The sequence below is a fragment of the Solanum lycopersicum genome, chromosome 8 (assembly GCF_036512215.1).
Source record: "Solanum lycopersicum chromosome 8, SLM_r2.1".
In the NCBI taxonomy this organism is placed as follows: Eukaryota; Viridiplantae; Streptophyta; class Magnoliopsida; order Solanales; family Solanaceae; genus Solanum; species Solanum lycopersicum.
In genome coordinates, this window is record NC_090807.1 from 2,103,080 (window position 1) to 2,237,304 (window position 134,225).

Sequence of the window (134,225 nt, forward strand, 5' to 3'; positions counted from 1 at the left end):
GTTGTGTGGGTCAACGACAGATGTCAAAACTAGAGTGAAATATTTTTTTTTATTGACATAATATATAATTATACATAAATATTTCAATTTTAAGCGTGTATATCTCATGACATACGACACGATATGACTTATAAATATGTAAAATGTTTAGATCATCATTTTGTAAATCGAAATATCGTCCAATTGACATAGTAAAGACGTGTTAAGATCTCTAAACGTACTTACACACTCAAAGTTAATTAATTAAATAATAATTAAATATCAATTACTATCAAGTTAAATTATTTATCTGTCATACGATGGAGTAAAATTTAGCTAGAAAGTAATTGTAACTTTTATTACATCAAATCAAAAAATTACTAATTTCATGTTATGAACATAGAAAAACTTGCCATTTGTAGTTGGTGAACATATGATTTATAAAATAAAAAATAAAAAAATCATAATAACACATTAGAAATGAATTGAATTTACAAACTCGATTATATACATCACCACTTGTTGCATGAAATAATATTTGATTATTATTTTTTGAATTTTTATCAATTCTCACCTACCAACTTATTTGGTAGACAAAAAGGGCTAACAAAGTCTAACAAATCTTTTGTACCACGAGGTCAAAAATTGGCCACAAATCAATAATAATCAAGATGACTTTTTTTTTTTTTTTGCAATAGTGCTCAAACACTTATTATTTGAATTTATAAAAGTGGGGAAAAAGGAAACCAAGAGGAAAAGGTGAAAGGGTGGAAAATAAAAAGATTTTAAAGGTGAAAATAAAATAAAATAAATGAAATAATAAATAAATAAAATTGTGGTTGGTGCCCAAACCCACAAACTTGTATACCTATATATAATCTCAAGATATTATACATAATTCTATCACAATTATTTTTCCATTCTAAGCTAACAAATAAACTAAAAATATAAGCTTCAAGAATGGGAAGCTTATCATTTGAGAAGGTATAATTCTTGCAACTTCATATATTACTTTGCAAATTCTTGTTAATTTCTTTTTTTGTAATAATTATTGTTTGTCTATTTATGGAATTTAATTTGTTGTCATTAATATACTTTTAGCATCTAAAAGAAACTTAATATATCAAATATATTCTCTTTGGATTTTCTTCATAACTTGAGTGTTAATCTTTTATTTTTATTTTTTGCTTCATTTCTATGCATGGTTTCTTGTTCCTTTTCTTGGAAAATCAATGGGAAAGTTTGGTATACATGTCCTAAAATTAATTGTGTTGTGTGGACAAATGAACCAAAAGAAAATTAATAACACTCAAAAGACTTTTTCTTTGTTTTTATCATTTTTAGTCTTTTGCATGGTTCTTTAGTCAACAAAATGTGATGGGACGGTAAGTAATTCCTTTACGTTTCAGGCTTAAATTCTTGCTCGTGGAAATATAATAGACTTTTATATCGTAGGGAGCATAGAATTTACGATTAAAATTTTATGAGTTCTTAAGATTCTTAGCATCGAGCCTATTATATTCTTAACGTTATACTTAATTAGTACAAATAAATTTACACTGCATGTCGAAAGTACTAGGTTCATATGAATGCAGTATCAACAAGCCACATACATATATAATAAGACTTTCTGGTGCTAATTCGAATTAGTCAAGCCCTAAAATAAATACTAACCGAATACATAAAATTATGTTCATGTTTCTAAAGTATGGTTCTTTTTTTTTCAAGGACTTTGAGCCATCAGCTGTGACTCCAAGAGGATTAGCACCACCTGGATTAATTGTAAATGGTGATTTTAGTGAAATGATGAGACTTAAGGTGTCATCAACACCAACAACACCAAGAAAAAACTTGAATCTTTCGGTGACGGAGCCAGGAAAAAATGATGGACCAACTTTGGATTGTACATTGATGAATTATATTGATACGCTTACGCAACGTATCAACTATCATATAGGTAATTATTCTTTTTTACATATCGTCAGCTTATAAGTTTTATGCATTGATAGTATGATAATTATGTACTTTTATCTATCTATTAAAAAAAGTAGTACGGTGCATAAAAATTTCATGTTCATAAAGGATCTATGCGAGGGTTGCAGTCGATAGTAAAGTCGAGATTTTTACTAAGGGTGTATTCAATATTTAAAATATTACATAATTTTTTTTTTATTAATGATGTAGACAGTCTACCTTAATATAAATATTAATGATTGTTTACACGACTCGAGTACATAGTATATCTATTACAAAAGGATGGTCTGATGCGTAAGTATTCGTGTTTATATAGGGTATACCCAAGACTCGCAATCCAATAGTGGCAAAATCAAGAATTTTGTTAAAAACATATTCAATATTTTTGATACATACATAAAAGTAAATAACATAAATAATTTAATATAAATATTAATGATTGATTATACCGCTCGAGTCCATAATCTAATGCTGACATGCAAGAAGGTTATAAAGTCTTAGGTCAATTACATCGTTCCACGATGTCAGGTTGACAATTTCTTAATATGAAAATTATTAATTTGAAAACTTGAAAAATATAATTTTAAAGACATGTGCTCTATAGCTAATTGACAAAATTACTTACTATCTCAGAAATATAATTAATTCTGTCAAAAATAACGATTTACATGGTAAAAACTTACTCGCATCAACTATTTAATTAATAAATCAATAATAATAATAACAATAACAACAATATATTTAGAGTAAACGTAAATTGTTTATGATAAATCCTAATCTCAAGAAGAAAAACAGTCAGAAGTAATATAAAAAAATAAATAATCGAAATGAAAATAGTTACGATAAAATACAATAGACAACCTATTAAATCACATAAACAATAGTCATAACAAGGTATAACGATAATTAATTATATATTTATTTTTATGATGATGAGTTGTTGAATTTTTTTTGATTTTTTTTTCCAGGTTATCCAGTTAACATATGCTATGAGCACTATGCTAATTTAGCTCCACTTTTACAATTTCATTTAAATAATTGTGGTGATCCATTTCTTCAAAATACTGTGGATTTTCATTCAAAAGATTTTGAAGTGGCTGTTTTAAATTGGTTTGCTGATTTATGGGAAATTGAAAGAGATCAATATTGGGGCTACGTAACAAATGGTGGTACTGAAGGAAATTTACATGGCATTTTGGTTGGGTAAGTATTAATTTTTTACTAATATCTGACATTTCAATTCGCGAGAATTTAATTTTACATTAATTTTCATAGTTAAATTAGATCAGATTAATTTTATTATACAGATTATTTATTTATATTTTGGTTGGTGAACAAATTTCTTGAGTTTGAGTGAGTGGTGACCAATTTAGTACACAAGAAAATTATAAAAAAAAGATTATCCTAATTTTTAAAGTTTGAGTGCGTGAGCCCAAAATACTTTTTTCAACAACTATGCAAAATTGAACACCAAGTCTAATAAATATTATATTTAAATGAATTTTTTTTATTTTGGGATCATAAAGTCAATATTTTTAATATAATGGAAAAAATGTCAAGAATGAGATAATATAGTTAAAGAAAACAACTAAAATAAAATGTAATAGTATTTATTTATTTTTTTGACTTGTCTAATTTTTTTTATTTTTTTTTCAGGAGAGAATTATTTCCAACTGGAATTTTATATGCATCAAAAGACTCTCATTACTCAGTGGCTAAAGCAGCAATGATGTATAGAATGGATTTTGAAAATATTAACGCATCAATAAATGGAGAAATCGATTATTCTGATTTGAAAGTTAAATTACTTCAAAATAAGGGAAAACCAGCGATAATTAATGTTACAATTGGTAAATATTTTAATTAAGATATTTTTTTAAAATTAATTATAATAAGCTTTATACATTTTATAATAATTTTCATTTTATTAATTATAGGTACTACTTTTAAAGGAGCTGTTGATGATCTTGATGTTATTCTTCAAATACTTGAAGAATGTGGTTATACACAAGATCAATTTTATATTCATTGTGATGCAGCACTAAATGGACTTATTATTCCTTTTATTAAAAATGTAAGTTTTTATTTTTTTTATCTAATTAGTTTAATATTAAAAAAAAAAACTCTAACATTTAATATTTTATAATAGATGATTACTTTCAAGAAGCCAATTGGAAGTGTGACAATTTCTGGTCATAAGTTTTTGGGATGTCCAATGCCTTGTGGGGTACAAATAACAAGGAAAAGTTACATTAATAACCTTTCGAGAAGAGTCGAATATATTGCTTCTGTGGATGCTACAATTTCTGGAAGTCGAAATGGTTTGACTCCGATCTTCTTATGGTACAGTTTAAGTGCTAAAGGTCAAATTGGTTTTCAGAAAGACGTTAAGAGATGTTTTGACAATGCTAAGTACTTGAAAGACCGTCTTCAGCAAGCAGGAATCAGTGTCATGCTGAATGAGCTTAGCATCATAGTTGTCCTCGAGAGGCCTCGTGACCATGAATTCGTTCGTCGTTGGCAATTATCTTGTGTGAGAGATATGGCACATGTTATTGTTATGCCAGGCATAACTAGAGAAACTCTTGATGGTTTTATCAATGATTTGCTTCAACAAAGGAAAAAATGGTATCAAGATGGAAGAATTAGTCCTCCTTGTGTTGCTAGTGATATTGGTGCTCAAAATTGTACTTGTTCTTACCACAAAATTGATTTTATTATCCCATAGAGGGCTATGAGAATCAATTTTTTTTTTATATATATATTTGCTACTAAGTGTGTCTTTTTATAGACATGGCATTTTGTAATGTGTAACTTATATTATGTCTTCATTTTTTATTTTTCAACTTTCAAAGAAAATTGTATTCTACATGTAGTATTAGTATTCTACCACATTATATAATGTACTTATGTTGTGGGAGATGCATGGTTTGATAAAAATTTAAGATATAGTGAGTCTTTTAGATATATAAATAAAGCTATAAAATGTGTGTAAAATTTAAGATACAGTGAAGTGTTAATTATTCCATAAGCTTTTATGCCTTACTTTCAATTACATCAATTTGCAAAACTACTCAACTAGAAGTAGTATCAGATGTGTCGATATTAGTGGTGATTCAGTATAAATTTTTATGTCTTTCAAAACTACTTAGTGAACTTCACCATTCGGATAGAAGTAGTATCTGATCATATGTCGATATCAATGGTGACTCACCATAAGCTTTTTTGTAAAACTACCTCTTGAACTTCATCGTCAAGCTAGAAGTAATATCAGATATGTCGATATCAATGATAATTCACCGTAAGTTTTTTTGCTTTACTTTCAACACCATTTTGCGAAAACTATTTCTTGAACTTTACCATCCAACTAGAAGTATTCTTAGATGTGTCAATATCAACACGACTCATTATTTTGATCAATTATTTCTTTAAATATGAGAAGATTACGTAAATACTTATTTTTTTAAAAAAATAATTGATCTGATTAAAAAAAATTGGATATAGAATTCAAAGAGATCAGATTAAAAAGGATATTCTATTGAGATCTTTCCATATAAGTATTTTATTTAAGGAATAATTTTTTTTTTCCCAAATGGATGTTAATTTATTTTATTAAAATACGGAATATTATATATTAATTAATTATAGATAGAAGGGGTCAATCCATTGACTCTCAAAATTGGCATAATTTGAGGATCTCCACTAGAGTTTAAAAATTCAAATATTTTTCTTTTTTTCTGATAGACACATATTTAGTTGAAAAATCGAATAATTGAACCCTCCAAATATTTTGAAATGTTCATCATTTCGTTTTATATTAATGTTAATTACTTAGTTGATTTATATTATATTTATTTTTAAAAGTAAAAAACTTATAGTATATTTCTTTGAATATTTAAAGATAACAAACAAATAATTAATTGAAGTTTGATGTTCTATGAAATGTTTGGTGAACAAACAAAATTTATATAATTTTTTAAATATTTTGGTACTTTTTATTTCTTTACGTTCGAAGATTAATATATGATTTAGTAAGCAATGACCTCTTCATAGATGTGGTTAGTTATTTTAGACTAACGATGATGGGTTGCATATTATTTCAAGGTGATTGTAATTTTTTGTCTCTCGAGTAAAATAAAGAAATTTCTATTCAATTTTTTTGTTGTTGTTGTAGATATTTTCTTATAATTTGTATATATATATATATATATATATATATATATATATAAAATTGAACAAGCAGATACACGAAAAAAATTTATATATATATATTGAACAAGTAGATACACGGGAAAAAAATTAACGTCAACAGCAGGGTTCGAACCTGCGCGGGCGAAGCCCAACAGATTTCAAGTCTGTCTCCTTAACCACTCGGACATATTGACATTATTGTTTACAATTGACAACATATATAATATATATATTAATATAAAAATATGTATTAAATAACTTGTTATATTCAAAATGAAGTAGAAATATTTGGTAGAAAATAGTGGAAAACTTCTGCTTGAGATACATATTGTATCCACGTGGATTCATATTTACATGTATCTGAGATACGCTGGCTCTAGGATACACAAACTCTCTTGCTTTCTTCTTTCCCTCTCTCGCTCGCATTTCTCTCTCCATGCATCTCTCCTTATGTATATATATAATTCAGAGTGTATTTAATAACAAAAATATATGTATCTAGATATATCTGACTTGAAATATGGTATTAAATTATTAATTAGTGAGACTACATGTAGGTAATTAGATCATTAAGGATAAAATGAGTGTTTTAAAGATAATTTATTAGGTATAAACGTATAAATGATTGAGTTAGTTTTGAGATTGAGTAAAAAAAAGTGAATCACATAATTTGCGGAAGAAAAAGGATTTCCTTCAAAATATTTCAACGGGGATTTATTTTCTACCATGCATTTTTCCAGTACGTTGATTTGGAGAAAATATTAAGGTGGGAAACCATGCATGTTTTATAACTCAAATTTTCTGTTGATTCGTGATGAAAACTTATATATCCTTTTTGTTTCTAGTAGTGTATACCTTCATCGTCTAACAACGAATAAATATACACCATTTGTTAGACAACATTCGCTATTTTAACAAAGAATATACTAATCTCTCTGAATCACAAAGTTAACAGGTATATTTGGCTCTAATAAATCTAAACAAAAACATATTAAAAAAAAGAAATAGAACAAAAGGAAAAAATAATGAAAAATAAGAAGAAAGTCCAAGCCAAAAAATTACATTTTTTATTGTATATATATATATATAATTGAATAAGTAGACACACGAAAAAAAGGAACGTCAACAGCAGGGTTCGAACCTGCGCGGGCGAAGCCCAACAGATTTCAAGTCTGTCTCCTTAACCACTCGGACATATTGACATTATTGTTTAAAATTGACAACATTATAAACAAAAATAATTTTAGGGTATTGTTCGGTATGAAAGAAAAATATTTATATCTAATCGAGATAAATATATAGTAAGAGAGATGGGGGTGGCGGTGGGAATGAGGGCTAGATAGGGTGGATGGGAAAATGACGTTGATGTGTTAAAAAGATACAATCAATATGGAATATCACTCGTAGAACTTGAAGTCGTTTTCCTCATTTTTGAAGGAAATTGTTGCACGTGAATTTTACTTCAAGACTTATTTATCAAATATATTCCATCTGATTCAATTTATGTAATCATTTTTTTTTTTGAAAAACAAGAAAACATTTTTAAGCTTTTTATCTTTACCCTAACAATTTTTCATAGCAAAAAAAATTATTATGATCCAAAGTTTTATGTACAAAAGTTTATGAGAATCTAATAGCTATTGCGATTAGAATTCATAAGTTTTAAATCACGACTTCGCCTCCGAGTCTCAAATATCCTCTTTTCTATAAGTATTCTTAAGCTGCATATAAAGAAGTATATACACAACAATGGTGTGTACAACAACTACAAGCTTGGAGGACGGCGAAGCGCATTGATAGCAAAATGTACAATCCAATACAACCATTCCTAAATCGATAAAGAGGGTGAAGCATGAAGGTGGTGCTCGAGCTAGCTTGGCCACATCTCGATTGTTCCATTGTGTAGCTTCTAGCAACCACCAACACAAGTACTAGATAACTCTGTCCCTCAAGACAAGTTTTTGACAGATAAGAAGAAATCACCTAGTGTATCACATCGTAGACACTTGAAGACACAATATCAAACTACACAACTGCACATGGCTAATACATGATAAGTTATGCCCAGAAAAAGATTAGACAACTTCATATATTGCATGCTCCAAGTTAGTGTGTTTCACCGAGGCAACAAGGAGGGAAACGAAAAGGGAATCAAGAATAAGATATCGATAAAGTTATGGAGATCGCTCTCCTAAAAGAAAGATATATCGGAATTTTAGACCTTCAATGTGACTTGACCATGCCAAGAGAGTTCCTTCTTTCCGACTCTATTATTGTCATCGATCAAGTAATTCTTTGGCACACACTCCATTCTCAACACGTCCACGCCTGCTGACAGTTCTTCGTATCCAACTTCATGATGTTCCTGTAACATGAATAATCAATTAAACTTAGATAACTCTTACAGCAGTGAACATTCTAATCTTTGACATATCTTAACTGTAGTATGTTACCGAGTTGAACTTTGAGGTAAAGGCAGGACGAGCTGATTCTACTACTGCATCATAGCCACTGTTGGATCTTTCTACTTTAGGGACTTCATTCTCAGCATCGAAGATTTTTTTAAAACGTGAAATGTTTTTTTCATTATCGTCATCAGAAGATTGGCTTTTCAACAAGTACCTACGCCTTTGCTTTAAGAATCTGAAATTAAACAAGTATGATATTAGGACATTACTCCTCTTCTGTATGTATTGTGTGCTACTCTCAATTTTAGCTGAGGGTCTATGGATCGAGGCAAGGGTGAGGTTTGTGTAGACTCTATCCTCCCAAACCTCACTTATGGACTATATTGCTTATACTCTTCAAAAATAACGACGGATGCATATCGGATACTCCAAAAATAGTGTACTTTTGGAGAATTCGATATGGATGTGACAACACTTTTGGAGAGTTCGAGCAACATAGTTTTTGCAATAACACTAGTTATGTTGTTGTACTCTTCTTCTATTCCTTTTTTCCCCTTTATATCAGTTAAGAGAAAAGAAAAGTATCCATAATAGCCAATACCGATTAGTTTAGATCAAGGTATGGTCATTGTATATATGCATATAAGTGTGAGATACAGAGAATCTCCGAGTCCTGAAAACCCCATACGTATCTAAAAGAAGAAATATCGAGTATTGGAATGAAACGGGCTAAAACAGAACGAAATGGTCATAGAGGATTCGTATAGTAGAATCGAACTAGTTTAGGATTGAGAAAACTATGATCATACAGGATTTCAGCCAAAATGCTTTCTTTCTTCAGCTTTGCAGCCTGCAACTTCCTCTTCTTGGAGACGAAATCCTATACACAATCGCCACACCATCATCACACAACTAACATCCAGAATAATCAAGTCGAATACACAACTTCATCTACGGAACAGTCAATAATCACAGGGTAAAAAAGCAATTCAGAATCCTAATCTAATACATGTATTAGTCATGATATTATTTAATCGTTTGTTTGGTGGGATTTTTAGCCTACATATAACTAATGCATAGCCAAACCATAGTGTTTAGCAATCCAAAGGCTATTAATACATGGATAAGCATAGTTAAAGACAAAACTATCTTTTTAATACACCTAACCAAACAGCGCATAGACAAATCAGTGGCGGAGCTAGCTTATACATGGAAAATTACTTTTTATACTATCTATATATGGTCAAAGTTACTTTTTATGTATATATAGCAGATGTCGAACCCCCTTTCAGCTAGTTAGTGTGTTGAGTTCTTCAAATTTTGATCCCCTAAGTAATAGTCTTCGCTCCGTCACAAGACATAACTAATCACAACATTACTAATCCTAGCATTACTACTACAAATAGGCGGAGCCACCTTAGGCAAAGAGTGATTCCGTGCACAACCTTCAACGGAAAATTATATAGTGTACAAAGGTTAAATGTTAGCGTACATTTAATTTTGCACACCCTTAACACCCTTCGTCAAATTCCTAGCTCCACCACAGCTAACACAGTCTATTGAGTACTATTCTTATAGAACAACTACCTAAAAGTAACAAATAAAAACAGGACAGTAAAATACCAAACTCAAATTAGACAAGTTCACAATGAGGATTACTGAAAAAAAGGAACAACAAGATAATCAAAAATCAAACTAATTAGTATTCACAAAAACATAAAAAAATCAAGAAAAGTTTAAACCTTTTGCAGTTCTAATAACTCATTTAACAGCTTTTTCACCTTGGATTCTTCTTCATCAACAAAACTAATTCCATTGAAACCCTCAACAGACCTTTTCATCTCTGGTTCACTTGGCACATACCCACCAAGGAAAAAAGCCCTAAAATTTCAAGAAAACTCAACCCCACATAAGAAAAATCAAATCTTTGAAGAATAATTGGTCCATTTTATCAAGAGGGATAATGTAGATGGGGTATTTAGGATAAAACCCCATATATGGAAGGGAAAAAAAGAGGGGTTTTATTGTGAAAAGAAGTTGAATTTTGTGTGTGTGGTTTGAGGACATTAGAGAAAATCTTTGTTTCCTCCATCTCCATATATCTTTCCATTTGTTTTTCCCCTTGTAAGGTATAAAATACTACTATATAGTTCGATTCTTCAGTTCGATTTTATTAGAATCAATATACATACTCTTCAACTTTATATTTAGAGTTAATACCTTTATTATAAAAGTGACTCATATATATCTGTATTGTTATACAGATAACTCATATATATATAAACTACATATTTTGAAAGTTATACGTAGATATGTTGTTTTTTCCTTTTGTATAAGAGTAGACATGAAAATATTTTACAACAAAAAAAAAGGTAAAAAAGATAAGTTATACCGTTAAATTATCGTAAATGGTGTGTAAAATACTATTCGTTATACTTTTGGGACATTAGTGTCCTTGTCATCCAAAAAGTAGATCATATATACCCTTTATAGTAACTGACATACACGTGCCGTAATCTTATCTATCGATTCGACATGTATTATATATCGGATTGACGAATTATATTGCGCCACGTGGACTTTAGTCTTTCGTTAGAGTGAAGGACAGATATACTCTAGTTTTTTTTTTACGACGGAAATATCAATATCTCAAAGTCTGACGAAGAATATCTACATTCTATTTACAATAATTCGAGTGTATTTATCCTTTTTCCATAAAAGAAAAAATCTCTTTGAACACAATTTAGCATGGCACATATATATATATATATATATATATATATATATATATATATATATATATATATATATATATATATATATATACATATATTTCGTTAGAGTGAAGGACATATATACTCTAGTTTTTTTTACGACGGAAATATCAATATCTCCAAGTCTGATGAAGAATATCTACATTCTATTTACGATAATTCGAGTATATTTATCTTTTTTCCATAAAAGAAAAAATCTCTTTGAACACAATTTAGCATGGCACCAATATATATACATATATATATAAATATATACATATATATATAAATATATACATATATATATAAATATATACATATATATATAAATATATACATATATATATAAATATATACATATATATATAAATATATATATATATATATAATATATATATATATATATATATATATATATAAGGTGAGGGGGGGAGGGGGGATATAATAATCTAGGCTCTAGCAACAATCAGAATCTAACAAAAGATGTGTTAGCTAAGGGCTATTTACAATATACTAATGATCAATTTTTGTAGCTAATTTATTTTGTATTTTATATGATTTAATTCTAAAAATTGACTAATAAAGTCAGGATGACTCAAAAATCATATAAAGACCTTGTTAATTTATTAGAATGATGACTTGTTAATTTCTGGCAACTATATGTTAATATATACTCTTCGTATATCATGATATTATTTCTTTTTAGTTAATTAAAAAAAATGAACCTTCCTTTCCAAATATTAAAACATTTAATATAAATTTTCGATTTATCCCTTATGAGAAGTTTTATACCCATACAAACATTATGAGAATCACAAGTTTTAAAAATTTTATAACCGTTACAAACCTTATGTCATGTTTAAAACCATACGTTATGAAAATTTTTCTTTTATTCTTGAATTTCATGTTCAATCAAGTGAAGTGCTAAATTACGCCTTGATTGAAATTTATCATCCCGCAGAATTCTGGATAAAGTCCTTAGATTACAGAGCTATAATCTGAAACAGTTCTATTTAATTCTGTTTATCGATATCAAACCGTCATAATTCAATTTGACAATAATACTGAAAAGTTCGAACCAATCCAACCTATATGTAAAGAAATATGGAGGAAAATGGTACACGCAAATTCAAAGTAAAAAGACTGTTTCGATAGAGCCCCCGACTTAGACCATGTCACCACCATCTTGATCATTTGTAGCAAATGCATCAAGTCCATCACCACAAAGCCTAAAACGTTTAACATCTTGCATAATATAAGCCCCCATTCCAAGATAAAAATCAATTGCATTTTCATTCCATCCAACAGTAAGCCAATCAACTTTAGTAAACCCTAATTTAATTGCTTGAGATGCCACAGCAGAAAACAACATTTTCCCAAATCCACACTTTCTATAACACTCTCTAACAAACATGTTCTCGATAAAAAAACCAGGTTTTTCGAAGTAACCCGAATAGCAAGGGTAGAATAGAACATAGCCAGCTACGAGGACGTTATTATCAGAAGATAAGGGTTTATTATCCACTTCTGATAGTATACTGGATATGTTGTTGCTTGTTCTGAATAGTTCTAAGTCTGAGTCTAGTATAGGTGAATCAAGATTAACGATTTTCAAAATCGGGTCGAAAATGGGATTTTTAAGGGTATTTTGGGGGAAAGAGTCGGATGAGACTTCAAGAATGAACGCGGTAACTGAGTAGAAAGGAGGACAAGGGTTATCGGATTTAAAAAGATTGGTAGTAATCGAAGCTTTCGTGGCATTAAAAACTTTAGTGTAATTGTGATATTTTGCCATTTGATACATGAGTTTGTGGAGATGTGATACGTCCGATTCCGTAGCTAGGCGGACTCTACTAAATATTTGAGTGCTGAAACTGATTTTTTCAGCCATATTTAGAAATATCGTAAACTATGATAATAATTGTGACTATAGAAAAAATAGTGAGATAATACGTTACTATTTTTTCGTGATACTTCTTTATTCTAATAAGGAAACTAAAGATCTTTATAAGATATGATCTAGAGAAGGGTCACTTTCTTAATTATTAAAAAAAAATATCTTTTAACACATGTCACATCAAAAATAACTTTTCTTTAATTATTGACTCGTCTTTAGCTTTAGCCAGCTTTCATTTAACTTGTTTCTTCGTCGTTTTTTTCAATCGACCTAATAAAAGCTTCAAATAATTTAGTCAACTAAATGTTACGATCAAGATTTTCATAAAGGGTGTTCAAAATGTGGGAAAATATTATTAACTCAGTTAAGGTATTTGAAATTCATTTAAGACTCTGAAATTATTGGGCCACAACAACCTATTAATCAACGTTGTCCAAAATATTTATTTTATTTGTATATATATTATTATTTTTTCAACGAAGAATATCGAATTAAACACCCCGACATGCATGTACCTACGCTCGTTCATGTATCAAGAAAGAACATTTATTATATGTATCCAAGAAGTAAATTTTAATTTTATGTCGGCTGGCACTACTTTCTTATTAATTTTTACTAAATATTTTATTTTATAATTTATATATATATATATATATATATATATATAAAATAAATATTTTAATATAAAATACAAAGGTCCACATAAAAATTATTGGGACATTTTTGGAAATGCCACCTTATTGAAAAAATTTTTTTGGCTGAATATAGCGACGAGGACGCCTTATATTTACTAGTAAATTCTATTTAGACAATCGAAAATTTTTATGAATTATTTTAATTGAACAGTTTCATATTAGATGAAATGTTATTATAGATTAGACGTTTTCGATTTAAAATTTGGAGACACTTTTATCGTATGTAGATAAGTGAATCTTAATAAATAGTAAAACCTCGAGCTTGTTCCAATATGATGAACGTTTGAGAAAACAACATTTTCTCAAATGCACACTTTCTATAATACAAGATAAGAATTTATCCGCTTTGTGAGACTATACTAAATATGATGTTGTTTGGATAAAAAAATATCGCATGTAATAATTGAAATAATTCGAATTATTTAGTGGATAGGAAAAATAGAACTATTATACAACTACTAGTACTAGTATAATAATTGCAATTGCAAGAGTATAGATAGAATAGCTAACCATGAAAGTGATGTTACACTACTCTTTTTTTTTTTTTAGACAAATGCATGTGTTACACTATTTTGTTATTCGAAATAATTTATACGAGCTAGGTTTAGAAAATATATACATAATAGTGCCGTTTAACTTTACTTCATTTTGTATTTAGGCCCTTTAACTTTGTTTCTGTAGACACTCAAACTTGTATAAAGTTGAATAAATAGACACATGCATCCTATGTGACATAAAACATGTAGGAAATCACGTAGGATGCGAATTTCCACTGCCACGTAGGATGTGTATGTATATTTGTACAATTTTATACAAGTTTAAGTGTCTGATTGTATACCTTCAAAGTTAAATGTGAATATGTTTATGTATTATGCCTATTTTATAGGAGTTATTGGATTCAATTAATCTCTAACACTAAAAATAGTTTTATAAGTAAAAGAATCACTAATTTCATAACAATAACTTAATTTTAAATACTTTTAAAAATGTAATGGATTCAATAACAAGCATCAGTACATTTAGATTCTATAAATATTACATAAATATATATTTCCCAATTATATATTAGGGGGGGAAAATAATCATTTCCTCTTAATTTTGACTTGTTCCAAAATGGATTTTTGGTGAAGTTGATTACTTTGTTGCATCTCCATGTAATCCTTGTACTTCATTGGGGTATAATTGGTTTCACTTTGTATCAATGGAGAAGCTGGACTTACAATTGCTTCTAGTGATGGTCCATGAGCAACAGCTACTGATATTCTTGGACTTGTGTTGTTCACCACTACTTTGTGTATATTGCTTTTGTACTTTCCATTACTAAATATCTACCGAACAGGTCAGACAGTCAATCAACTAATGTACTGATATTCTCCATTAATAAATTAAATTTGGAATTTAAAATATCGAAAATAAAAAAAACGTCAACGTGTTGCTATCATACAATAGGTGAACATGACTTGATAGTGTAACAAATTCTTTTTACGATCCATGTATAGTCTAACCTAACACTCTTGTATCAAATTTAAGAATACCATTTTATGAGAATACATATTTGTAAAAAATATCTATTATCAACTTAAATTATAAATCTCACACACGTATTACGTATTACTTTCAGATAGTCAGTCGATTGAATTCATACCTCGAGATGGTCGCCGGTATTGACCAAGAGTGAGTTGGGAAGGGCATTGACATGAATCCATTTGCCTTGATGTTGAACTTGTAATCCTCCAACTTGGTTTTGAATAATTAGAGTTAATAGGCCATGATCTGAATGAGGTGGCATACCAAGTGCAAGTTCTGGCTGAGGACAACTAGGGTAATAATTCGCGATAAAAATTTGAAATCCTGACTTCACCTCTAGAGTTTTTTCCAGATAACATTCTTCAAGTCCTAAACCTTGTGATATTCCTCCAAGTAATACTTTTGTTACTTGTCTAACTTTCTCACAATACTCCCACATAATATCACTACATAAGAAAAAAAAATGATGATTATACGTAAGTATAGTCGACAAACTGAGCTACTAAGATTCCTGGTGTACCTGTATCGATCGGGTTTGCTAGGAGAGTGGAACTTTGGATGCACAAAGACCTTAAGATAGTCCCTCCAAAAGAAAGTTTTCTCTTTAGAGGTATTGAAGCTTGTTCCATATCTTATAGGGTCCAAAACATGTTTCCCTTCAAATTCTTTCTTCTCTTCTTCTCTTAAATTGAAAAATCCTTGAGTACCATCAATCACTTTATTCATCAAACTTTCTTGTATCCCATGGTTTACCACCTTCACCATGAAACATATTTAGGTATACGATTTCTTTTTTTTCCTTTTTAATCTGTTTAAAAAGCCCGTCTAGAAAAAAATTCATTTTTTTTCATATTTAGCATGTAACAATTTAATTACTTCGTATAACTTGTTTTAGAGCAATAAGTTTCAAAAATCATTAAACTCAACGTTATTATATCAGAAAGTCAATTTTTTTATTAAACAAAATGATTATATAAAAAATATGATTTTCTAAGATACTAACTGACGATTTTGAAATCAACGACAAAAGTAGTACTAACAATTATGTGTAATATATTGTTAGTTTCATATTTACTAACCAAAATTAATTGTACTTCTAGAATCTTTGCTCTATAATATGGTTTGATCAATTAATAAAATGAAAATCTTTGTAATACTTTGAACTATATATATATTCATGAACATACAACACAATAAAAAAAAATATAATAATATAAAAAAAACATATTATAGTGTACCATGAAAAATCCCCATTCTCGACAAGCTTTATTGAGATTGTTGATAGCTTGAGACCTTTGATGAGGATCAATGGAGTTGAGTAGCGAAAAATCGACGGTGGGGATTGAGTTTGAATGATCATGTGGCTCAGATTCAAGGGGATAAATATTAGTGTTAACATAATTAGAAGGGATAAATTTGAGATTTGGTGATTCAGAAAGTGTTTTAACACTAATGGATGGTTGATTAATTATTGGAGTTGTCATAATATAAGAACTTTAATTTTAATGGTGGTATATTGTGTATGCAATATGATGATGACTTTTATAAGAGGACAACAACTTTAGTTGCCAATGGAGATATTTTGATTTAAAATATTTAAAAAAATTTATTTAGTGAATTTGTTATTTTGTTTGATAGTAAATTTGTCCATAAATGAAAGAAGGTATCCACAACGCGAATTATTAGTTTCGTCTGATATACCCCTCGACTTTGTCATTTAGAGCTGATATACACTTTGTTATGAAAGTGGCTCATATATGCCTTTACTTGTAAACAAATGGCTCACATATACCCTTTTCCTCTAACGGAAATGAAAAAATAATAATTTTAATCTAAATTTTAATTATTTTTTTTAAAAAAAAATATAATCACATATGAGTAAATTTAATCCTCGTCAAACATATTTTTTTTGATTTTTTTTTTGTTTCAATGACTAATTTATATTATTTTTATAATCAAATTTATTTATGTTTCACTAATATTCTTGTAAAACTTATTGTAGATGACCAAATTTTTTCTTCGAATACGAAATTAAATTAAAATACACACAAAAAATAGTTTAATTTTTTATTCTTTAAACTAAGTAATGAAAGAAAACAAAATAAGAATAAGAAATTCAAATAATTATAATAAAAGAAGTCAAAAAATAATTTATGTATGAAAAAAATTAAAATATACCTTGAACTTTGATAGAAGAATCATATATACCCCTAAATAATTTTTTTAAAAAAATTAGAAGTAATAAATATAAATTTAAAACTAATTTTTCAACTTCCGTTAAATGAAGGGTATATGTGAGCCATTTTGTAACGGCAGGGGTATATGTGAGCCGTTTGTATAACGGTAAGGGTATATATGAGCCACTTTTATAACGAGGGGTATATCAACTTCAAATGACAAAGTTGAGGGGTATATCAGACCCTTTTCCCTTGAATATATAGCAAACGAAAGTCTAGAGGAAATAACGAGAAGGAAAGTTGCGTTTGAATTCTTTTTTTTTTGTTTTAGATAAACGAAAAATACAGCAATAACAAAATATGTTTGAGATAAAAAAATTTTAAAATAAATTATTTATTTGTTCATAAAAATATCCTCCACAAATATAACAGAAAAAATATACGTGAAAAAATATAGTTATATTCATGCTAATGCAAACATTTAAACATGTTCTCAATAATAATAATAATAATAATAATAAACAGGTTTCTCAAAGTACTCCAAATAGCTATGAAAACCTTACTATTTTCATTTGCTTTGACCAGTTCTTGAGTCGAGGATTTATTAATAATAACTTATGTATTTTTATAAGGTAAGAGTTTATTTGCTTGTGAATATACTCTATATATTATTATTTGTTCGAAATAGTGTTGGCTCTAAATTTAAATAATTAAATAAAAATAAAAAATATTTTCTTAAAATAATAAAGTCGAACTTGCGTATTTGTCGATTTTCTTTAATTTCTAACGGAAGGTACATTGAACATTGTTGAAAAAACAAACCTAGCCAACTTTTAGTATACCAAATAAAATAATAATAATAATGGTTTCACCAAATATGAATTTGTTAACTAAAACGTAAAATATATTTTCTTATTTGTTAATGCCGTTTCAAACAAAATATTTAGATATTCACAAACTATATGAAAAAATTAAAAGTTATTATTTTTAACATATCAATATAATGAAAAAACATATCATTAAATGTTAATCAAAGTTTTTATCGATTGACTCTTAAAAAAGAAAACGTAACAACTCAAAGTGAACGAACGAGTATTAGATAAAGAAATAAAATATACTTCTACTGTTTCTATTTATGTGATACTTTTCATTTTTTAAAAATCGAATAATTTCAGTTTGATCGGTAATTTGCTAATAAAATCTTCAATTTTTTTATAATGAAGTTTAAATATCTGTATATTAGTTAAAAGATATTATAAATTATAATAATTGACAATTCAAAATCAAATAAAAATTTATGATAAATTTATTTAAAATGTCGAAATTTTAAAAAATGTTAGGTAAATTGAGAGGGAGGAAAGGATATCTAACCTACTCAAAAGAGGGATAGTCCTCAAAAGCTTAATCTTTAATGGCGATTTCTCCAAGTGCTACCTTAACATCTCAATTCCTCAATTATCAAAGACCAAATGACCATAAATGCCCTTCTTCTTCTTCACTGCCATTCAGTAAGTTCATGATTCTATCTTTGTTTAATGTATTTTTAGTTATTAATTTCAAAATTTTTTGAATTGGGCAAATTTTTATTGCTTCTGAAATTTGTTGGGTTTATTGCTTTTATGATTCTGCATCTTGGGTATTTTGGTTCTTTAATGGATCTTTTTGGAAAAATTATCAAACACCATAGTTTTGTGTTTTACTTATATTCACATTTAATCTATAAAGACTCAATTTTTAGCTACTTTACTCAAGAGGTGGAGCCAAATTTGGGAATCAATATCTATTATATGTACATATAAACTTATTTTAACCATGTATAAATAATGTAATTTTTTGCCGAAGGGGGTTGGATGAACCTCGTTAATGCAACGCCCTTGCTTTACACCATTTGATAGTGTTTTTGATAACTGAGAAATCTATCCTTTGAGGAACAGTGGTGTACGATTCAGAACTCGATGGATAATGGGTAATCGAAACATTATAGGGGTCATTTGTTATGGGGGATGAGATTTCTAGTATAGGATAAATAATCTGGGGACTAACTAATATCCCTAACTAAATGCATGATAAAATAATCCTGTAGTTTATCCCGAGATTAGTATCCGTCGTCTCTCATGTGCACTTACCACTAGACAAAAGCCGCCCTAGGGGCTACTCCACCATTTGATTTTACCATGTTTAATGGAAGTGTTTTATTTTTTTGTAATGGTACTCTATGTTGGAATCTTCAAAAACGTCGACATTTTTTGGAGAGTCCGAACAACTTAGAGTACATTTTTCTGGTTGCTTTATTGGTAATTTGGTTTGCTCTTCTGTTAGGAAATGTTTATATATTGGTTGTATAAATATCAAAATTATATTAGATGGAGGGTATAAGGATGTTTAAGACCATACCATGCCATTCCAGAGGTTAGCTTTGTATGTTTTTCAAATGTGTTGAACTCTAAATGGAAGAAGTCTAGTTTGTACTTTGGAGGGTCCGGTATATATAGTGCTTCTGTAGGATTCGAAAGTTGGAGGTTCCAAAGAAAGAAAAAGAAAAGGTTCCGAGATAACCCTGTTTACGTTAAATTGGTATACTAAAGCTTGCTTATCATGGTTATATTCTGGCTTCTGCTGAAGAATGTTCAATAAAATGTGTCTGTGTTTATTATAGTAAGAATCATTTGTCTTTTTCTTTTTCTTAGTGCCGCATATGGTCATTAAGGAGTTAATGGCATTGTGCAAACTCTAACTTTGATAGTGCACATCTAGACACCACAACTTGGTCTCAATTGACCACTGAACACTCCAACTTGTCCCTACAGTGTCTCATGGACACTCGATGAAGACATGACACATTTAGTAGAGGTGTCTAGATGATCATTTTGTGAGTTGGAGTGCTATAATTGACACAGAGGAGACGAGTTGAGGTGTCTAGATGATCATTTTGTGAGTTGGGAGAGCTAACTAACACAATGGAGACGAGTTGAAGTGTCTAGATGTGCTTACTCAAAGTTGGAGTGTTGATGCCAAGTTAAAGTGTCTATCTATGTATTATTCCATGATTAGATCATTTTGGTTGGCAATCAATATAGTGTGCACTCTGATCCCCTCTCAAGTTCTGAATTTATTTGGAAGTATCTCAGCAAGTAAAATGCTTGACTTTTGACGATTAAAAAAATTGTCTTTACTGTTGCTATGGTTTAACCAGCTACGTGGGAGAGTGTTTCATGAGATTAGTCAGAAAATATTTGTCTTTTTCTGTAATCTTTTGTGTTTCATTTTAACTTACCTTTCTTCTTAGCTAATCCCTTTAGTTTCTGATATGTCTTATGATGTATATTGCTATTTAAAAGTTTCTTACTAATTCTAGGAATGATTCTAATGTGACATACCTTCATCGTGTTTTAGGTAAATCAAACTCAAGTACCCTACTTATTGGTCCTTCAAGTGTATCATTACGAAATGGCCAGAAATCTAGGAGATCTCTCCACGTTCATGGCTTGTTTGGTGGAAAAAAGGATAATAACAGTGATGATAATTCCTCAAAGGTGCAGATTATTCTCTTCTTTAATTGATACAAAAACATAATATGTGCAAAATTCTCGCAGGAGTTTACTTGATTGTTATGTAAATTTGAATTAAACCATGTTCTGGACAACCCTGCATGAAATATCCATACGATCCTTAGTAAGATTTTCCTGTAGTATCATCTTTTACCCTTTGGGGTTTGTTGTCTTGGATGTGAGGTCTCTTATCATGGTTATAAATTTTTCATAGCTTTATCATATATTATTACACGAGACAGTGCTGTACCGCCATTTCTTTTGGCAATAATGAGTTCTTGGTTGGTTATATTTTGGTAAAACCCTTTTTGCTTACATTAAATAATTTGCCTAATCACTATAAATGAAATTCATATATGTGTATTTCATGTATCTTTAGTTGCAATTGTCACATTTAAATGTTTCCTCATCTGAGTACATTTGAATATTACTGTTTAAAGTGTGTTTAATTCCAATACGTAATAGTACCATCAAGGGTAGAGAAGAATCATAATTTTAAATAATCACATTAGACAATCAGTAACATGAAAAGAAGAGCTCGTTGCACCGGCTTTGTCTAGTGTGGGTTACCTCTAGTTTGCAAGTTATTGCATAGGAAAGGAGTTTTTACATTGTGCACACCCAAAGGATAGCGGCTGCAGGTTTCCTTGTCATTAAAAAAAAAAGACGAAAAGAACAATTTATGAAGTGTATAGACCATGTAAGCAGACCAGCGTAAAAGCACAAACTATGAATTGCCAATTCTAAAAGTAGACACTCGTAAAGGAGGAAGTGGATGTGTGGGAAGTGAGGATACCGATTAAAATAGGCTGAAGAAGGCCAAAGAGTGTGTGTTGAGGATAGTACGATTGACTGAGGATTGAGGCTGATGTAATGAAGGATAGACGGTTTGCTTTCAAGGTAATCTCCTTTAAGTATTTGTTTAAGATTAGACTTACATAAGTGGACCAATGGATTTGTTGCTAATGTGTCTAATCATCCAGGAATTAGTAACCACTCCACAAAGTTCCGTTAGAAGAAAATGAAGTAGCAAAGTTGTCAGTGAGTGTTTAGATTCAGCACATTTCAACTTGCTTTGACGTATCTCCAAAATTTGATACTTTTCAATGAAGGGGAAAAAACATGTACCAATATCACAAAATAATTTAAATGGGAGGAGAATATGTCCTAAAATACGACATTAACAAAATAATGCTAGTAGCAAGCGCATCCAATTTTTTTTTTGATGAAGTAATAGATTTCATTAAAGGAATCAATCAGATGCAAATAGTAGACAAAAGAGTATGAGCAAACGCGAGTTTGTTAGCTCCATTACAATGAGCCCCATACTAAAGATAAGGAGCTAACGAAATCCTAAAAGTTGTCTCGGGAGTTTACAGGGGATAAATTACTCCAGCTATACAAAAAAAATAAGACATTTAGCAAGCTCATCGATCTTTTGAAGTATTCTTTTGGTGCAAGTCTGTAAATTTCACTATCAAGATCCTAAGAGCACAGTTCCATATCAATCTTGAGAAATTCCTAAACGGGATAATCGTAGAAGATGAACATTGAAGACTTGTTGAGGATTTACTCTTGATTTGAAGGGGACAAAATATGATAATAAAGCCAATAAAAGAGAGATAGAGAGATGACTTATATAAATCTTATGGTTCTTCAGTTATGCATACATCTAGCAACGAGGAAGAATAATTCCATTATATTAGAAAATATACCGGAGAGTACAGAAAAAATAAATAGAGATGACACTCCAATTTACCCTAGAGAATGTCTCACGAATTTACCTAAACAAAAATTGCTCATGGTACATAATGAGAGATGATACTTCAATTTACTCAAGAGAATATCATATAAATTTACTTAAACAAAAAATCTTTTTGAGTGTTTCAGAAAACTCTTATAGTCTGGTATTTACCCTCAGAATTTCTGATGAAAGACTGAGAAGTGTACTTGTTGCAGGACTTGATGAAAATGAGGGAAAAGATCCCCGTCCACCATTATCAGGGAGAGTCCTTTATTCATAGTTTTGACGCATAAATTATACGCCTTTTTTCTTCTACGTGGATTACCATGCATATAAAAGATGTTATTTGGTGCAGCAATCATATACTGTCTCTGTATTGATCGTTATATCAAATACCTAGCAACTACTTATTGACCGTTCATAGATTATTATTTCTTAGGTTTTGTATCTAGCTTCCTACTTATTTTGCTTTAGAAAAAAACATAGTCTGGTTTGTTGGTGGTCTTGCGTGATATCAAAATCATCATGTTTCTTTGTCATGATTAATCTAACTTCAACCAGGCTGGAGTACTTGGAAACATGCAAAATCTGTATGAAACTGTAAAGAAGGCACAAATGGTTGTTCAAGTCGAGGCAGTTCGTGTGCAGAAAGAACTTGCAGCGTAGGTGTTCCTGATAAATTTTTCCATACTCGTTACAGTCACTCTTCCATTACCCTTTACTCTAAATTATTGTGTTACTTTTTGTTCTAATTTACAGTGCAGAGTTTGATGGCTACTGTGAAGGTGAACTTATAAAGGTATTGATTGCTTTCCCAAAGATAAGCTTTTTGTTTCTCTCCTTATCCCTCCACGTTTCTCTCATGACTCATATTGACACCGATAAACTTGCAAAGATAAAAAACTTGTGCTTGAAATTGTTCTCTCATAATGACTGCTTAAATTTTTTATCTGGACTGTTCTGTAGGCAACACTTTCTGGTAACCAACAGCCGGTGCGCATTGAAATAACTGACGCTGCAATGGACATGGGATCTGATGTAAGTTTATATGTTTGTGGCTATCCAAACTTATCAGACTCGAAAATAAATTCAGATAGTCTAGTTGAGTTTTAGTGTCAGTATATCCTTTAATTAGAGTCTTGTGATTGACACAAACCTTTTGGGAGAGCACATGTTAATCCATGATTACAGGTTGTTGTTACAACTCTTTGAATAAAAAAGGAAGCGCGAAGCACTATGCTGTCCTACGGTCACATAGGGTCCGGAGAAGTGCCACACTCCAATGGCCCATCAATGTTCTAACTCTTTGAATATCGAATCATCGTATTCTCTTATCTCACTTGTAACCTTAAAAGACATAATCTTGTGTTTGTATGTTTGGTGGATGCAGAAACTGTCACTTCTGGTAACAGAGGCGTACAAGGACGCGCACCAGAAAAGTGTACTGGTAATAAGTATAGTAATTGTTTTTCATGATTTTCTTCGATACGATGCAAAATAATGATGTTTTTGAATGTATGTTAGGCAATGAAGGAGAGAATGAGCAATCTTGCTCAGAGCTTAGGGATGCCAGCAGGATTAGAAGGAATGAAGTAATCAGAAAAATAAGTTACAGTTTTTGTTTATAGTTTTATTTTTACATTTTGTGCAAAAACACTGTGAAGCAAAAATGAGCTTTCAGTTAATATATATATTTTTTGCTCTCAATAATGATCATTTATGTCATTTCTCAAAAATTATATAATAATTTTTATTTTTATTTTTATTATTATTTGATTCTTGAAATTCGAATTTTATCTAGACGATATCGACATTTTCAAGAGTTGAATATGCCCAAGCTAAAAAGAGAACTTTTCGCATAAAATTAATTTCGACTCGAAAAATAAATATATTTCCCAATCATTCAAAAACTCATCAAAATTCAACATTCTCAATCAACTAATCCGAATTAATCTAAGTATCAAACAATCATGTGTGGGTGCATGAAAAAATAAAATAAAATTTTGATAATTTTCAGTATTGTAAAGTTTCCATGAACAAAAAAAAAAAAACTTTTTATTTAAACATTAAGGCAAAGTAAACAACAAATTAAATAAAAGAATATAATGACCATTCCCAATAATTAAAAAAAAATAAAAAAATCAGTTCAAACCCAAAACCCTACTAAAACCCCAAAAGCCACAACCAAACTAGCCTTCAAACTAAAACCATTGCTAGTAGGTGCTATAGCTGGACCATCAAATTCAACCGGAGACGGTACTGGTGCATCTGCGTATCTCCTCTTAGACAACGTAACGACAACCAATTTTTGTCCTTGTTCACAACTCCCTTTTACACCACTTATAAAATAATATGCCCCAAAATGTTCCAACACTATCTTTGTGTTCCCATCATTATGCATTGCAATTGGACTTGATGTGTTACATGTCACATAATCCTTCTTACTCACTTCCAACACTGAATCTTTTGCCCCATCATACTTCCACACTAACCAAAAAAAAAAAAAAAAAACGAGTTAGATTTTCACTCAGAGGTTCAAAATATGAAAAAAGGGTTCAGGACTATTGACGTGATTTGTCCTTTCTAGTAGTACTATACTATAGCAAATGCAAAAAGTTGTATCACTTTGTTTTAATTTATGTGTCATAAAAAAAAACGAGTTAAAATTTCACTCACAGGTTCAAAATACGAAAAAGGGGTTCAAGGACTATAACGTGATTTATCCTTTCTAATAGTAGTATACTAGCAAATGCAAAAAGTTGTATCACTTTATTTCAATTTATGTGTCATAAATAAACGAGTTAAAATTTTAACATACAGATTCAAAATACGAAAAAAGGAGTTCAAGGACTATAACATGATTTATCCTTTCTAGTAGTAGTATACTAGCAAATGCAAAAAGTTGTATCACTTTGTTTCATAAAAAAAAAACGAGTGAAAAATTTTCATTCACAGGTTCAAAATACGAAAAAGGGGTTCAGGACACTGGGTTCAACCCCTGATTTGTCCCTTCTAGTAGTACTAGCAAATGCAAAAATTTGTATTTCAATTGATGTGTCATAAAAAAAAACGAGTTAAAATTTTTACTCAGAGATTCAAAATACGAAAAATGGGTACAGGACCCTACGGTCCACCCGTGATTTGTATCCCTATGTTTTAATTTATGTGTCATAAATGCAAAATTTATAAAACTGAGACTTTTTTTTAACGTACCAAGAGAATCTCCAACGAGGAATCGTGTTTTCTCAGCCCAACGATTGAGGGAATCCGATTCAGAAGACGGGATTTTCCAAGAATTAGTTTTTCCACCAACCAAATGATCTCTTGCTTCTGTGAAGCTTAATAGACTGAAAAACAGAATTGCCATTACAAACACATTTCTTGAAAAAACAGCCATTGAGTATGAAATGAAGTTAATTAAGCTCGAAAACAATTTTTTTTCGATCGATTACGAAGGTTTCGAAAAGGGAAAATTGAGAGCAAGAGATGAATAATTTGTTTGATAAATTTTGAAATATGTTTTGGTCATATATATATATATATAGTGAAGAGAAAACTAGCCGTTGAGAGTTAAATTGTAGCTAAAATGGAACAAGAAAACTAGCCGTTAAAATAATAAGGTTAAAGGATAGTAACGGTCAAATATTTATTGGGCTTTTTTCATATTTTTTTTAGTTGGGCTTTAATCCATTAGCCCAACTTTTAATGGAAGATCAGATAAAAGCCCAAAGTCCAGTAGAAAAAAACCAAAAAAATAATATTTTAATTCACATGACACAGTTTGATTTGAACGTTAAATTTAAAAAAGTATTTTTTCTTGCAACATGAGTGAAATAATCCTCTTAATTCTCACGTAGTTTAGAGGTATCTTAACACTTTCAATAGTTCTTTCGGCTTTTTATTAACACTAATAATATTGAATATTTGTTCTTTAGTTTTACATTGGTTTCATAAAATTAAAATACGTACTTTAATTTTTAATTTTTCTTAACTATTTATTAATGTAACTAGTACTTATTAGAATTATTTTAGCATGATTGTATACTTTTTAAATTATGATTATTTTCATTATGACTTTACAATATTTATTTTATACGATGATTTCATTATTATTTTTTATTAGAATATTTTTGTGTCATCAATACTCATCCCATATTTTATGTTTCTTTTTTTAAAAGAAACACCTTCGATGCTTGTATTTTGGTTGGACTAAAGAAATATTTGAAGCACAAGTTAATTATATGTTTGTATGCAAACTTTACCGAAAAAATCTAAAAATTCAAAGTTTATTAATTAGTTTTGTCTGATTTATAAATTTAAAAATTCGACATAGTAATCAGGTTTGGTATTTGAAAAACTGAAGTTGAAAAACCCTAAAAAAAATATGAATTTTATTAATTTGATTTGGTTTGTATATAAATTTAAAAATGTTACATGAATGATTTGATTTGATATTTGAAAGACATAAACCAACTCAGCCACGTACATCCCTAGCAGACATACACCCCTTTGACGTAAAGCTCAAACATCAAGGGTTTGAACTTTTTATTATTTTTCTCCGAACGAAAATTCTGAATCCATCACCGCGTGATATACGCCATCTCTTATCCTCTTTTGGAAACTCAAAAGAAGAAACAAAAATCAAATGCCACATGTCAAAGTACATGCAAAAGCAAACTTCTCATAATATGACACAAAAGAGCAACGTGTCACTCATCTCCTCATATACCCTACACAAACTTCTATTATATATATATATAATATGAGGAAAAAAAAATGTAACAAAGTCTCACAAAAAAAAAAAGTTTATCTCTAAAAAAAAAAGAGAAATAAAGTAAAAAATAATAATTTATTTCTCAATAATTTGAAGAAAAATGGCTAATGGTGATGTAAATAAGCCATGGAGAAATTTACCATATAGTCCTCGTACGATGGCGATAGGTGGTGCTGTTGTTGTTGGTAGTATTTGGTATTACATGACTTATATGAACAAGAAATCGGAACCCCTTGCGAGGGTACCCTCGAGTACTGTTCGTCCCGAGGATACTCCTCGCAAGCAGATCTAATCAGAGGCGAATTCAGAAATTTAAATAATGTACTTATCTCGAGTACTGTTCATTCCGAGGATACTCTTCGCAAACAGATCTAATTAGAGGCGGATTCAGAATTTTAAATAATGTACTTACGTACTTTTTGAGGATAACTCTTATGCAAATTGATGTAGCTTGAATTTCGAATTCTTTAGTGAAGTTTTTACATTTACATATGCATGTTTCTTTGTGTTGGAAATATTGAGTTTTATTTTTAACTTATTTATTGCAAGTTATATTAGTTAGAGGCGTATCCAGAATTTGATGAATTTTTTTTTTAATGAATATTTAGTGAGCTTTGAAATGTTAAAAGAGTTTCAACTTCAACTTATTAATTGTATAAGCTATATACGCCTTGAGCTTTTGTATTTTTTTTTTTTTACTACAATTGAATTTTAGGAGCTTTTTGAATTTTGAAATTAGGCTTCATTTTGAGATAGAGATAAATATGTTTTATTCATTAATTAGGTTTTTATTGATATTGGTTAAGTGTTATTAAAATTAACATTTCTAAAGGTTTTTTTTTAGGACATATAGATATTTAGATTTTTGACATAATTTTAATTTAAAATATTAAATTGATTTAATTTTAGGTAATTCTTTGAGTAGAGTAGTATGTTATTATCTTAATATACATTTCCTTGTGGCGCTATAATTTTTCAAAACTACGAAAAAAAGAAAAAAGTAATTGAAAAAAAAGAAGTAATTGAACTGTTTGTATAATCAATTTATAATATAGAAATTTTACTAATTTATACTAAAGAAGGTAATCAATGCACGTTAGAGGTATGCATCTATTTAAAACATTATATTTAAAAACACATTATATTTAAAAACATTCTTCAAATCATATTTCAAATTAAAGCTCTATCCTTCAAGTATTATTTTTAATTAATTTTTTTTTTACTATTTTTCAAACTTAAACTATTCTTGTAAGTGTTATTCATCCTTTCCAAGTATTTAAAAGTTGTAGAGTACATACATGATCTGTTACTTGTCTCATTTAGTAATGGAGTTATAGCTTAATTATCTTTATTTTTTTCATAGTTAAATTATATTTTAGATCAATAAATTTTTAGCTTAATCTAAAATATTAATTATGTGTTATATTTGAATTTCTTTTTATATTATTAGAAGCGAAATCTCCAAGCATATTCTACATTATTTAGAAGCGAAATCTCCAGTATTCAATTGAGAAAAAAAATATATTTTAAACTAGTAGTATTTTTAATATCAAATTACATGAAGAATAAATGAAAAGATTGTCAAATCAAATTTTTTTACAAAATGCTAAATTTAATTATCAAAAAAATTCATGATAATGTTTTTGACATATCTAAAAATAATAATTAGAAGGAGGAATGACTTTATTTTTGAGAATATGTTAGTTTTCTAATAATTTAAAGTTGAAGGATAAAAGTTGTTCACTTTTACGTACTTGAAGAATGATACATTTTTTTTATGGGTGCGCACGGAGTAAAATTTTATGACAAGGAAAATTAGTAGCTGCGGAGTAAAATTTCCGCTCCTATGTAATAGCTCGTAAATCACATAGGAGAGATAATCTGCACTAGGTAAGCTTTGTGCGACAAACTTGATCCAAAAGGTACACCCCTTGCTTTCGCTAGTAAGAGGTTTTGAACTTGAAACCTTCAACATGGAAGCTTCAAATTCAAATCACTGAGCTACCCCGAAGGGTTGCTAAGAATGATACTTTAGGAATATTTAAATTTAAGGTATAATTTAAAGATAATTTTAGCTAAAAAAATTTATTTAAGTTTATGCATATATTTTAAAACATTATATTCAACAAAATTCATATTTGGGATATATAGATAAATTTCATTCGTTTCTTACTTTGAAAAATATAGATAAATTTCATCGGTTCCTTATAGTTCCTTTTAAACACTAAAATTCGAATTTTACAAATTAATAAAAAAATTCTTAATGAAAAGCCACTATAATTTTTTCAAATTAAATTTTCACAAACGTAGATTCAAAATAAATTCCAATACTAATCCTAAACATAGAACGAATAATTAAAAAAAAATAAAATCATACAACAGAAAAAAAAATATTTTTCTTTTACAAATTTTATATATCACGTAAATTAAAAATAAATAATACAATCCAATTTATGTACTAGCTTTCATTACATCTCGTTGTTTACAATAATAAAGCCAAAACCATACACTAGATAAATAAGACTATTTTTTCTATAACTAAAAATCATACATTTAAATTTCATTATTATTTTTTTTTAATTAAAAATTTTAAATTCAAATCTCAAAAATACTTATACGTAACTATGAGTAATCATTACCAGAACACTACAAAAAGAGACACATGTCAAGTGTCTTATCACAACGTGTCATCTTTTCAAGTTTTCTATTTTCTAATAAAAACCATGCAAAATGAAAAAAAAAAACCCTAATTTTCTTTTTACATCTTAATTTCTAATATTTCAAAGCAAAAAAAAATAAAAATAAAAATTAATAATGGCAGGAAATAATGAAGAATGGAGAAAAATGGCAGATACACACAAAATGAGTCCAGAAGAAGTGAAAAAAGCTGGTGTTGAATCCTCTAGGAGACCACCAGGCCACAATCCAGGTACTTTGGGTTTTACGTTTGATCGCTGGTTAGAATTATACAGATACTAAAATATTACGTTTGGTTGCTGGTTAGAATTATATCGATATTAAATTTATTTTTAGAAGTGGCTTGGTTGTTAGTAGTTATGCTAAAATTGCTTGGACAAGATTAAGTAATTTCATTTCAACTTGCATTTGATTTATTTATGTGAGATTGCAAAATGATGATTTGATATTGTATTGAATTTTATGCTAAGCAATTATTTCTTTCATTCGGAATTTTTTTTAACATTTTGCGTTTATTGAAAGTCAAATTTGATTAATTTTAAAAGGTAAAGTGGATCACATTAATTCGATAATTTAAACAAAAAAATTGATATTCTAAAACTATATAAAAAGTACCATAAATTATAAAAAAAATTTACATATTAATATGATTGAAAAAAAATACTTCTTAGGATGTTAGTCAAAATTTTATAGTTCGATTTTAAAAATAGAAGCTACGATAAAAAATATCGAATCGAAAGGAGGGAGTAGAAGTTTACTAAAATTGGTATTAGCTATATACATTAATTTTGAGTAATAAGTACTCGCTCCGTATTTTTTAGAAATAGCACACATATCAAGATAGCAATAATTAATAATTTAGCATAGTGAAGTTATAATTTTATTCTTATTAATTTTAGTTTTAAAAAAATGAATTTAAACTTAAGAAAATTTTCAAATAGTTTAAATAGGGGCATAATTGAAAAAAAAAAGTTTGTCCTTTTTTCATTATTCGGGAAAAAAAAAGAAATATGGACTAATAAATAGGGACGAGTCATTGTTATTCAATTTAATGTTTTTCCCATGTTGCATTTAGGTTAGTCGCATTTATAAAGATTTGTGTGTTATTAAAATGCTCAATTGTGTAATTGAGAGAACTTAGCAATAATAAAATTATTACCTTAATTATTTTATTTAGTATAAATAGGATAATTTAAAGCAAAAAAATAATAAAAATGTCGTATAAAAATGGGGCCTACTACAAATAAGATAGTTAGTTTAAAGCAAAAATAATAATACAACATAAAAGGGAACAAAATTTTTAAGACACTACAAACACTGAATTGAGAAAGTTAAAACTTTCGATATATTAAATTTAAATCTTGGATTCGTCTTCGTACAGGTACGATACTACATCAAAGACTATATTAAATTTAAATCTTGAATTCGTCTCTGTGCAGGTACGATACTACATCAACGAGGGCGTTTGCCTTATAGCATTACAACAATGACTATCGTCGGTTTAGGTATCGCGGGTGCGATTTGGTACGGTACTATGTACGCGATGAAGAAACCGGAAGCTTCCGCCGTCGACGTTGCCAAGGTGGCCACCGGAGTTGGCGGCCCTAAAGATACTCATCCTCGCAAGTAGACTCATAAAAGAGAAATATTTACTATAATAGTATTATTTACTTAAATTTTCTCAACTTATAACCCTTTTTAATAACTTTCATTCAAAACATTTCGTTTTGAATTTTACTATAATTTATGTTTGGAAATGTTTGTAATTTATTTTACTGTCACTTTAGATTTACGCGATTAAATTTAGATTTACGCGATTAAATTTGAAGTGAATTTCAATTCGTAGAAATTGGTTCTTGAATTTCAACGATTTCACATATATTCGAATGTTAAACTCGGAAAATTATTAAATTTTACGAAACTTAAATCGTTGTCAAGTTAATAATAAATTAGACTCGTAAAAATGATGAATTTATTTTTGTTGAACACATAATAAATCTAACATAAGTTTCATTTCCTATTTAACACTTCACGTTAAAGAATTTCTTTGGTCAAATAAAATTAGTATCGGAAAAGATTTATTAATAACTCATAAGGTAAAAAAATTGGTTCCGATACAACCTCTCTCGAACAAGTTTTTTCAACTTCTAAAGTAAGTTATTGATTTCTAAATCAATATTCGTCATCTAAATCACTAAAACGAGAAAGAGATTAGTCATTGCAATGAAAACTAAGCTAACACCTAAAATAGAACTAGCACTAGCATTATCCCCCGTTGAAGTTGGTGCTGGTGCATCAGCCTCTGGTGCACCGGCCGATGATGCATCGGCTTCCGGTTCACCGGTCGATGGTGCATCGGCCTCTGGTGCACCGGCTGATGGTGCACCAGATGATGGTATATCAGATGATGGTGCACCAGCCGATGGTACATCAGATGATGGTGCACTAGCAGATGGTGCATCAGCTGATCCACTCGCAGGAGTCTCTGCAGTTGGTGCATCGGATTTGGGTGGTAAATGATGTGGAGCCGGTGCAGGGGAAGCCTCTGTAGGGGTCTCTGCAGCCTCTGATTCTGGTGCAGGCCCTGCGTCATTACAAGGGGCAGGGGCAGCCTCTGATTCTGGTGCAGGCCCTGTGTCAGTACCAGTACCAGGGGCTGCAGATGATCCATGGGGCGAAGAAGCAGGGGAGTATGTTGGTGCACTACTAATTGGGGCAGGGGTAGGTGGAGGAGATGTTGGTGTTGATGACTCAATTCCCGATGGAATAATGACATTGCTAACTTGCAATATCGAAATATTATAAGGTTGTGACGCAATAGATTTAATTAATTTCGATTCGAGTCTTTCTCCTTCTGCAGCCGAGCCTAGCGAAATACTTCCAACACCCAAATCAGTCATGTTCAAAAACCCTTTGTCGTTGTTCGCATAACCAGTCGTTTGAAATAAAGTAGGCGTCTTCATAGTCTTGTTAGGCAACATTTGCATCTTTGGAACGTCATAGTAGTCGAGTAAGACGTGCACGCGCATGACGTTAGCTATCGCGTCTTGTGACATCCCCTTGAGGGGCGATAATTTGTTGTTCTCAACGACTAGGACAGTGAGGGTCCGTCGTGAATTAATCTCCGCAGCCACTCCGCTTTGAGTTAGGTAATTGTTGAAACTGCTAAAAGATGAGTAATGGTTAAGTAGAGAAGTAATGTTAAAAGACTTAGCTCGAGATAACAAGAGGAAGAAGAAGAAAAAAGTTGCGAGTGAAGTGTTGAAATTAACCATTTTTTGGATTAATATTAGAAATATTGTCTGATTTTGATTTTTGATAGTGGTTTGAAGAAAATGAAAAGGTGGAATATTTATAATGAAATATGAGGACTTAGTGTAAATAATTTGCGCCGATTTTAGAGGTAATTAATTTAATTTAGTGGATAGGAGGATATGGTGGAAGAGAGAATAATCTTTCTTATTGGGACAGCTGTTGTACTTACACAACACTAATCTTGTCTTAATGATCTAATTACATAAGATCTTGTAAGCATAATTTTCTCCTAATGTGAATTTACTTTTGACCATACCTAGAAAAATTGCGTTGATATAGAAGAAAAAGTCTCCTTTTTCGATTAATATTGAGTTGTATGCACTGTCAGTAAAAACAAAATGAGTTAGCTAATTAGTTTTTTTTTTATTAATAAAATTATTAAAGAGTAACATCTGTTGTAAATAGTCATTCGTAATTAGAATATTATAATAGGTTAAATTACATATATTTTGTCGTAATAAAAGTTTTTACATTATCAGTATATATGATTGAAATTGTAGGAGTAAAAGTAGTTATTCAGTTGAAACAAGTTCGTCTTTGTTAAAAGTTAATATCGATTGTAAGTACACATTGGTAATTAACCTAATCAAAATTAACATATAACAATAGGTTAAACTACATCTGTTTTTTTATTACTAGTATATATAACTTAAACTGTACGCTAAAAATAGTTATTCAATTAAATTAAATGTCTTCTGTTTTGAAAATCACTTAACTCATTAAACAACGAATGTTTCATAATACATTTGTTTCAACAAAGAAAACACACATATATTCGTAGAGTATTCATAAAACAACTCTCATCGTCGAATCTAGTGTATAATGTAAAAACTTTTATTTTTTATAATATAGTATATCTTAAGAAATCTATTAAATAAATCATGGATTAGAATTCAATACTTCCTTGTCCATTTCTATTCGTCCCCGATATGAAAAATAGATGTTCATTTTTATTCGTCCCCGATATGAAAAAGAGATACTTGCATTAATTTTTTCTTTTGTATTTCAAGACTAAAGAAAATTGAAGAAAGTATTTAAAAACTGCAACTTCACCAACTGGTAAAGGAACATTTCATCTGAACTCTATTGAACAAAAAAGGAAGCTTTTTGTTCTGAACTAAATACTGGAAAATTTTACTAAGACATTGTAATATTCTTATGTTCAAATTACTTTGGATATTCAATTGTAATCTTCTACAGCATTCATGTTGACAGACAAACCAGTGAACTGGAGGATCAATCGATCTTCACAGACGAGTAGATGAGTCTTGTGAACCAGAAGCATGCGTAGAAACCGATGGTACCAGTGAGGACGAAGAATGCATATGAAGCAATCAACATGTAACCAAAATATAAGATCCCAGAAACAGGCTTAGTGATGTCAAGCTTAGTGAAGAAGTAGAAGGTAGCGTAAAGGAACAGGTAAAGTGCGGACGAGCCTGATGTCAAGTAGGATCTCCACCACCATAAGTAGTCCTCACTGCATAACTGGAAATAGCATAGTACGATGGTTATTTCGGCACAGGTGACTATCAGGATGACAAAAACGATGAAGAGGAAACCGAAGAGGTAGTAAAACTGGTTCAGCCAGATGGAGGTGAGGATGAAGAAGAGCTCAATGAAGACGGCTCCAAATGGAAGTATGCCTCCAATAAGAACTGAGAAGATGGGGTTCATGTACCAAGCTTGCTCTGGGATCTGCCTGGGTATTTTATTCGTTTTTACTGGATCCTCAATGGTTGGCTTTCTAAAACCAACGTAACTGCCAACAAACACAAGAGGGACTGATATTCCGAACCATAAGAACACCAAAGCAAACATTGTTCCAAATGGCACAGCCCCAGATGATTTTTGACCCCAGATGAGTGCATTTAACACGAAGAAGATGACAAAGACCGTAGCTGGGAACAAAAATGCTGTCCTGAGAGCGATTTTCTTCCATTCTGTACCTTTGAACATCTTATAGAGACGGGAAGCTGAGTAGCCCGCAAAGAGTCCCATGAAAACCCAGAGCAAGAGCATTGCAGTCATTAGCCCACCCCGATTTGAAGGGGAGAGGAATCCCAGGACGGCGAACATCATGGTCACAAGCATCATACAGAAAAACTGTACACCAGTTCCAACATACACACAAAGCAGATCAGAGTTACTTGGAGGCCTGAAAACATCTGAATGGACTAGTTTCCATCCTGTTTCTTCCTGTGCCTCTTCCTGGGTTTCCAGTTCGTTATACTTGGAAATGTCCCGATAAAGTGTTCTCAACATTATCATTGCCACCATGCCTGACAGGAACAGCACAATCATTAAAGAATTTACTATCGAGAACCAGTGTATCTGATCATCTGCCATCAAAAGATAGGCATCCCATCTTGACGCCCACTTCACATCACTCTTCTGCAATACAAACCAGAGAATCCCCTATAAATCTCAAAAGGTAAAACTGAAAAACGACAACATATAAAATTACAAAAAAGATTAGTATAACTTCTCCCTCCATCCTAAAACAAGTGTCAACTTAGCAAAAATAGTCTCAAAATACGTGTCACCTTAGAAATTCAAGACAAAAAATAGTATTTTTTCTAACTATATCCTTATACTCCAACTTTTTAGCTGTGTTAAATTTTCTAGAGACATTATTAAATAGGGATGGTTTAGTAAACTACACGTTGTATTTATTGATTTCCTAATGAACACGATTTTTCCTAAGGTGAAACTTGTTTTGGGATGAGGGAGTATCACATTAAGTAGCCATATCTAACAAAATTCTGATAAGTTACCTGGAATTCAACATCATATGTAAATATGATTTCTTGGTTAGCCTCAACCTCTTGAGGAGAATTTGAGTTAGATACTGTCCGTTTTGCATGTGGATCACATGTTGTTAAACGAGTATTGTCAGCCCATTTACCATCATATTCATGCTTAACACTGGAAATATTATCAGCCATATCAGTTCTTTGGCACCAAAAGATTAAACAATAATAGCAAGTGAAATCTTACACATTACAGTATGCCTCAGACTATAAGTGCAGACAGAAATATGAGTAGCCATGAAAACAAACCTAAATGGCATGACCTCAAATCCCACAATTCTGGCCGAGTCTGTCTGCAAATCTTTATGGTACTTAACAGTAAATGTCAAGTGGTTATGGATGAAATGCTTCTCATCCTTGCTCTGCAGGCAATCACACGAGGCAAATGAGTAGACCATAATGAAATTTAGCTCTACTACATATAAAATCAGTTCTACATCGTGTCATGGGAAGTAAAATAAAATTCCTTACTCCAGCATATTGTCCCTTTACACCAATATAAACTCCCTGCTGATAGGCAGGAGGGGCTTCTTGCTCTAACCTCCGAACTGGAACAACTAAAGGCAGATTATCTAGTATCCTGACACACGAATCCAGAAAATTGTTAGGAAGAGTAATTAAGAAGAATATGATCCTTTTAAAAGGTCGGAAAATGACACTGTTTCCTCAAGAGAATAATTGACCTACATGTTCACACGATATTCGTCTTCAATTTTTTCTTTAAATTCCTTAGCTTTCTTGTCATCAAGAACAAGCCTGCAAACAACATGACACATCTCTGGCTCCGTCATTTTAAACTGCAGTATAAACATAGATCTAAAAGAAGTCAGTTATCATAAGATGAAGTAAATAAATCAAGTGATAAAGTAGATGAAACCGACCGCAAAAGGGGAGTTCTCAATTCGATCACCACGTAGCACTTCTCCAAGATTTTCTCTGCTATCAATGATATTTTCTGGACGACAGAAAGGAACAGAATAGAATGAATAAGGAAGCTGAGTCTTTGTAGAGGTCAGCTTGTTCACTTTCACAGACAGAAGATCTCCCTGCAACAAACATCGTCACCTTCCAGAGTCAGAAAAGCCTATGTATTCCCTTCTTTTAGGGTTAAGAATAAACTCCCAATGATTTTTCAAAAAACTCACCCCGCCCAAGAACATGTAAAAGAACTTTCGCACAACAAAATCTATATATAACTCATCCAGCTTGCACTAATCACCAATGAAACAAATAGGTGCCTAATTTTTTGGGCATAATCTGACCTAGATATATGTGAAGTGACCCAACAAGTCTATATAGTCAGCTTATACACATACAATTCCTCTGAGGGAATTAAATAGGCACTTTCACCATACAAAACTTTCCACAATAAACATGCATCCTAGAAAACATGTTACATTACTTTAAAAATCAATTGACAACACACTTCTACAACAGTCATGGTTCAGAATAAAATAGAGAATGACACTTATTTTTGAAGGCTATCAATTTCATTTTTGACAAATGAAGGATGGAAAAGAGGGAAGCATCCAGTCAGAATCATGAGGAGTTTCCCAGAAAAACCTGATTATTCTCATTGCGTAAATTTACTAGCTGCCTTCATGTCAGAATGCCCAAAACCAACTTATAGAGCAGGGTTGACTTGTATTCCAAGGGACAATATTAGATTGCACATGCCATCAGAATGGAAGTCGTAAAGGCCGTGGCAAAGTAAAAGAAAAATAACTTTGTACTATAATGCCAGAGGAGAACTTTTAAATTGACTCTCAGCAGAACAACCTCTTTGTTCTTGTCATTTAATAAAGTAATAAATTATATTTTAAAGAAAGGTAATAAATCAGAATACTAACATACATACAAAATATACATATAGAACCCAAGACCACAGACCAAGAGTGGTCTGATATTCAATGAAACAGGAGGGGACCACGGGAGACCAGGTTCAAATTTCATAGAGGCATACAAGCTAAGTTGCTCGGATTCGTGTGTGGGATACCGATATGGGTGCAGATTTAGAGGTAGGATCCTTCGTGATCTAAACTTGAAGATTATGGGGGTACGAATAAGGGTGCAGCGATTCGGCTTAAAGTAATTCAAATATCTAAAAATAGAGTTATATGGGGAGAAAATACTGATCAAGAGGAGAATCCTGGAGGAGATAAAAGGAAAAGGACTCACATAGACATTTCCAACTATTCCATTTTCTACAATTTCACCTTAGCTTTCGTCTTTATTACCAAATCCATTGCATCTTTTCCGAATTTCTCTGTCGTCTATACCCATAATCGGTTGACCAAACCGATACAGATCCCACACCCAAACTCATGTCTTTGAACACGTGTATGGCACCCACACCCAAACTCATGTCGTGTCAACACAGTACAGCACCGAAAGTGAGAACCAAGGAACATAGCATAAAATGTTGGTAATTTCTTCACATATACTTTGATATTTATGGACAAAGTTACCCGATACTTGTGTTAGGTGAAGCAGCTGGTATCTGGTGGATTTATTGAGATTCCAACAAGCTAGCCTTATCGATAAGTATACTGTATACACATATTATGCCGAATACATATCTACGGTATGTTTCCAGGCAAAAATGCAAGTGTACGTACTAACACAAACTTCATTTCTTCTTTACAAAATTAACATTTTTTACCTATTCTGCATCATTGCATTCATTCTCTCTTCATTAAGCAGAACTGGTGTAACTATGCGCCTCAATGCCATTTTTATCCATTCTCGGCTTTCTCGCAATAGTTTTTCCTTATTCATTCAATTGGTGAATCCAGATGGTTTTAAATTCAACATCTCACCAATCAAGGTAAATATAAACCATCAAACCCAATTAGATTCTACAACAGTAGCCACACATACACACAAATCAAAGCACCAAAGTTTAACACAAAACCATACCTAGATCAACAGAGATCTGTAAACCTAACACAAATCAAACAGTAAATAACCTAACAAAGCATTTAATACACACACACTCTCACTCCCTTAGACAGGATATTCAAACACAGTAACTAAAATAAAAAAGTTTGACACTTTGCTTCCAGATATTCAAACAAAAATAATCTTTCAAGTTTTTTCCATCAACAATTTAAAATGTGCAGTTTTCATCACTTTGACAACCGTTTTGATACTAGAAGAAGTAATCACATATAGTAATTTATATGCTGCTTCGGAATATCCACATTTTTATTAATTTTTTTTAAAAAAGTGATTAATCTAGCAGCTCTAGCTCCAAACCTAAGTCAAATTACCTCTTGATATCTGAAAATAACAACAAAAAAGCAATTCTCCTGCATTTTGTGCACACACGTGCATAAGCATTTTGATACGAGAAGAATTGCATTGTATATAGTAATTAATACGCAGATTTGGAATATCTGCATTTTTATTAATGCGTAGTCCAGTGCACAAAGCATTGTTAGCAGGAACTGCGGAAGGCTGCCCCCGAGGAGGAGTGTAATGTAGACAATCAACACTAATGCAGGCATTAATGACTGCTTCTAGGTCACATGCAGACAACTTTACTAGTCCTCCAAGACTTCCCTATTATCTACATTCGCATTTATAAAAAAAAAAAGTGATAATCCAACCGATCTAGCTTCAAACTTCAGCCAACTTGCTTCATGATATCCGAAACTATCAACAAAAATAACAATGCACCTCCATTTTGTGCACACACATACATAAAACATTCTTCATCTTATACAGTAATTTATCCGCAGCTTCGAAATATCTACATTTTTCATTTTCCAACAAGAGATCAATCTAACCGATCTAGCTTCAAAATCTAGCAAAATCGCTTCATGAAATCCCGAAACAACAATGCAATGCACCTCCATTTTATGCACACACATTCCGATACGAGAAGAATTGCATCACTGTACTAGTAATTTTATACACAGACTTCAAAATATCTACATTTTCATTTTTCAAAACAAACGATTCATCTATCCGATCTAACTTCAAAATTTATCCAAAAATTTAACAATTATACATAAACTGATAAACATGATGAAATTTTTACTAACCTTTTGGAAATCTTCAGGCGCAACACCGGGTAGGTAGAAACAGTAGACATTGTTGAATGTAAGAAGAAGATAAATAGCGCAGATCAATGAAGGAATTCGCAGAGATCGCCAATCTCCTCCCATGGTGAAAAAATGGCGTTTAGATTTGGGAATTGGTTTTTTTTCTTCAGATCCAAAAAAAAAAAAAATACAGCGAGACTGGCGTTGTTCGCTATATAAATGCGTTTTTCAGGGTCCCACTTGGTGAAAAAAATGTTAGTACTCTCTCCTCTATGTATATATATATTTTATTTATTTTAATTTAATAAGTAGTTTTTAGAATCGCGATAAAGTTGACTTGCGAAAGATAGTATAATTTCGGATATGATAAATATTATTGATTTTGAGATTTTTGATTGTTTATTATAGAGAAGAGCGATAAATGACGAGTGATTTGAATTTCTTTATAATATAATACAGTTAGTTTGAGATTTTTTTATGAAAAATTTACGTAAATATATTATGATAAAAAAAATGTTTATCATTTATAGCGATGATATTTTTATCTCACTTGATCACTTTTAATTTATTTATAATACAAGTTTAATACATATTACAAAGAACAATTTATTGTTCATATATAATACAAATTTTAATGATAAATAATACATTTATCACACATTTTAATACAATTTGACAATTTTTTACCAAACATACATGATATTTCAAAAAACAATTATAATTTACATATATTGCATACATAATTTACTTTTAATACATATTACAGATTTAACAAAGCACTGCTATAAATGATAATAAACAAAAAGTATCGCTAAAATCAGTAATTATTTCTTAAAATATATTAATTTATGTAATTTTTTCTTTTTATTTTATTGTCTTAGTCAGTGGAGGTCTCAGGATTTTCGTCAGGAGGTTCGAAAAATAAAAATATAAATGTGTAAATAAGTCTTTCGAAATAGGCCCTTTGAAATTTTTTGGGTTTAAAATTACACTTTTGGCATGTTCGAACCTGAGGCGTGCAACTTAATATTCAAGGGTCTTACCATTGATCTATCTATTTTTATTTGTTATTGAGGGGTTCAAAATATATGATCTACAGAATACAGAAAATTTACCTTTTATATATTGCGTATTTTTGTGCCCGAGGGTGTTTGGATGAACACCCTAAATCCAACGTGGGTCAACCCCTGGTCCTAAGGATCGATTATTATGCGTTTATAACGATATTTAGTATCTAAATAATTTATTATAGACAAATATAAATACATTATTTATTTTTTATTTTTTAAAAATATATTGTTTGTATTAATATGATTGGTCTTAAGAGTTTTTCTAAATAAATTGAGGTCTTATCAAAATATTCTTAATCATATTTTTGTATAGAAAAGGAAAATAATTTAAAGATGAAAATTTATATATATATATATATATATATATATATATATATATATATATATATATATATATATATATATATATATATATAACTTTTTAAATTATATTTTTTATGAAAGATAATTGTTATAAAAGAGTAATTTTAAAAATAACATACTATTATATAGATAAATGACGAGTGATTCAAATTCTTTATAATAATACAGTTAGTTGAAATTTATTTATTGTCCTAGTGATCGATTGTTATACGTTCATAATGATATTTAGTATTTAAATAAATTATTATAGGCAAATATAGACACAAATAATCTAATTATTTTTTTAAAAAAATATATATATTGTTTATATTAGTATGATTGGTTTCAAGATTTTTCCTAAATAAATGAGGTCTTCTTTTCTTAATGTTATTCTTAAATCATATTTTTTTATAGAAAAGAAAAATTATTTAAAGATGAATATATATATATATATATATATATATATATATATATGGTGTATTAAAATATTTGATCAAAAATCTCTAGATCTATAATTTTTTAGGTTATATTTTTTATGGAAGATGATTGTTATAAGATAGTAATTTTAAAAATAACATACTACTCGTATATAGACAATTATTATACTTGTGCAGGTAAAATATTGTTATAAAAAAGATATAAACATATTTAATATTCAATAAAGAGATATGACATCTTTAAGACATAATAAAGGTACAATAATCAAACACCCCTTCCTAATTAATGTCAGTTGCGTAAATGAAAATCACGATAAATATTTCAAGACGAAGTAAATCGGAATTCAAAAAGTCCAAGGTGAGAAGTCAAATAAATTTCTTTTTTTGATTTTCCACCCGATGTCTGATACCCATATTGGAGCCCTACTAAATTTGAATTAGCGCCATAAACTTACACTCTCTTACAAATGGATAAGTGAAACAACAAAATATTACACTAGAAACTTAGACTAAACAAGCATAAAATGGCTTGGCTAAGGTAGTTTTCAATATCTAACCTCTTTTTAAGCTTCATCTTTTTCTACAAATTGTCATACCATCACCAATAGGCACCTTAACAAAGCCAGAGAAATGATATCAGAACTTCATTATAAATGAAGAAACAAACAAGATGAACTCATGCTTACCATACTGATGTCGACGCGGTTATCCTTCATCAAGTTTTCATTAAAGTTTCTAATGCTAAGAGTCTTGGAATCATTTACCTGATAAGAAGATATCAGTTAAATCTGAATCATATTATGGAGTTGACAAACTCGGAAACTGTTTTTTTTTTTTTTACCAGTGGATCGGAAACTCTTCCATGCCATAGGACATTATCGACTACAATAAGACCTCCGACTCTTACCTGTGAAAGGGAATGGCTTTTACAACTTCAAATTGCCAGGTTTAGTAAACAATACAGTAATTTTAGACGTGCAACGCACCAGTTGTAGCAGCAACTCAAAGTACTCTTGATACATTTTCTTTTCTGCGTCAACAAATGCAAAATCATATCTGCAAATGGAGGTATATAGTGAATGACTTCCCTCTTTTTGTCGATGTCACTGAAAGGACAACGAATTGTTTCCTCTAAATATAAATATTCGAGACATCTGAATTTGTTCCTCACCATGACAGATAGATTGATAGCTACTGCTGTTTCTTCTAGCCATCAACCTTCAATCTCGAAGTAGTGCAAGCGAGGGAAGTTTATAGAAAGAAAGTAACTTAACTAGAAAAAAGGGTTTAGTATTGTCACATTGCATATTAGAAAGTATCTTAATCCAACCATACTCCATCATAGCCTTTTCAGAATGAGGCATCTGACTCGAAAATCACATCTTTTATACCTTGTAATGGTGCTAAGTTTATCTAGAAGCAGTTGCTAAAAAGGGAAGAAACATAAATTCTATATGAGTTGTCACTCATAGTGGCGGAGCTGGGATTTTCACTAAGGGAATTCAAAATATAACGATGTAAACGTACAACGAAGCCATGGAAATTCAACATCTATTAATGCATAAAACATAATTGACCTTAAAATATATATAGTTTACTTTTTGGCGAAGGGTGTTCAGATGAACCGCTTTCCCTCCCCCCAGCTCCACCCATGCACTCATGTATAGAGTTGACAGCAAATTTATGAAAGCAAAAGTCGGTAACTAAACACCCTCAGCCAGATAATTTACCTGCAACTTTCACCATTTTGAATCAAAGACTTCAAAGTATCTGCTGCTAGACCATGTCGTACATCCACCTAATGCACAATCAAACTATCAGTGATATGAACATCAGAGACATTTAAGCACATATTTATCCTACTTCACCCTAAATAAGCATGAATAATGATAAGTTGATACAAAATAAGAAATACAGTTCATGTTTCAAATTTTATGTTATGCAGCCAATAAAACCCCCTAGAAAGTATAAAGTACTCTGAAGTAGAAGAATTTTAGCAGATATAGAATTAATAAAGAAAATATTTGCATGCTTAGACTCCATAAAAGAGAACAGTACTGACATGAGATTGAACCGAATTTTAATGCACCAATGCAGACAATTCAGATAAGTAGACTTTGTCTTCAAGGAAAATAGCATGAGAGATGAGGATATATCACATAGAATTAGAAAAGAATGGTTGAGAGATGCTATAGCAGTGTATGCAACGAAGATACCTAGTCAAATGAAAATCAAGCTATACATAATAATTTTGCGACTAGCATGTTATGCGAGAGCGAATTTGAAGCCTCTAAGGTCCATCATATCCACAAGATATGTATTATGAAAATGTAGATATCAAAGTGGATGTGAAAGTACATACGAAGTTGGACAAGATCAGAAGTAATAACAACACAGAAAGGTGGACGTATCACATAGAGAAGAATAAATTGTGCATTGATGCCTGAGATGGTTTAACCATGTCTTAGGTAAACCTCCAAAAGCATCAGTCTATTGGTGCACCAATATGATGATTGAAGGTAATAAAAGAGACGACATAGACCTAAAATCACATTTGGAATTCATCTAAAAAACTCTCGAGTTTCTATGGATCAACAGGAATTACCTGAGTACAGAACAGAACGTAAACAAAGGATTTTACGTGATATCAACTAGTTGGATTAAAACTTGGTTGATGTTACTCTTATATCAGGTCCAGGTAGGATAAGTGTGAAATGTAAAAGCTCTACTTTTAGAAAGCCCTTGATTTTCCTAAGAAGAGATTCTTTTAACATTATTGGAATATGCCATAATACCAAACCAAATACAGAGAATCCATATAACAAATCCCGCTTAGTTTGGAAAAGTGGAATGGTTGATAGATGGATGGATGAATAATAAGGTCAACAATTACTTCTATTTTTAGTAGATTGCATCTTATGATTCATATGAAATTCTAAAATCATTATCTCTCAAGTATAACAAATAGATTACATCTTATGAATCACACAGGGAGACACCAGAATCACCTTATGTGACACACCAGCTCGGTCATAATATCTTTTTGCAACCTCAATTGCTTTGCCATCTCTGTCACAAGCAACTAAATGACCCCCTTCTGGAAGGACCAAGGCAACAGCCAAGGATGAATATCCCTGTGGGACAAGAATGACTCATATTAATGACCGATAATACAGCCAATAGAAGAGGAAAACAACACTCAATGTACTAAAAGGCAATATGAATAAATATCATCGCTGACAGAAACCTGAAATAGGTTGCATACAAGTTCATTATACTGGTTAAACACACGCAGTTAAAGACTTCCCCTAATGCATGTGTGCTTCTTTGCTTTCTTACCTTTTAGCTTTCTATCTCATCAAATTTCAAATGAAAGCAAAAACAGGAAACACATTCCTATATTTGTCATTTGGCATGCAAGATAATAATCTGGAAAAAGAAATTTCCCATATTATTCCGTATTTGATGGCACAACGAATAGGCTCTCCTCCAGGTTTGAGGGATTACTGTATCCTCGACAAGGGATAAGGGACAGATTACAATACCAGGAAAGTATACCAGCTAGACAAGAAGTTCAAATAGCAAACACTCACAAGCAGCGGAAGAGTTCTGTCTCCTTTTTCCTATTTTGTTCTTTGTCCTTCATCCACAAATGACCCAATTCCCCTCATACTCCATTCTACATGAGCCTTTTGTCATGAGTCCCTCTATGAAGCCCACGGTCAAGCACCTCCTCTATGATGAGATACTCCTAGCATGCCTTCTATACTTTCTCTCCTTTTCTTCCATGGTGGAGAACTCACCCAGCAGCCAATGTACTATACTATTTTCTTCCGTAACATTTTCGGGCTAGTTTTTCTCTTTAAGCACTTCACCTCTATAAGGCCATCTTATCTCTACACTCTTCAACACAAATTGAAATAGTCCTACGATGAATACTAGGAAATATTTGTCCCTTCACGTACATCCGGAAAATTTAGAATGATATAGAGAAGGTACAAGTGAAGATCAAGTTCCCTTCCTCTCACCCTCTTTCTCTAGATTTTTGTTACTTTTGATACCAAGAAGACCAACATAAAGGATTTATTGACTAAAAAGAACCTACATAAAGGATAAGAGAGGTGCAACCTCCAATCAGTCCATATTAAAGTACGACAGAAGAAGGTGCACATCATCAAACGCATCCAGTGCCACAAATCTAATTTATTCAAGACATTGTTGTCGACTAGTCTAGGTAGCAAACACATTTCCAAAATTTTGGCATTTTCAATTTGCCATTTGTGTAGCTTTTGCAGCATAAGTTGTGAACAGCGTGTCCACATATATTTAAAGGGGAAGTACCAAACTTTTCTTTTGAATAGGAAAGTACCAAACTTTTAATATGAGTTAAGAAAAACATTTAGGCAAAAATATAAATCATGTCCATGACTATGAGTTCATAATGTAGACTTACAGTATATGTTCCCACTTCAATACACCTTTTTGCCCCAAGAATTTGGACGAGCATAGCAAGTAGTTGTGCTTGATCCGGTGACACCTAATACTAAGAACAGCAGTTAGTCAATATTGAAGTGTAGAGAATCTGTCAATCTCCTCATGAGAAAAATCATCACTGCTAATCACTGCCCTATCTTATATAGCAAAGTTGTAAGCCAATAATATAGAAGGGAAAATAAAGAATCGGTTCACCTTCAGAGACTTTTGCAGAGGGAGCACATTATTCCCTCAAGGAGCATAAAAGAGGAGAATGTGAACTTTCAAGACTTGCAATTGAAAGAGAAAAGTTTCCTCCCCATGGCCCCATGCTTTACTATAGAAGTGCATGGTCAAAAAACTCATCACACTTGACAAATTCTCTTCCAGAAAACTATAACCATATCTCATCCACTCCACTATATGATGAGTGACTTGGATTGTCTTTCATTTAAAGTTACAAAGTTTCTTCAACTCAATCTAGAGAGTCGGTTTTGCACATATCCACTTGAGTGAATTACAAAGGATAAACTTCTACAACCACAGAATTCTTTTTATTTAATCAGACTCAGTCAGTTGTTATGTGCCGTGGAACCACACGTCCAATAAGTTCAGAGGGACAAAGGGTCATAATAACATCCGTAGATAACCTTCTTTTGCAAATGATCCTTTAGATTTTTCAAGTATGAAAGAGACACTTCGTAATTAAATACAGAAACTTTACAGGTTCTTAAAGTCTTAGACTAGAAAGAGATCATGTGCATGTATCAAAACCATGAACAGTGGGGACAGCAGAACAGAACTTACTCAGGAGGGAGGTAAAGGAATATAACAGTCAGCAAAGCCTAGGCTAATGGATTACCTGCATCTGACTACCTCGCATTGTTGCTGTCTCCTCCCTAAGTTCACGCAAAATCTGAAATCCAACCAAAGAGAAAAAATGAATACCTGATGGAGCCTCCTTCCTTTATTTTTCTTTTAATCTTTGTTTTCCCCACGTTTGGTTCTCTTCTCAAATTACTATGGGATTGCAACCAGAGCCTTTACCTTTGGTTCTCTAACATTGGTCAATATGTAGTCATACAGTGTCGAATCAACACTTATAATCTGTTTACTACCATATCTAACATCACTTGCAACAGTAACTGCACTATCATGATGTTTTGATGCCTGAAGCTGACAAAAGGAGAGAGCAGTTGTGGAAGACACATGCCTCGTCAAGGATAACACATCAGAGTGGTATATGGAGGGAATGAAATGGCCATTAAATTTAGGTCTAAATAATGCAAATGAATTGGTGTAGCTAAGCACCATCCGATTGGACATAGGAGAAGCAATCAACAGCCAATAGTCTGTGAGAAAGTTTAACTACCTGCAAGAGAACAAATATAAAAGGAAGTGCTTAGGAAACTATGTTGATGCGTCAGTTAGCTTCTACAACAGAAGGCCTCTACTTCTAATCATCAAACAAGTGCAACTCATGCAACTGTATATGGAATCAGAATTTACATGGCTTCTGGTTGAAGAGAGTGTTCCTTAAACAAACTTTGTAGATTTATATGGAAAGTTCTCAGAATCAAAATCTTAGGTAGGTTTGTCTTAAGGAATCTCTTGCTCAGAGTGTAAGTTGTGAGATCTTACCAAAGCAGATAAACAATGACATTTCACTAACTTGAAATAAGTCAATAACTATTAGAAATGAGTTAATCCAATCTACATGGGTAAAAGAAAGTCCAAATATGATAAATGTAGTGTGGAAGTAAGAGTATTTGTAAAACATGTTTCTAACAACTACTAGATGTCCCAAAAAGCAGAGACAGATATATGGGTCTCTATGGAGGCAAAATGATATGCAATACTGTTTAAGAGCGAACGAGAAGTGGATTCTATTGTTTCATCTTCCACTTTTTCCTAAAATTGAGTTTGTTGACAAGGTACTGCAGATCATTTTTGGAGCAAAAATGCAGACGGAAGTTAACTCATTCCATAATGGTATGACTGGTTGACATAGCTGAACCTCCTGCAGTATATTCTGGAAGACTTCGAGGGTGTTTGGATTGGATTTTCCAAAATAGCTTATAAGCTATAAAAGCTAAAAGCTATAAGTTGGCCATACCCAACTTTTATCTATAGTTTATTTTTGTACTTCTGGCGTAAAAATAAGTGCTTAAAAGCATTTTTTTTATCTTCCCCAAAACTACAAAAAATAGTAGAAGAGCTTAAAAGCCAAAAGCACTTAAAATAAGCCAATCCAAACACCCTCTTCATTCAGTAAAGAGACAACCTTTTGCAAGGAAAGCTGCATTGGAGGCACCTCTGACTAGTGACACCGAAGAAAGAGGCAAGGGATCCATGTTTAGTCCTGCATCTTTTGTTCAAAAGGTAACCATATTTACTTCTAAATATTGGGATTTATTTTTTCCTCTTAGAAGCATGGATAAGGTAGGCTCCAGCCAGTTCAGATATACTCTTGACTTGGAACAGTTCGGCCTTCGGAAAAATACATGAGAATTTGGAGAATATCTGTCTGAAAGAACTACTAATACATGAGCACGCAACTGAAGGCAGAATGAAGATTCAAGAGGAAAAATCTCAGATTTTGAATCTCAATCTGGAAATTCAGAGGTTGGCCAAAGCAGAGGAGGCCTCCGGAGACAAAAGTCCAGATGTTTGTGGTTGAAAGAGGATGATTGGAATATGTCCCTCTTCTCTATTCAGCCCCGACTTAAATACAAAAATTCAGTCAACAGTAATGTTCTAGCTTGTGAAGTGCGCTCTACTCAAGCATCCTGCATTGCATTCTTACCTCTAAACCAAATCCATGAGGGCCAATCATTTATCTGCCTTGTGAAAAATTTCTTGCAATTACCTCGTATAGGTTCCTATTTGTCTTTCTCGTCACCCATACACACCTACCAAGTTTCTATAGCTTTCCACCACTAACTGCTCGAACCGCGTATTTACATTACTCAGACCATTGATTTTTCACCATAATATCTTATCACCCATCTATTCTACTTCCCTTTGTATAGCTTCCAGAAACCTGACACCTACTCCACGGTTTAAAACATACCTTCTAACCAATATAAAATATGTCATAGGGTACCTAGGTCCTTTATTTATAGTTCTTGCTTAATTGGTCGAGGATCAGGCAAAGCTATATCACAAGCCAACTTTCTGTACAATCTTAAACTTCATTCACTTAAACAAACCTATAAATTACCATCAAAGTGCTCATCAGAAGCGGAGCTAGAGTATAGCTTACAAGTTCGTCCGGACCCAATAGCTTTGGTCCAAATCCTGTATTTGTCTTTAGAGATTTACTGAACATGCAAAATTTATCAATTTTAGAACCCAATAACTTAAAATGGACTAGATTCCCATACCCATATTCATGCCCATTCCCTATCTTATAGCCACTGTTTGTTGAAAAGGTTAGAAACATCACTACTACCAACATAACCAGACCTTACCCCTACCTTGGAAGGCAAAGAAGTTATTTTCGATAGACCGAAATCAACAAAAATGAAGACAGTCATATCAAAATACTATAGACAACAACAAAATAAAAACACCAAACAATAGCCATAACAAAAATGACAATCAAAGTAGGAAAAAGCTTCAATCTTTAAATGAAATGTTCAAATAAAAAGAACCCCTTTTCTCTTCCTGAACTCAATTTCCTCTATCAGTTCAAAGATTCAAGTAAATGAAAACAGGATTTGTATGATGTAATACTAACTAACTAACAAGCAAGGCAAAAACTTTATTCAACAAAAATCAAATTTGAAGAAAAAAAATATACTTTTAACCCACATTGGAACATTACCCAGAAAAGCAAAATGAAAGAGAAACAGAGATATTGACAAACCTCAAAGAAATCTATGGCAAAAATTAGCCTAAAAATGGAGTCTTTATTTCTACACTTCACTTCACACTCTAATATCTATCCTTACAAACTTTTTAAAACGGATGAGTTTTTCCTTTAATTTAATCTTAATCGTATCGAAATGATTTATATTATTTTTTAATAAAATTATAAAATTTTTATATAAGTTTATAGTTATTTTGAAAATTGCGAAGATCTTTTTAATTTATATAAAAATTAAAAAAAATTTGAAATATATTCGAACTTTGATCGAACTTATTGTAACCATACTAAAATTTGAAAAGAATATTTTATCATGCATAATTTAAAAGTGTATTTTAAACGTATATATATTTCCACGTGGACATAAAAAATATTACATAATTATAAATACTAATGTATTCACCTAGACACATATATACTTTTAACATACACTATTAAATAGTGTAGGGACGAAATGAAAAAAATTCTCCATAAATTTAAGTATCATAATAATAATATCGATCAAAATTAAAATATTTTTCAGTCTCTTTTTCATTTATATATTAACAATATGTTTCATCTAATATATTAATATATTTTATAATATTTTCAAATATAAACCTATATACTAGATCGAAGACAAATCGATATAATTGAGATGGTTATATAGGATATTGCTAAATGACTAGAAAATTTGATTATAAATATAAAAAATTTAAAATATTTTTTTAATTTCAAAATAAACTAAGTTTTTAAAAAAATGTTCAAAAAGTAAAATGTCATTCTGGCCAAATTTTTTTTTTTCTGGTTTTATATATCTAATTTTAGTTACTATTAACTCTTTTTGCCTAGATTTATATGACGATTTTTTTTTTCAAGAGAGTTACGTAAAATTTATGTATAAATTTATTTGAATCTTGAAATTTGAAAAATGTCAATAAACTCGACTGGAGAATATATTAAACTTTTTTTATTGTAAAAAGAGAAAAATAATTTATTTTTTTTCTCCTTAAAAGTTGTCATCGTCTCTAAAGAAACAAAAAAAAGCCCTAAAAAACCTTAAACCTCCAAAGAAGCTCTCAACAATGGCGATAACCACAAAACTTGTTCAATTCCGGCCGAAACTGAAACACTCAAAGGTAAAGTTCTTCTCTTCTTCTTCTTCTACATCAAATTCGAATCCTGAACATACCGAAACACCTAAATCTGAGCCGAATCAAGCACCTACACCTAAACCATTCTCTTTTTCATCTATTGCCAGTAATCCCCAAAACCCATCTTCACAATCTGAAGCTCTTGACGAAGTAAGAAAAAGCCTTGCAGGATACCGTATCCGTACTGGTTCAGCACCATCACCCACGTCATTTAAAGAACTGTATCAAAGAAATGTCAAGTCTGAAGTTCCTTACAATGCGAATCAGAGACCAACCCCAGCCCCAGCTGGAAAACTTGCGTTTAATGCAATTAGTTCTAGTCTGCGTAACTTAAGGGAGAATAACAACTACAATAACAACCAGAATGAGAGTAGAGGGAAGTTGTATGAAACTTTATCACTTTCGCGATATATGGATAGTCTTAAGATGAGACCTGATATGGGTAAAGATGTGAAAGGGTCAGGAATGGTGATTGGTGGGAGTGGGAATTTGCCTGCATCTATTTTTGGGAAGGAGATGATGAGGGATAAAGAAGGTGATTACGAAGGGATGAAGATGGAGTTTACTAGGAATTATAGGCATGGTGAATTAGGGGAGAAGTTGAAAATGTTGAGGCCTGTAAAGAAGGAGGAGAAAGGTTGGTTTTCGTTACATGAGTTGAACGAAAGATTGATGAAGGTGAGGGAAGCTGATGAGATCGAGAGCAAGACGATGGTAGCTGGTGGCGTGTATAAGGATTTGAAAGAGTCTCTTTATATAATCAGTCAGAATGGTGATTTGAAGTCCAAGTTTAAGAAGACAATGAGTGAGTTTTTTTTTTCTTTGAAGTGCAATTTTCGTGTTTGTTTGTAGAACCATGTATGCTAAATGTTATGGTGTGAGTGATCTAGTTAGTATTATATTATTATGTAGTGTTTTTAACTGTAAACAAGCAGCCATAGGAACTTTAAGCATAAAGTTTGTATCTTGGTGAATAACACCACACAACACACACATGTGTATAATGCTACAAGAAATGCAAGTGTAGTTGCACCACGGGTGTGGTATAGGGGTCAATAAATGAAACGAGAATCATGGGAGACATTGTTCAAATCCTATAGCAAAAAAATTGTTAGGTGATTTCTTCCATATTTCTAAGCATTTTTTTTGGGGGGGGGGGGATGAGCTATTTGGTATTTGTGCTGGTAGGATTTAGTCGGTACCCCGTGGAAAAATTGAGGTGCACAAAAGCTGGCTGTACAACCACTATCATAATTATAAATATAATCGACAATATGTAAGTGTAGTGGTAATAAGTATTTGGAACTATTTGAGGTCATCTACTGATTGATTCATTGATTCTGATACATATTTTGTGATTGTATATATTTTTTTCTGATGTATCCTCAAAAAAAATATTTTTTTTCTGATGATTCTTCTCTAGGAACCAAGTCGCATAAGAGCACCTCACGAGAACTACCATGGGTAGAAAAGTTTCTCGCAAAACTTTACTCATAAGATGTTACATTTTTGTGGAAAATGTGCAAAGCCTTCACACGAAATTTTTTTTGGGTGAAGTAATCAAACTATATTAGTAAGGAATCAAGGAGATGCAAAGTTACTAGTAAAATAAAGAGCTGCATCAAGCCATTTGTAGCATTCTTGTTAGTGACTATTTGGTATAGCATAAGGAAGGACTCCTTTAGTACAGTGTCACCAAGCCATTTTTCTATTCAAAATCTTATTTTGAGTCCACTACCAGCTTTGGAAAGCACTTTACCGAAAAAGTCATCTTGGAGGCTGTTGATGTGGTTCCAAACCCCTACACCATGTGTACCCCGGCTCCATTGGCCTCCAGTTATCAAGGATGCCATGTTTGGCTTTAATTATACCCCTCTACTACCCTGCCTCATTTTGTCCAAACCTCCAAAGCCACTTCAAAAGCAAACATTTATTATGTAGTTGTAGGTTCCTGAGTCCCAAACCTCCTTGAGCCTTGGGCCGAGTGACGTTTTGCGATTTCACCAAGGGAATTTTTTAGTTTGGATGTTTCCTTCCGAAAGGAATCTTCTCCTTAGCATATCTATTTGTTTTAGAATTGAGCTTGGCATTGGAAATAGAGATGTACAATAAGTAGGAATGCTATCCAGAACACTCTTGATAAGAGTTACTCGTCCTCCCATAGATAGATACTGAAGTTTCCATGTAATTAGTCTCTTTTCCATCTTTTCAGTTACTACATTCTAAATCTCAGGGTATTTGAATTTTGCACCAAATGATAGACCCAAGCAAGTGGTAGGAAAGGAGCCTATGTTACAACTAAGTATGTCAGCAAATTTCTCTAGGTTTTGGACCTCGTTGCCGGGGTATATTATGCTCTTGATCATTTTAATGTAAAGACCAGAAATAGATTCAAAGACCATGAGAGTAGTATTGAGCTTATAAACTTGCTGACATCTGCTCCACAAAAAATCAGAGTATCATCAGCATAGAGCAAATGAGATACAATAACTGAGGTTGAAGAATCCCTGCCCACTTGAAACCCTTGTATCATTGTGGCTCATTTGCCTTTGCCAGCATTTGAGAGAGGCCCTCCATAGCCAAAAATAAAGAGGAAAGGAGAGTGTGGGTCTCCCTTCCTTGGCCCCTTTTGGGAGGAGAAAAATCCCATTAGACTTTTGATTAATAGGATTGAGAACTTCACCGTTGAGATGCAGAAAAAAACCAATCTAATGCACTTGTCACCAAATCCCATTTGTTTTAGAATATTGACCAGATAAGCCAATTTAGTTGATCAGAGGCCTTCTCTATGTTCAATTTGCATAAGATCCCAGATTCACCACTTATGATTTTGCAGTCTAAAACTTCATTGGCGATCATGGATGCATCAGTAATTTGTCGTCCCTTCATAAATGCACTTCGTTGGTCTGAGATTAGCGAGGATACCACCCTTTTAAGCCTCTCAGCTAGAGTCTTCACCAAAAGTTTGTTAACACTGCCTATAAGGCTTATAGGCCTGAAGTCCTTTAGTTCCAGGGCACCTTTCTTCTTTGGGCTGAGAGCAATGAAAGTGGCATTGCAAGACCTCACTACTTGGCAATTCTGATGGAAGAAAGTGAGGACTTCCATTATGTCAGATTTTATAAAGCTCCATGATTTCTGGAAAAAGGCTATAGTAAAACCGTCCAGGCTTGGTGTTTTGTCAGGAGCACAAGATTTGAGGGCATCTAATGCTTCTTGTTCATTGAAAGGTGCTTCTAGCTCCTCTTTTTGTTCAGCACAGATAGTGGAGCGTCCTTCAAAAAACAGCCAAGGGTCTCCAAGCTTCTTCTTCTTTGTACAACTTCTGATAGAATTCTTGGATTCCTTCCTTTATCAGCTCTTTGTTCTCAATTAAATCATCCCCAATCCTCAATCTATTAATGCAGTTCCTCTTTCTACAAGAGTTCATTATTCTCCGGAAAAAAGTTGTATTCTTATCACCTTCTTTTAGTCATAAACATCGAGACTTTTCTCTCCATGAGATCTCTTCAACAAGAGGAGCTAGAGTTAAAAGTTGTATTCTTATCACATAATAAGAATACTCCTTTGGTTCCAATTGCCTCGAGTTCTACCCAAGAAATGCACCTATTTCCCCAAACCTGTATAATTAAAGAGCTGGTCCACTCCTCAATTTTGGTTTCTTGTAAACAAATGATGTATGTTTCCCATTTATTATTAATGAAATATTTCAAGGTGCATCTCTTATTTTTATTGTTCAGCCCCTATAAATTCCAAATGAGTGTTTTGACACTCATCTAGAATGAGCCTTGTGAGACCTGCCCCTATCTTTCTTACCACTGCCCTCTTGAAGTCCCCTTGCTTATTCTTAACTGGAAACTGTCCAGTCCAACTCTCACCCCTTATCACTCTGTGTACTATGTTATTAGCAGCATCATGATCCCGAGCATCTGTTAGGGGTTCAATGAGATCACTTCCAAGAGCTTCTGCAGCTGAATAATATATAATTTTTCAGCAGTTCGATTCCTGTGCAACAACGGCTCAAATGACACTCCTATATTGATGACTTTAATAAACATCATTGAAGTCAAACTTGGGCCAAATAAAATGTTGTTATCTATCTGCACAATGTTACTCAGAAAATGTAACATTATTGTTGAAAATGTGCAAAGCCTTAACACTGATATCAATGGGTTTTTGTGTTTATAATATTTTTGCAATCTTTGTACGCTGGATTAGTGTACCAATGGTCACTTTGCTTGTTACACACTTGGTTTCTTATTCATTAGCTTAAAGTGCAGTGTTCATCGAGGGTTAATATCAATACTTCTGTTCTTTGATACGGCACCTAGATTTATATTTGGTGCTTCTGGTAAGCAGAAAATGCTTTTTGTAGAGTATAGTGAAAATATCTTTTATGATATATCATATGTTGATTACAATTACTTTTTACAGTTCAGAGACTTGATGTCTTGGGGCAGCTGGGTGGTACTCCAAGCTTTATGTTGCATCCACCAAAAGAACACTTGGTTGAAAAGGCAAGTAACATTTTGTTCTCAAATTCTTTCTGTCAATGATTCTGCTCCTTCTAATTCTGCCCTAGGACGTAATTGAAGTGACAAAGGTTGAGGGACTTGTGAATTAGCTTGGTATTTAAGTGGAGAATAGAGCGACAGGCCCATTATCCCGGAGTTTTGAAGACTCTGGTTGGTGTAGGGTTTGCCTCAAATGGATTTTTCAGTCGCAAGAAAAATAGCATTTTACTTCTAATTCTATTGTTCATGGCAAATATCTCCTTCAGATAAACCCTTTTTGATTTCCAGCCTTCACTGAATAGTTTAAGTGTTAGGTTTTGAATACAGAGTCACCTATGGAGCATTCATTTCAGAAATCATAATGATCTCTTGCCTTCAACAATTCTCTAAGCAGCAAGTGTAATCTTTCCTTTCTAGTAGAAGGTGGATGCATTTGGCTTAAAATTATAAAAGCAACACTTGAACAGCATTACAGCAAAAGGTGAAGGCAATCATACTAATTATATTTTGCTTTACCATGTCAGTAAAAAATAATGGCTTGATCGGAAGATGTATAGTCCAGAGTAAATTGCTTTTTGTCATATTGTGCATCAGTTTGGCCTGTTCTTTTTAAATTTCGCAATCAAGAAAAAGAAATTATAGAAGGAAAAGGGGAGGCACAGTTGATGGTGGTCTTGATTTGCAGCCATATTTTACAGAAACTCATCCTTGTTTCTTATTCTCTTATTATTTCTTTCTGTTTGTTACTTTGTTTAGTACAACAAGTAGCATCAGCGATCTGATATCTATTGTCAATGCGGCTGTCTTACGTTTAAGTGAATGTAATAACTTATTGATAATTTTGAACAGTTCTTTCACCCAGATAACATGTCATCTGGGGAAAAAATGAAACTGGAGCTACAAAAAGTTAGAGATGAATTTAAAATGTCAGAGTCTGATTGTGGATCTGCTCGTGTTCAAGGTTAGTGATCTAGATTTATGATGTCTTGTTTTTTAAGGTTGCTACTTTTTTGTTTTTACTACCTTTAGTTTCTAGTTTGTAACATCATGGCTTGCAGACCTCAAGAGTTCAGACTTGACCATGTATGCATCTTTCTTTTGGGTAAATAAAATATTTCATACCAAATGAGCATTACAGATCAGTAACACAAGCAAACTGGACAACTCCCATTCTCTGCTATTACTACCAGATCCTTTCTACAGTATCACCAATTTAGCCACGCATATTGCACGTGGGTGCTAGAAATTCAGAGTTTGTAATACATTGCTTAGTCTTGGTTTTGTTCTTCCTCTTATATGCACCTCTTGAACAACCTGTTTTGCCAGCATTGCAGGGGTTCTTGTTAGCTTCTGGAAAATTTGTTGGTTCCTTTCCTGCCAAATAAGATAGACACTTGCAGCGAATGCCATCCTATATATCTCAGCTTGTACTTGCTTGACTTTGCAGTGCGAATTTGCCCAAATTGCTTCCTCTTCCCATCCTTTAGCCTACCTATTGATACTTTGCCAATAGAGTATCTTCTGCAGTACCTCCTGAGTCAGTCATGCTCTCTTAGCTATCAACCATACAAAACATTTGATCTTGGTTGGTGCTTGGCTTGTCCATACATATTTCCATCTAGCCAATATGAGGCCTTGTTGAGTTCCCATTTCTTTCTTATAGAGCTTGTCAACTGTGAATCTTCCATCCTCAGAGTGTACCCACGAGACTGTGTCTGACCTTGCAGCAAAACCATTAAACTCATCAATTACATGTAACAATTGTGCCACCCTATCTATTTCCCAGTCATTGAAATGTCTCGTGAAATATATATCCCAATCAAACAGCCCCTAATGGTGAACTCCAGGGACCGAGTGGGATTAAGCGAGATATTGCAACCTATTCCTTTTTTTTGGGCAACATGTGTATAGAGACCCCAAAGTTCTTTGTAGATCTCCTGTCGTCCAGCTTCTAATACCTTAATTTTGCTGTGATAGATGTTATTTCTCTTGAACTTGTTAAAGAAACATATGTAAGAAAGTTGCTCGAATTTGATTTTGTTTAAAGTTAATACTCAAATGGAAGTTCAAGCCACATATGTGCTGCTCCAATGATATTTATAGTTTGTCTTACATTGTATATTAATGTTAGCCTCCTTTTTTTTGTTTTCAGTGGCTCAGCTTACAACAAAAATAAAGCACCTATCTTCAGTTCTTCACAAAAAGGTGATTTTTCTGCTGGATTTACCCAATTGAGCATCTTTTTCTAGGAACATGCATATCACAAAAACTCCATTTTATAGCACATTGTTGGTCATTGTCATATGGTAAAGCCTCATTGTTCTTGAAATGCCAACTCAGAGGAAAAAAAGAATAGATGACATATTGTCTGGCGCTAACGAATTGCAAACACTTGTCATATAAGATGGTCCATTAATCATTTATCTATTATCTTGCCACAGAACTTCATTACTTTAGATTGTGAGCTGGTTATTTATAGGGATCTTTACATAAGTAGCTAGACGTCCACTGTTTACTTTTTCAAGCTGGTATACATAGATGATACGTGGTTATGCATGAATTGTTATGTTATACATCTGCTGGCTAATATTTTTCTATGCATTGTCGTCAATTATCATTTTTTTAAGGATAAGCACTCTCGTAAGGGTCTACAACAAATGGTTCAAAATAGGAAGAAGTTATTGAAGTATCTGCGAAGGACAGATTGGGACTCTTACTGCCTCGTTCTTTCTAAGCTTGGCCTCCGAGACAACCCAGATTACAAGTTCTAGACCAGCACATACGACATAGTACTTGAATGCAGTTTTTCTTTGGCAGATTGCCGGAAGCTTTTTCCATACTAAAACTTCTCCTCTCGGTTGGGGGGAGAGGTGATGAGGAGGATGAACTTTTGTTGTTTGGTTCACTACCTCCCAAGGGAAGCTCATAACTGGTCTTTGAAAGGAGAGACAAATGTAAGATTACCATGTTTTTGATTTTTTTTTTTTTATAACAACGGTGTCTAGAATAACTTGCACGCACCAGGACGTGTATGTAACTCTGTGTACCGGGGCCTCATGACATTTTTAACTTTGTGATAGTTTGAAGAGTGAAATTAACAAGTAACTCACTTAGTAATTGGTCTTCAAGATCTTTTCCTTGTTTGAATCTTGCTCCGACTCTTCAAAAATGTCAATGGGTGTGTCGGATTCTTCAAAAATAGTATATTTTGAGAGAATCCGCCATGAGTGTGGAATTGAAAGTGAAGAGTCCGCACAACTTAGGTGGCTACTGGCAAGGTGTTTGATTGATTATTGTTTGCTTCAATAATTTCCAGGATGAATTGTTCTAATAAGCTTAGCCTTTACTCTTCTTCATGATATTTTCTTGTGTTATTTTCTCTTACTTTTTGAGAGCAATTTTGCAAACCTACATATATACAAAGGAAATTATTATATTATAATATTGTTCGAACTCGATAATAGGCGTATGTAAATTAACTTAGCATTGAGGTGTGTTTTAATACAAAAACGGTGATAGCTTAAATAGGTAGAAGATAATGATAAGAACAATTTTGAGACTAAACTTCAAATGAAGGGATGGGTTACTTATAAGCCCTTGAGGCTTGATCGGAGCCGGGATGGGGTCGGTCTATTGGCAAAAACAATTAGTTTAAGGGTAACATACAACAATCCGATGAGCTAATTACTTAAACATTATGTTGTAATATTATGAATCTTAGCAAATTTTAGTACGTCTAGATACATGTATTTCAAAATTTATGAACTAAAAATTAGGTTAATTTGTTGTACATACACTAACCAAGCAGATTCGCATGTATCTAGAATACATAGACGAATCTCATAGCCTCGTCTCCCTCTCATCTCGCTTGTCACTCTATTATCTCGCTCACTTATCAGGAATAATGCATCACACCAGATACATGTATCTCGCATATCTAGTATTCTAGATATATGCTAATTACACTAGAGTTTTTGCTAGTGTTATTGAAATAACATCATTGTTTGCCATATTTGATTTGAAAATTTTCTGATTTTCTTGATGTTATAAAATTTTAAGTTGGAAAAAAAAAAAGAAGTGTAACCCAAATATACTCAGATTTTCTTAAATATCAAACCAAGTCAATTTTCTTATTTAGTTGATTTAACTTGTAGTTTATTTTGATTTTCGATTCAATTTTGTTCACTCATAATCAGAATATCCTAAGGCATTGAATTAACTAATAATCAGACATATCCATGTTTTATTTATAAACAAATATCCATGATTACATGTTATTATAAAAAATTTTATCACACATAATTTTACAAAGATTCACTATTATAACAAATCACCAATATAGTAGAAAATGACTTTTTTTTGATAATTTTTTTCACATGCTATGAATAATTTCTTCACATCAAGAATCTTTTGTACAAAAATAAACTTATTAATACCATTTATATCATTATACTATAAAATATAAATTTGTGGGTCATATTTTATATTGCGATCCATGACAGAAATTATTAGCCATCTCTATCTAAATCGCTGGCAAGAGACTTTAAAACGAAGAAAAATATCATAAATAGCTAAGATGTGAAAAATGTGTTATATTTTTCTTTCTCTTTGATTGTTGTGGTCACCAAATTAAAAGTAGGAACAAATTTAATATACGGTTCAATTTTGTCATTTAGTGTTGATTTATATTTTATCGTGAAAGTGGCTCATCGTATTTACTCTATTGTTACTCAAACTACTGATATATATCTTTTTTTCATATAACAAAAATGAAAAAGTTATTTTAAGTTTTTTTTTTTTTTTTGGTTGAAGATCTATGATCCACACAATTTTTGTTAAAATTAAAAAATATTTTTTTTGAAAGATATATACGAGCCACTTTTATAATGGTAGAAATATATGTGAGTTGCTTTTATAATAATGACATATCAATTTTATAAGGCCCCAACTTGTGAATCACTCACATTTATTAGTAAGTGAAATGAAAAAAAAATATCAATATTTCTTCTTCTTTTTTAAATCAAAGAATAAATGTCAAATATTTCATTTCATTTTACACTAATTTATTAGGAAGATCTTTAGAATTGGGCATTAGTAACAATGATTTATGTTTTAAACATTTTATTAAAAGTTGATTAATTATGATAATAAAATTAGTCAAATTGTAATTGACAAAAGAAAAGGTCAAAAAAGAAGACAAAATAAAAACGAAATTGATATATAGATTGATTTACGTTATTTATTACATAATAAATATCCATCAAAATTAATACTTCTCAAATATTTCCTAATTTGATTCTCTTTTTACTTATTATTTCGACAAATCAAGAACTAACAGTTTTTTTTTTCCGCATACTCTTAATTTCTTAATATTAAGTTAATGTTTTTGAAAAATATAATGAGTAAATATCTTCAAAATCACTATCAATTAATAGAAGTAAAAGAGTAAAACACACCATATCGATAATTATTTTCTTAGATATACGATGTACCAAATTAAAATTAAAAAAATAAATAAAATGAACAGAGTAACAATAATTTTTGAACTTTCTAAATTTTTAAATTTTAAACTGAATAGAAATGAATATAACTAAGAAAATATAATTAAGAACTTAGACTTTCTCATACATCACATAAATAAGATTTTATTTTTTTCAAAAAAATATTATTATTTTTTTTTAAAAAAAAGGAGAAGATGAATATCAATTTTAAAAGTGTCAGAGCTTTAATTTTGGTTGTTGGGTTGGGTGAATGGTTAAAAAAAATGTGTTGAGTGTGTATTAAGTGAAAAATATATTGGGTAATGTACCATTTTCTTATCAATTTTTATACCTAATAAATAATTTTTTTTTACAATTAAAATATCACCAACAGATTTTAGACAAACTAAAGAAAAAAAAAACAAAATTATTCTTTAATTTTGTGGCTTTAAACATGTCATCACAGGAAAAACTGAAATTAAAATATTATCAAAAAAATAAAAAATCATTTTTTTTTCACTCGGAGATTGATATCCATTTTAAAGTTAGATTTGAGGAATAGTTATATCAGTAATCAATCTAAGCACTCCTAATATATCAAAATTTACTATATTAGTAATGCATGCATTATTTTTCTAATAATACACAAAGTTGATACATATATTTTTAGAAATTTTTTATATATATCCACTTAAAAAGAATTAATTATTCTCTATAGCTATAGTTTGATAATTACAATTTGTAGCTACATGCTATATGGAGGAGAGAGGCTAGCAAGACTGGGAGAGAGAGGCGAGAGAGAGGGGCAAAAGAGTGGGAGAAAAGTGAATTGGATATGTATATTGGTAAGATAATTGTATATTATACATATGTATTTGTATACATGGCAAGAGAGATTGAGAGAGGGATGAAAGAGGCGAGCGAGACTTGGATAGGATGAGAGAGGCGAGCGAGATCGAGAGAGGGCAGAGAGTGGGAGAGAGGTGAATTATATATGTATATAGGTTAAAAATTTGTATATTATGCATACATATATGTATATACCGGCGACTTATATACATATACAAACGCGACTAATTATACAAACTCGAAGCCAGCCCACGTAATAATGTTAATGTTAGTGGCGAGTGATAATTATAGCAAACTATAGCAGAAATACTGTCATCAGAATGTCACATTCCCTTACCCTCAACTGATGGCCAGTAGCCTGATCTGAGGTCTATCTTTAATTCTAACTTTTCAACTGACATATTTTATATCCTAAAATTAAAAAATATTTTAATACATCTTTAATTTAAAACCACAAAATTTAAATTTCTTAATTTGTCAAATCAAGCTTAAAAATCGTTTACATCGGAATGAGGAAATATTTATTCTTCTTTTAAAAATAAAAAGGTGGTGACTATTTCAAACATATGAGGTCAGCCACAAAAATAAAGAATGGTCCTGTGAGAGCGAAAGAAAATGAACCAAAAAAACTCCTTAACGATCGTGTATATGACACTCTAACTTAAGATAAAAAATTTCATATCAATAATATATATCGGAAAAAATATTGATATATAAATAAAAAAATTTTTACCAGGAAGCTAATAATATCACTAGTAGGCTGAACTATCGTAAAAATCCAAAGGACTATATATAGTAATGATAATAATAATCTAATTTAATCAATTTATAAAAATCCAAAGGACTATATATAGTAATGATAATAATAATAATAATATAGATATGGGTTCAATCAACAACTTAATATAGTACCACCTTATAATATAAAAATCTAACACGTTTTTAATGATACACTTCAACTAATCCCACTTAATTTTAATCAAATTTTAAATGACTCTTTAATCAACTACGAGTTACTTATTACAAGTTTTAATTAATTAATTAATTTTTTTTGAAATAACATTAATTTATTAGGTACAATGTACTAACTACGTAGTCATTTAATATTTTTTTTGAAATACCATGAATTAATTAGGTTGTTAGGTACAATGTACTAACTATTTAAGAAAGGCTCATTTCCTTTGATTAATGATTGATTATGACTACGGGTAATTACGGATCGGTTTGGATTGATTATTAGTCAAAATTAAAATTATCAAATCAAACCAAATTAAATATAATATACATTTATCGATTTGGTGGTTATCAATTTTGGTTTGCTGTGTGTCACGATTCAAATTGAGTCGTGAGTGACACCCACACTTAACTACCTAGATGGACGAATCAAATGAATTCAATCACAACTTATATTTATCATTTAAATTACAAAATAATAACCATAATGCGGAAACTTAAATCTTATTAGTGTAAGAAACACAAATCCATTATAATCTACTATATGTCATTTCCAATACCTGAAAGTCATCGCATCAAGGATATCTAATCCCCAAGTACTAAATGTAAGAGTATTAAAGACACCGAAATAAATGAAATAAAGTAATTTGTGTTTAAAAACTAAGGTCATCAAGTCATGAACGAGAGAATCCAATACAAGCTTGAATGAATAGCTCACCCTTGAACCTGATTTGTTGAGACTGGCTAGAGCTGAGGGCGAATCAAAGTCGTTGGTACACTCGTTGCACTCCATAAAAGGAAAACAAAAGTTGGGTTCAATACGAGGCAACATGTACTGAGTAGGTATCACTGACCAACCCAAAATAGAAACTAATATACAATGAATAATAGTATAAAATCTACTACGACACTTAGCAAGTGACGAACAACAAACAACATGAACCAACGACGATAACACTAAAGTAAATATGCAATCAATCACAATATCAAGCACACGTATGGGGACTCATGCCTCCATACCATGCTCATTTGGGAAATGAGTTCTTTGAGATTGAGTACATTAAGTTAATTCAATATCTTTTTTCCTTTAATGTTATCGTTTCAGAATGTGACACTCCGATCCAATAATATCGTGTTGGAACATGACAATCCGATTCAATAATACCATGTCAGAATATAACACTTCGATCCAATTATACCGTGTCGAAACGTGACACTTCGATCCAATTATATAGTGTCGGAACGTGACACTACTATTCAATAATACCATTAATTTATTATTTATTATCATTGCTTTTCAGTTTATCAACAATATTTCATCGAACCTTCTTTATTCAAGACATCACTTCGATAGAGTGGGTTTAAGATTATAAATGTCACAGTCTCAAAATTTTAGACCAAGCGTAAACCACATAAACAAGCCACATAACCACACAATCAAGTAAATAGAGAACTTCACAATATCACTCAATGCATATCAATCGTTATTAAGAGTCAATCTATTAAATAGAATAAACCATAACCTACCTTCACTGGAGAACCGAAGTCAAGCAAGCTACTTCTCCAATACTTATCCTTTCTCAATGTCTGCGAACCTTTTCAATCTATCAAGTATGTATGCAATAATTTGTAAGTTAACGAGTCTAAAAACATTCATATTATTCTGTGTCTAGTCTAGATCTAAAACTCACCCGATTCTATAATTAATTTCCTAAAGTTCAAGTGTACGGATAAATCTTAATTCTTTCAATTAGTTTAACTTTAATAGAATTTAAATAATATAATATACTTAATATTTATTTACCTTCCTTAATATATTCAAAACTTATTTTACAATATGATAATTAAAAGAATAAAATTTAGAATAAAAATTAATTGGTTTTGAAATAATAGCCTGCCTCGAGAACAAATTACAGAATGTTACTATATGACCACAATTTAATCAAATCTATTCTTCTCAAATTCCTCAAATTATTTATCAATAAAACTCATTAAATCCTTTAACCGTCCTTAATCATTGTACTTTTAATTTTAAAGTATCATCGTAAATATATAGCTTAAATTATAAAAGTGATGAAAGTGACACATTATTAATTAATTTTAAAGTTATTTTCTTTAGCAATTATAGTTTTAAACGTGTTAATGCATGCACTAACATCCTTTGAATTATTAATGCTATGAATTTCCATTGATTATTATAAGCATTAGTTATACACATGTTAAATATTGCCCTCATTACTTAATAAGGTACTAATAATACACAAAGCTAAATGTATGTAACTTTTTTTAATACACTTTATCGAATGATCCCTTAAGTGCGCATAAGAATAATATTGAATAAAATGTATTAATAATGTTTGCATTAATAATATTGAATCAGTTATATATGCTGCATTATTTCTTGTACATTGTTAGATATGACGTATTAGAAATAACAAGTCTTACATAACTTTTATAAAAAAAAAAAAAACATTTTTTTACAAAAATTCTTTAGCTTTGAAAAAATGGAAAATATTTTGAGAAAGATTTGAAGGATAGTTATATCAATAATCAATATCTAAGCATTCCTAATACATCGAAATTCCTGGTATTAGTAATGCATGCATATTTTTTCTAATGATATTCCACAAAGTTAACGTAAAAATTATCTTTTTAATACACTCTATCAAACGATTTTTGTTGGATTAGTCAGGCCCACACCAACAATAAATTCACTATCCACGTGTCAAAATTTTAACGGATTCTCATACAACTATTATTGGTTATGTCAAACTCAAAATAAAATTACTCTAACTTGTTTACGTGCCTATATATACCATGCTTGTTATATGCTCAACGCACCAACAAAATTTTAAAACACTTTGATCATATTAGTCTTTATTAATTATAATGTGCAAAATGGCAACTACTAAGTCTTTTTTAATTTTAATTTTTATGATATTAGCAACTACTAGTTCAACATCTGCTACGTTGGAAGATGTGGTGACTATTCTTAGTATCGATGGAGGTGGAATTAAAGGAATCATTCCGGGTGTCATCCTTGAATTTCTCGAAGGAAAACTTCAGGTATCGTAAAAATATTTTTTTTAATGTATGTACGTAAACTATAGTCATTCCGGATACTGTTTTTGATTTTCTTGAAGGACAACTTCAGATATCATAAAAATATCTTTTTGTGTTTATCTTCTTTTTTTTTACGGTTGAATTATATTTTTTTCGATGTTTATTAGTGATAATGATTAGTAATAGTACTTCTATTATCTATACGATCATGATAAAGCTAATTATTTATATTCAAATAAATCATCGTTTTCTTATGTTGCAACGTATTTACTCGTAATAATAAGTTGTTTGAGAGTTATTCTGTTTCGATTTATACGACTTACTTTTCTTTTCGAGTCAGGAATTGGACAAAAATAGAGATGCAAGACTTGCAGATTACTTTGATGTAATTGGAGGAACAAGTACTGGAGGTTTAATAACTGCTATGATTACTACTCCAAATGAAAACAATAGACCCTTTGCTGCTGCCAATGAAATTGTACCTTTTTACTTCCAACATGGCCCTCATATTTTTAATTCTAGGTACATATACATATTTATATTCCTCCGTTTTAATTTATTTATCTAATTTTAATTTGATACAGAGTTTAAGAACGTAAAAAAAGATTTTTGAGTCTATTTTGATATTCAATTGAAGATATGAAAGTTGAAAGTTGTGGTCTTAAACATGTCTAGTTGAAAGTTGAAATCAAAGAGTCGCTATAAAGGAAAAATAATAGTTATATACTTACTCTCTTTGTTCCAATTTACGTGACACTTTTCGTTTTTCGAGAATCAGTTTGAGTTTGACCTAGAATTTGCGCATGAAATATGCAATTTTGAAATAAAATTTATATACTTGTAAATTCGGTAAAAGTTACCACAACTCACAATAATTGATAATTCAAAATATTTTAGAAAAAAAAACTAAAGTTTACTATCAAAGATAGACTTATTTAAATCTCGAAATTCGATAAATGCCAAATAAAATGGAGTACATTGTTGTTAGATGGACTAATAAAAAATTAGGTCAAACAACTCGAAAGAAAGAAAGGAGATTACGTTTTGAGTAATGAATTATATTTACACAACTTAAGGTATTATATTCTCTAAAATTTTCTATCATTATCAAAAATTATAAAAATCTCTTCTCAGATACATCTCTATCCCTTCTCAGATACATCTACTCTCTCACTAAAATAATATATTATTTGCAATGTATCGAACAACCTAAGAATATACCCAACAGCAATGAAATATTCAGTATTTTTATACGTAATCGAGTATACCTAAATAAAATATATTAAACCCCAGATATATGAGATTTCTGTTCTTTATACTTTATATTTAATTTGGTTACATTATATTATGCAGTACTGGTACATTTTTAGGCCCAAGTTTTGATGGAAAATATCTTTTGCAAATTCTTGAAGATAATTTTGGAGAAACTCGTTTGCATCAAGCTTTGACAGAAGTTGTCATCTCAAGCTTTGACATCAAAAGAAATAAGCCAGTAATATTCACCAAGTCAAATGTAAGTCAAAATTATTATAGTGATTTTGTATCAAGAAATATGTTTTTGAAATTAAAATAAGTGAATTTTTTATTTATTTTCTCCTACGTTTGGTAAATAGATACAAAAATATATATTATATTAAAAGTATGTATATATGGGGTGTGTTTGGTACGAAGAAAAATGTTTACGTAGAAAATATTTTCCTGGAATATTTTGAACTTATTTTCTCATGTTTGGTTGGTGAGTAGAAAATGTTTTTTGAAAGTTATTTTTAGTGTTTGATTTATGAAAGAAAAATAATTTTTGAGAAATATCTTTTATTTTTAATAGAGTAAAAAATAAAATTTAAAATTGAAATATTTTTTAAAAGCAAAATTAATTTTTTATTTCTGTGATGGGGTTGGATAGGGGTAAAAAAAATAAAAATTTGAAGTTGAAAATATTTTTAAAAAATAAAATTAATTTTTTGGGGGGATGAGGAGTGTGGGTGGGGTCGAGGGTGGGGGTGAAAAAAATGAAATTTTGAAGTTGAAAATATTTTTTAAAAACAAACTCAATTTTTTTTATTTGGGGTGGGGGGTGAAAAAAAAATTTGATTTTTTTTTCGGGAGGGGGGGGAGGGGGGGAGGTAGGGGTGGATGAGGTAAAAAAAAATTGAAATTGCAAGTATTCTTTAAAAAACAACTTAATTTTTTTTGGATGGGGTGGGGGGCTGATCGGGGGATGGGGTGGAAAATAAAATTTTTAAATAAAAATCATTTTTAAAAAATTGATGTTTTTCCCCAACAAAAAGTGTAATTTGAAGTTTGATGAGAGTTTCGAAAAATATTTTCCTTGATTTTTTTGAAGAGAAGTCATTTTCCATAATTTTGAGGGGGAAAACATTTTCCAAAATTTTTATCCCAACCAAACATGAAAAAATTCGAAAACATTTTCCAAAAAATATTTCACTTCATACCAAACACATCCATAATCTAACAAAACATTTTGATGATGAGATCAGACGCGTCTAGGAGTAGTTTTAATCGTGACAGAATATCGACTAGTTAGGTATATCAAAATATTAAGAAGCAAAATCGCATAGTATCAATATGTAATATACATATCGGGCAAAGGAGCTAGTGTCAAACAATAACTAATGTGGCTTCGCCACTGGGATGAGAAAGAGACAATAAACTTTGAGAGTCACTTATAAAACTTATTTTTATTTATTTTTTTACTTTCACTAACTTATTTTCGCAAAGAAAATACATATCAACTAATTTTATTTTATTTTAAAATGCAGTTAACAAACTATCCAGAATTGAATGCTACCATGTATGACATATGTTATTCAACAGCAGCAGCTCCAACAGTATTTCCTCCACATTATTTTGTTACTAATACTAGTAATGGAGATACATATGAGTTCAATCTTGTTGATGGTGGTGTTGCTTCTGTTGGCGATCCGGTACTAAACACTACTTTTTCGATTCAAAATTTTTGATATGTTTTTTTATTACGACATTATTTCCAAAATATGTAATGAATTGTACGTGTGGATGCATGCATGCAGGCGTTATTATCAGTTAGCGTTGCAACGAAACTTGCAGAAGAGGATCCAGCATTTGCTTCAATTAGGTCATTGAATTTGAAAAAAATGTTGTTGCTCTCATTAGGCACTGGCACTAATTCAGAGTTTGATAAAACATATACAGCAAATGAGACAGCTAAATGGGGTTATTTCCAATGGAAATCAGTTATCCCGCCAATGTTAGATGCATCAAGTTCTTACATGACTGATTATTACCTTTCTACTGTTTTTCAAGCTCTTGATTCACAAGACAATTACCTCAGGGTTCAAGTAAGTCCCAACTCAATTTCTATTATCGGGAACTTACGTAAATTTCACCAGTTTACAATATTATCTATTTTATCAGATTTTGATGTATCAAGGATAAATGGTCAAAATTAGGTGTAATTGTTGCAGATACATTCTATTCAAGTGAGTTCACATGAATCTCTAGATTTAGTGATGGATTCAGGATTTACATTAAGTAGTGCCTAAGATTTGATCTTGGGTCCTTAAGGTGAGTTTTGAACCTCTCGATCACTGAATAGGAGGCTCAAAATCAATATATAGACATAAAAGTTCTTAAAATTGCCTTAAATATACAACCAACGTAATTTTTTGTCGTGAACCCCCTCGTCAACCTCTAGGGCCGCCCCTGTCTATAATACATTAGCAAATCTTGTTCACTCTCTCCAATCTCGCTTGCCACTCACTACGAGAAAACTGTGAATTACATGGAGATTTTCTGGGAATTAGTATGAAAATTTGCAGGAGAATAAGTTTCCCGCGAATTTTCATACTAATACCCAGGAAAATCCCCATGTAATCCACAGTTTTCTTGTAGTGACTCTCTCATGTATTTGATATTTCAGACACATCTGAATCACACCAGATGCATACAAATATAATATGTGCTTAGAGCGATTTGCATGTATCTTGGATACATACGTATCTCAGTGCCCTTTCTCCCTATTTTTGTGTCTCTTGTAGCAAAAATATATGCATCTAAGTGTAAAAATTTTAGGGAAAATTATGCGGTTAAGCAAACTTATACTACTTAATTACTCATCATAGTTATAGTTTGCTATAATTACCACTCTCGACTAACATTATACATTAATTACGTGGGCTGACTTCGAGTTTGTATAATTAGTCACATTTGTATACAAATATTTCGCCAGAATATATAAATACATATGTATAATATACAATAATCTAATTGATATACATATACAATTCACCTCTCTCCCACTTTCTACCCTCTCTCTCTCTCAATCTCGCTTGCCATATGTAAAAATGCATATGTATAATATACAATTATCTAATTGATATACATATACAATTTACCTCTCTCCCACTCTCTGACCTCTCTCGCTCGCCTCTCTCCCAATCTCGCTCGCATGTCTCCTTCCTCTCCCTATCTCGCTTGCCATATATACAAATACATATGTATAATGTACAATTATCTAACCAATATACATATACAATTCACCTCTCTCCCACTTTTTGCCCCCTCTCTCTCTCTCCTCTCTCCTCTTTATCCCAGTCTCGCTCGCCTCTCTCCTCCCTATAACATGTAGCTGTGAATTGTAATTATCAAACTATAGCTATAGACTGTATTTAGGCTATTTTTGAATGGCTATATGAGAAAGTTTTCCTATTTTTTAATATATGATAGGAAACTCTTAATAAGTGGTAAGATACGTAATATTTTAAAAGTATATATGATAATAAGGTGCGTCCAATTAAGTAGTTTTTTCGTTATTATTAATATAATATACATGTCATATATTCTTTGCTAATGATATGAGTATATTTAAATTCCAGGAAAATGCATTAACAGGCACAACTACTGACATGGTTGATGCTTCTGTGGCTAATATGGACTTATTAAAACAAGTTGGTAAAAATTTATTGAAGAAACCAGTTTCCAAAGACAATCCTGAAACCTATGAGCAAGCTCTAACAAGGTAAAACACATTATAGACTGGTTCGGTCGGTGCTTGAAATAATTTTTTTCTTTTTTTATATTTAGGGTTGTTTATGGTTATGGTTAAAAAAATCATATCGAATTGGAATTTGAATCAAATCGATTTAAAAGTCTGGCATGTAATGTGGTTTGGTTTTAAATTTTGAAAACTGATATTATTTGATTCGGATCGATAAATTAGATATACAAATTTTATAATTATTTATATATTATTTTCAAAGTCCAACTCCATCAAAATTCACTACTTCAATATTTACCTACCATACGTTGTATAAGATAATCATACTTTCTCTTAATTGAATCACTTGGTTCGTGTAATAATAATTCTAGTATTGCTATTGAACCAATAGTAGCTTTCTTGTGGATTGTTCATCAATTAGGTGTTTATTTTTATCGAAATACATATCTCCTCAAAATAATTATTATTATTCAATCGGAAAAAAAACATAAAATTGAATCTAATCGAACCAAACCGATAATAACCAATTTTTTTTTTTTTTGCAGTTTGATTTTGATTTTAACAAATAACTAATCCGAACCAAACCAAAAACATCCCTATTCATATTACTATATCTCGTCAGCTAGTATTACTCATATTAAATTTCTTATAAATCTATTTTTATTGCTAATTAAAATAATTTTATTTCATTGTAGGTTTGCACAATCACTCATTGATCGAAAGAACCTCCGAGCAAACAAAGCGTCTTTTTAATTAAAGGTCTCGAATTGCAGTAGTACCCTTACTATGCTAAATAAATAATAAGTGCTTGCAAAGTTTATGAGGGATAAATTTCATTAGAAATGTCTCTCTATGTAATGTGTGTTTGGACTATGTAACCTTTTGGTTGTGTATAATGTTTAAATAAATAATGGTGATTTTGTATTATGACATTCCAATCTTCTTTTCTAAGCAAAAAGGAAAAAAATATATTATTGTTTCGGTCGCTTTAATTCGCCAATTATATTAAAATAAATATCTTATTTTATTTTAAAAAATTAAAAAAATATGATTTATCATTGTTGACACTCAATTTTGATCCTTCACAATAGAAATTAATCATAATTAATTAAGAAATTTACAGTTAAGTAATATCTCTCTAATATTTCCCCTCTCTTTAAAAAATAATTCTCAAGTCTTAAGCTGTTTATTTTCGCAACTTAATTAAGCATTCTTTTCTTAAAGTAATTAGTTAAATATTTAATTGTCGAATAACCGCAAGTTACCGAAGTTTTAAGTGCTTTTAACTCTTTCTAAAACATTAATATGAACCTCGAATTCTTTTTAATATATTTCATTAGATTTTCTGTTTTTAATCTTTTAAAAAATAGTTTTCTTAATTTTACTTTAAAAATTAAATGGCGACTCTTAACTCGTTTTCTTTTTCAAAAACAATCATTTTAAGGTTTTTTAAAACTAATTATTATATTCATTTTTCAAATCATTGAATTTATTAGATTCAAAAAGTGTATAGTGATCTATTGATCGTCAAATAAATATGTCAAGTCAGTACTTCACAAATAAAAATAGTCAGAGGGTGTATCAATTTAGAAGTGCCAAATTAATACTATACAAATAACTATGATATTTAAATATAATAGTTGGTGGTGATGTGGTAATTGTCATTAAAAAAAATCATGTTAGGAAGAAGGGGAAGAGTCAGATAATAAACACTCAGTTCGAATAAGTTTTACTCTATTTTGATTTACATTTTAGATGATATTGTATTCAATACTTTTTAAATAACTTATTTTTTATCTGTTAAACTTAAAAGTCATAGTAAAAAATTCTAACTAATGACTTTTGACAAATTTATCTTTTTGAGTTTAAAACAAATGTTTTAAAATATTTTTATATTTTATTCAAACCCTACAAAAAATACTTTAAAATTATTTTAACATTTAAAATAAATCAATTCAAATAAATTCTTGGTCAAACACTCTCTAAAATAGAAAGAAAAAAAAACAAGAGTTAAAAATAGAGAAAAATAATTCATAGATAGAAAGTAATAAGGTATAACTTTAAAATTGACCATATGTGAACACATTTGTAATAATATATATGGTAACACAAAACAAAAAATTAAGTTAAAAAATATCTAAGATTTAATATTGCATAGGCGTTTCAAAAGGATCCGACTTTTCTCCATTAAGTTATTATAATATAATTATTCGCAATATATTATCTTGTCCATAAATATAAAAAAAAAATTTCCTAAATTTCTTTTATACGTACGTAAGACTTTTTTAATTTTTCTTTTAAATAATCTTTTTATCTAATTAACTGAATAGAAGTATAGAAACTATAATTAACTATCGTGTGTACTGGTATCACCGTATTTGTAATTTTATTATGAAATTGAAATTAGTTTGTTAAAATGATTTGATTATCGCTAGGTAATTTATTAATCACGGACAAATATGCTTCTAACAAAAGATTACAATAAAACTATTATATAAACCCGAAAAAAAAGATCCTACGATTAAAAAAAAGGAAGATAACTTTTTTTTTCTATATCTATGGACAAGATAATATGTTGCTTCGATTGTGAGATTATAATAATTTTAATACTTGATATATAATGTATTTGTTATATATTATAAAATAAATACTTTTCATGCGTGATTATATAAATCCTCCCTTGTTAGTCGATGCATTTGTAATCCAAAAAAGATAGTCTAACAATGACAACTAGAGCTTCATTTTCATTATACTTTTCTTTGGTAGTAACATCTCATGTGTTGGGAGGAATGGTGACAATTCTCCCGTTTGGCCATGCTATATGGAATCATAAGATGAAATTGGAGTTTTATTTGGATATGCGATATGAAATTTTCGTGTTGTATATTTTTTTATAAACATAAAAATCTCACAAGTTCTAAAACTATTAAAATAGCCCTAATTGTTTATTCAATATTATCGAATAATTTCAATATTATCAAATAAACAAAAAAAATCATAAAATTGTATAATAAATTATTACAAAGTTATTTGTTGTCCACTTAAGTTTCATCAATATATTTGAGTAAAAATGAAATATCTTTCATGGGCTCTTCAAGATTTTATTACTCAACAATCGTGAAGTGTGAGTTAAAGTGACTATACGTTGGTGAGAATAATAAATTTTATATCGCTGAGAATAATAAATTTCAAAAAGTAATGATGTGATTATAAATTTTATTTACATGTGAAATAAATGGTTATTAGATGTAAATATGGAGTTGTTTTAACAAAATATAAACTCGTGGATCAATTGTTGTATTAAAATAACTCAAAACATGATATACTATTGCCATATGATTTTTTTATCGTGATTTATGGAGAATATAATATCACATCTCATATAATCAGCGTAAAATCGCATGTCCAAACGATGATTCCATCTCACGATACCATATCGTGATATGGTATCACATGGTCAAACGCCTACTAAGTGTTGATGGAGGAGGCATAAGAGGAATTATTCCGGCTACTATTCTTGCTTTTCTTGAAGATCAACTTCAGGTATCGATGTATCGTATATATTTTTTTTTAAAAAAAAAACGTATGTGTGGGTGTGACATTACTATATATATATTTTAACATTTGAATTGTATTATTGTTATCATGTTGGGATCGAAATAACAAGATGACAAATAAACTAATAATTGAAAATCTTTTATCACGATAATTCTGTTATAAGGATCTCGTATGTCCACAACCCGAATTATATCTAAAATTATTGTTTGAGTAAATCATTTTGTTTAAGGAACAACAATTGTTTTTCATGTTTGATTTATCGTTGAACTTTATTACATATCGAAAAAGACTTCATAGTGATGATCCTCAAAAATATTATTTTTGAGTTAGGAATTGGATGGTAAAGATGTTAGGACCGAAAATAAGCAGGTGTAACGTGGAAGCTAGCAAAGCAAACCTCGAAAGATCACGAGTAAGAAGACAACGAGAAATATACCAAAAGACACAAAGATTTAACGTGGTTCGGTCAATCGACCTACGTCCACAAAGGAGATGAGCAATCCACTATAAATATGAGAGTACAAAATACAGAGGGAAACAACCTCAACCAATTCACTCGGAATACATGGGAGGTTCACACAAGTGATAACATATCAAGCTTGTGACCCATAAGTTCTCCCTCTAACCAAAACTCTCAAAGCCTTTAAGACTACATTGTGAATGCTAATTAAGATAGAAGGAACATGTCTCTATTTATAGAGTCCTAAACTTTTTCCTACTAGAAAAAGGATTAGTCAATCCAAAATCTTTTCCTAAAAGGAAAACCTATTTATGGTAGAAATTTAGGACAAATACAACCTAACAAAAGATGCAAAGAGTTCTTATGGACATTTGTCTTCAGAATGGGATCTTGGTCTTGCTTTGTTTTTACTTCTGACACTAATGATGATTCAGTCCTATTCATCATCACTACTACTCCTTCTATGAAATTCATTAGTCGAACTCTTAAGCGTAAGTGTATATTTGTGCACATATTTTGCTAACTCTCTCTTGTCTTCCTCAAAATGGGTGGTACTACCAGTGGACAACCTGCTCAAGGCATCCTTAGCAACATTATCCTGGAGATAAAGAATATTCATGTCCTAATCTTTGAGTAACTCCAACCATCTTCTTTGTCTGAGACTGAACTCTTTCTAACTAAACACATATCGTTGAACACATCTACATGAACACCATAGAGATAATGACACCATATTTTTAGAACAAATACTGCGACAACCAATTCTAGATCATCGGTTAGGTAATTCCTCCATAAACTTTCTGTTGTCTGGAAGCATAAGCTATAACCTTTCCACTCTACATCAACACACAACTCAAACCAACTCTAGACGCATCAAAATACACAACAAAACCTTGAGTACCTTCTGATAAAGTCAAAACTGAGATAGTAGTCAACTTCTTTTTCTATTCCTGAAAGCTTTTCTCACAAGATTTAGACCATTGGAGCTTTACTGTTTTCTGAGTCAACTTGGTTAAAGGGGACGAAATGGATGATAAAAATTCTCGAAGAATTTCCTATAATATTCACCCAATCCCTAGGTCAATTCTGCACTACCTCTAGCTTTGGAGTGTCAACTTTAATCCCATTACTGGAAACAATATGACCTAAGAATGCCACAGACTCAAAGCCAAAACTCATATTTAGAAAACTTAGCATATAAATCCTTATCCTCTAGAGTTTGGAGAACTATTTTGAGATGACTAGCATGATCTTCCTCATAGATTAAAATGTCATCGATCAACACGATAACAAATATATCTAAATAAGGCTTGAATATTCTATTCATAAATGCCATGAATGTTGCAGTCGCATTGGTCAAACCAAAGGATATAACTAGAAACTCATAATGACCATAATGGATCCTGAATGTTGTCTCTGGAATGTTATATTCCCTTACCCTCAACTGATGTTAGCCTGATCTGAGGTCTTTCTTAGAGAAACATGTGGCACCCTGAAGCTGATCGAAAAGATCATCAATTCTCGGAAGAGGATACTAATTATTCTTGATGGTAACCTTGTTCAACTGGCGATAATCTATACACATTCTAAGGGGAATCATCCTTCTTCCTCACAAATAAGATCGGAGCTCCCCATAGTGAGACACTTGGTCAAATGAAACATTTATCTAGGAGATCTTTCAACTGTTTTTTTTTGCTCGTTCAACTCCACTAGTGTCATTCTATATGGCGGAATAGATATAGGACAAGTATCAGGAAGAATATCTATATCAAAATCTATTTCTCTCTCAGGAGGAACTTTATGTAGATAATCTGGAAAGACTTCTGGAAACTCATTCACAACTGTAACTGACTCAATAGGAGGTGTCTCAACAATAGAATCATTAACTCAAACTAAGTGATAGACACACCCTTTGAAAACTAACTTTCTCGCCTTAAGATATAAAATGAAACGACCCTTAGACACTGCTAAACTGCTACTCTACTTTATAACTAGCTCATTAGGAATTTGAAACCTAACAACTCGAGTTCTACAATCAATGGAGGCATAACCAAAAGTCAACCCATACATAGAATGACATCAAAATCTACCATGTCTAATTCAACTAAATCAGGCATGGTTTTCTTGTGATTAAGGGAAATGACACAATTATGATCTACACGCTCAGCTAGAATAGACTCTCCAATCGGTGTAGAAACACAAAAGGGTTCACAAAGTTTCTCAGAAGGGACATCAAAATTCATTGCAACATAAGGATTCACAAAAGATAAACTTAATCCTGAGTCTAGCAAAGCATAAACATCAAGAGTAAAGACTTTGATCATACCCATTTGGAGAATTCTCTTGCTCTTGACGACTAGTGATCGCATAAAGGCGGTTTGCTCTTCCTTTAGTACCGAAAGTAGCTCCTCTAAGTGCAGCCTTGTTTAGTGGAGCAACTTATGAAGATTAGACCCTATTACCCTGATTCTCATTACAGTTTCGGTTATACTCTCTCATGAAGTGACCCTCTTGTCCACACTTGAAACAACCATCGCGACACTTACCTGGATGATGAGTCCTACCACACTTTGCAAGTTAGAGCATGCAAGTATTAGTAATGAGAGAACTTTGTGTATTTTTTTAGATATGGATCAATTATTTATTTTATTAGTTTTATTTATGAAAAACTAAACTCCTAACCAATTATCAAACATGTTATTATTTATACATATTACAATACATATATAACTCACTTTTAATCAACCCTAGTGTTGAGGGTGGTATCTTTTCCTTCTACCAATTGCACGAGGACACTTCTATGTTTATTATGGTTGCACTGTTAAGTTTATCTTAATTTCTATCAGTTTTTCAAAATATATATACAGATATATATATAATTTTTTAAAAAGTTACCAAACGCACGTGCACTCATAATATAGTGTGGATCCGCCCCAGTCTCTGTCCATAATTTCATTGTCATATGATCCATTTATCTGAGTCATTGCCACTCTTATTGTTATCATTACAACTTTCTTTGTTTTATTTGTCATTCTAGTTCATTAAAAAAAAATCTCTAACTTTTCACCTGATATGTTTAATATTTTAATATATTTTAATTTAAAATCATAAAATTTAAATTACTTCGTTAACTTAATTTGTCAAATCAGGGTCAAAGCTCATTATTTTATATAGGAACGAAAATTTTATTTATTATACTTTTAAAAATAAAAAGGTGGTGTGCTAAACAATTTCAGATCTCATCACACACACATAAAATAGATCATGTGTCAATTTTATCTATATGATCCGATAAGATGGGTAACTTTGAGTGACAAGCGCATGTGATATGCATTTAAATATGTGTAAGAGAATCTTAATTCTTATCTAATCCATTTTATAAAATTCAAAGGACTTCAGTTCCCTAGATTCATAATAATAATAATAATAAAAATAATAATAATAATATATATATGGGTTCAATCGACAAGGTAAATAGTACCATCTTATAATTTAAAAATCTAACACGTTTTTTAAAAAAATAATTCAATCAAATTTTGAGCGACTCTTTAATCAACTAAGAGTCACTTATTACAAATTTTAATTAAGTAATTAAATATTTTTTTCTGAAATACCATTAATTAATTAGGTATAATGTACTAACTACATAGTAATTAAATATTTTTTTCTGAAATAACATTAATTAAGATATTGTCTTTGAAATACCATTAATTAATTAGGTTATTAGGTACTTCTTTCGTCCACTTTTATTTGTTATATTGTATTTTTCAAAAGTCAATTTGACTAATTTTTAAAGATAAATTAGATTAGATTAATTTGATATTTAAAGAAAAATAATTGCATATTCAAATACTATACGAAAAGTACTGCATATTGCAATTTTTTACATATCAATATTATGTGAAAATATTTCATAAAATATTAGACAAAATTTTTATAATTTAACTTTAAATAATGAAAAATATGACAATTAATAGTGGACAGAGGTACTACAATGTACTAACTATTTTAAGAAAGGATCATTTCCTTTGATTAGTGATTGGCTACGACTAGAGGTGTTCACGGATTGATTTGGATCAGTTATTGGTCAAAGTCAAAACCAAACCAACCTAATCTATTTTAAAATTATCAAAACCAAGACAAACCAAATATAATATACATTTATCGGTCTGGTTATTATCGATTTTGATTTGGTTTGGTTTTGTTTTGGTTATTCGGTTATTAACCATGCACAAAAATAAAAGGAAAAAATTCATTGAAAATGTGAAAAAATGACAACAATACATTCAAAACGAAAATATACACATGTTAAAATTGTACCAAACAAGGCACTAATAATACACAAAACTAAATGCATAAATTATTATTTTTCCTAACTCATTCTACCAAACGACTCCTTAAGTGCGCATAAGAATAATGTTGAATAAAAATATAATAGTAATGTTTGTATTAATAATGGTGAATTAGTTATGTTGCATTAGTTTTTTGTACATTGTTAGATATCATGATGTATTAAAAATAACAATTCAATTGGGCCCATTATCCACGTGTCGAAATTTAAACGGATTCTCATACAACTTTTATTGGTTATGTCAAACTCAAAATAAAATTTCTCAACTTGTTTAGGTGACTATATATACCATGCTTGTTATATGCTCAAAAGCACCAACAAAATTTAAAAAACACTTTTGAAGATATTAATTATAATTTGCAAAATGGCAACTACTAAATCTTTTTTAATTTTAATTTTTATGATATTAGCAACTACTAGTTCAACATTTGCTACAGAAGAAATGGTGACTGTTCTTAGTATTGATGGAGGTGCAATAAGGGGAATCATTCCAGGTGTCATTCTTAGATATCTCGAAGCAGAACTTCAGGTATCGTAAAAATATTTTGTAATGTATATACGTAAATGTGATACTATAATATATAGTTATTTCGGGCACCATTCTTGATTTTCTTTGAGGACACTTCAAGTATCATAAAAATATTTTGTAATGTACGTACGGAAGTGTGATACTATAATATATAGTCATTTCGGATACCATTCTTGATTTTCTTGAAGGACAACTTCAGGTATCGTAAAAATATTTCTTCGTGTATGTATGTAAGTGTGACATTACTATCGTTTTTTTTTTCTTTTTCTACTATTTTTTTATGCTTATTAGTGATAATGATAAGTAATAGTACTTCTATTATCGATAGGGTCATGATAAAGTTAATTATTAATATTCAAATAAATCATGGGTTTTTTATATTACAACTTATTTACTAGTTTTGTAGTAGTTTTTTTTTTTGTTAATATATAAATATCTCTGATTAATAAGTGAGTTATTTTTTAGTTATTCTGTTTCGATTTATACGACTTATTTTTCTTTTTTTTTTCGAGTCAGAGAATTGACAATAATACAGATGCAAGAGTGGCTGATTACTTTGATCTAATTGGAGGAACAAGTACTGGAGGATTAGTGACTGCTATGTTAACTACTCCAAATGAAAACAATAGACCCTTTGCTGCTGCCAATGAAATAGTACCTTTTTACTTCGAACATGGCCCAAAGATTTTTGAACCTAGGTAAATAAACATATTTATACTCCTTTCGTTTTAATTTACTCGTCTAATTTTAATTTGATATAAAGTTTAAAAGCGTGAAAAAAGATTTTTAAGTCTTTTGGTTTTAAACTGAAGATATGTCAAACGTATCAATATTTAATATTGTGGTCTTAAACATGTCTAGTTGAAAGTTGAATCAAGAGTCGCTGGTAAAAACAGTTACTTGATCTCTTTGTTCCAATTTATGTGACACTTTTCGTTTTTCGAGAGCCAAACAATATAAGTTTGATCTGGATTTACGAATGAAATCTGCATATTTTTTTTAATGAAATTTATAAATTACGTACAAAGTACTACAAGTCACAGTAATTGATAATTCAAAATGTTTAAAAAATTTATGATCAAAGATAAACTTATTTGAATCTCGAAATCTGAAAAATGCCAGATAAAATGAGACAGATAGAGTACATTGTTGTTAGATAGACTAATGAAAAATAGGTCAAACAACTCGAAAGAAAGAAGGAGAATATGTTTTGAGCGATGAATTAAATTTAGGGGAAAAAATACATATATACATAACTTAAGATATTATATTCTCTAAAATATACTATCCTTAAATTTTTTTATAAAAATCTCTTCTCAGATACATTCATCCCATTACGTAATGCATCAGTATCGAACAACTAAGTTATCTATCCGAAAACAATAAAATATCTAATATTTTTATAACGTAATACAAATATATGAGATTTCTGTTCTTTATACTTATATTTAATTTGGTAACATTATATTATGCAGTGGTAATCCACTTTTTGGCCCACAATATAATGGAACATATCTTATGCAAGTTATTCAAGAAAAAGTTGGAGAAACTTTTTTGAATCAAACTTTGACAGAAGTTGTCATCTCAAGCTTTGACATCCAAACAAATAAGCCAGTAATATTCACTAAGTCAAGTGTAAGTCAAAATAATTTGTTATTTTTTGTAAAGAAAATAATACATATCAACTAATTTTATTTTATTTTTCAAAAATGCAGTTAGCGAAATCTCCAGAATTGAACGCTAAGATGTATGACATATGTTATTCCACAGCAGCAGCTCCAACATATTTTGCTCCACTTGGATTTAATACTAGTCATAATGGAGATCAATATAGGTTCAATCTTGTTGATGGTGGTGTTGCTACTGTTGGTGATCCGGTACTAATACTACTTTTTTTCGATTCAAAATTTTCCATATGTTTCAATCGGACATTATTTCCAAAATATGTAATTAAGAACTATTATAGCGTTGATTCAAAAAATTTTATATGTTTCAATCAGACATTATTTCCAAAATATGTAATCAATATCTGTTACGCGTTGTTGCACGTGTGGATGCATGCATGCAGGCGTTATTATCAGTTAGCGTTGCTACGAAACTTGCAGAAGAGGATCCAGCATTTTCTTCAATTAGGTCATTGAATTTCAAAAGAATGTTGTTGCTCTCATTAGGCACTGGCACTACATCAGATTTTGATAAAACATATACAGCAGAACAGGCAGCTACATGGGGTATTTTACAATGGGGATCAGCTATACAAGCAATGACTGGTGCAGCAAGTTCGTACATGACTGATTATTATCTTTCTACTGTTTTTCAAGCTCTTGATTCACAAGACAATTACCTCAGGGTCCAAGTAAGTCCCAACTTAATTATTATTATCGGAAAATCTTACATAAATCTCACTAGTTTGCAATATTACCTATTTTATCAGATTTTGATGTATCTAGGATACATGGTCAAAATTAGATGTAATTAGTTTTAGATAAGTGGATTCACATAGATATCTAGAATCAGTGACAGATTCAGAATTTGCAGTTCGGAAAAAAAAAGTGCCTAAGAGTTGATATTGGATCCTTACAGGTGAGTTTTGAACCCCTCACACCACTGAGTCAACCTCTAATCTTGCATTTACGAGGTTCAAAACAAATATATAGACATAAAAATTCTTAAATATACAACGAACGTAATTTTTGTTATCCGCCCCTGTCTAGAAAATCTTGTTCGCAATCTCCCATTTCACTTCCACTCTCCCATGTATTTGGTATTCCAGATACACGTGAATCACACCAGATGCATACAGTATCTAGTGCGATTTACAAATCTCACTCGCCTTTTTCTTTATTTTTGTGTATCTGATAGTAAAATTACATGTATCTAAGTATATTTTTCGTAATATATGATAAGAAACTCTTAATGAGGGAAAAATGCATAAGTACCTCCTCAACCTATGCCCGAAATCTCAGAGATACACTTATACTATACTAAGGTCCTATTATCCCCCTGAACTTATTTCATAAATAATTTTCTACCCCTTTTCGATCTACGTTACACTAGCTTGTAAAAATATTATCAACAAGCGTTGGGCCCACAAGATAGTACCATGTAGGCCGAAAAGAGGTAGAAAATTATTAATAAAATAAGTTCAGGGAGGTAATAAAACCTCAGTATAGATAGTTTAATTGTGTCTCTAAGATTTTGGACATAGGTTTGGGAGGGGGGAGGGGTTCTTGTGCATTTTCTCCTTAATAAGTGATAAGATATACGTAATATTTTATTAAAAGTATATTTAATAGTGAAGTACGTCTAATTATATAATTTTTTCATTATTATTAATATAATATACATGTGATATTTTCTTTGCTAACGACATGAGTATATTTAATTCCAGGACAATGCATTAACAGGCACAACTACTGCATGGGATGATGCTTCTATGGCTAATATGCTATTATTAGAACAAGTTGGTGAAAACTTACTGAAGAAACAAGTTTCCAATGATGAAACCTATGAGCAAGCTCTGACTAGGTAAAATTGTGACACGTTCAATTTTGTCGGTGTTTGAAATAATTTTTTTTTTATATCTCGTTAGTCAATATTATAAATCTATTTTTATTGCTAATTAAAATAATTTTATTTCATTGTAGGTTTGCAGAAAAGCTCTCTGCTCAGAAGAAACTTCGAGAAAACAAAGCGTCTTATTAGTTCAAAGGTCTTATTATTACTATGCTTAAATAAATAATAAGTGCTTGCAAAGTTTACGTGGGATAAATTTCAATAGAAATGTCTCTCTATGTAATGGATTATGTAACCTTTTGGTTGTGTTAGATGTTCGAATAAATTATCGCGATTTTGTGTTATGGTATTTGAATCTTTTTTTCGAAGCAAAAAGAAAAAAAATATATATATATATATACAATTTGAAGTGCGGAGTTAATATTATACAAATAATTATGATATGATATAAGAGATACTTTGCAACTTTAGATATCCTAGATGAATGAGAGAGAAAAAATAGGAATTAACGATATAATGTAATTGAAGTTAAATACACTAAATAATATTTTTGTTTTGATCATTTGCACAAAATGTTAATAATGTATATAAATTTAGGGGTGTTTATGGTTCGATTTGGATCGTTTATTAGTTAAAATCAAAACCAACCAATTTAAATAAGCTTTTAAATTTTTAAAACTAAACCAAATAAAAAAAATAACTATCAGTTTGGTTATCGTCGATTTGATCAGGTTTTTTCGGTTCGAAAGTAATAAGTTTGTTGAGGACATACATATCTAAATAGACACAGGCACTTAGTACATGAATAATTTACAAATAAGCTATTACACAAACAAAGAAATAATATATAAAATTGGGCAGAGGGAGTAAGTTAGAAATTTTATTTATAGCTTTTGACTTATTTTTTATTTGACTTAAAAGTCATGATAAAAGTTCTAATTTTTTATTTTTGACAATTTTTGTCTTTGAGTTTAAAACAATTGTTCAAAAATACTTTTATATTTTATTTAAACACTACAAAAATACTTTAAAGTTTGCATTAATTTGATGCGCAAGATACATTAGTTATTAAGTAAGATATATTACATTTTATACATGATACACTAATTTGATGTATAATTTATACATGATACACTAATCTGATGCGCGAGATACACTAATCTGATGGAAGAGATACATATGATATACATTTTATATATGATACACTAATCTGATGCGCGATATACACTATTATGATACGCGGAATGAGGAATTTTGGAGATTTGTAAAACTTACAGGGGATAATGATAATAAGTAGACTAAAAGGTGGGTTTTGTAATTTTTTTCTAGTTTTTTTCATCGTCTAAAGTTGACTAATATAAAGAATCAAATCACATTTATACGCCATTATATAAAGGAAATAAGAATATTGCGATTTTAAAAATAGTATATTTGTCAAATATATTAGATATAGATTTTGTGAAAGACACTATTTGTTCTCTATATAAATCGTTATGCATATATAATAGGTACATTTGAATTCATCATTTTCTTAGCTTTTCTATTTATTATACGAATCATTAAAATTGTCCCGACTTTTCTCTATCAATTTTGATCAAAGTATTCAAAATTCGTCGACCAAGTCAGGTATGGATCCCACACCCATGTCGTATTGACCTGAGTGCGACAAGAAAAGTGAAGAATCCGAACATCTAAAGATAAAAATGCTGACAAAGATATGCCAACAGAATTGTAAATTACCTTTCATTCATCCACTTAAAAAAAAGGATATTTCTATAAATAAATAAAAAACATATACAACACAAACGTAAACAAATCAAACAGTCTTTCAACATAAACCTAAAAATCGTTAAAAAGGTTGTCTTAGTATAAGTTTTGTCAAATATAATTCATTTTCGTTCTCATTAAAATTTGAATATCCCCATATCGGAAATTCAAGTTTTATTTTACATATATTCAAAATAATTACCTCTTTATCTATCACTAAATTACTCGTAGCTAAGTCTGAAATAACTATATATGAGGGTGCCCAAGGGGGTACGTTTAATTAAATTTCTCAAGTTTAGAAAAATTATTCTGTATATATAAGGGTCAATAAAATTTTGTATGTATATCTAAAGTGTATATAAGGAATATAATGTGTAGAACTAATATATATATATATATATATATATATATATATATATATATATATATATGGTATACATACTGAGTATATTTCATATATGTTTTAAATAATAAATTTTTTTCTTTGTATATAATAAAATACCAGGAAATGCCCTAATAGGTTCAACTACTTCAATGGATAATGCTTCACAGGCTAATATGAAATTATTGGTACAAGTTGGTGAAATTTTGTTGAAGAAACAAAATTCCAAAGAGGATCCTGAAACTAATGAGGAAGCTCTAAAAAGGTAATATATATATATATATATGCTCGGTGTAATCTTCAGAGTAGATTATAATTTTTATTTTAAAAAATAGTCAAAATATGTGTGAAATCAAAACGCATAAAATGAAATGAAGAGAGGAGTAGACGTAGACTTTTGCTTGTATAAGCTACGCATTAGGGTTTTTTTACTTTCTCAATAAATCTATTTTTAAATGCGAATTAAAAGTTTATTTTTATTTTTATTTTTAGGTTTGCAAAATTGCTCTCTGAAAGAAAGAAACTCCAAGCAAATAAAATGTTTCATTAAATATTTGTGATTATAAAGTTTGTGATTGCATGTGTCTTTAGTAGAACTATTTAAATATTTCAACCTCAAAAATAGAGAAAGAGATTAGGGATAAATTTTAATACAAATATACCTCCAATGTAATATGGTTGATTTTTGTTGTGTTCATTTGAAATTTTATTTTAAGCGAAAGATATTTTTGAAATACTGTCTCGAAAATATTTGTGTATAATTTAGACATACATTATAAAAGTTGGAGGGATGTGTGAGGGGTCGAGATGGGGGTAGAGTGTATTGAAAGGTCCACCTCGGTTCGGAGGGAGGGGTGGAATTAAAAATCAATTATTTGAAGGATAAATCGTGCAATTTTATGAACAAGCTGCTTAACAAGGCCCATGTACGAGTCCGGCGGGTTCTTATGGACACCAACTCAAAATTAAACATAAACCTCTCTTTGATTCTTTTGATATATTATTTATTCATAACAGTTCACTTTTATAACAGATCAAATTTAGAATCTAAATTTTGAAACTCTTCGATGGTGAATTTCAACGATAATTTTATTTTTCTTTTAAAGTTCATGATGGTTGAAATCAGTGTTATTAGGGAGGAAGCAATATTAATAAGATGAAAATGGAAGAAGAAATACTTGCAGAGCCACATATATTTAAGGAGAGTCGATAATATCACTCATTGAAATATGATAATTACGTTAAGTAAAAATGTATTTAATAATTAAACGATCCCACTCATGTAATCATCAAAATATATTTTACATGTAACATCACTCGTCAAAATAGTATATTTAATGTGCTTTATATAAAGATATTTCACTATAGTAATAATGAATATTTCGATTAATGATATTATATAAAGTGATTTAATTATTTATATATATATTAGTATATAGAAATCATGTCAAACTTCAGGAACATATATAAAACCTGGAGATATATTTTTTATTTTTGGTGTAACATTACAACTTTGGATTATTTGTATATAATCATTCTATATTGTTCCTTCCGTCTATTTTTATTTGTCGTGGTTTCCTTTTTTAAAAGTTAAATTGTAAGAAAAATTCACTAATATTTTACGATGTATTTTTTTAATCATATTGATATACAAAAAAACAATAATTTATAGCACTTTTCATATGGTTTCTTAATATCTAAATTTTTTATTTAAAATGTTAAATTAATGTAATCTAATTTGAATTTGAAAATTAATCAAATTGAATTTCGAAAAACATAATATGATAATTAAAAATGAACGGATGAAGTATCTGCATAGAAAAGTAACAACCCTCAACTAGTTCGATTGAACTTAATACAACTTTCAATAAAAAGAATAAGCATATTCAAATATCTAAAACTCATAAATTGAATTCTGACTTCATCGCTATTTATTTATCGTAGACTCGCCCCGTTCTAAAAAGAAAAATAGAAAGGAAACCACTACTTAGATTCATCATTATACAAAAGTTTTAGGGTTACCTTTTTCTACATCATCATTAATTTAAGATAGTTGTTTACCCACGCCTAATTTGAACAATTATTGCACCCTTGAACTAATTAGAAACTCATTTTTTTAAAATAATCATTTGGTTATAAATAGAACGAGAGATAAAGTGTGTTGGTCTGAATTTAAATGGATTAAAATAGATTGAGTTGATAAAAAAGATAAGGTTATCGATCAGTTCAAAAGTTGTTTTTTTTTATTGAAATGGATTAAAATATTATACATCTCATTCGAAAAAATGTATTATAAATAGAAATAAAATACAAGACTCAAACACAATATGTATAAGTAGAGCACATTGTCATATAGATGTTTATAATAAACTTTAATTGCTTTAAATTGTATTCTAACATTTTAATATATTTTTAATATTTTTTTATATCTGATCAAATATCGTCATATAAAATGAATCGTCACGGAGAAAAAAAGGTTGTTGAGTGAATTGAATGCTTGATGATCCTTATCGTACGGCATGACATCAATTATTCAATTGGAGTTAATTAGAGTAGCTCAATTATATTCCTAGGTTGGCTAATAATTTGTGGTATTCAATTACTCCATTGTACTCCATATTTTATTGGTTTATTTATTTTTTGTATTAAATTAATGTATTAGCATATCAAATTTAATATATTTTGCGTATTAGATTAATGTATATCACTCATTAGATTAGTATATTATGTATAAACTGTATATTAAATTAGTATATTATGTATAAAATATAATGTATAATAATACTTAACGATTAATGTATATCACACATCAGATTAATGTATTAACGCTTATATTATTGTATCAATTTGAGAGATTTCTGTAATTATAAACTTATAAGAGACAAATAGTAATTTTACCTTAAAAGTATATGATTTCTGTCTCTTTGACCTGAAAACAAGCCTTTAATATTGTAATTTTGGTATTATGGTATTTGGTTGTGGTATATAGTATACATTTTAAATATTTTTAGTTTTCAGTATTTGGTATTTAGAATAATATACCGAAACATAGAATATTTTACAGAATTATATAGTTACATAAATATACATGTAATCTAGTATTAGTATAAAGTAAATATTTAGAAGTTAAAACTGACTATTTTATTTTGATTGAAATGTATTTTATATATATATATATATAACGTGTTAGTATGATATATAATATACTTGACTTTTTCTTTACTTATCGAAGTTATAATACTCTATCATATAAGTATATATTTATCGAACTTGAACAAATTATGATTACAAATTTACCATAATATCATAGAATGAGGAAACCAAACTTTAGTACAGCGAACCATACCGAATTAAATTGATATGATAATGGTATAACGTTTTAAAAATTGAATATCAAAATTACGGCATCGAAATTTAAAAAGGAAAAATTACATAAATTAATACATTTTAAAAAATAATTATTGATTTTAGCGATACTTTTTGTTTATTACCATTTATAGCAATACTTTGTTAAATCTCTAATATGAATTAAAAGTGAATTATGCATGCAATATATATGAATTATAATTGTTTTTTGAAATATATCATGTTTGTTTGGTAAAAAATTGTCACATTGTATTATAAATGTATTAAAATGTGTGATAAATGTATTATTCATCATTAAAATTTGTATTATATGTGAATAATAAATTATTCTTTGTAATATGTATTAAACTTGTATTATAAATGAATTAAAAGTGATCAAGTGAGATAAAAATATTATTACTATAAATGGTAAATATTTTTTTATTATAGTATATTTATGTAAGTTTCCCATTTTAAAATACCGTACCGTACCATAGCCCGCTCCTATTTAGGCGTTGTTTTGTTCATAAACCAGCAACAGATACTAGGAAACTTATTCATCAAGATTATGACAGATGGGAAGAATCATCTACTATTTTTTCTCTCCGTTGAAAATTAAATCTAAAATTTTATGATTCTCAACCAATTCATTAATCGTTGACTACACCTTATATATGATATTTTATTATTTTATCTCAAAATAATTAATTTTGAAATAATAATTCCATTATTTGATAGAGATTAATGATATGTACACTTTGAAAGTGTGACAATGTTATCAAGGCTATAAAATATATATACAACCACAATTTTTTGGTCGAAAATTTACAATTTTGCTTTGCATATATTTAATAATCACATGCATTATTATACATTATTATCTTACTTCGTATGATCTCTAAGTACAAAAAACTGGCTAATAAAGTACTCAATTATTTCGATATTAATTATTTAATTTAGTATTATAGAATTAGTAACTAACAAAGTATAAATAGTATTGTAATACCAAATTATCCATACAATTTTTAAAATTTTTTTTTTTGGCTATGATATTCACTTTTCATATGTATTTTGAAATGCTTCAAGTAAATCGAGTGGTAATTAAAAATAATTTCTCTAACTTTTCAAAACGAGGATAAAATTATATTGACAGTTCGAAACAACTTAAACGTAGGACGATCAACAAAAAAGCTCAGAAGGTAATGTGAATGTGTCGTAAGTGTATAGTAGCCCTTGAACATGCTCTTTGTATAAGCAAGCAAAAAGCTAGGAGGATCATAATGAAATATCATATGTATGTAGTGTTTGAATTCAATCTGAAGTTCTTTCTAATAAGCGAGTTGAAACAAGTGATCACAAACTCTGCTTAACCTCTTCACATGCAATTAGCTTGAAACATATTCATCGTGGGGTCGAGCAAAACACGATTCTATGAAGCAATCTAGCATCACTTTGGATAGGAGTAAGACGAACGACTTAAATTAAAAGTTAATTCTCTGAATTGATATATCGTATGATATAATGAATTCTAAATTAACTCCCTTCGTATATTTACTTCTTCATATCTAAAAATCTATAGATATGTTGTTATTGTTAGTTGTTTTTTTTGACAAATTTTCATTTTTAGGTTTTTTTTTTATCCTTGAAATTTGGACCATAATTCGTGCACACAAAAGGATATTTTTAATGAACTTAAGTTTTTTCCTTTTTTAATTAAATATATATATATATATATATATATATATATATATATATATATATATATATATATATATATAATTTCAGTCTATCAAATAATGAACAAATATATGACTCAAGTTGATTTATAAGAAATTTTGTCAAATATTTTCAAAAGACACATATTCTTTATTAGATATTTAAAATATAATTTATAAAAATAATATATAAAATCAAAATTTAAAAATCTCAAATCAAGTTTTTGGAGAATAAATCAAGAGCTAATAAATTATCAATAAGTAGATTTTTATTTATATTTATCAATATCCATTTAATCATAAAATTTAATTTAAAAATATTTCTATTAGCCAGTTTTTTGAATTTTTACTTTCAAAAATTTAATTTATTTTATAAATAAAAATACATCTAAATATTTAAAAAATTTAAAATTTCAAACTTTTAAAATATGACCAAACAATAGGTGCAATTATGGTATTTAAAGCTGTAAAAATCACTTACCTCATGCATGACTATTTATTTCACTGTTTACACAAAAAAAAGTTAATAAACTTTGTGAATATGAAATATGCACGTGCTATTTTTATTATTATTATTTCCTTTTTTGTTTTTTTTTTTCATAAAATAATTTGAAAAATTCTTATATTTATTTTAAATTATTAAACTAATTTTTATACTTCACAAAGTTTTGTTTAAATCTCTAAATATAATCAAAATAAATATTTCAAATACCTCTAATTGAGTGTGTCTCAAACACACTAATATTAGAATCCACATCAGATAAAAAAATATTTTTTTTCTTGATTTAAATATAAACAGTGAAATTTTTCACTTCGTCAATGAAAATTACTGATGTGACGAGTGAATATTTTTTAATACATGAAATGAAAATTAAGAGATTTTGCTAGATTTTTTGTGAGGTAGTATTTATTCTTAATATACGTTTGTAAAAGGGATAATGCCCAAGTACCCCCTTAACCTATGCTCGAAATCTCAGAGACACACTTATACTATACTAAGGGCCTATTACCCTCTGAACTTGTTTTATTAATAATTTTTTACCCCTTTTCGGCCTATGTGGCACTATCTTGTGGGTCCAACGATGGTTAATTTTTTTTCCAAACCAGTGCCACGTAGGCTAAAAAGGAATAGAAAATTACTTATAAATTAAGTTCAAGGGAGTAATAGACCTTAATATAGTATAAGTGTGTCTCTGAGATTTCGGGCATAGGTTGAAGGCGTACTGGTGCATTATCCCTTTGTAAAAAGTTAATTTAATTTGTGATTTAATTGTGTTTGAGGATTTGGATTTGAAAATTTTTGACCTAGCATGTGGAAAATGATTTTCCTTAATTTAGGGAGTCTATATATTTTTAAAAAAAATATACATTTGTTGTTTTTATATGCTAGTTTGAGTCTATTGAAATGAATTGATATCTATGATTAAATAATGATCATTAGGATCTATTGATGATGTTATTGAATATTTATGTTTTTTGTATTTATTTTGGTCTTTTTGTATTTATATTTGTGTTTATAAAAAGATATATGCTCTAATTTTTGGACCAAGCGGTATTAATATCCCAAAAGTACGATAAAAAGTATTTACATATCATTTATGATAGTTCGGAAGTAAATCTGTTACTTTTTTCTTATTTTTAAAACCAATTTATCACGACCCAAAAATTGAGGTCATTACAAGACACAACCCGAAAACTTTAAAACGGTGCGTAAGCTGAATTAAGACTCAAAACACATACGAGACTCTCAAAGGAAAATCAAACTACAAACGAACAAAAACAACAAAGAATTTTTCAAAACTCGATAGTATAAGTATAAAGTGCATCTAATACATTTCTAGAATTTGAATTAGATCTCAAATCGACTTTGAATAAAAAATGAATACTAATGACGATCCACAAAGCACGAACCAATCAATCGCTACAAAGATCGCTATAGCTAAAATTTGCACTGTATTCAAATTAACTAAATTCGAATCACATTAAAAAGTTTCACATAGAGGCTTAAAGACTAACTAACAAATGCAATTTTATTTTTCAAAAAAATAAGACTCGAGACTTTTGATTAAAAATAAAAAAAGTTATACAAAATCTCCTCCTTTGTTGCTGCATCATTCTCTCCAACCAGGCTGTGGTTGTGTCTTACACAGTCTACAAACCAATACACTTTTTTCTTCCCTCTCTTCTGACATTTTCTCTCTCATATTATCTCTTTCTCTCGTGCTATTTTCCCAAGATTTTGAACGACAATTTCATCAGTGTATTCAGTATACAGAGAGACACCTCATTATGTATATCTATACACAGAGAGAAAAAAGCTGCAGAAATCTTTGAAATTAGTGTCTTAGTTCTTTGTATAGTTAAAAAAAGAAGAAGAAATTTTTAGGTGAAATAGTTAATTCAAAGGCGGCTACAAATTTAAGACTGAACCAACCAATTTTTCTTCTTTTTTTCTGCATGTGGGGTTTGTTCAAAGTTGAGTATTTTGTGGTTTAGTGTTAATGGGAGTTTATAAAGGGATTATGGGTATTGAAATTTTGGTGTTTTGGCTCGAGGGTCGAGGTGGGGGTGGGAGCAAAAGCAAAATCAAGATTATGCTCTGTTAGTCTGGTGTTTTTTTCTTCTTTTGTTTCTTTCTGTTTGTATTGGAGTTTAGGATGCTTCTTCACTGGTAATATTCTTCTTTGAGTGATAATAATGGAATCTTTACTTGTTTTATCTCTTGTGTCTGTGAATTTCAGTTAACCCCAGAAGTTGTGAGTTTGGTTTCTTGGGTTAGTTTGTTGTTTGTTGTGTTGTATGACTGTTTACTTGTGCTAAAGTTTGAGTCTTTAAGCAGAATTTTTGGTTTTCTTGGGTTAGTTAGTTGTGTAATTGTGTGTATGTCTGTTGTATTGTTCTAAAGTTTGAGTCTTGAAGCAGAGGTTTGGGTTTTCTTGGTTTAGTTAGTTAGTTGTGTTGTATTTGTACTAAAGTTTGAGTCTTTAAGCAGAGATTTTGGTGTGTTTTTTTGGGTTAGTTTTAGTTGTGTGATTGTGTCTATGACTGTTGTATTGTTCTAAAAGTTGGAGTTTTTAAGCAGAGGTTTTGATTTTTTTTCTTGAGTGAAAAAAAGAAGAAGATGAAGTTCATGAAGTTGGGATCAAAACCAGATACATTTCAAGATCAAGGAAAAGGTGTAAGGTACTATGTTGTATGGTTTACTGTTACTTTCTTGTTTTGTTTGCAAATGTTCCTTTAATTTTTGTGTTTTTCTTGTTGTGTATCCTTCTTCTTCTTCATACAATTTGCAGGATCTTTTTTGCCTCTCTATAGTTTAACTTTTACTTTGTGTATTCCCACGAGTAGAGTCGGGTGAGGATCAAGTTTAGTACGAGATTAAAGAACATTTTGATATATTATAAGTATTATTAGTTTAATCTGTGAGATTTAAAAGTATTGTTACTTTTCTTGAATTTCGTTTTAAGTCAAAATCAGAAAACAAATTATAAAGTAGGAGTAATATTTACTCTAGGGTCATCTAATAAATTTATTTAGTTATTCATTAATAGTGTGATTAGTAACCTTAATTAAGAAATGTTAGCAGCATGAACATGGAGTATGTATTATGCATGACAGGAAGGTAACCCTTTTTCCGTACTATTTTTTAAATTTATAATTTTCCTATTTTAATTTTTGTAAAGGAAAAAAAAATCTGTTTTTTTCTTTAATCTTTCTTCACTTATTTGGATATGAGCACCTTAGCTTATGCAGTGTGTCTTCCACTTCTTGTGCACATGTACAGAACAATCTTGGAGATTGCTTTACAAAAAATGGAGACAGCTATTAAAAAAAAGGAGTTTCTTTTTCTAAGAAGCAGTACATTGTCTGGCTGTCCATTCATATTAGTAGTCGTAGTATGGCTCCTATAATTTCTTGTCCTTCGAGTTTGTGACTATATGTTGATTCCTTGGAACCTCGATTATCGTATTATTATGTTATTATTCGTCTTTCCTAGTACTTCCGTTACTTCTTTACTTGGACTGTTTTTCTTGAGTCGCGAGGTCTATTGGAAACAGCCTCGATAACTCTGAAGTAGGGGTAGATTTTGCATACACTCTACTTGCCGGACCCCGTTTTGTGGGACTACATTGGGTATATTATTGTTTGTTTTTTTAATAAATAAGTTAGAAGTTGTGAGTACAAAGATTCTAATTTTATAATCCAACTACACTTTTTGATCTTGAAAAAAGCAGGCAATTTTTGTTTATTTTTTGTTTTGGTGTCCCCCTTTATGTGCCTATTTTAAAGTTTCTTGTTACCTTTAAAGAATTTTGATGGTGGCTTGCATGAGGACATTCAAAAAGTGGTGTCAATCTACTTTCTGCGTTTGATTGGTAGGTGGTCCAATATTTACTACTCATAGAAAAATGGCCTTAGTGGGGTCATTGATCTCCAATTATTTGATCATCTAAATTATGTTTACATCTTGTAACATCAATTACTATACCTACTATTTGACATAAACGACTGAACTATCTTTTGATTAAAACAATTGTACATTTGCCAGCTATTTTTAGTTTAATCAGTCGGGTGAACGGCTATTTAGGTTAATATTTTCTAACATATATCATGAATTAGCTAGCTAGGTAGGTGAAAGTTCTCAGTTTTTAACTGTTTATGTTGATGGAAATTCTTGTCCCTTGACTAGGCGAAACACTGGAATCAAAATGGAAATGGATTTATCTTGTGCTAACTGACAGCATAAATGAGTTTTACACTGTCAATGCACTTTAATCCTGTTATAACAAGTCATTTGATTGATCCTTTATGCTACTAAATTACTATAGATAGTTTCCTGTTGCTATAAGTCAACCTTAATCTGGTGGCGTAACAAAATTATACACTGTTAGTGCACAGAAGTCAAATTGAATGGAACATGGTCACAACTTGAACTTGGATTTCCATAGATACATTTCGCAAGTAAATGTTTCACAGTAGAAGCACTATTAGTTTCCATACAAGCATTTAGCTGGCTCTGTTTCTATAGTGTGCTTCTTGTCAGCCTCTAAGGTTTCATCTATTTGTTTCCAACTCTTTGTCTAACACTAACTCAAGTTTGTCACCAACTCACCGTTGATGGAACTTTAGTTTAAGCGAATTGTATTTTACATTTTAACTTATGCTGCGGTTGAAGTGTAATAAATTTTATATACATTGTTCTGGTATTTGCAAATGATGATGAGAGTATTACTATCTACTTATATTGAAGGAACTTCAGTTGTACATTACTTAGAAGTTAAAGGAAAAGCTGTCTTACCACATGGATCTCTCATTCTTTCTCTTCAAAAAAAGATTTTATTTTACTTCCTGTATACTTAACTACTGGCAGGAAAATTTTGTTTTGTTGTATATGTTTTGCCGTATAGATATAAGTAGCGAAATTTTAACCAAAAAAGAGGACACTATTAGTCTATTAGTAGCTAAATAAAGTATCACTGAGAGATTACATGCACTTTATTTTCTGTTCTTCCTTGTGTAGGGAAAATATTATGTTATTCATTTGAGTTACTTGCTATACTCTAATCACATTATTAAGTAGAAAATGATTTTTGATCTATTGATGCAGATACGTGTCATCTGAGCTGGCTACAGATGTTACCATCATTGTTGGTGAAGTAATATTTTATCTTCACAAGGTAACTTGACCATTTATGCAAAGGATAAAATACTATAGTTTTCCGATACATTTCACTAAGCAAATAGTACTTTATTCTTGTCGTTCTTCAGTGACATTCATTTGAGTTTAGAAAAGTAAACGAACAGTACTTGATTGCTTCTGTTCCTCAATGAATTTGAACTAGGTATAATGATCAAAGATTGTATGTGGAAACTAAATTACTGTATAGAAGAAAGAGAAATCTAGTTTGATGAATTTTCCATGTTATCCAAATTCATCTTTTCTTTGTGAACTGGCCTTTAGACTTAGTTAATTCTGAAATTTCCCAAATCTCTCCTTGTACATCCGATAGACTTGTTTGTGAGGTTGTTCTTGACATAGCAAGTTATCTCCAAATATTTATAAACAAAAATGTAATTGGGTAACAGTTTGGCTCCAGTTGCCAACTGTTACTTTTACTCTCATGTGGAGAACTATATGTACTTCTTTCCCATCTGAGGCTTATCAGTATCTGATTTACAGTTTATACTGATTTGGTTTTCCAGTTTCCTCTGTTGTCCATGAGCAACAAGCTGCAAAAGCTTGTTTCAAAAGCAAATGAAGAGAATTCTGATGTAATTCAGTTAGTTGATTTTCCTGGTGGACCTAGAGCTTTTGAGATTTGCGCCAAATTTTGCTATGGAATGACAGTGACCCTCAATCCATACAATGTTGTTGCTGCACGTTGTGCAGCTGAGTACCTTGAGATGGCGGAAGAAGTTGACCGAGGAAACCTTATCTTTAAAATCGAGGTATTCCTTAATTCCAGTGTTTTCCGCAGCTGGAAAGATTCAATTATTGTTCTACAAACCACCAAGTCTCTTCGACCATGGTCTGAAGATCTGAAGGTGGTAGGTAGATGTATAGATTCTATTGCATCCAAAACGTCAATGGATCCTTCAAGTATTACATGGTCCTACACGTACAACAGAAAAGTGGCAGTCTCAGATAAGATCACAGAAGTTGGGATGAAATTCCCTGGAAAACTTGAATCCGTGCCTAAGGACTGGTGGGTAGAAGATATATGTGAACTTGAGATAGATCTTTACAAACGAGTTATGGTTGCCGTTAAATCCAAAGGAAGAATGGATGGTAGTGTTATTGGCGAGGCACTAAGAACTTATGCCATGAGATGGCTGCCTAATTCTATTGAGGCTTTGGTATCTGAAGCTCATAGCAGAAGGAACAAGTCGTTGTTAGAAACTATAATCTGCTTATTGCCTTATGACAAAGGTGTTACTTGTTCGTGTTGTTTCTTGCTTAAGTTACTGAAAGTCGCTATTCTTGTCGGGGCAGATGATTCATCAAGGGATGAACTTGTAAAAAGTATCAGCTTAAAGCTGGATGAGGCTTCCGTCAACGATCTTTTGATTCCAGCAAGGTCTCCCCAAGCTACTGTCTATGATGTTGAACTAGTGAAGTGCCTTGTGAATCGATTCATGGCTCGTGAAAGAAGTAGTAGGGATAAGAACATTCCCCCGAAAAGCACCAATGATTTTATCTTGGGGCATGCATCATGGTTGAAAGTCGGTAAATTAATTGATGGCTATCTTGCAGAAATTGCTCGTGATCCAAATGTCAGTCTCTCTATTTTCATTGAACTGTTGCAATCAATTCCAGACTCAGCAAGACCAATCCATGATGCATTATATGAGGCAATCGATATCTATCTGCAGGTTCCTTATTCACTTTTTCCTTTTATATCATAAGTTTTGCAAGTCCTCAATTTAAATGTGGTCGCCCAAGTCTTCAGTAGATATATACCAATCAATTGAATCTAAACAGCACTTTGTGTTACCATTGCTTCAATCCCATATATAGAACCTGCATAGATGCCTTAGTGAGGAGGTGTGAGGTTGGCTATGGTGAATTTTAGGAAAGGTAGAGGTAGACCGAAGAATTATTGGAGAGAGGTGATTAAAGACAACACATGACACACCTACAGTTTACTGAGAACATGACCCAAAATAGGAGGATATGGAGGTTGAGGATTAGGGTAGAAGGTTAGTAGGTAGTCGAGTACCGTTTAGTTTCTCTTACTGAGAACATGACCCTACGTGTTGTATTATTTGCTTCGCTCATCATATTATTTGTGGCTTCTACTTTTCTTTTTTCCATTACATTCTATATGCTTCACTTATGTTGATGGTCTATCAAAAACAACCTCTCTACCTTCACAAGGTGGGGTAGACTGCGTACACCCCACCTTCTCAAGCAAATTGAGATCAACTATATATGATTCCTCATGGTTTGTTTTCGCTCCATTTTAAAAGCTTATGGTCTTAAAATATACTAAAACTGTTGGTCTTCACTGCAGGAACACTCAAGCTTGACAAAAGCTGAGAAAAAACATTTATGTGGTCTCATGGATGTCAGGAAATTAACAATGGATGCATCTATGCATGCTGCACAAAACGAACGTCTGCCTCTCCGGACAGTCGTTCAAGTCCTGTTCTTTGAGCAAATTAGAGCAGCTGCTGGAGTACAGACCTTAAATCACAGAAATACTGATGCTGTAGATTCCTCTAGGATGACTGAAAAGGAATATTGGCAAAAAACATTACCAGAGAAGCAGAATGTATCGAAGTCATCGAGTGAAATAAAGATAAAAGGTGAAGATCCACAGAAGAACATGAAACTGGTAAAGAAAGGTAGCAAGAACAGAAGTAGTGGACCACAGTTGATGCCATCAAGATCAAGGAGAATATTTGACAAGCTGTTTATTGGTAAGGTGTCTGGTAACGGCGAAAACCGGAGCTCTGAGACATCTGGTAGTTCTCAGAGTCCAACTTTAAGGATTATTCAAGGAGAAATGAAGTCATCTTGTGCATCTTCAAGAAATAGGAGGAATTCCATATCATAAGAAATTCATGTAGATTCATGTAGTCTTTTAGATTCATCCATGTGTGTAAGAATCAAATTTGTGTAAAAAGTGGTTGACTTTGTTGAAATAGTTAAGGTGTTTAATCATCATAGCACTCCCTCCATGTTTTGATTTGACACAAAGCGTAAGAAGTTAATATGAAAGATTTTTGAATCTTGTGATTTGAAATTAAAGGTACGCGAAATGGGTAATATTATGTACTTTTAACCTTGTGGTTAAAACAATTTTTTTTTTTTTGAAATGCACTTAAAAGGGAAGAAAGAGAGTAATAGTTAATAAGCATATCATTTAGTTTTTGTTTGAAATACTATTTCCTACTAAAAGTGAAATGCTTTCTTTTCAAATTTCCTACAAATTAAACTCTAATTAAGAATCTTTTTCCTCTAATTAAGGATATATTGTGCAATTAATTACAATATACTTTAAAAAAAGCATAGGTATGAAATTATCATACACCATCACTGATTTATACCATTTCTTGATCTGTATGTCATTCGCGCAGATAGTAACATATGATACAATGTAAACAATAAAAGGACATCTAGTTAAATCCAAAAAGTGGGGTTCTAGGGTAATAGAGTGTACACAGATCTTACCTGAAGGATTGTTTCCGATAGACGGTCAACTCAAGAAAGATGACAAGTTGTAATAGTATCCAAAAACAAATTGTTTAAGCAATGCATCATAGAACCAAGAAATCTCTTATAACAAAAAGCCATTTTCAAGATATTTTAGTGATCTGTGATAGTTGCATAAACAATCACATTTCTCCTTTGAAATTTTACAATCAAAATCTGGTCCTCATCATTTTCAGAAGAGGCATAGCTATAAAATTTTATGGGATAATATAACAATGTTACAACTGTGTTAAAAGGGCACAGTAATTATCCATGTATCATGTCAACAAGTAAAAGAACTACCATTCCATAATCCGGTACAGACTGAAAGGCTTCTACATCTCAGCGCGATCCCAGTGAATTGTTCTTTCTTCAATGTTAGGATCTTCTGCACGATATTCTGGATGAAATCTCTTGCGAGTCAGCTTACTCATCACCGAGAGACCTGAAAAATGTAAAAATCCAAGAAGCATAAATATAACATATATATTTGATCAATCATTACAACATGGGGTCAGTATACTAACAGCACTGCTTCCTTAAAAAGCCAGCAGAGGCAAATCCAGGCTAACTTAATCAGTTCAACTTTGCACTAAATTAATTGTACTGTTAAAAAATTATGGGATCGGTTTTGACATTTGTCGAGATTTTAATAGGATTTTAGATATAAATCTATACTCCCTGGAAGTTTTAGGGTTCCAGGCTAACTTGATGGGCTCAACCCTGACATTCTTAACCAAACGTCTCAAGTTTGAGCACTACAAATCGAGAGACTCCTGGTTGGGAGCACTCTACCTCCTTGTAGTGAGCCCTAACTGACATGGATCCAGATTAGTCAATCCAGAAGATTTCAATTATAGGATATCTAAAGCCAAATTTAAAAAAAAATGGTGGCAAAGAACAGTGGGTAAAGTTGATCATTTTATCTATGTACATCGTATTTCTTTGTTAGACTAGGGCTCATGTGTCAGTCAACCTGTTGTCTAAATCTTGTCCATTAATACGGTCTATAATGCTCAAAGAAGATGACTATGAAAGCAATATTTTTGCTTTTGACTACGTTAATTTGGATTAGTCTTTACCTTCAACCATCCTGTAAAATGAAGACCACCATCTGTCTCTGGAAACCTGGTACTGCTCCAGGGTCTCTTCGATTTCTTTGTCATGCTTACCCTCTAATACTCCCTGCAGAGTGATTACAGCATTCTTTGTTTTCTTCAGGATATTATCCTCGTCCACAATTTCTGAATTCACTAGGTCATTTTGGGATGAAGAAAGTGTAAAAGATATTGCATACTGTGCTGCAGCACTCCAACGTGAAGAGGCAAGCCACCTCCTTTTCCCATCTAGCTGTTTATCCTTCACTACACTGTTTCCCTCTCCCCCTCCTATGACTAAGCTTCGTAAGTATTCAGCATTTGCAGCTCCTGTACTCTGAACCATCCTAGAAAAAGCACTTTCCTCCTTTTCTAATAATACTTCCGGAGTATCATATTCAAGTACCTGAACCGAGAGACACAACAGGTAGATTAAGATAACCCACATAAAAGAAGGAACAAAAAGAAAAACTCAATTCCTCTTCAGTATATTTAGAGTCCACAAGAGGATCTTCAGAAGTGCAATCCAGCATGACTTGTTATTACAGTGAGTACATGACCAGGGGACTAGAGGCAAGCACTCTACCTGACCAGAATCAAGCAGAAGAATTCTGTCACAGTCTATGATAGTGTTCAAACGGTGAGCAATAATGAGCATGGTGCATGACTTAAATTCTTCGCGTATGGTTTTCTGAATAAGAGCATCAGTTCTAACATCAACAGCAGCAGTTGCTTCATCAAGAACAAGAATCTTTGACCGGCGAAGCAATGCTCTAGCAAGACTTAAAAGCTGTCTTTGTCCAACACTGAAATTTTCTCCGGCTTCCGAGACCTTGATACATCAAAGTAATTTTCTGTTAGCTATAGATGAAATTTGATTGACAAGGATGCTAGAAATAGAAAGTCGGAGAATAGAAGTAACAAAATATTTTTTTGATGAACAGTAACATAGAAGCAACAAAATATTCACTTTTAAATATATACTAATACAAAGACTTGAGCCTCTAAGCTATCTAGTTAATCCGAACAGTCACTGTTAGTTAGATATGCAAAAAGCTACTTTTACAAAAAATAGGTGCATAGGTTTTCTTTCTAGCAAAACATAACAATTTAAAACGTGCTTTGTATGTTGTAATTAGTGCTTTTTTTTTTGAGGCTGGTAACCTTGTAACATAGTGCATTTGGATATAGCATAACCAATAGAACTTTCATTTCTCCTCTTTGAAAAGTAATAGCCCGAGTACATCCAATGATATCACCACATATAATACACTTTTTCTTAGTCGAGATCTGGCTCTTAAGTTTAAAGCAAGTTGACTCTATCATAAAATGGAAAGGTTGTTTTTTTCCATGTGTTACACAAGTTGTTCTTTTGAATTGTAGTCTTCATCCTTTGTTCATGATACTGCCCCTATATTATTTCATTTTATTCAACAAAGTTCACTTAAAAGAGTTCAAATAGACGTACATCGCCAAATTTTGTACCACTGTTTCGTATTTTTAAAATCAATTCCATTGTTTCATTTTATATAATGGGTATTTTATAGCGCATTAAGTTTAAAATTATATCACAGGTATTTAACAGCACGTGAAGTTTAAAATTATATGATGGGTAATTAAGAGCGCGTGAAGTTTAAATTTTATGCTGATTTATATATTATGCTAGTGGTATTAGGAAAAAAATATAAAAGTAGTCGTCCAAAATGATAGAGAAAACATCACATTGAAGTTCAAAATTTGAATAACTAAATGAATCTGAATTCTAGTAAGATAGGAAAGTTATGTAAGTAATATTATTGGTAAACTGTGTCAAAAAAATTTGAGACATTTAAAATACTCAAGTGTTAGGTAAGTTTGATCGGAGGTAGTAAGACTAGTAGTACCTTTGATCTAGTCTATGAATCCTAAAATTATATATTACTAGCTTTTAGTTGTGTTTCAAACCACAAGTAGCTAATAACATTCTGGTAAGCAACTGCATTATTACAGAATATAAACATGAATCTAGGCAAAAAGCATCTTATCAATAGAAGTTCCATTTATACATGATCTATGCACAGGTAGCAATTTGATCTAAAATTGTTGTCGTTACCTCTAATGGGCAAAAGATCCTACAGGCTACAACAACATACCCAGTGTAATCCCACGAGTGGGGTCACGAAACGGTAAAATGTATGCATACTTTACCCCTACCTTTGTGGGTAAGAGAGATTTACGGTAAGATGGGTTCATGCATATATCACCGGTCCTACTTTTATTAACATAACCATTAGCCAGACGGGCGGCATAATATGTGTCACAACCACCCGCTGGCAGCAAAAGCTCTGATACCATGTGAGAAATATTGAAAAAAAATATAATTGAACAATGTATCTACATTAGCACTTTGAAATCCTATCTATAGACACTACATTACAATCCTTTTCCAAGCAAGTCGAATTCCATATACTATTCTTATTCCTATTCTAAATAGGATTGTATACACTATTCTTGTTCCTATTCCTATTCTAATACTGATCCTATCTATAGACACTACATTACAATACTTTTCCAACCAAGTCGGATTTCATATACTATTCTTATTCCTATTCTAAATAAGATTGTATACACTGTTCTTGTTCCTAATCCTATTCTAATACTTATTTAAATGAAATGATGTATTTCGCCTACTGCACTTCTTCTCATGTAAATAAAATAATCTCTTCTCACTTAAAAAATCTACTTAGTAATGATTTCGAGAACGAAAACTGGTTAGAACTAAATGAATTTTCTGCATAGAATGCAAACTATCAATTGTAGCAAACTTATAAATAAGTAAATCAACAAGAACAAACCTCCGCATCAAGACCCAAAGAGTTCCTCCTGATAACGTCCTTTAGGTGCGCACGTTCTAGAGACTCCCAGAGGTCAGCATCATTGTGCTCATTGAATGGATCAAGATTAAATCTCACGGTCCCTGGGCAAAAACCATGAGGATTGTTGAGATAGAAGATGCTTAATGGTAGTTCAATAGGTTGTTAGTCAATTCAGGCCAACACTGACAACGAGGAACATATTTTATTTAAGTTACATGCAGACCAACTTGAAGAATTTTGTTAGTAGCATATATTCCTATAGTTATTTTTAGCATTCACCCATTTAAATTTCTTATAGATTTGTCCTGGAGATTTTTCATTTAATATTCTCTGTTAACTGTCCAAAGGAGCCAACGATATAACGGGTAAAAAAAGAAGCAGCTACAAGCGACCATTAGAAGTTTCTTCCATTCTCCCCCCCCCCCTACTTATTTCTTCTATCTCCCGGTCCCAGCAGCTCTTTTCCCTCTCATGCTCCAGTCATGTTGATTACAAATAAGCCAAGTATATGCAAGGTACTAAGCTCTTCTAGCATAGGACTAGAAATTGTGCAAATAAACAAATATATACGAGAGCTGTGGTCTTTTGGTTTCTAAATTATTAATCTCTCTTATTATGATCATATGCACCATCAAGTAAAAGACCAGTAAAAGAGTGACTGATTTATCAGCGAAAATCAGAGGAAAGAGAACAATTCAGATTTATATAGAGTTCACTTGTGGCTAAGATAGAATGTGATTTAAGAACACACAGTATATTAAGTAGGCAAGAGAGACGTGACTCAGCATTGTCAGCAGCTCTTTGTAAATTCTAAAAGCTTTTTGCTTTGAGGGGAACAAAGTAGGAGGACGCTATCTCTTCTATTATTATAACAGCAGCCATTTACAAGAAATTACGCAAGAGTTTCCAGGAGAAATGTCACAGAAATGACGGGGAGATTCATCTTAGAAAAAAATCAGCAGTAAATGTACATAGTGTTAAATGGATCTTGGACCTAACTCGTACCCCAAAAGCTAGCTCATGAGGGGCGGATTGTCCAAGACCATAAGAGTCCAAAAACATTTGACAATGTCCATGGACTTTGTGGATCAAGATAGATCTCAAGTCAGACGGGAAACAGACAGAATGTGGAAGGTTGACAATATACTTCCTAGAAGTCGCCAGTGTTTTAATCTCTAGAAGTTTGTTCACAGCTCAGTAACAAGTGTGTCCACCCCAATAGCAGAATCACATGTGCATGATTATCTTCATGCAACTTGATTTGAACTATAAAGATAATGATATAAAGACAAACCTCCATCCACAGAAAATTGGAGAGAGAAAACAAATACAAAATAATACCTGAGAACAAAACTGGTGCTTGCGGTATAATACCAAGAACCTTCCGTAGATCTGTAAGTCCAAACTTTGAAACATCATAATCATCTATTAATATCCTTCCTCTTTCAAGCTCAACAAGTCGGAACAAAGCATTAAACATGCTAGATTTTCCAGCTCCAGTCCTGCCAACTACTCCGACTTTGTCACTCGGAGAAATTGTGAAGGATATACCATGCAGAACAGGAGGAAGTTCGGGCCTGTAACGTAAGACAACGTTCTCAAATTGAATGGATCCTGCTGAAGGCCATCCAGGAGGAGGACGACTGCCCTCAATTATGGATGGACCTTCTGATGGTAACTCTATATACGTTCCAACTCGCTCGACAGCATTTAAGCTGTTCTCAGCCAAACTTGCAAGTCTCAGTACAGCAGTTAACAAGCTTGTGATATTAAGGGCATAACTGAGAAGCAAACCCATTGTTGAGGCAAAGGCCTCCTGGTTTTCTGCCCTTCCATTCTGCATCACAGCAAATGTTGCGGTAAGCCATATCATAAGACCCCCTACAGTCTCCAGACGGATCGCAAGCCATCGATTTCCACTCATGTTCACAAGTGTAAACCTGATATTGTTATCCACTGACTTACCATTGATATTGGCCATTCGATCATAAGCTTTATATGCACGAATAGTTGCAAGACCATTTAGCGCTTCACCAAATTGTGCATATACAGGAGACCTGGAGATGGAATCCAGACGCTTCACCTCACGAGCAGTGCTCTGCAAGTTACAGGTTGTTTTGAGCAAATAATAAGTAGAATTATAATAGAAAAGGGCCAAACATCAAAGTGGAAAAACCAAAGGGACGGCTTAATTGAAGTAAATCCATCCACCAATTGCAATCAGCCAGACAAAAGTTAAGGTAACATATCCCTTTTCATTAACCAAGATTATTTTCACTACCCTCCACTAGAGGACTCAAATATGGCACATAACATGAACAGGACATGTCAGGGTGCAACTTTATTCAAATAGTATGGGCAATATAATTAAACGAAATTATGGACAAAGTATGTGTGATGCATCCTGAGGAATGAGAATTGCTACTTTTTATTCAAAAAGAGTAACCTCATGCTTAGATCTCAATAAAATGAATGCATGAGCATACTGGAGACATTATTATAAAACATTTGAAATTACATCTCAGAAACATGAAAGATAAAAGATAAAGAGTATTAGTTTTCCACATACCTGATAATATAAATAGGCTCCGTAGAAAAGGACCAACAACGGCATTATTGCCCATAAAGACATGGTACTCACTATACCAATTAGGACAAATGTTGAGATAAGCTGAAACACCTGGCCCAGGAACATGCTTACAAAGGGTGCAACACTTCTATCGATGTCCCCTATATCCTTGGCAAACCTGTTGATAATCCTCCCAAGTGGATTTGTGTGAAAGAAGACCATTGGAGCTCTTAAAATAGAATTAAGCATAGCATCATGCAACATCTTGGCGGCATAAAGACTTGATGTGATCAGCCAAAATGAATTCATCAGAGTTACCATAACCTGATATGCAAATATCTTGAATCAGTAGGAAGAAAACAGAGACAGACAAAAGCTAAGAGCTAATGATTACATACTTGACCAAGAGACAAAAGTGAATAAATCAGATTGTAGAAGCCAGCACTATATCTCGTTGAACTACTTTGGTCAGTCCAAAAACTTAACCATGTGCTACTCCCAACACGGAGAGCTTCTATCAAGAAATAGCACATAAATAGAACAAGAACCACCCAAGAACCTCCCAAAGCATTTTTGTACCTGCAATATGAGTTGAAGCCAACCTAAATCAGTACACAAAGGCAAGTGAAACAATAGGCTTGGAAAATGCTGAAGTATAATAAAGAATGTAACTTCTTTAAAATTCACTCTAACTTGAAGAATTAGTTTGATTCTCCCTATAAAAATAGGAAAGCAACAAGGGGCACTTCTGTTTAAAAGAAAATTCTCTGGGGAAGATTTCTTTGACTTAGTGACTTAGATTCAAACCTTAGCGGAGACAAAAACATCAGGTTATTTTTTTCATCTGTATAAGCCTTGGGAGTACAAAGTCACCAAGGTAACTGTTGCTGGTAGTAGGTAGCTTTATCTGTAATAATCCACATTTAAAGGCAAATGTTTGATAATTTAAATAAAAGATAAGAAAATGAGAATCAAGAAACGTAAGGAAAAAGAGTTGCCCAAGCCCAAAAAGGAAAAAGAGGAGCTAAAGACGTGAGAAATTAGAAATTTGCAGACGCAGAACGCAAGAAAATAAAAAGAGGAAAACTAGTCCAATGAAATTAGTCCAGTGCATGCAAGCTGGCCCGGACACCATGGTTATGTAAAAAAACCGTCTTCAAACTTGACAAAAGCTTTAACATGTAGTCCTCATTCTTGACACATAAATCATATCAGGCTAGAAAGAAATGAGAGCTCTTTGTATTAAGCCTAAATACAACTATTTTATGCCAAAGAAACCCCAACAGCTCCAGGTTTTTCACTTAAAGATTGGATATGGAACTACCGTTAAGCAAATTTATTAGTCAAGATAATAAATACCGGAAATGCTTGCCTGTGAAACCTTTTCTACACGAGTGTCTTAGTATTGAAAGGTGTTTAGCTACCTCCACACAAACTGAAATCCCCTTCCCCTCTCTCTCTATATATGTGTGTGTGTACACACTCATATATATACGCACACACACATAGATTTATGTAGAAAACTGAAAAGGTTGTATAAACTTTAGCCAGTATCGATCTTACCTCATTAGAACATTCGAGCTCACTACACCAGTTTCCCGTTCCTCTTGTTTGATAAGAACAGATTTTCCTTCCTTCTTACCTTTTCCATCTTCTTTAGCTACCCCATTGGTTTCACCATTAACAATAGGTTTTGAAGATTTATCATTGGCATTGTCATCGTCATCATTTTCCTTCTCTTCTGTATACTCTTCCATTTTCCCCGCATTTTCCATCAGTTTCTGAAATAGTATCCCGTTATTTGAGAGATATTCAAAGGTTCCTTCCTCTTTCACCATACCATCATGCACCAGTATGATTTTGTCCACTTGTGAAAGAAAGTGTAGCTGGTTTGTGACTAAAACTCTGGTTTTTCCTTTCAGTTCTCCCTTGATGCACCTTTCAAAAACCTGGTAATCATACATTACAACAAGTGTTTATACATAGGAATTACAGTTTCCACAAAACTATATAATCAAAACATTTCAGAAACATACTCTCATCAGGAAAATGTAACAAAACCAAAAAGTGAAATAATCTTGCTTTGGATCCCTCATGTTTTCATCAAAGTAAAATGTTTACCTGACGGCCCACATCAGCATCCAAAGCACTTAAAGGGTCATCAAATATGCAAACATCAGAATCAGAATAAACAGCCCTAGCCATGGAAACTCGTTGCTTCTGCCCTCCACTAATATTGACACCCCGTTCACCAATTTCAGTGAGATCACCACCCTAGACCAAACACAATTAAAAGTTGAGCAACACTGTAGAGAAAGATTGTCCTTATTGAAAAATAAAAACAGAAAAAGATCGAAGGAAGATAACTATCTAAAATATATTGATTAGATAACTTTTGCAGGTATGCTTACAGGAAGCAATTCAAGGTCATGCCGCAATGAGGTCACATCGATGGCCCTATCATACCTTGCAGCATCAATTGCAGAACCAAACAGTATATTTTCACGTACCTGTAGAACGTAAATATGCACTTCATGTGATATACAATAGCAATCTTTAGTCAAAAGTAGCTATAAGATAACCTTCACGCCTATGTATATTACGCTTAAACAGGGCACCTACTGTTGCATTAAAAATCCATGAAACTTGTGGTACATAAGCAACTGTTCCTCTTACGACAACCATTGAATCAGTAATGGCAGGAACCTCGCCAAGCATTGCCGAGATTAACGATGTCTTTCCTTCTCCAGTGCCCCCAACAATAGCTACCAAACTACCGACTGGGATATCCAAATTGATATTTGACAATGTTGGTTTTTCTGCCTGCACATTGCAAGACAACAGTAAGTCCACTAATTTCAAAAGTTAGCAAAAAAAGGAACAGAATGCAGAATCACGATCTAGAGCAGAAGCGATATATCGAGCAATGAACATATCATGTTGTTAGCTAGTTTGGATTAAACAATTGCTCAAAGAACTAAAATTTGGAGATATCAATCAGATGGGACTTATGTGTAATAATCATACGGCCCTTCATATTGCATCAAATCCAGTATTTTATGAAAGGACTAAACACATTGAAATTGATTGTCACTTTGTCAGATAAAAGATACTCTTAGGAGATGTTACGAAATTTTTGAAGTCAGGTGATCAACTTGCACATATTTTCACCAAGTCCCTCATTGTTCCTCATATTAGTTACGTCTATAACAAGCTCAATACATATGACTTGTATGCACTAGCTTGAGGGGTAAGGTTAGAAGTGGAATAGGAATAAGACTGCATATAGTTTCCTACATGGAAAAACAAAACATAATGTAGTTATGAATAGGTTTCAGTTTAATAATGTAGTCAGCACATTTACTTTTTTTGGGTAAATAATGTAGTCAGCCAAATTCAATAACACTTTTCTCCTTTATTCCTCGCACAAATATCCTGCACCTAACTAAATGTGGTACAAGATAGCATCATTCTCTTAGGACACCATGGCTAAATCACAAAGCAACAAGCTATTTGTTCAAGCATACTCCATCCACATCACTTCCCAGCATACCAGATCAATTCCAAGGAGCTACAGTATCAAGTCCCCAAATAATGACAAGAACCAAATTCATTAACAATGTATAATGCGCTACCAAGTAGTTGTGATTGTGGAAGTAAAAGTTGAGGTCACAGTGTATTGACTATTGAAAAAGGAATCAAATTACTTGGAGAGGATCTTTCAGGAAAGCAAAAACAATTATGCAAGATATGTGAGTTTTCCGGAGAAGAGTAGAATTTTCATATGAAGCTATGAACAGATTCCATAAAGAGAGGAAGAAAACAAGAAAAGGGGAAAGAGGGAGGTGCCTATTTATGAACAAATGTATATCTACTTATACTTTATTCTATTTTTCCTTCTGATCAGTGTATCTTATGTCTTTAGCCACTTCTGTTTATGTGAAAAAACATAGGAGGCCGCTAAAGGCTACAATAATTTTGTTTGCAACTAAGTGTATTTTTTTTCTGGCAACAAAAGACATGGACTAATCTGCAGACCTTTGAATCCCATGAAAAGCATCCATTCTTGATTGAAATTGCTGGAAGTCCAGGCTCAAGAGGTGGATTTGGAAGAAGTATCCTCTCTTCAGCCAAGAGAAGCTCTTCTAGACGTTTCAACGATACGTTTGCATTAACAACCTGAAAATGCAGAACACGTGTGGAACTATGTAAATTAAACAAACAGCTGAATGAAGGATAATCCCATAGATTCTGCTTTCCCTTGTTCATGTAAAAAAATTTAAGAGAAAGTTCAAAGAGAAAAAAAGAGGAAAAGGAAAAAAAGAATGCTAGTTCCTCTTTTTTCAAAATACATTGACTGTTTCCCTATTATTGAACAACCCAATAGAATTAATGAAGTGCTTAAAACTTTTCCTCTTTGAGATACGAAGTGCATACGAAATATTGTCACCACAACAATTCTTGAGTAAAAAGAAAAACTGGCATTGTTATAATCAACAAATTTTACAGAATAGATAAAGGTCAAGCAAGAATGAGAAGGAGGCATATTTTATTTTTATTTTTAAATCAGAAACTTAAAGGTGACATTTCACCAGCTAGCTTTTCGGTGATAAGTTAGAAAAAAAAGTAAATACATCAGTGCCAATTCGACAATATATTTTGGTGATTAAAAAAGTTATTTATTGCCATTGTGGAGAGTTTTCAAAAGGACAAGCTGGCATCTAAACATTATTCACCTAAATACATAACATTAGTATCTGATAATGACATCACTGCTAGCTAATTTTAGCTATGACCTAAAATTAAAATGGTTAGAAATGACAAAAAATTTGTTCATTTTCCCCTATTTCTTTATTTTCACGGGGAGGGGTGGTTTTAGGTGAGACATTTGATTGTATAGAAACTGAAACAATACTCGAGCACGACGAATGAACTACCAATTAGTCTGTCTTCTAACAGGCTAGAATAAATGCTACAACTGGGATTCTTCAAAAACAGATCCAGCAAATTGAGAGTTCTTCAATAATTGAAAAAGGCGGTGATGCTATTAATTATCCCAAATCAGAATGTGAAAAACATTTGACAAAGAGAACCTGTGTTATTATATTAGGAAGCATGAAGAGAGGAAAACGCAACACTGCGAACAACGATAGAGATGTAAATGCCCTTGCTGGTGTTAGATCTCCTCCGAGCAGGGAGAACACGCCAAATGAAATGACAATCACCACAACAGGAATACTGTTCAGAATGAAGCTATTTAACTGAAATAAATAAAAACAAAGAAGATATCAGACTCAGGTCAAGAGGAAAAAAATGAAGGAGAAATCAAGAATGCTAAGTAATTTTTTAATAGCAGTATTGGTATTCCTTTCTTCTGACAGCAAAGACCAGCTGTGTGCCAAGGTGAAGCAAACTGTTTGCATTCAGACAGTTTCGTTTGTATACAAATAAACATGTAAATATATGGTCTTAGGTTAGGGGCATGATGCTACTCGACACTCCAAAAATGCTACTGCATCTGTGTCGGGTCCTCCAAAAAAGGGACTACTTTTGGAGTACCAAAAATGCAGCTGGTGTTAATTTTCAAGAGCCCGAGCCATAATGAGGGGCAGTATAGTTGATTCAAACTTTACTCTTGGAGTAAAAAAACATATTGCAACTCTGCTTAACCTCCACAGAAGGAACAATAATATTTCCTTTCTGAAAAAAACAGAAAAGTCTCATTACATACCGCTCCCAGTAATTGTGCTTTCCTATACCAAGACAGCTCCTCATTTCGAACATCTTGAACCTTGGACTGGAAACTATCCTCCCATGCATAAGATCTGAAAAATACATATCACTACAGTTACAAATCATTGAACTGGATAGTACATTTAGGGGTTTCAAACATGCTTCTGCGAATGAACTATACTTGACTGTGTCCATTGCAGCCAATACTTCATTCATGAGACCAATTCTCTTGTCTGTTCGCTGTAATCCTTCTTTCGTCAGTTTCTGCATCTTGCTTATAACAAATGTCTGCATACCCCAAATGTTTTTTCATTAAAGACAATAGCAAGAGAACTTCTCATAAAAGAAAAGGAAAATAGCAAGATAATCCTGTGACATGGGAATGGAGGATATCAAGAATAGTTGTGCATACTCTAAGCACACAAAAAATGGAACGAGTAGAAAAAGAAAATGAACACTAAATTTACAAGAATTAAATAGTTTTTAACCTAAATCCTATGCAGTCCTTTTTTTTAATCAGGTAAATTAAGAGTTTCTTTGATAAATGTATCCAGTAGTTCCTGAATTACAAGCTACTCCACCAACAAAAAAGAGTTCGCTACACAACTTATGCAATCCATTCTGAGCGATATAAGGCAGGTGAATCCTTTACCGGTGAAATTATGGGCGAGACTTTCAAACTACAGGTAATGGAAACAGTAGGGTACAAGTCCTGCTCAAACAAAAGTTAATTGATATAATAGGGTACAAGTCCTGCTAAAGGATATTCTACGTCTGCATACGAAATTCTTTACTTCAAACATAGAACCATCAATACCCTACAATCAGCACCTTTGATTCCAGTCAACATGGAAAATAGACCTGTTACTTGTATCCATCATTATCTCTCAGTCTCTCACTAAATACCTTCAACATCAAGCACTCATATCTGAACCTCCTCCTTTACTGTAAAGGATTGCATCAAACCAGTTTTCTTGGGCACAAGTGATACTCTAGCCATTAAGACATTCGTCAGTACCTTAAAGTAGCCACCATTACTTTAAATGATTTACTCGCATAGTTTTGGAACACATGTCATATTCCAGTCAGGTAAATGACTTTCACAATGACCCATGTTGACTAAAATTATCTATTATCTTTATACAGCTTATATGGGCTGTTTCCCCTATTACATAACTATATTACCCCCTCCGTTTCAAAAAGAATGGCCTAGTTTGACTTGGAACGGAGTTTAAGAAAATAAAGAGACTTTTTAATCTTGTGGTTCTAAATTAAAGTTATGTCAAATGAATGCCATTTAATTTTGTGGTTATAAACATGCTACGTGGAAAGTTAAAGTTAAAATGTTGCCAAAAAAGGAAAGGGGTCATTCTTTTTTAAACAAACTAAAAAGGAAATAGGGACATTCTTTTTGAAACGGAAGGAGTATATTTGATAACCTTCAACTGAATAAAACCATTTTGGATAATCCTATTAAGCATAAGCACATGATCCGCAAGAACTCGGGTGTAAAAGCATTTGCCTTTAATTACAGAAACAACTCTTTTTCTTCTTGTTACTAGAAAGTGCTCTTCCTAAGCATTATCCTCCAAATTCAGGTACAAAATGAAAAAAGTGGAAATATCTTCAAGACAACTGTTCAAATGTTGTAACGTGAGAAGAGGAAAAGTAAAGTTCCTTACCTGTATGGGAAACATAAGAACCAACAGAAGTGCACCAATAAGAGCTGCAACCCCCAATAGCTGGTAAAGAAGAACCAACGCAACAACGATCCGAAGAGGAGCTGACCAAATAGTATGAAGTGACTGACATATTTGCTGGAGAAATAAGAAATGCACCAATGTCAACACAGCAAAACAATCACATCTAAAACCGGATTTTTTTTAGTCTAGGCACAGAGAAATTAATAGGATATGCATCCTCTTCAACAAGGATGTTCACTGCCATCTCTTTACACCCTATGAGATCCAGAAGCTTCAATTTCAGAGAAATTCATGGTTGAGAAAACATGTAGCATAGTAGAAAAGAAAGGAAATGATTGGGAAATAGAAGAGAAAAATGACACTGTAAGGTCCTCCGTGATAACACTCAAGGTATCACAAAGTAGTCCATTAGGCTTTTGGCTCATAGAGAAGGAATGAAGCATATCAGTAGAATTGTCTATGGAGAGACGCGTGAGTAATTTTCTAGAGAATGTGATTCATGATGTTGTTACCTATATTGAGCATGCTCATCAGAAGACAGTCAACACTATTGACGTTGTGTATGCACTCGAGAGACACTAGAACTTTCTATGGTAAACCCATCAAGAAAATCTAGAATATGATTCCAGCATGATTTTTCTGAGTAGTAGGGGAAGAAAGGAACAGCCTACTAATCCAATACTCAAGTCGACATGTATTTTGTTATTCTATAGTTGGTGCAAGCGCTCCCCTGTAAATTGCCCCAAGACCTTTTTGGATCTTGTTAGCTCTCTAGAGTTATAGCTAGTATGTTTTGGAGCCAACACCTTTTTTTTTTATATAATTTAGCATCCTTTTGTTCTTTTACTTTGCATCTTCTTGATGCCATCAATGAAATTTCTTTACTTCATTAATGAAAACAAGAACGAATACTATGGTTGCCAAGGGATATTTTTTGGGGACTCTATTTTGGTGTGATTAGTGTGGTTTCCTATAGGAGCCACAGTAGTGATATTGGTTGTTTTGTAAGTTGAAATTGGTGAAAGTTGTTTTAGAACTTTGGATACTTGCTCTATTTCAAGGAATCTTATTGACTGATTCAGTTACATAAAAACAAAAGCAAGAAAAGTTATTGACTGGTGGTACACAAATGCATCAAATGGTAACAATAGTGTGTTCAGTAGATGGGTGTACCATTTCATCTTAATAATTTTAACTTCGAAGGAAGCAAATTTTATGTAATGGTACGCACTGAACTTTGAACCCAGAAACTGTGTACTTTTATACCATGTCAAATTGTGTACCTCATCGAAAGTGTAATCTTATAGAGGAAGAAAAACTTAGATATTTATTCCATCTGCCAATGTATTCAGTCAACCTTCAGTGCTCCCGAAGGAGAGTTATCATCAAGTCTGAGATCTAGCAAAAGACATACTAGCTAGCACAAGCAAAGCAGTCAGTATCTTAAGATGCATTTCCATGCAAGTCTCCAGTGACGCATATCTTATGACCTTATGTATTTACTGCGTAAATTCAATTATATCCTGTGACACAAATAACTAGTCGCAATTGTGATACATTCAGGATTCTGAATTTTCTTGGATAGCATCTGATTCATAATGGTTCATGCCTGCAATGATTGTGATATTGATAGAGAGATGAAAAACAAAATTACTTCCAAGGATTTAGTTTGATTGTCATAAATTTTTTGTACTTCTGTAAATTGATTTTTCTACATGAAAACGACATACCAAGTGTAATCCCACAAGTTGGGGCTTCTAGCATACTTTAAGCATTTTTTTAATGCATTTTCTTAGTGATGTTATGTTGTGTTGCTCGGACTCTTCAAAAGTAGTGTATATTTGGAAAATCCGACACGGGCCGCTGCGGCATCAAAAGTGAAGAGTCTACGCAACTAAGATGTTATGTGTCTTATGGTACAAACATGTTTCACAAATGGGCATATACAATAAGAACCAATTCAGTAAATCAGCAATCTCTTATCCAGCTAGAAAGTAATGTCATCAAATATTCAACTTGTAAAAGACTGCAGAACCAAGTAATATCAATAGTAATACAACCAACATGCCTGAAGTGCTTCAGAATCTGTTGTCATCAAGTTGGTTATCTTTCCTGATGCAAAATTCTTCCGACTTTCATGGGTTAACCTCAAAGACTTCCGGAAAACTGCTGCAATCTACAAAAGCAATTGAACTTTATCATGATCCTTCTACAAGCTCATCAACGATGATCTATGAAGTTCTAGAATTAGATGGGAACTAGTTGATAAGTTCTATATTCTATATTAGCAAGGACACAGAAAGATACTGCTGTTAACATTATAAGGAGTCTACAAGAAGCAATGAGTACCAAAATTGGACAAAAAAGAAATTGGCTTTAAATAAATTACTTGGTTGCCAAATATTAGCATATAACTACAGTCTATTTTGTGTTAGGTGACTATGGGCAAAACATAGTTCAAATAAAGGACTATGGCCAAAACATAATTATAAGTACAGGAGCCGGTGCTTCCTACGAATCCTGATAGCTCCTAAATAAGAAAGATCTGACATCCAAGCCTTGCATGTCAGGTAAAACATAAAGGAAAAAAGAATAAGCATCATAACAAATACTATCACTTGAAATTATACTTCATATATAAGGGAGCACAGAAAATGGAAATAAAGAAGGACGAAGAAGATTGGTGATATATCCAATTGTGTCGCATAATCCATAAATACAAGAATCAATGTCACCTCTAGATGTAACCTAGGCAAAACAAAGAAGAGGGGATTATAGAATGTAGAAGGAATCTGAATTACCAAAGTAGATCTCAGGCGATATCCAACACGCATGACATTCTGAAAATACTGTGCTTCACAGAGAACACCAACCACCTAGAAGAAAATTTGTACTCAAATAGTGTCAGAACCACAGTTACATACTGAAATAGCGTCATCCAGAGGCCATGAGAGGAGGAGAGTCAGCTAAAGTTATTTAAGGGAAAAACTAAGTGCTCTAATCACACGCTCAGCAGGTAAAAAAGAGGGAAGAAATAAAGAACATTAGCGAGGAGGAAGTTTAGACATATAGCCTCCAGCTATATAATTTCTTTTAAATCAGACCAAAAAGCCCACAAACATATGGCAGCTACACATCAAGTCTGACTATAGGTTCACCAAACACTGGTACTAGGACCTTTAAGCATGCCAAATTGCTTGATGTTTCCACTGCATAAGGTTTTGGTTTTACAGAGTAAAGTCCAATGCAAGCAGTCTGAAGAAATTTTTAAAAAAATTGTCGAATACAGATAGACCAAAATAGAGCATAAGCCAGTATCTTGGAGTATCCACAGGTTGGTATAGTAGTCATACCACTCCAATAAAAATCGCGACTGCATAGATGTAGCCTATCCATGCTGGATCACCTCGTTGCATAGACTGTTGGATGGAGATACAAGGACTATGATTAGATGTCAGAAAATTTTAAAAGAACAAGACTGAAATCATAAATCAGATCATTTACAAACATGCTCATGTCGAGCATGGACATTGTTTGTATCGAAAACTACCACTTATATAATCTAATTTCACATAATGACGGCAATTGACTTTGTTGACCTAATCATGCACATCAGAGAAATGTAAACAATAAAGAAGAATATCACCACATTGTGGGAAGATATTAATTCATCTTGGTTCCTGACACCAAGGACGCGTCAATGCATATCAAGTACAAACAAAATGAATCGCAATTCAAAGAGTAAACAATAAGATTCATTTATAAGCATATAAAATAAGATTTATAGCCAGCCAGAGCAAAAAAGGAGGTAATGACAACAATGATCTATAAAAATAACAATAACGACATGATAGTCTCGGGCTTCTAGAAAGTTGGTAATCACTTAAGAACTTCTCCAAAAGTTCCAAATAAAACTATTACGGAACCATAAATGCGCCAAGGCTGCTGCAGGATCAAAACAAAGAGAGATATCCTTACTACATCCCTACTTGCCTCCAAATACATGAAAACTAACTAAAAATATGTGTGTTTTTTGCAAATCCTATTATCTACACTGCAGCCTTTAACCCACTTTTCTTGTCATACACACAACCTCCATACTTACTGCTGCATTCCAAATGCCAAATACATGATAAGTTAGGTGGAGATCATTCTAAAAAATTTTGAAGGTGAAGCTATAAAAGGATTAAATTAAGATGGAACCTAAAACTTGTTAGGAGTTCCTAAAACTTCATCACCAATCTACAACTACTCTTGTCACCAAAGGTAATATAATATAAAATATGATACTAAAAGACATTGGTAAACCATCTTTTTTCTCAGGCCACAAAAGGGGCCTGGTTAAAAGTCCTTACAATTATCAATTTGCCGAACGTGCAATTGTTTTTTACCTGTAAGAGTTGGTTTAGAATGAGTGGTCCAATGAACTGGGACGCATCATTGCCGATCTACATGTTGGAAACAAACAACAAAAAGTTACAAATTTGGTATTTCAACAAAATACTCACAAAGCAAGAAAACAAGTGCAACTTCAACATGATTTCAGTATGCCTATAGTTCATCCAGTAGATAAATACATAAATTTGTCAGACAACAGATGTTGGTGTTTACAAAGTCAAATTATCTAAAAATACATAATATTCTATGCACGCTCTTCAGAAAGCTAAAAGTTATGTAAGGTGCTAGAGAGAAGGGAAAAAGGAATGAGTAGATATAGAACTATGATGTGCTGCATACATTAAATTATACACATGTGCACATGAATGTGTGTCCCTGCATCTCCATGTTATTGATGCGAGCAATCTAAACTTATAGATATATCTAAAATTATTATAATAATAATAATAATAATTACTACTACATATACAATAAATTCCACAAAATGATCTAACTTCCATTGATTAGTGTCCCTAGTTTTCTTTTTCTTTTTTTTTTATAACCGAGAAATCCGTCTGTGACCCGCCCTTTGGACCAATCACAGTCTTCTAAACTCGGTAGATAATGAGTACGCCCTTCTACCCTTCTCCACTTAAATATTGGGTTTTGCTTTGCCTGGTGTGGGGCTTGAATCTGCGACTTAAGCCACAAATCCTCCACCTTTTTGCCACTTGAGCTAGGCCTTGGGGCCCCCAGTTCTCCCTCAAGATCAAGTACAATAACTCCCATAAACACACTATATATACATATAATGTGTGTGAGTGTGTATATACACACATATAGGATGTTACTAACCTACTACATTCACGTAGTAGGTTAGCACCGTACCCATTTATGTTTCCCCAAAATGCCCTTATTTTCTTCCTTCCAGCACAAATTGTATGGAGTTTTTCGTCTTTCTCCAAAATATCTTTCTTTGCAATTCCAGTCGACACAACTCTGTGGTGTCCCTGCATCAATGCCTTCCCAAGACGGGTCTGATTGTTACAGAGGATATTTTTGGCACTTCCGATACATCACAACAGAAACTAGGATTCTACAAGTTATAACTTTCAGAGATGGGTCTATTGGAGTTGGACCCACAAGCAAAAGGGCGCAGGTGAAATTCAAACCAGTAATACCACATCTGATCATATTCTGAGACATTAAAATCAACATTGAAACAAATAATGGAGTTGAAGCATCCATCAATGGTGCGAAGTGTTCGACTTTATTGGCATTTGTAGTTTGTTGTTACTGCTACCATGAAACATCAGAACCAATAATTGGTAGCTGAGAAGTTAAATTCTTTAATGGGTAAACAATTAGAAACTCTGTTACTTTATTTCATATCAGTGACCATGGCGGCAACAATTGGAGTGGAAGACAGCAGAACAATGGGGAACCGATTGGTGTTACAGTTTAGAGGGAGAAAGTTTAAGATTTTAGTGTGCTGACTGAAAATATTATGTGCATTTAAGGAAGTTGAAAAATGAGTACAATCCTAAACTAATACATAAAGGTGGTAGGTTAGCGAAATTCCCTACAGGATCATAGAGTTTTTAATATGGAAAGGGCACATTCCTTGCAAATATGGGTACTTCTGGACATTAACTATTAAAAAGCACAGTTACTAATACATAAGCATAAGCCAATATTCAAACATGCAATATAGTACTCTGGACTTCAATGTAATAACGAGAAGATATAGATATGGTTCCAGAAGTGAGCCTCCTAAGTCCAAAGATCAAACTTGCCCACTTCCTTAAACTAGTGACATTAAAGTCCATTTCAAGCAGACAAGCATAAAGCTTTTACGTGATGCATTCTGATTATTATTCTCTGACAAAATTCAAGAAGTATTAATAACCAGACAGGATGCAACAGGAGAACCAACTTACCTTCCAGAAGCCTCCCCACCAAAACCTGCAAAAGTTGAAAAATGGCAAAATGCTTAGTTACACAAAATATCAACTGATTGAGCAATGTATTCTTGGTATATAAGAATAATCAGCAAACGAGAAAGCACGAAACATTAGACAACGTATTTACCTTCCTCCAAGACTACGGTTTAATGCTCTTAAAAGCCATGGTTTAGGTCGTTGAGACTCCTCTGCCCAACTCTTTTGAAACCTAAAGAGTTTATCAGAGTGTTAATACATTTGCTTCATCGAATTTAATTTGATTCCTTTTCCCAATAAGTAATTCACTTCTTTGGATTAAATGAAATCATAAATAAAGAAAAAAGAGAAGAGCACCCTTACGAGTTGTTTAGAGTTTCAGTCCGATCCCAAGTATCCAGTTTCCACACATCCTTTTCTGTTAATGGTCTTTTATAACCAAGTTGCATAAGAGGATTCATCCATGAAAAAAGAATTTCTGCATAAGAAAGTAAGCGGCAAATATCAGGTCCCTTGTAGCTGCGTGCTGATAGAACGGGGGAAATTGATTACAGATATGTCATTCATTTATACCTCTGTTTCTTCTGATAAGTTACTCATACACATTTTTCTTTCTAAAATAAGTTAAGGTAATTGCATTAATTAGGCACACCAAGGTGGAACCAACAGCTTTATAATACACAGATTAGTCATAAGCTTCAAAAAAGAATCTAACTATTATAAGCAAGAGTATCCTCTCTTGACACTAAAATTACAATAAAGATACAAACTAACTCTTACACTCTATGGAGAACTGTCGACAGCTTTAGAACCTTGTCTAGTCTTTCCCCTCCGAATAAACAATCAAAAGTAAAGAGGGGACCTACGCCTACTTTCCCTGCTTCCTTAATTCTATTTTCTTCAACCTCCACTTACCAGAGGTCCTCTTACAGTTTTAGTATAGAATGGTCATACCCATGTATACTGAATAAGAAAAAAGGAAAAATCCATAATTCTTTTGTTCATCAGCAGTACAAATGCAAATACTATACATCTTCATTATGACTTTACACATAAAGTGCAAGCTCACAACAATCCTCTTCCACCTTAAATTTTGTGACGGCTGCATTTAGGCAGCCATTCCCAAAAAGACACCTTTCGCACCTGTGTTTTCCAGATGGAATTCCATATACATCTTGGGTGACATTGTTGAGAGGCATGCATATAAAAAAAATTGATTATGATTCATCCCCTTAGACCTTTTCCATAGCATACTTTTCTAACCAATCATGGAGTGTGTGACTTCACATTTTCATGGAGAGGTCTATATGTCCCAGATCCACATCTTGAAGATATCTTCTGATACATAAATTCAGATTCATTTTTGAGGTAATAACTAAAGCAGATTAGCTACCATTGTCAGTTCCTTTTTTTTTAGGGAGCAGAGCAGACAAATAATGAACCAAACCAAATGATTGTTCTAGAATCGTGAGGAAACAATTGCTCCCAGTGATGCAGCAGAACCGAAGGCAAATTAGAATATAAAGACGCAACACCTATAATGCAAACAATCTATGTTGCTCGAACTCTTCAAAAATGTCGACGGGTACGAGTCGGATCCTCCAAAAATAGTGTATTTTTGAGGATCCCACACAGGTGCAGCGACATTTTTGGAGAGTTCGAGCAACTTAGCAAGCAATTATGGAAGCATGGTCACAGAGATCTGAGGGCACAAATATTCAAGGGATGAACACCCCAATCATAGGCATCAAACCAATAGTAAATACGGTTACCACCCCCACTTCAAAGTCCGTGAATTCGAGAAGATAAACTTCCCTTACATTATCACCTTCCACAAATCCATCAAACACAAATATATAATTTAAGGCAACCCTTGAGTTTATTCTTGTTAGAAGCATATATATGTCTAACTATCTATAAGCATTTAAACCCAACCTATGAACCTGGATAGCAATGACTACTTCAAAAAAATTTAAATCTTAAAGGGTTTTCAGCCAATGTGATATAAGTGTGATGAAGTTCATAAGTGGACATAAACATCCATAGACAGATATCACATCACTAGACAAATGTTATTTTCTCAAATGATGTGCACCAATAATCTGGTCAAATACTCAAGTTCCCATGATCTGGCCCCCAATTGGGAAGTACCTGAATTCCTAAACAGCCTTAATATGTGTTCATGGCATAATCAAAGTTATGAAGGATGTCAAATCTAAATAATCAAGTGCTTGAGAAAATTATAGATACATACGAGAAAGTATGTTGGCGTGCCTCTCGGGACAAATCTGCTCGCCTTCAGGAAGTTCTTCATATGCAGTGTTGTCGAAAGAGTCACTTCGAAGTGGAGAGTACCCGGGATAAGGATCCACATCAGGAACATAAAACAGCAAGAGCAATCCAAACAATACCTGCACGGTAGAATCAATGAGATTGGACTCGGTTTTATTATTTAGAAGTTAAAACCATGAGATCCAATAACATAATAAGTAAATTGATTCCCTCATAAGAATAGATACTTTACTTCAAGAGTGCAAATTGGAAATCAAATATAGCATCAATCCCATGCTTTAAGAAATACAAGCTATCTTACTAATGAAAGGTTGAATTATTCAATTATTTATTTAGCCCAGGGATAGACACAGCGCACTCCAAACATCGAGTGCCTTCATGGAATGATGGATTTGTCACCTCTAGTTTGCAAGCTTCATTTGGTTCATCCTTCAACATATTTTGACCCAGGATTGTGTAAAGAGAACTCATATTCTGGGCTTCAATTGAGTGGCATCGTTCAGTGGGGTCTTGGTTGTTCCAAACATACCATTCAAATTGATTGAGAACAACTTCTCACAGTTAATGGTTTAGAATGACAACAAGTGTCAATTTATGTCAAAAGTAGTGGAATGAATCCTTCTAAAACATTCTCACTAGAATTGGTAACTAAGCAATTACTGCATGGTTTCTGCAAGATGTTGGCAATACTAATAAGGAATAACAAGGAAGCCCGATTAGTGAATATCCCCAACCCATTTGATATTCCCTCTGTTTCATTTTGCATCTTGGTTCGACTAGGCAGGAAGTTTAAGACTATAAAGAGGACTTTTGAATCTTGTGATCTTAAGCGATAGTGTGTATAACATCCAAAATATTCCCTTCAATCTTATAAGTGTGTGTCATTAAGGGTAAACTGAAAATGTAGGAACTAGAACTCTGCAAATATAGAACCATGGCATTTCAATTTATTTTTTTGAAACAAGACTAACAAGAAAAGACACATAAATTGGAAGGGGGGGAGCAGTTGCAGTAAAAATTTTAAATTTGGCAATCGACTTGACAATTTGTGTATGTAAAAAGATGTATAGTTTGTGGAACTACACACAACTATAGCATAAGTAGAATGTCTGTAACTCATTGCTTATAGCCGATGTGAAAACTAGAAACTTTCCTTAATAGTATGGGACCTTATTGATGACACCATAAAGGAGTTTTATTGCCAGTCGCATATTATAATTACCTCATGATCTTGGTCCTATTTGATGAACTTGTGTTGTATTTCCCTTTAGTTAAAGCAAATTAAAAAATTTAATTCTGAGTGGAATCTGTAACTGCTAATGTACTCACAGATTCCAAATTTTCCTATTTCAGCAATCATACCAAAACCATTATACGAAAAATCAAGCTTGTTCACTATGCTGCTACTAGTTACTTTCACTGCAAGAAAAGAAAGAAAGGACTAACCAATGCCATCTTTAAGAATTCAGAAGTATCTGAACTATAAACTCTGGAAATTATTAGAGTTTCTCTGTTCTAGAAAATTCCAGAAACATGAAATATGAAAGATAACAGTGAAATAGAGATAAATAAATTAGAGACTCCAATAAGGTAAAGCGATTTTTACTCCACAGGTAACCCGCAGTGGGTTCCAAACTTCATTTTAATCATTAAGCTTACTTTCCTTGTTTATTCTAATGCCTACGTCCTCTCGATTTTGGGTTTGCTTCCTAAGGCCAAGACAGCGGATTTACATGATTTTAGACCCCCAAGCAAAGATTTTCAAGTAACATCTCTCAATAATCACATAACTCTAGAGCACATGAAAGATTTTATAGCAACAAACCTGGACAGCAACCTCACTGATGTACAAATACAGTACTGATCTGCACATAAAGATAGACAACTATAATTAGCAGCAAAAAGGAAGATGTGAATGAGCCAACTAGTGTGCATATCTGTTCATATCAGAGATTCAGAATCTATGAGCTTTGGAACTTTAAACCTACAAAGAAAATATTGAACCCTGATATGCTACCTAAACATCAACCAGAAAAGGGAGGCATTAAACAGTGACAATGCTCGGTCTCCCACTATTGTTTTAGCTTCTTTCCATAAATATCTTCATCAGAAGTACAGCAGCAGCTTACTTTGAGGACCTTCATTTTATTTTTTTTACTTTGCTTTACTAGAAAGGAATCACTGTAGACAAGCAGGGGATCATTCCTCAACTTTCAATGAGGTTTTTAACTCTCAATAACGATCTTCATCAGAAGTACAGCAGCAGCTTACTTTGAGGGCCTTCCTTTTTTTTTACTTTGCTTTTCCAGAAAGGAACTACTGTTGACAAGCAGGGAAATCATCCTTAACTATGAATGAGTTTTTAAACTAACTTTTTTTTTTATTTGGTAACATGGAGTTCTTGAAGTACAAAAAAGAGCAACAGGTTTTTTTTTGGGTGCCAGGGTTTTCTGTGAGGGGGGCACGGGGATAAAATCATAACCTTAACTGAGAAAATATACTCATGGGGGAATTCACAAGATTTTGCTTAGGATGCAGTTATATCTTTTAAAAAAAATGAAAGCTCACTAAGAAACCTAAGGGGGAGGGGGTATAGAGGAGTGGAATTAGTACAGTAGCATTTGGCAATTTCAAGCATATCGCGTAAAACTACTCAAGTGCTTACTGACAATAACACCCATTATACTCTGGTAGCAAGACAACAACATCAAATATGAGAATAACTAACCATATGCACGCGAAACCTTCATTTGTTGTATCAGTTCGAGAACTGTCTAAGGGGAGGAACAACTTACTCATTATAGTACTCTCTCACAGGCAGGATAAGATTCAGCATCACCACATCCCCCACCAAACAGTATATTACTGCAAACCGAACAGACCACCTGCCCTCACGGATATACACCTTTGTCTCAACAACAGTCATCACCAGTATAGAGAACCAAGCAAGAACCTCGATTGTCAAGGAAATTATCTAAAGAATGATAAGATGACAAAAAATTAGAAGTGAAATAAGATTAATTTTTTTCTGTTAGAATTGAAAACATTGTTATTACTGGAACACATTGGGGTCTCAACTCGTTCTCCAAGAAACAACTCTCAGTATATTTTACATCATCATCTGTCACCATTAAATGGAACAGGAAACAAGCAGATAGCATAATGTCAAACATACCAGCACCATTGGTTTAAGGGTAACTGCAGACCAAGTTACCTAAATTACAGCTCATAAAAGAAGGAAAAGAAACTTATGCAAGAAAGATCAAAATATCATCCAGAAATCTCAGCAAGTAGTAGCTACAACATCAGATACGTCGAATTGATACAGAAAGATTGGATAAATTAGATGTGTATCATTCTTTTTTGTTCACACTTCTTTTTTTTATTAATTTTAAAAGTGTTAACAAAACAGACCTTGGTTCTAACTCAACCCCATAAATTAGCACATCAGGTAAAGCTAGCACAGGAGGTGAGGATTGCCCAACACCATATAAGGAGGCATATACCTCATCCCTCCACCAATGTGGCACACTTACCACCCCAGCACGCCTACTAGAGCATGGACAACATAACCCCAATTTTGGACACATAATAACATGGATGGTTTGCTTCAAATATCATGTTAAGAAAACAGACCTTTAAGTCTTGACTCAATTCCAAAACTATATCATGAGGTGAGGATTGCCCAAAACTACACACTTCATTGAAAGGAACCTACCTCATATGGGGCAAGACCAGGCTGGCCATCTATGTTCAAGGCTGATATTTGCATGACCAATCTAAACAAGGGCTCAGCAGTGCAATAAGCAGCTAAAAGACCCAGCAAGTAGTTATAGTAATTTGACCTCAAGCGGAACCTTTGGACTGAAAGATCTTTCATCATTTTCCATACTCTGTTTAAGCACAAGGCCAAAAGGACTAGATAAGAAACAGATATAACCAGGGTGTTTGTTCCACATGGGGTATAAGCTCCAAAGGCATTTTCCACAGCCTTTGACCACACACCATTTGCCACTGGCTGGCAATACCAATCCGATGGCTTGAAAGCCATTATAAGCAATATCCCGTCTAACCCTCTACAAGCTCAATACTTTCTCGTACTCCGCCTCTCCTTCAAATGAAAATACTGTGCCCCTGCATCACCCCTATAATTAACCTGCAAGAAAATAAGCTCATTGCTCAGTATATTATCCACATTTCACCCTTTTCGGAGTTGTGAAAAGATTTGACTATGACAACTGCAGAATAAAATTATCAGCTTTATTTGCAAGATATATGAGAGGGGATTGTACAGTATAGGCAGCAGGTACTGTCGCACCCCAAGTTACTCAGACTTTCCAAAATTGCTGTCTCACCCGTGTCGGATCCTCCAAAAATGCCCTACTTTTGGAGGATCCGACACGCACCTGTCAACGTTTCTGAAGAGTCTGAGCAACATAACTCACACCCATTGCATCCGTCTATAATACCAAATAAGCAGTTGAAAAATTCAAAAAAAAAAAAGAATTAAACTAAACCTTCGCTAGAGACTTGTAATGGGTATAGAATAGTCCACACTCACCTAGTCAAAATCTTGAATACACCACGACTCATTAATTATTTCTCCCTGATCTAAACTTTCAACGAACATCAATACTACCCAATCCAAACCCTATCTTGAGAAGTCAATTAATAAATCATCTTTATCCATATATTTTTGTTTTCCATGGAAATGGGAACTTCATGACATCAATTTATTTTCAGCTTTTAACATCACTTGAAAAAGATAAGGAAATAAAATAAGCTAAAAAAGTCTTGAAAAAAAAAATTGTCGAAAACAACCACTTCATAATTGTAATCTCAACCCAACACAAACTTCTGAATATATAACGCCCAAAAACAACCAAAATTCCTTGTGTGAAACCCAAATCCTTCTGGTAGTAATTCCAGCTACTAAGCAATACACCACCAAAAAAAAGTAAGTGCAGCAAATGGGGCTGCTCCTCCCTTAACCAAAAGTCTCATTTTCAAGCCTGGATATGGAAAAATGGGCCCAACCTAAGTTGCTCGGACTCTCCAGAATTGTTGCCGCACCCGCGTCGGATCCTGCGCAGGATCCGACACGCCGCCAATGACATTTCTGAAGAGCCCGAGCAACCCAGGGCCCAACTCAAATACAGACTAATCAAGTTCCAATGCAGGTATCAAAAGCAATACTATAAAACAGCTTATAGTACAATTAATATCAATCCCTCAAACTATAAATTACCTTAAAAGATGAATCAAATCAAACAAAAGTCCACTTTTTTCCAAGACATAAACTTCATAAATACTTATCATCTAACATTTATCTTTCACCATTAAACATAACCTAAACAACAACAAAAAAATGAAAAAATTTAAGCTAGATTTAAAGTCTTTAAACAAAATTACAAAAGTCAACCGCTTCAAATTATGTATCCAAGTCCAAAAAAAGATCCTTAATTGCCCAAAAACAACATCAACCCAAAAGCAGAAACTAAGCAATAGATTCAAATATTACACTAAAAGTAGTATTTCTTACCTCAAAATATGAATCAAAACAAAAGTACACTCTCTGAACCAGTAAAGATTTACACAAACAAAAAGAAATACTACAAAGCAACCATTTTTATAGGTAAAAAAGGTGTCTTTTTCAGTGGGGTGGGTGCTATTTGGGGAGAGGACGAAAGGGTAGTGAAAGATTCTTCTTGTAACAAAGCCATTCAACAAATTGATGATAGAATAATGATTTTGTGGATCCAAATATACATTTTTTTGGGGAAAAAATAACAAATTAATTAATTAAATGAATTTTTAAAGCTAAAAAGGAACAAAGTCATAATTTTATAGCTTCGTCAGCCATGACATACCAACTTTTCTCTGGAAAATTGGAAATTGATAAAGTCCAAATCACTTTACATACGAATTTTGATGTGATCTAATCGTTATTTTTTTTAGATGTGTATAATATAAATAACTATATATTATACTTATAGTTTATAAATTTATTATTTAAATTATTGATATGTGATAGTATATATAATGACGAAGAAAATATAATGTAGTAAAGTTATTGCAATTTTTGAAATAATTGGTAGACTATAATAGTCATTTAAACAAAGTGTAGATGAGCTGTTTAATGTTTGGAATGAAATAAATTACCATATTTTATGAGATTAATTTGTTTCGAACATGTTTTAATTATTTCGGGGAAAAAGAGTTAAATTCATAAATGGCTTGTTTTAGTGAAGTTTTTTTTTGGACAAAATTGTTTTTTAAATCTAACAAATTAAATGAAGTTTAATATTATAATTTGTGTCTTGATAAAAAATTAATGGAACTAAAAATTAAAAATCCCTGATCTTTTTTTCCTTTTTTCTTTTTTTCTTTTTCTCTTTTCTTTCTGTCTTCTTTTCTTTTCTTCTTCGTCTTTTTTTTATTTCTTTCTTTTAAAAAGAATATATTTTCCCTATTTTCTCTTTTCATTTTTTAATTATATTTTTCACTTATTGAGTTAAAAGATTACCTATTTTAAATATTTTGCACTTTTAAAAAATAAAATTTATCTCTAATTTTAGTGTCAAGGTTCAAGACAAAAAAAAATATTCAATACTTACTGCTGTGAAATATATATATATTTGGATTGGTTTGAAATTATAATTTTTATTTTAGAGGTAATATTTTACTCCAAAAATAATTTAAAGAACAAGTTACGTCTCATGGAAAAGAGTTAACACTGTTATATCGTGTTTTAATTTACGAGATGCTTATGCTTTATAACTTTCGCTATAACTCTTGCTTCAAAGGCAATACTTAGCCCAAGAACCTTTAAAGAACAAGTTACGTCTCATGAGTGAGAGTTAACACTATTTTATCGTGTCTTAATTTATCAGATGCTTTATAAAGATCGAAAATTTTAAATTAACAAAATACGCTTTATGGGAAAGACTTGGCATTGTATCTTGATCTAACAGATGTTATAAGTCTCGTCTTAAAAGACAATTTTGCTCTACTTAAAGTAGAAAGATGGTTATTTTTTTTATAAAAATTTTATTATTAGGGACAAAAAAATCAAAACCATTACATATTAGGACACCTTATATTTTTGGATGCATAAAATTGACAACTAATAAATTAACTAATGTCATATGAATTAAGATGTCATCCAAAATTAAACTAAAATATTTCTTTCATAATTCAATCGTTTTCATAGTGTCATTTTACTATTGCTAGTCCAATTAAAACTTTTATTTGTGACTTGTGAGAGAGAAAATAAAGTCATTATGGTCAACGCACGAGTTTTGAATTTTATTTGCAAATTAAAGTGCCACAAATTATAAAAGATTAATTGTTATAATATTTTTTTAGAGTTAAATGATAATAATTTTGATTATCGTTTTTTATGATGTATATTTTATTAATTTTGACTAATATTTCATGATGTATTTTTTTATATTAATATGCAAAAAAATAAAATTTATTATACTCTTCATATAGATTTTAAATATTAAATTTTTTTGTTATAAATATCGAATTACTTTAAGTTAAGATTTTTTTTTTTTTGGTAAACAAAAGAGATATTAATATTAATCATACTCTTTCGTTGTATATACATCATAAGAAGTTGTTGATGTATTTGGTATAGAAGAGCAAAGCCATCAAGCAACTATTTTGGTCAAAATATTATGAATATTTTTAAAGATTTTGACATTGTAAAATGTTGATTATTATAATTTTTATGAAAAAATTAAATTAATTTGATATTAATCTGATTTCAATATGAACTGATTATACAAGTTAATTTATGTGTGTAAGTTATTTTAAATTTTTAAAATATATAATTTTCATAAAATAGATGAAAATTTAAATGTTTTCTCAATTGTATTTATAAAAACAATAATGACAATTATTTCATAAGAAAAGGTAAAAGAATGAGAAAATAATATAGAAGGGAAAAAAAGATATTTATTTTTATTTAAAAGTCAATTAAGTTTGATTTTTTTATTAGAGAAAAGACATAAAGTCATCATTAAAGTTGTACTAGATTTTCAAAAGCCACCTTAACTTTGTGGGTGTCCTATTACCCCACAAATATTTTGAATATCGCTATAAAAGGGTCATTTAAGGTCATTTCCACACCTAGTCAGACGTGCGTGAGGCTCACGCTTATATTAATCCGACCCGATTCGTTTAAAGAAATGATAGTCACATGTGATACACGCAAGTTATATCTATATTTCCATTGAATCTAAAAAACTGTTCCTAAATTAATTTGTCTCCCCATCAAATTTGCCATTTTCACAAACATTTTATTTATTTAATAATATGAAATCCTTTCATTCAATCTCTATTTATCCCTATTCTTTCCGCTAATCAGATCTTTTTCTCGCTTCAGTATATAATTATTTTTTATGTGATTTTTTTTCTCTTTTTTGTTTCTCTTTCTTGGTGTTGTAATTAGGTTTTGCTTTGATAATTGTCTTTCTAAGTTTTTGGGTTGAATTTGGTTTTAGTATTTTCTCACTTGGGTGTGAACAATTTTTGCTAGGTTTGAGTTTTCTCAGTCAAAATTATGATTTCGAAATACAAGAAATTTGAGATTTGATTGTAGTTTTTGATTGGTTTTTCTCCGCAAAAACAAACTTTCACGCGCATGTTGTGCGTGTTCACAAGTCGGGTGAGAAAATGGGTCAAAATGGCTCTCTTACAACGATAGTTAATACTTTCGTGGAATAATAGGACATCGATATAGTTAAGATGTCTTTTTAAAAATTCGAGATAACTTTAGGTATCACATTATGTCTTTTCTCTTTTTATTACTTTGTTACAAAAAAATGATCATACTTGCTTTTGTGTTTTCAGAAAAGAGCTATATTTATCCATCGTTATATTTTTGAGATATATTTGCTTTCATATTCAACTTTAGGTACATATTTACTCATAATTAAGTCTGATATCCTCACATTTAGTATCATATGTGGCGCTTATATCACATACCTGCATGGATATATGATCCTTTTCGGTTTTTTAAATCAATTCAAACGAATTTCTCCTCTTTTCTCCTTTTATGGAAAATAAATAACGTTATGTTAAAATATTAACCGTTCGTGTTAGGATTTGTCCTACATTTTCTACCCTATTGAAATTTTACATTATTATACTCTAATTTAATAAGATTTTCTTTGTGGAGAATGTTTGATCGTTGAAAAAGATAATTCCCATCTTAGTTTACATTTTTTTGAATTTATAAATTGAAAGAGCAGTCTTTTTCATAATAACACAATAGCACCATTTTTCTTTTATATTGATCAAAACATATTATATATTATGCTTCTTTTAGTTTTTTATTTTATCATCTAAAATTTATCATTATTAATATTTACGATTATTAACTTTCACTTTAACCTCTGATTATTTAAATTCCAAACATATGGAATTTAAAAAAAAAATGAGATTTAAATTTCATTATAATGGTAGCATATGGCTGTCGTGGGGCCCACATTTGATCATAATTGATATATATTCACAAGTTGCTTTACAAATTCAATAATTAAAAAATAAAAATAAAAATATATATATATATATATTCACAAGTTGCTTTACAAATTCAATAATTAAAAAAAAAAGAAGAAGGGAGCTATGGAACTACTTGAAAAATACAAAGTATGAGAACCAATCGGATAAAGATTCGGTCAAGTATAATAGGTCAAGTAATGTTTAATAACCTTATAATTTCATGACATGTATATTATATAATAATTTATGATTGAGGTTTATTTAAATTATATATACTAATCTGAATAATAAAAATACAAAGGTGTTTACTATTTTTATTTTTTAAAACTATCGAATAAAATAATTAAGTGTATATACAAAGGCAATATTTTTTTTTAAAAAAAAATCAAGATTGAAAAAAAAAATTAATATACGTGATTGAAAGTATTTACATTATCAAATTGAGTTTTATCGCCAACTCTCAATCCGCATACCCGTCAATCTCAACTTTGTTTTCTTTAAAATATTAGCTTGAGTATACTTAATTGCTTTATTTGATAGTTTTAAAAAAATAAAAAATAATTGACAGCTTTGTTGTTTGTATTATTAAGATAAATATATAATTTAAATTTATTATTCAGATGAATATATAATTTAAATGAAACTCAATCATAAATTATTATATAGTACACATGGCATGAATCTATAGACCATTAGACATTACTTGACCTAATTATAATTGATCGGATCTTTATCCGAACCAATATGTCATGAATAATTATGGAAGATTTTAACTCTATGTTAAATAGTGATATATGATACTATAAATGTTTTTTAATTAACATGAAATGTGGAATAATAAACAATGAGGAAGGAGAACATTTTCCAAAAGAAAATTGAGTATTTTTATCAATAGAGATCGATTGAAGAAAATTATTAAATTTTTTTATCTTTTTTTTTTAAATATTAATGTTTATATTATGACTCTTACATAATTATTTTTCATTATTTATATTGGAGCTCAATTAAATTCAGATTCGTGCTCGAAAGTCCCATAATAAGAATAAAACGCTTCCTAACAAAGATAACGCAATATCCATGAATAGGCAAATCTAAAACATCTGATTAAGAATAAAAGAATACTTACTACTCTACGACAATCTTATTAATTAATGTTTGCACAAACTCTCATCAATTTTCTTTTCATGCTCTTTTAGATGAAATCCACCAATATAATTTAATTACTCTATTAAATCATCCTTAAAAATGTAAAAGACAAGAAAATACACTAACAAGTTGACGATTTACCAATTAATAATTATTAATAATAAATATACACATTGAGTTTGTCCATATATATATGCATGTGGAGATTACATGTACTTTGATGGACACGTGAATGGCGAATTTAAAATTAAATTTTTTGAATGCTTTAATATCATTATAATTTATGTGTTAGTAAAACTTTTAACGATAATTAGTAGATAATGTAATATTCGATTGATTACTATTGATTTGAACAATACTAAAGATATTAAATATAAATATATAGATCAAACACGAGCTCTAAATTAATATTTAAACTTTACTTTGTTATATTATCAATTCAAAACTTTAAA

The 134,225-nt window shown here is 31.5% G+C and overlaps 15 protein-coding genes, 1 long non-coding RNA gene and 2 other non-coding genes across 25 annotated transcripts; 7 read left to right on the forward strand and 11 right to left on the reverse strand.

Annotated features, from left to right (window-relative positions):
• Positions 1–737: 737 nt before the first annotated feature.
• LOC101249664 (histidine decarboxylase) lies at positions 738–4,984 on the forward strand. The gene is made up of 6 exons (XM_004244471.5): positions 738–963; positions 1,708–1,936; positions 2,922–3,156; positions 3,610–3,803; positions 3,891–4,027; positions 4,103–4,984. The coding sequence occupies exons 1-6, from the start codon at positions 940–942 to the stop codon at positions 4,679–4,681; spliced, it is 1,398 nt and encodes a 465-aa protein (XP_004244519.1). The 5' UTR covers positions 738–939; the 3' UTR covers positions 4,682–4,984.
• A 1,272-nt stretch (positions 4,985–6,256) lies between these two features.
• TRNAS-UGA (transfer RNA serine (anticodon UGA)) lies at positions 6,257–6,338 on the reverse strand. Its single transcript has one exon. It is a non-coding gene; the product is annotated as a tRNA-Ser (tRNA).
• A 926-nt stretch (positions 6,339–7,264) lies between these two features.
• Positions 7,265–7,346, reverse strand: TRNAS-UGA (transfer RNA serine (anticodon UGA)). The gene has a single exon. It is a non-coding gene; the product is annotated as a tRNA-Ser (tRNA).
• An 856-nt stretch (positions 7,347–8,202) lies between these two features.
• LOC101250139 (uncharacterized) lies at positions 8,203–10,674 on the reverse strand. 4 transcript variants are annotated; one of them, XM_010326252.4, is made up of 4 exons: positions 10,295–10,674; positions 9,362–9,432; positions 8,585–8,787; positions 8,203–8,509 (listed from the first exon to the last, which is right to left on the reverse strand). In XM_010326252.4, the coding sequence occupies exons 1-4, from the start codon at positions 10,391–10,393 to the stop codon at positions 8,499–8,501; spliced, it is 384 nt and encodes a 127-aa protein (XP_010324554.1). In that variant the 5' UTR covers positions 10,394–10,674; the 3' UTR covers positions 8,203–8,498. The 4 variants fall into 4 exon arrangements, with proteins under 4 accessions (XP_010324554.1, XP_004244520.1, XP_004244521.1 ...); XM_004244472.5 differs by having other exon boundaries at positions 8,598–8,787; positions 10,295–10,673; XM_004244473.5 differs by having other exon boundaries at positions 8,598–8,787; positions 10,334–10,671.
• Positions 10,675–12,470: 1,796 nt separating this feature from the next.
• On the reverse strand, positions 12,471–13,196 carry LOC101252574 (GCN5-related N-acetyltransferase 8). Its single transcript, XM_004253467.5, has one exon. The coding sequence runs from the start codon at positions 13,194–13,196 to the stop codon at positions 12,471–12,473; it is 726 nt and encodes a 241-aa protein (XP_004253515.1).
• Positions 13,197–14,846: 1,650 nt separating this feature from the next.
• Positions 14,847–17,114, reverse strand: LOC101250715 (2-oxoglutarate-dependent dioxygenase 19). The gene is made up of 4 exons (XM_004244474.3): positions 16,663–17,114; positions 15,945–16,180; positions 15,543–15,870; positions 14,847–15,225 (listed from the first exon to the last, which is right to left on the reverse strand). Exons 1-4 carry the CDS (start codon positions 16,906–16,908, stop codon positions 14,980–14,982), a joined length of 1,056 nt encoding a protein of 351 aa, XP_004244522.1. The 5' UTR covers positions 16,909–17,114; the 3' UTR covers positions 14,847–14,979.
• Positions 17,115–18,649: 1,535 nt separating this feature from the next.
• Positions 18,650–24,600, forward strand: LOC101251012 (nucleoid-associated protein At4g30620, chloroplastic). Its single transcript, XM_004244475.5, has 7 exons — positions 18,650–19,109; positions 20,995–21,134; positions 23,455–23,555; positions 23,653–23,692; positions 23,860–23,931; positions 24,284–24,340; positions 24,418–24,600. Exons 1-7 carry the CDS (start codon positions 19,013–19,015, stop codon positions 24,487–24,489), a joined length of 579 nt encoding a protein of 192 aa, XP_004244523.1. The 5' UTR covers positions 18,650–19,012; the 3' UTR covers positions 24,490–24,600.
• Positions 24,601–24,926: 326 nt separating this feature from the next.
• On the reverse strand, positions 24,927–26,441 carry LOC101251307 (early nodulin-like protein 15). Its single transcript, XM_004244476.5, has 2 exons — positions 26,107–26,441; positions 24,927–25,380 (listed from the first exon to the last, which is right to left on the reverse strand). The coding sequence occupies exons 1-2, from the start codon at positions 26,288–26,290 to the stop codon at positions 25,040–25,042; spliced, it is 525 nt and encodes a 174-aa protein (XP_004244524.1). The 5' UTR covers positions 26,291–26,441; the 3' UTR covers positions 24,927–25,039.
• Positions 26,442–30,411: 3,970 nt separating this feature from the next.
• LOC101251603 (uncharacterized) lies at positions 30,412–32,176 on the forward strand. The gene is made up of 2 exons (XM_004244477.4): positions 30,412–30,596; positions 31,804–32,176. The coding sequence occupies exons 1-2, from the start codon at positions 30,482–30,484 to the stop codon at positions 31,992–31,994; spliced, it is 306 nt and encodes a 101-aa protein (XP_004244525.1). The 5' UTR covers positions 30,412–30,481; the 3' UTR covers positions 31,995–32,176.
• Positions 32,177–32,425: 249 nt separating this feature from the next.
• LOC101253918 (fasciclin-like arabinogalactan protein 14) lies at positions 32,426–33,694 on the reverse strand. Its single transcript, XM_004244650.5, has one exon. It carries the CDS (start codon positions 33,637–33,639, stop codon positions 32,551–32,553), a length of 1,089 nt encoding a protein of 362 aa, XP_004244698.3. The 5' UTR covers positions 33,640–33,694; the 3' UTR covers positions 32,426–32,550.
• A 1,018-nt stretch (positions 33,695–34,712) lies between these two features.
• LOC101251906 (transmembrane 9 superfamily member 9) lies at positions 34,713–40,751 on the reverse strand. The gene is made up of 7 exons (XM_004244478.5): positions 40,542–40,751; positions 37,374–37,538; positions 37,180–37,289; positions 36,964–37,072; positions 36,742–36,854; positions 36,457–36,607; positions 34,713–36,073 (listed from the first exon to the last, which is right to left on the reverse strand). Exons 1-7 carry the CDS (start codon positions 40,662–40,664, stop codon positions 34,916–34,918), a joined length of 1,929 nt encoding a protein of 642 aa, XP_004244526.1. The 5' UTR covers positions 40,665–40,751; the 3' UTR covers positions 34,713–34,915.
• Positions 40,752–42,683: 1,932 nt separating this feature from the next.
• On the reverse strand, positions 42,684–50,871 carry LOC101252203 (uncharacterized). 4 transcript variants are annotated; one of them, XM_004244479.5, is made up of 10 exons: positions 50,735–50,871; positions 47,911–48,235; positions 47,726–47,779; positions 46,844–46,927; positions 45,399–45,524; positions 44,121–44,188; positions 43,377–43,446; positions 43,232–43,297; positions 43,077–43,154; positions 42,684–43,002 (listed from the first exon to the last, which is right to left on the reverse strand). In XM_004244479.5, the coding sequence occupies exons 2-10, from the start codon at positions 48,187–48,189 to the stop codon at positions 42,961–42,963; spliced, it is 867 nt and encodes a 288-aa protein (XP_004244527.1). In that variant the 5' UTR covers positions 48,190–48,235; positions 50,735–50,871; the 3' UTR covers positions 42,684–42,960. The 4 variants fall into 4 exon arrangements, with proteins under 4 accessions (XP_004244527.1, XP_069144760.1, XP_069144759.1 ...); XM_069288659.1 differs by having other exon boundaries at positions 50,693–50,737; XM_069288658.1 differs by lacking the exon at positions 50,735–50,871 and adding an exon at positions 49,148–49,259.
• A 701-nt stretch (positions 50,872–51,572) lies between these two features.
• Positions 51,573–59,528, forward strand: LOC101252508 (uncharacterized). The gene is made up of 5 exons (XM_004244480.5): positions 51,573–52,672; positions 56,302–56,384; positions 57,231–57,342; positions 58,534–58,586; positions 59,009–59,528. The coding sequence occupies exons 1-5, from the start codon at positions 51,799–51,801 to the stop codon at positions 59,150–59,152; spliced, it is 1,266 nt and encodes a 421-aa protein (XP_004244528.1). The 5' UTR covers positions 51,573–51,798; the 3' UTR covers positions 59,153–59,528.
• Positions 59,529–64,419: 4,891 nt separating this feature from the next.
• On the forward strand, positions 64,420–72,653 carry LOC101252795 (patatin-08-like). Its single transcript, XM_004244481.5, has 7 exons — positions 64,420–66,730; positions 67,068–67,249; positions 68,081–68,240; positions 69,508–69,672; positions 69,778–70,065; positions 71,602–71,744; positions 72,419–72,653. Exons 1-7 carry the CDS (start codon positions 66,554–66,556, stop codon positions 72,474–72,476), a joined length of 1,173 nt encoding a protein of 390 aa, XP_004244529.2. The 5' UTR covers positions 64,420–66,553; the 3' UTR covers positions 72,477–72,653.
• A 7,193-nt stretch (positions 72,654–79,846) lies between these two features.
• On the forward strand, positions 79,847–84,481 carry LOC101253106 (patatin-02-like). The gene is made up of 7 exons (XM_004244482.5): positions 79,847–80,621; positions 81,138–81,319; positions 82,097–82,256; positions 82,337–82,498; positions 82,690–82,977; positions 84,013–84,149; positions 84,269–84,481. The coding sequence occupies exons 1-7, from the start codon at positions 80,457–80,459 to the stop codon at positions 84,324–84,326; spliced, it is 1,152 nt and encodes a 383-aa protein (XP_004244530.1). The 5' UTR covers positions 79,847–80,456; the 3' UTR covers positions 84,327–84,481.
• An 8,882-nt stretch (positions 84,482–93,363) lies between these two features.
• Positions 93,364–100,017, forward strand: LOC101253401 (phototropic-responsive NPH3 family protein NPY1). The gene is made up of 4 exons (XM_004244483.5): positions 93,364–94,529; positions 96,955–97,024; positions 97,551–98,720; positions 99,362–100,017. The coding sequence occupies exons 1-4, from the start codon at positions 94,468–94,470 to the stop codon at positions 99,905–99,907; spliced, it is 1,848 nt and encodes a 615-aa protein (XP_004244531.1). The 5' UTR covers positions 93,364–94,467; the 3' UTR covers positions 99,908–100,017.
• Positions 99,167–99,375, reverse strand: LOC138337623 (uncharacterized). The gene is made up of 2 exons (XR_011210974.1): positions 99,251–99,375; positions 99,167–99,216 (listed from the first exon to the last, which is right to left on the reverse strand). It is a non-coding gene; the product is annotated as an uncharacterized lncRNA (long non-coding RNA).
• Positions 100,018–100,613: 596 nt separating the features above from the next.
• ABCC6 (ABC transporter C family member 6) lies at positions 100,614–129,068 on the reverse strand. 2 transcript variants are annotated; one of them, XM_069287697.1, is made up of 28 exons: positions 128,982–129,068; positions 126,830–127,267; positions 125,907–126,085; positions 124,937–124,976; positions 123,074–123,230; positions 121,183–121,297; positions 120,971–121,051; positions 120,820–120,844; positions 118,894–118,950; positions 117,856–117,921; positions 117,304–117,378; positions 116,571–116,678; positions 114,482–114,616; positions 112,981–113,087; positions 112,798–112,891; positions 112,160–112,327; positions 111,105–111,245; positions 109,689–109,889; positions 109,478–109,576; positions 109,188–109,340; positions 108,630–109,015; positions 107,465–107,645; positions 107,067–107,390; positions 105,839–106,595; positions 104,477–104,598; positions 102,229–102,474; positions 101,628–102,048; positions 100,614–100,990 (listed from the first exon to the last, which is right to left on the reverse strand). In XM_069287697.1, the coding sequence occupies exons 2-28, from the start codon at positions 127,160–127,162 to the stop codon at positions 100,881–100,883; spliced, it is 4,881 nt and encodes a 1,626-aa protein (XP_069143798.1). In that variant the 5' UTR covers positions 127,163–127,267; positions 128,982–129,068; the 3' UTR covers positions 100,614–100,880. The 2 variants fall into 2 exon arrangements, with proteins under 2 accessions (XP_069143798.1, XP_004244532.1); XM_004244484.5 differs by having other exon boundaries at positions 128,654–129,023.
• Between the last annotated feature and the right edge of the window lie 5,157 nt (positions 129,069–134,225).

What these genes read in the sequence shown, in the direction of transcription:
- LOC101252508 (XM_004244480.5), top strand. Translation starts at nt 51,799, where the DNA reads ATGGCGATAACCACAAAACTTGTTCAATTCCGGCCGAAACTGAAACAC. An exon ending in AAGAACACTTGGTTGAAAAG is followed by an intron (nt 56,385 to 57,230) that starts GCAAGTAACATT and finishes AATTTTGAACAG; the next exon opens with TTCTTTCACCCAGATAACAT. An exon ending in TGGATCTGCTCGTGTTCAAG is followed by an intron (nt 57,343 to 58,533) that starts GTTAGTGATCTA and finishes TTTTGTTTTCAG; the next exon opens with TGGCTCAGCTTACAACAAAA.
- LOC101252203 (XM_004244479.5), bottom strand. Translation starts at nt 48,189, where the DNA reads ATGTCCAATCGGATGGTGCTTAGCTACACCAATTCATTTGCATTATTT. An exon ending in TTGAAGTGGGAACATATACT is followed by an intron (nt 45,525 to 46,843) that starts GTAAGTCTACAT and finishes CTTGTCCCACAG; the next exon opens with GGATATTCATCCTTGGCTGT. An exon ending in CAAAATGGTGAAAGTTGCAG is followed by an intron (nt 43,447 to 44,120) that starts GTAAATTATCTG and finishes CTCCATTTGCAG; the next exon opens with ATATGATTTTGCATTTGTTG.
- LOC101250715 (XM_004244474.3), bottom strand. Translation starts at nt 16,908, where the DNA reads ATGACAACTCCAATAATTAATCAACCATCCATTAGTGTTAAAACACTT. An exon ending in GAGAATGGGGATTTTTCATG is followed by an intron (nt 16,181 to 16,662) that starts GTACACTATAAT and finishes TTCATGGTGAAG; the next exon opens with GTGGTAAACCATGGGATACA. An exon ending in ATACCGGCGACCATCTCGAG is followed by an intron (nt 15,226 to 15,542) that starts GTATGAATTCAA and finishes CCTGTTCGGTAG; the next exon opens with ATATTTAGTAATGGAAAGTA.
- LOC101251307 (XM_004244476.5), bottom strand. Translation starts at nt 26,290, where the DNA reads ATGGCTGTTTTTTCAAGAAATGTGTTTGTAATGGCAATTCTGTTTTTC. An exon ending in CCTCGTTGGAGATTCTCTTG is followed by an intron (nt 25,381 to 26,106) that starts GTACGTTAAAAA and finishes TTTTTTGGTTAG; the next exon opens with TGTGGAAGTATGATGGGGCA.
- LOC101253106 (XM_004244482.5), top strand. Translation starts at nt 80,457, where the DNA reads ATGGCAACTACTAAATCTTTTTTAATTTTAATTTTTATGATATTAGCA. An exon ending in CCAAAGATTTTTGAACCTAG is followed by an intron (nt 81,320 to 82,096) that starts GTAAATAAACAT and finishes TATATTATGCAG; the next exon opens with TGGTAATCCACTTTTTGGCC. An exon ending in TTGCTACTGTTGGTGATCCG is followed by an intron (nt 82,499 to 82,689) that starts GTACTAATACTA and finishes GCATGCATGCAG; the next exon opens with GCGTTATTATCAGTTAGCGT.
- LOC101250139 (XM_004244472.5), bottom strand. Translation starts at nt 10,393, where the DNA reads ATGAAAAGGTCTGTTGAGGGTTTCAATGGAATTAGTTTTGTTGATGAA. An exon ending in AGTTATTAGAACTGCAAAAG is followed by an intron (nt 9,433 to 10,294) that starts GTTTAAACTTTT and finishes GATTGTGTATAG; the next exon opens with GATTTCGTCTCCAAGAAGAG. An exon ending in TTACCTCAAAGTTCAACTCG is followed by an intron (nt 8,510 to 8,597) that starts GTAACATACTAC and finishes TTCATGTTACAG; the next exon opens with GAACATCATGAAGTTGGATA.
- LOC101253401 (XM_004244483.5), top strand. Translation starts at nt 94,468, where the DNA reads ATGAAGTTCATGAAGTTGGGATCAAAACCAGATACATTTCAAGATCAA. An exon ending in GATCAAGGAAAAGGTGTAAG is followed by an intron (nt 94,530 to 96,954) that starts GTACTATGTTGT and finishes CTATTGATGCAG; the next exon opens with ATACGTGTCATCTGAGCTGG. An exon ending in TAATATTTTATCTTCACAAG is followed by an intron (nt 97,025 to 97,550) that starts GTAACTTGACCA and finishes TTGGTTTTCCAG; the next exon opens with TTTCCTCTGTTGTCCATGAG.
- LOC101251603 (XM_004244477.4), top strand. Translation starts at nt 30,482, where the DNA reads ATGGCAGGAAATAATGAAGAATGGAGAAAAATGGCAGATACACACAAA. An exon ending in ACCACCAGGCCACAATCCAG is followed by an intron (nt 30,597 to 31,803) that starts GTACTTTGGGTT and finishes GTCTCTGTGCAG; the next exon opens with GTACGATACTACATCAACGA.
- LOC101249664 (XM_004244471.5), top strand. Translation starts at nt 940, where the DNA reads ATGGGAAGCTTATCATTTGAGAAG. An exon ending in GAAGCTTATCATTTGAGAAG is followed by an intron (nt 964 to 1,707) that starts GTATAATTCTTG and finishes TTTTTTTTCAAG; the next exon opens with GACTTTGAGCCATCAGCTGT. An exon ending in TTATTCCTTTTATTAAAAAT is followed by an intron (nt 4,028 to 4,102) that starts GTAAGTTTTTAT and finishes ATTTTATAATAG; the next exon opens with ATGATTACTTTCAAGAAGCC.
- LOC101252795 (XM_004244481.5), top strand. Translation starts at nt 66,554, where the DNA reads ATGTGCAAAATGGCAACTACTAAGTCTTTTTTAATTTTAATTTTTATG. An exon ending in CCTCATATTTTTAATTCTAG is followed by an intron (nt 67,250 to 68,080) that starts GTACATATACAT and finishes TATATTATGCAG; the next exon opens with TACTGGTACATTTTTAGGCC. An exon ending in ACAATTACCTCAGGGTTCAA is followed by an intron (nt 70,066 to 71,601) that starts GTAAGTCCCAAC and finishes TTTAAATTCCAG; the next exon opens with GAAAATGCATTAACAGGCAC.
- LOC101251906 (XM_004244478.5), bottom strand. Translation starts at nt 40,664, where the DNA reads ATGGGAGGAGATTGGCGATCTCTGCGAATTCCTTCATTGATCTGCGCT. An exon ending in CGCCTGAAGATTTCCAAAAG is followed by an intron (nt 37,539 to 40,541) that starts GTTAGTAAAAAT and finishes TGTTTGTTGCAG; the next exon opens with GGAGATCTTCTGTCTGTGAA. An exon ending in TTGAGAACTCCCCTTTTGCG is followed by an intron (nt 37,290 to 37,373) that starts GTCGGTTTCATC and finishes TTTATACTGCAG; the next exon opens with TTTAAAATGACGGAGCCAGA.
- LOC101252574 (XM_004253467.5), bottom strand. Translation starts at nt 13,196, where the DNA reads ATGGCTGAAAAAATCAGTTTCAGCACTCAAATATTTAGTAGAGTCCGC.
- ABCC6 (XM_069287697.1), bottom strand. Translation starts at nt 127,162, where the DNA reads ATGGCTTTCAAGCCATCGGATTGGTATTGCCAGCCAGTGGCAAATGGT. An exon ending in TTCCTAATATAATAACACAG is followed by an intron (nt 111,246 to 112,159) that starts GTTCTCTTTGTC and finishes CTGCATTTTCAG; the next exon opens with GTTGTTAATGCAAACGTATC. An exon ending in CTTTGGGTCTTGATGCGGAG is followed by an intron (nt 102,475 to 104,476) that starts GTTTGTTCTTGT and finishes TGATGTATCAAG; the next exon opens with GTCTCGGAAGCCGGAGAAAA.
- LOC101253918 (XM_004244650.5), bottom strand. Translation starts at nt 33,639, where the DNA reads ATGGTTAATTTCAACACTTCACTCGCAACTTTTTTCTTCTTCTTCCTC.
- LOC101251012 (XM_004244475.5), top strand. Translation starts at nt 19,013, where the DNA reads ATGGCGATTTCTCCAAGTGCTACCTTAACATCTCAATTCCTCAATTAT. An exon ending in TTCTTCTTCACTGCCATTCA is followed by an intron (nt 19,110 to 20,994) that starts GTAAGTTCATGA and finishes ATCGTGTTTTAG; the next exon opens with GTAAATCAAACTCAAGTACC. An exon ending in GTGCAGAAAGAACTTGCAGC is followed by an intron (nt 23,556 to 23,652) that starts GTAGGTGTTCCT and finishes TCTAATTTACAG; the next exon opens with TGCAGAGTTTGATGGCTACT.